Raw genomic sequence first — 144179 nt, 5'->3', positions numbered from 1 at the left:
GTGGGTTAAAGAATCAGGAAATATGAAGAAAATGGAAGCTCTAGGCAGCTCTTGAGAAAAAAAATTTTCCTCTATTTTAAACATGGGAAAAAGGAGCATGGCTGAGCATTCAGGGAGGTATTTATGTTTAGTGGTGGGAGGTTGAAGGAGTTCCAAAATACTGACTTTTATTTTCTACAGGAAGTAAGAGACTTCTGAAACTCTGCTGATTGTGGTGAAGCAGAAGAGGCTGGAAGTCTGGGTGGAATAGAAAGATCTGAAATTGTTATTGTGGAAAGTAAGACAATTCACTGAATAGGAAAATGTTCTTTGAAGTTTAAGCAGTGTTTATATTGTTGAAAAAAAATTGACAATAGTATCATTCCAATCTGAGTGTGTAGATTCCTTTGGCAATGCTCACTTGCCCAGGTGGAGATGCAGAGAGTGGCTGGGATCATTATGATGTAGGCAAGGAGTTTCAGGTTTGCAAAAGATTGACTGAGATAGAGGAAGATGCAATCTAAAACAGAAGGCAGTGAAGAAAGGAGGTAATGATGGGTAATAAGAAAGATGAGAAATCAGAGTTTAAACTTCCAATAAGGTCAAAGAAAGAAAAGTTGTTATGGAAATGGTTAAATAAATAGTCTGGAAGCGCAAGCAGTAGGGGCTGGAGAATGGGAAGTTTCAATGAATAATTTTGGAAATGGGTGAGTTGGGGTGACTGCAAGGCCCACAGTGTGACTGTCTGAGGGTATGATTAGATGGATGAGTGATACTGGAGAAGATGCAGTAGGAATGGAAGATCCTGGGGACCAGGCACCAAAGTCTGCACTGAACGTGGATTCCACAAGATGAGTTAATACTAACCAAAAGGAGGCCTCTCAGGCAGGAGAGCTAGGAAAATAGAAAAAGATTTCACAAGCTCACAGGTGGGAATTAGTCTGAAGTGGAGTCTGTGTTTTGTAAATTACTTGCTTAATGGGACTGCAGAGGAAGCAGTGTCCACAGGAGAGCAAAGGGGAGGAAATAGAGAAACACAATGACTACTAAAATTGAGGCTGACCTCAAAGAGTTACATGATTGTGTTGTAGTCACAGGAAGTAGAATGTTCAACCTAAAGCATCTGAGTTTAATTTGCTATATTTAGCCTTTATTTATACATCCAGAATATAGACTAACAGAGCCAAAATCTGTATAACTGTCAGAGACAAAGTAATCATGCAAATTTATGGAACCCCCTAATGAATGAGTAAAAAGGATTTAAGTTTCAGGCAAAAATAATAATGAAAAAAAAAAAAAAAACAAACCAAAAACCAAAAAAACAAAAAGGCACGTGGAATTTAGAAGAAGAAGGATAAAAAGAAAGAGAATGAAGCCCGGTTATCACGATTTCCTGTGACATTTCGTTCAAAACTAATAAGAATTCATTTCAAAAATTATACACATGCATTGACTTGACTTCTTTACCAGAATATATCTTTTCGATGTTTTACACACGTGTTTTTATTTCCAAGAGTATAAGTCCTCACTTTATTTCACTAACACATTAAATGTACTAGTTGTAAAGGCAGGGTCTAATTGTTCTATTAACTCTGTTTCTTCAAGTGCAAATTCTACTTGTTGAATTTGTTATTCTTTCATAAATTTGGATTTTCTTAAATATATGGTGATTAAGTTTATTGCAACATATTTTTGCAGCATCTTCTACAGTTTTTGAACTGCAGCTTTCTGAAGCAACACCAGGTGACATCAGCTACCTGTATTGGTTGTCTTTTTCTAATGGTAGTCAAGAAGTACAGATGCTACTTCTCTTCTACTTTATCTTTTTGCCAGAGATCCATTTCAATTTCTTGTTTATTGACACTTCCCTTGTCTTACTTTCAGTGTAATACATAATTATTTTTATAATAGTTCTATTGTTTCTGAGTTTGAAAGATATGGGGGGTGGGGAGGAATGCAACATGAATGCTGTCTACTACTTTGGAATTAGAAATTTTAAGAAAACTATACATACACCTGGAAATGATTCATTAAATATGATGAGAACCAGAGCTTCATAAATGCTACCTTTATTCATAATAAGAGGTAAAGAAAATTATTACTGCCCAATTAAAATTAAGTTTTATATTATATTATTTCCAATTTTCTATAATGGAAATCATGGTATGTACTTATTGGTTCTAAACTTCTGCTACTTATTCGTAAAATTCTAAGATCTTATTAGATTATCTTTAAAGATTTGTTTTCCCATTGAATTATACATTTGGTTTCTCTCCAAATCCATTTAATTGAATAGAATGTCTGGAATCACACTCTATTATAAAATAAAATAAAAGCAGCCTAAACTCTAGAGGAAAAACAACTTAATTAATTCATGAATATTAAAAAAGGATATTGCATCTGAACTTACTGGGTTGTGTGCAAACCAAAGAACCAAGCAAGTGAGTTTGTGTATACTAACACAAACAATATAAATCTAGGCCATAAAGTGATAATCTATGTTTGAAATTCTGAAGTGAAGATAATATTTCAGTTATATTGATCTATTCAGGATTTGTCTTTTTCTTGTTATCATGATATTATATTTGTTTCATTAAAAATACCATTATAGGAAGAATCACACAACATCATATCCTTCTTGAAAGATGCAAGACCATATAACATTAAAATGTTGGGATCATCTGGATTCTTTTATATTTCGTATTTGAAATTCTGTTGTTGTGACAAAAGGGAAGCATAAATGCTGAGTGTAGATCATCACCCAAAGTTCATTAAAACTAAAATTCATAACATGTACTGAATTCTTCCCATATGACAGGCGTTTTGCTCACAGCATATCTTGTCTTAGGAATATGTGCTAAATGGTCAAGTTCAGGGGTCAGGTCCTAATCTAACATTTAGAATAAAATCTCACTGGGTGTCCTCTGCACCTCAGTCCCAGGTAGGCTGATGCAGTGACATAGCTAATGGTTGAAAGTCACATGTTCCAGGGCAGCAGGTGTGAGGTGACTGCACCCAAGAAATTGGAAAGTATCTGCTTGAGCAAACTTATCCCATGCATTGTCGAAGTTCTCAGTTATTGTCAAGAGAGTGTTTTGCTTATTTATTTTGTTTTTTTGCACATATTATGGCATTCCCCTAGGTTCTGAGGAATGTTGAAGAAGTTTAAGATCACATTCAACTCCTTGAAGAGCTTAGATAAATGGTCTGGTGGGGGAACAAAACGCATTAAAAAATTACCAGCATAGAGACCACCAAAATACACTAGAAGTTTATATAGAACCAGGTAGAGACACAAATGCTGAGAGGATTAATTTAAAGAAAGATGTTTTGGTCATGTTGAGTTGAAATAAGATTTGAGATGGACCTTGAAAAAGTTGAAAATTTAGCTTGGCAGGTATGAGAGTATCTACTTCCCTGGTGATTGGAAAGGCATAAATGATGTCCCCAGAATAAAAATAAACAGGAAATGTTCATAGAATGTTAGCATACTTCAGTGTAGAGATGATATTAGGGAGTATTTACAAATTTGTGTAAAGGATAAAATGTGAGTTAGCCATTTGAAGAACTGGATTATCAAACTGATGTATTTAAATGTGAGAGATTGTACTGAGTAGTTTTCTTATATGATGAAGCGGGGGGAAGAAAGAAAGCAAAATGCTATTTTTATTTACTTTTCTGTATCAGACACTGTGCTAGGCTTATCTGCTGCATTCATCTCAACAAATCTGAAAAGGTAGGCAATAATGTGAACTGATAGACAACTACTGGGACTTAGAAATGGATAAATTGCCCAAGGTTAAAGAGTGGGTAACGGTAGAACCAGGATTCAAAGCCAGGTGTGCTTGCCTATAAAATCTGTTCTTCCCCTATAGCATGGAGTACACAGTGGCCAAGTGTTTAGAACATTTCTGACTTAGGTTCTATATTTTAATAACAGGTACACATAGAGACATATATATATTTATGCCTGTGTATATATCTATATATGTCTCTCTGTATATCAATATATATGTATATACCCTCCTGGGAGTATATGTATGATTATAACTCTTCCTGTGAAAATATGTACGTACATAGATATATGTATATGTGTATATATTGGGTTGGCCAAAAAGTTCGTTCGGGTTTTTGGTATGCCCCTTTGAAAACCTGAATGAACATTTTGGCCAATCCAATACATTTATTCATTTGACAAATACATATCGAATAACTAATATGTGTACGCAAGTTGAGTGAATTGCAAATGTGAATCTAGCCCTATCCTTTCTGTTAGCTCAAAATTTTTATCAAAAATTGGGACCAACAAATCTCAATGCTAATCTTATGTGTAAGGGAAATCTCTGCTTATGCAAAGGAATGAAACATTAATATAGACCTAAATGTTTTAAGTTTTTGTTTTATATGTGTATCTTATTATAATTCTTATTTTATCTTTCTTCCAGGTATTTTTGTTTAGAATTAAAAGCAACACAACCTTTTTTTTTTTTTTACCATAAAATGTTTTATTGCTAACCCTCAATTAAAACTTATAAAAGGGAATAAAAAGAAAAACAATGTCAGGGATCCTTCAGAAGTCCATTCATATACTATACCCAATTCTCCCCAATTATTACCATTTGCCTTCTTGCACAGACATCCTGCAATATTTGCCAAGTACCTTTTAGAATCACAATCAAAGAATAAAAGTGAACCTCAGTGATTTTTGGCTCGTGTAGATACTCTGTTCAGTAGCAGCTTGCGGCATTGATTTGCCCCAATGGAATGCTGTTTCCGGAAAGAGGGTGAATGAATCACTTTTATGGGCATAGAGTCTTTCTCTGCACGTAATCTTGCATTATTAATGGCTGATTCAATTTTGCTGGCTAGAATTAGAGTTCTTTCTAGGGTAAGGTTAAATTTAAGTAGCTGTCTTGTGACTTCCTGTATGACCAACCATTAGTATTATTTAGACCCAGAGCATTTCATTTTTCTTTTCCATATATTTGAATATGTTCTTAATTTCTATGTTAACTTCTGAAAATACTTTTAGTATTTGTAATGCAATACTAAGACATGGACTTTGGAGTCAGACACACCTGGATTTGATTCCTGGATCTATCATTTAAGCTTCATAATCTTGACAGTGTTACTATTGCTAAGGCACATTTTCTTTGTTTCAGAAATAAGGGATGAAGTGACCTATCTAGTTAGAGTTATTGTAAGGATGAGAGAAGATAATAAAAGTTCCTAGTATGGTTCTTGGCATTTAGTAAGCCCATAATAATTTGCCAGACGCTGTTACGTTAAGCAATCAACAATAAACATGGCAACTATTCAAGTTCAAAAATACCAACACAGGTCTAAATTATCATTGCATAAGGATTTGTTTTTGTTTTCTTGCTCTTTCAAGTTCACAGTTACATTTTATTTTTATATTTCGTGAACAGTTATTAATTGGACAACTGCTATATGTGTGGCAATATGCTAAATATTTGGGTGCATTGCAATTCCAATCATTAAGGGATTTGCATCTATCTGAAAGGGAAAGATCAGAAAACATGCAGGTGTGAATAATGCAAATCATAGATATACACATGTTGCATTGTGTGGTAGAGAGAATGAATATACCAGAATTAAAGAAGAAGAAAATGGATAAAGATGAAAATTTAATACAGTCAGGAAAGGCTTGATAAAGGACTTAGGAACTCAGTTATGATCTTGAAAGTTAGTTACAATGTCTATAAACAGCTGGGAAAATGTACATTTGTATAATTTATGAAGGAATAAAGACATTTGTGTCTCATTCACAGAAACTTGGAGTTAAGTATATATACATACACAATTCCCCGCCCCACCCCAGTACAGAGACCCAGAAAATTTATGTTGCTTGCTCAGGTACTTAACAATTAGTCAGTGGTAAATCTCAAATTGTTGTCTAGGTCTCCTGCTCCTGTTTCAGTACTTTTTTACTGCAATGTGTTGGGTGAGTAAGCCTTCAAAAGCTTCTTGAATTATTCATATAAAATATGGACAATCCTGTCTTATTGCATAAGGCCATTTCCATTTATAGATATTAAGACTTTTCTTGTATTCAGCCCCTCAATGACTAATTCCTGCACCATCAATTTCAGTACTGTGCTGGAGCTGGATCCTACAAGTTCATGAAAGTCAATTATGTGCATCGTTTCCCAAGTCCATGTTCAGTGATGTCACACTGGTAGTGTGAAAACAGCCATGGTGGGAGTATTTGCACCATGGAAACGAGCAAATGTTACAGATTATGAGGTTTTTTTTCCTTCTGGGGAGTCGGTTGATAAACATTTACCAGCACATCACTACATAGTAAATTCTATACAATCCCACTATTAATGTAGCTAAAAATATAAAATTATGTTTTTAATTTAAACAAATGGACTTTAGAGTGAGATGCTGAAAGGTCAAAGAAATAATAGTGTTTGAATGAAAGTAGCAAAAATAGATGAATTATTAAGTTCTACCAGAAGATTCACTCATAATTAAAGAGGAACAGTGTTTTGGCATATAATGCATATGGAATTTGCAACAGTAAATTTTAAGTATCTATGTAAATTTACATAAACTAAATAGAAATAACCTACCAAGAATAGATAAATTCTGTCCCAGAAACTCAAAGCCATTTCTGTTTCAGAAAATCTATAAATTTACTCTGGTATTAATCAGTTGGTAGAATATAAAAATAATGATTATTTCAATAAATGAAGATAAAGCATTTGATTATAAAATCTTAGTGATTAGGTATAATAGGATAATGTCATATGCAAGCTACATATAGAAAAATACATGCTTTCTTTTATAAAGTAAATAATAATTGCAAAATATATTCATTACATATGCTCAACAAAAATATGCTATTTTATATATGTAGACATAGACCTGGAAAATTATACTGAAAACATCAACCAGATATCACATTGTGTGTGATTTTTCCTTCTTTAGAATTGTCCCTATTTTTAAAATTTCTCCACAGTGAAACATTTAGACTACGTAGATGGTGAAAATTATGAAAATAAAATATAGAGATGAGACATTGCTCACAGCAGCAACAAAAACTTAAAGTATCCAAGGGTAGTTTAAATGAGAAAAAAATTAAAGTTAAAATTAGATAAATCCTAAATGTATAAGTATAAAAAGGAGGATGAGGAAAAGAAGGAGAAAGGAATAATCAGAGTAACAAGTATTTTATTAGTGTTGACATGGGAAAAAAAACTAGAAATAAATAAAAATACTTTTAACAGTAGTATCTTAGTGGTATGATTATATGTGTTTGGTTTTCATTCTATATACTTAAAAATTAATTTCCAATTTTTTGCAGCATACATGAATTATTTAATTTTATTTTTAATATTTAATAGGAAAAGATGTTACATAGTTTACTTCTTCAAGTCTCTCAAGGCCTCTAGCAGGAATGCTCTCCAACCACATTGCAACCCCCAAACTTTTTGTACATGACTGATCTCCCCCATTATTCAGGTCTTGGAGGTGATCCTTGACTGTCCTACTTCATATGAACCAATCACAGTAGATACTTCAGCATTTTGTCTGTCCTACCACAATGATAAGTACATATTTATTTACTTACATACATGTCAATGGTCTCTTTCTTCTTCACTTACCATAAACTCCAAGAGAGAAGTGATTGTTTCTGTTTTATTCACAAATATGTAGTCATTTCTTAGCACAATGACTGGCACACTAGGCTAAGCACTCAATAATATTTTTGAATAAATATGTAAACCAGGAAAATGAAATTGTAACATAGGTTGAGGGTACAATTGAAAATCTATAGGTGTAAAACAAAAAGCGATGTGCAGGGACAAAACACAAATATGATTGCAAATTCTATCATCATGAAATGGGTCACTGGTGTCCCGATATTTTTTTTCTTTTTACCACTTTTTACTATTTTTTATTGAGATTTGCTATTCTCAAATCTGAAATATAGCCATATCACATAAGAAAAGAATACATAAATGTTTTTGAAATAATGCCGGCACCAGAAGCAGCACTTGGGTGAGGTGAATGAGGCATCTAAGGCACACAGCGTACGAAGACACTCAGTCCCAGGCTGGTGCAAACCCCAGACCTGAACCCGCATGATGCTGGGAATGAACGCGTCCTTGGATTTTGTACTCCAGGGGTGTCACTTGTCCCACCCTAGTGGCTCTGGTGATTGATCTATTTATTTTCTCTATAAACCTATCTTCGAAGGAGCAAAGGGGGCCTCTCTAGGTTCTCTCAGCTTGTTAACCATATTCTTCATGAAGGCCCCTCCCTCTGTATTCGGATTCCTTTCCCTCTCTTGATCTCCTGCCAAACCCACAGAACAAAACTTCTATGTTAGCTAGAGCTATCTGTTTCCTTTCCTCCAATATTGTTATATATGGCCAAGTTTTTTGGCTACACTGTAGGTTTCTGCTACCCAGCCTTAGCTGGCCCATAATGAGACTGTTGCTTATTCTTTTTAAATATTTTCCTCACTGACTGTCAGACTAGAGATTGCGAACTAGAGGTCTTGGGTCTTAATTCAATGCATAGGCATTTTTCTTTTCTTTTACGGTGCTTAATTTTTAAGTACTTCCCAACATTAAAAAAATGGCAATTTACATAAAACTTCAGATGCATGAAATCTCAAAAAGCAAAACCAAAACCAAACCATAAAAGGAAGATCTGGCAAGAGTACATTCTCTTAATGCATGGCTATAATAACCTGGAACTTTCTTACCACTCTACTAAAATGCCTTTCTTAGCTGCCAGTGAGCTTACTACTGACAAAAACAAAGGTTTCTTCCCAGTTTTCAATTAATTTCAGACATCTGCAGTATTTTCCAATGATACTCAGTTTCTATGCATTAAAACTCTTGTGGAATTTTCACAATGGGACATGGAGACCTCCCTCTTCTTTTTACCAAATATAAGTTACTGCTCAACACATTCCAGGAAACACGAGATACCAAACCCTTCCACATTATGACTGTAGATACATTTTAATGCTGACAAAGTGTCCCTCCAACATGAGTCACCCCTAGCACTAGTATTATTATTTTTATAATCCTGTAACTTCTCATAAAAACTTCACATGTCCTATCTTCCAAAATCTGTTGGTAAGTTCCCATGTATGCATCCCATAGAATTAGATATTTATGCATTCTGTGAATAACAAAGTGTGATACTTAAATAAATTTGAGAAGATTTTAAACAAAAGTGAAACGATTTCAAAAGAACTTATCAAAGTCTTTAAAATACTAATTATGGGAGACTTGGAGTTGAGGACTCAAACTCTAGACCTGGGATTGCTACGTTCAAATTCCAGTGCCACTCTTTCCTATCTTTGTGGCCAAGAGCCATACTCATTATCTTTTCACCAAAGGATTTTTTCAGCCACATCCTTGATGTTTTCTCCAGAACGTGTTTTCTAGCATTTTTAAATATGGATAGGCTGAGAATTTTCTGAATATTCATATTCTGTTTCTTTTAGGCTTAACAATTCCTTCTTGAATTCATCTCTCTCCTCTTGCATTTACTATAAACAATAAGGAGAACCCAAGCCTGCATGTTCAACACTTTACTTAGAAATTTCCTCAGGTAAATATCCCAGTTCATCTCAAACAGGTTCTACTTTCCACAAAACACTGAAATGCAATTCATCCAAGGCCTTTGCCACTTTATAACAAGGATCACCTTTTCTCCAGTTTCCAAAAACATATTTCTTATTTCCACTTGAGACCTCATAAGAGAATCACCTTTAAATTTTTATTTTTCTACCAATAGTCTCTTCAAGGCAATCTAGGCTTTTTCTAACATGCACCTCCAAACTCTTCCAGCCTTTGCCCATTATCCATTTTTCCAAAAAGTCACTTTCACACTTTTAGGTATTTGTTACAGCAGCACCCACTTCTAGATACCAAAATCTGTATTAGTTTGCTAGGGTTGCCATAACAAAATGCCACAGACTGTGCGGCTTAAAAAACAGAAACCACAGACACCACAGAAATACAAAGCATCCTAAGAGACTACTACAAGCAACTCTATGCCAATAAAATGGACAACCTGACAGAAATGGACAAATTCTTAGCAACGTATAACCTTCCAAGACTGAACCAGGAAGAAATAGAAAATATGAACAGACCAATCACAAGTAATGAAATTGAAACTGTGATTAAAAATCTTCCAACAAACAAAAGTCCAGGACCAGATGGCTTCACAGGTGAATTCTATCAAACATTTAGAGAAGAGCTAACACCCATCCTTCTCAAACTCTTCCAAAGAATTGTAGAGGAACATTCCCAAACTCATTCTATGAAGCCACCATCACCCTGATACCAAAACCAGACAAAGATAATACAAAAAAAGAAAATTACAGACCAATATCAATGATGAATATAGATGCAAAAATCCTCAACAACATATTAGCAAACAGAATCCAACAACACATTAAAAGGATAATACGCCATGATCAAGTGGGGTTTATCCCAGGGATGCAAGGATTCTTCAATATATGCAAGTCAATCAATGTGATACACCACATTAACAAATTGAAGAGTTAAAACCATATGATCATCTCAATAGATGCAGAAAAAGCTTTTGACAAAATTCAATACCCATTTATGATAAAAACTCTCCAGAAACTGGGCATAGAGGGAACCTACCTCAACCTAATAAAGGCCATATACGACAAACCCACAGCAAACATCATTCTCAATGGTGAAAAACTGAAAGCATTTCCTCTAAGACCAGGAAAAAGACAACGATGTCGAATCTCGCCACTATTATTCAACGTAGTTTTGGAAGTCCTAGCCATGGCAATCAGAGAAGAAAAAGAAATAAAAGGAATACAAATTGGAAAAGAAGAGGTAAAACTGTCACTGTTTGCAGATGACATGATACTATACATAGAGAATCCTAAAGATGCCACCAGAAAACTACTAGAGCTAATCAATGAATTTGGTAAAGTTGCAGGATACAAAATTAATGCACAGAAATCTCTTGCATTCCTATACACTAATGATGAAAAATCTGAAAGAGAAATTAAGGAAACACTCCCATTTACCCTTGTAACAAAAATACCTAGGAATAAACCTATCTAAGGAGACAAAAGACCTGTATGCAGAAAACTATAAGACACTGTGAAAGAAATTAAAGATGATATCAACAGATGGAGAGATATACCATGCTCTTGGATTGGAAGAATCAGTATTGTGAAAATGACTATACTACCCAAAGCAATCTACAGATTCAGTGCAATCCCTATCAAATTAGCAATGGCATTTTTTACAGAACTAGAACAAAAAATCTTAAAATTTGTATGGAGACACAAAAGACCCCGAATAGCCAAAGCAGTCTTGAGGGAAAAAAACGGAGCTAGAGGAATCAGACTCCCTGACTTCAGACTATATTACAAAGCTACAGTAATCAAGACAATATGGTACTGGCACAAAAACAGAAATATAGATCAATGGAACAGGATAGAAAGCCCAGAGATAAACCCACGCACATATGGTCAACTAATCTATGACAAAGGGGGCAAGGGCATGCAATGGAGAAAAGACAGTCTCTTCAATAAGTGGTGCTGGGAAAACTGGACAGCTACATGTAAAAGAATGAAATTAGAACACTCCCTAACACCATACACAAAAATAAACTCAAAATGGATTAGAGACCTTAATGTAAGACCGGACACCATAAAACTCTTAGAGGAACACATAGGAAGAACACTCTTTGACACAAATCACAGCAAGATCTTTTTTGATCCACCACCTAGAGTAATGGAAATAAAAACAAAAATAAACAAATGGGACCTAATGAAACTTAAAAGCTTTTGCAAAGCAAAGGAAACTACAAGCAAGACGAAAAGACAACCCTCAGAATGGGAAAAAATATTTGCAAATGAATCAATGGACAAAGGAGTAATCCAAAATATATAAAGAGCTCATGCAGCTCAATACTAAAAAAACAAACAACCCAATCCAAAAATCGGCAGAAGACCTAAAGAGACATTTCTCCAAAGAGGACCTACAGATGACCAAGAAGCACATGAAAAGCTGCTCAACATCACTAAAATCAAATCAAAACCACAATGAGGTATCACCTCACACCAGTTAGAATGAGCATCATCAGAAAATCTACAAACAACAAATGCTGGAGAGGGTGTGGAGAAAAGGGAATCCTCTTGCACTGTTTGTGGGAATGTAAATTGATACAGCCACTATGGAGAACAGTATGGAGGTTCCTTAAAAAACTAACAATAGAATTACCATATGACCCAGCAATCCCACTACTGGGCATTTACCCAGAGAAAACCATAATTCAAAAAGACACATGCACCCCAATGTTCACTGCAGCACTGTTTACAATAGCCAGGTCATGGAAGCAACCTAAATGCCCATTGACAGATGAATGGATAAAGAAGTTGTTGTACATATATTCAATGGAATATTACTCAGCCATGAAAAGGAACGAAATTCGTTCATTTGTAGAGACGTGGATGAATCTAGAGACTTTCATACAGAGTGAAGTAAGTCAGAAAGAGAAAAACAAATATCGTATATTAACGCATATATGTGGACTCTAGAAAAATGGTACAGATGAACCTGTTTGCAGGGCAGAAATTGAGACACAGATGTAGAGAACAAACGTATGGACACCAAGGGTGGAAAGCAGCGGCGGGTGGGGGTGGTGGTGGGATGAATTGGGAGATTGGGATTGACATGTATACACTGATGTGTATAAAATGGATGACTAATAAGAACCTGGTGTATAAAAAAATAAGTAAAATAAATTTTTTTAAAAAGTCATCTCTGTTGAGACTGATTATTGATGGTTAGCTTCAGGGAGGACATGTTTTCAGGTGACTTCATCTTAAAATTGTTTGTGTTTCTGATGACATGGCCCAAACCAAAGCATTAAAAAAAAAAAAAGTAACATTAAGTGACGTGCTCAAGTTTGGATGAATCTAAGTGAAAGAGTATTTTGCAGGCTGGATAAAATATGTTCAGTCTTTAGCAAACAGACATACTCAGTGTCTCCCAACTTTCCCATATATATATAGATGAGTGAACTAGTCCTACTCAGGAATGTTTAAAATAATTTGAGATCATGAACACCTCTATGTTTGAATTTCTCAATGTTTAAGTCTTCTGGGACAGAACCCAAATGCTCATGTTTATAAATGTTCAACAGTCCTTTGGGCCCAATAAATAGAGCCTCCAACTGTAGCAGAAAGATTCTAAGATTGCCCCAACTATCCCCACCTCCTGACACTCATGCCCTCCTGTATCCCTCCCCTTGAGTATGAGTGGGACCTGTGACTTGCTTCTGACCAGAATATAACAAAGACGATGGAATATGTGTGATTATATGTACATCATTACTTTATATAAGATTGTAATGTCCATCTTGCTGTAAGAATTTCTCCCTTGCTAACTTTGAAAAGGTGAGCTGACTTGTTGAGAGCTGCCTTGTAGAAAAAGGCACAAAGAAGGACCTGAGGGTATAGTCTCCAGTCAACAGCCAGCAAGAAAATGAAGCTTTCACTCTGACAACCTGTAAGAATTTGGATTCTTCCAACAACCATATGAACTTGGAAGCAGGTCCTTCCCCATTTGAGCCTCAGATGAGAACCCAGCCCAAGCCAACACTTGGATTGCAGTCTTGCAGATGATCAAAGTAAGCTGTGCACAGACTCTTAACCCACAGAAACTATGAGATAATAACTGTATGCTGTTTTAAGCCACTGTTTGTGGTAATTTGTTACACAGCAATAGACAACTAGTTGACTTACACACCTTACTATAGTCCTATTTGAAGTAAGTTATATAGAAGGGAACTGAGGCAGTCATAGGAGGGAGATCTGCTGCAAGGAGTGTAGTTAACCAAAAGCCTGCAGCTGCCACACTTTTGGGATCCACTGCGTTGCTCTCACTACTCTTCTCTTTCCCATCTCCCCCCACACACCCCCGCTCCCCCAGCCCCTGCCACCCCAGGCTGTTCTCAGCCAATGGCTGAATAATGCCTGGTAATATTAGAGCTGAGCCATTTCTGCCCAATGTGGGACTCCTGTAATGGTTAATCTTTGCTCTAAGGCACTCCATCAACCTGACTGTCATTTTCCCAGAACTCTATAGCAATCAGAGTCTCTTCCTCCTTTCCCCTCTCTCCTTCACAGTGTCAGATTGACACTGTGACCCAAACAACACCCCCCTCACTTATTCTTATTCATTCTTCATGGCACCTCCCCTCAAAAATCCCATGCCCTTTTCATCGTGTCTTGGCATCAGCTTTCCAGAGAACTAAAATTGACACAGGGACGGTTTTCCTTGTCTGGGACTTCAGCCTCAAGCTAGGCCAGAGAGGCAGTCTCATATACAGAGAAACACATGAAGGGTCAGTAGAGCTGCTTGCAGCCACAACTCTGCTGCTACCAATAATCCATGTTGACTCCGAGCCTGTCACTCCCTCCCTGGGGCTGCTTTGCTTTTGTTAAAATTAGTGTTGAATTAGATGATCTTTACTATTTCCCTTTTTCTGTCTACCTTCACTAAGTGTAAAAGGAGAGCAGGTACTAAAAATGACTTAAGACTAAACAAAAATAGTGAGGGGTTTAGAAAAGAGAGAGGGGAAGGAGAAAATAAAACCAATGGAAGGACCCAAGAGAAAAGAATCATAATCACATTTTGGCCATTGCAAACAGTTTCTTGTTTACATCCTGGTATTTTTCATTTTTAAAATTTTAGATCATCTTGATTTAGCTGGCATAGTTAACAGCAGGTTTGCTCTCACCTTTCTAGGGATTTCAGACTGTAAAATCCCCTGGGCCACATCTAAGGTGAAGGCCAGTTTCCTGTGCTTTTCTTTTCCCCCGTGTAGTCTCTGTGGACCCAGACTGCTTTTTTTTTTCCTCTTTAGCAGCTGATGCTACACAGCCTTTCTCTTGGGGCTCCTTTCCTTCCCACATTTGCCTCCTCAGTGGTTTATCTTTTCTCCAGTTCAACATTTTCTTGGTATGTTCAAAGACAAATACTTACCTTTTTGGTTTTAAGGTTCTTACTTCAAATCCTTCTGGGGAAACAGTCAGAAGAACATAACAACAAACACAGAGACATTCAAAGTTTTAAGAAATCTTATGGCATTCTTAGAGTCACTGCCCCTGGTCTATATTGCCTGCTGCTGTGACATTTATGATACCAGAAGGCACGTTAGACTCCAACTTTCTTCTTTGGTATTTCGTCCAGTAACCATTTCCCTCAGATGCATCTTCTTCTCTAAATATGAAGACCCTCTTCTCCACAAGTCACCTTCTTCCTGGTGAAGAAGGTGAGATCCCAGGTAGAAATACAGAAACAAGACCTATCCATTCAGATGTCCTCTGGAATCAAATACGTACTTGCATATAAATAGGATAGGTTGACAGATAATATTTTCCAAAGGTAACTATAACATCTCCCAATCCACATGGTCGTCTACATTAATAGTTAATGTTGCCACCCTACCTTTGAGAACTGGAGTCTTTATCTTTTCCCCTTGAATCTGAATGACCTTGTGACTAACTCAATCAATAGAATACAGCAGAGATGATGTTATATGACTCCTAGGTCATATACTACTAGGTCCCGAAAAGCAGTGAAACTTCTGCCTTTTTCCTTGAGACATATGTTATGGCACCTTGAGTGGCCACATAAAAATTCTGACCACCCTGAGGCCATCATGGAGAGAACCTGTGAAGATGCTTCAGTTGACAAGCCCAGCTGAGGTCCCAGCCTACAGCTGACAGCAACTGTCAGTTGAGAATAAAGGTGCCTGCCAATAATTTCAGCACCCAGATATAGAGTGCCTCAACCTATTGTTATGACTTTCCAGCTAGGGTCTCAACGTGAGGGCCTCTGTCTGGATTCCTGACATGCAGACTCCATCAGTATGATAAAATGTTTTTCAAGCTCTTAAGCACTGGCACATTTTTTAATGAAAACGTAATAACCAGAACATGGTTGGAGCCCATTCAATTCAAATGAGATGCTCAGAGGTGATTGTCCCATGGGAGCAACCTAATGTCCATCAACAGAGAAATGGATAAAGAAGATGTGGTACATATATACAATCGAATATTACTCAGCCATAAAAAGGACTGAAACTGGGTCATTTGTAGAGACATGGATGAACCTAGAGAGTGTCATACAGAGTGAAGGAAGTCAGAAAGAGAAAAACAAATATCATATATTAACACATATATGTGAAATCTAGAAAAATGGTATAGATGACCTTATTTGCAAAGCAGAAATAGAGGTACAGATGTAGAGAACAAATATATGGATACCAAGGAGGAAGGAGAGGGTGAGAGAAATTGGGAGGTTGGGATTGACACATATACACTATTGATACTAGGTATAAAATAGATAACTAATGAGAACATACTGTATAGCACAGGGAACTCTACTCAATGCACTGTGGTGACCTAAATGGGAAGGAAATCCAAAAAAGAGGTCAAGCCTATTACTTGGCCATACATGAGAAAACTGAGTCACAGTGGGGTTAAACAACTAGCCAAAACTCACATAATAAATTGTGGAGAGAGATTCAATTCCAGGAAAACTGAGACCAAAACTCACATACTTAACAATATATACTATGTTTCCTTACAAAGGATATAATCAAACAGGCAAATAAGATATAGGGAGAGGACAGATAGACACGTAGACAGATTGATAGATAGATAGTTGAGCTAGAAGTATATAGATGTTCATTGCTGTGTTGTTTATAGTAATCCAAAATTGGGGAAAAAAACAGCCTCACTATAGAGGATTAGACAAATACATTATACTATCCTCATTAAAGGCCTACTATGCAATCAGCAAAAATGATAACATAAAAAGATAGATTTGTTGACATAACATATCCTTAATATATTTCTACAAGAAAAATTAAAAATTATAAACTTTTTACATCCTATTAACTTATTTTTGTAAATATATGCCAAAAAAATAAAAGAGTCCTGGAGTCTTAGAAGCTATTTACCATCAGAACTATCAAGATCTCTGGGTGTCTAGGTGGAAAGATCATTTATTTTCTTAGTTCTTTGTTGATTTTATTTTTCTGCCACGGGAATTGCCATTGTCAAAAACTCAATTACTGACTTTCTTAAAATAATTAAAACAAAAATACTGAATTGCAATATTTTTGAGATATGGTAAAATTTATATTTAGAACCGAATTCCATGCCTTAACACTTTTTGAAGAAAATAATTAAGAATTCAAAACAAGATGTTAGAAGAAAAAATATTTTTTAAGAAAAAATGAGTAAGAAAATTATAAACATGAAAGGAGAAATCAATACATTTGAAAATAACATAAACAAAGCAAACAAAACATAAGCAAACAAAAAGTATAGAATGTATAATTTCAGTTGTAAAATATAAACATAAACCTGGTTTTAAGAAGGAAAATACTACAACAAAAGACATTTGAAGGAAAACATAAAACAAGAGGTATACAGTACGGTGGTTAAGTGTCGACATGGGTGCCAATTATGTAGGTTTCCATTTAGTTTCAATTTATACAAAGAATGTGATTTGGGGTAATTTTCTTAACCTAATTTTTCTTCAACTATATAACAGGGATAATAATAATACCTCCCTGAAGAGGTTGTTTTGAGGATAAATTGAGATAACATGAATAATATTATCATCTATGCAAATAACTTGGCAAATCTTGATGAAATAATTGATTTTCTGGAAGAAAACATCAAGAAACAAATAACCTACTTTTCAAAGATCAATTTATTCCCCACCTTCTTGATAAACCTTTCCCTTAGCATCTTGCCCACATGATCTCTCTTCTTTCTCTGAATCTTAATTTAAGTTTTATTTTTAAACTACTTTTTCAGTAGTTATGGTAGGCAGAATAATGGCCCCCAAAGATGTCCATGGACTAACCCCCAAAACCTGTGAATATGTCACCATATACAGCAAAAGGGACTTTGCAATTATAATAAAGGTTAAGAACATTGAGAAAGATTACTTTGGATTATCCAGGTGAGCCCAATTTTACCACATGAGTCCTTAAAAGTGAAGAACCTTTCTCCTCTGATGGCAGATGGAGATGCAATGATGGGGGAAGGGTGAGAGAGAAATCCAGTGTTGTAAACTTTGAAGACAGAGTAACGTTGCTCCCAGCAGATGAATATGGACAGCTTTGGAAACTGGAAAAAGCAAGGAAACAAATTCTACCCTAGAACTTCCAAAAATGAATGCAGCCTTGGAGATTTCTTTATTTTAGCCTGTTGAGACTTCAAAGCTACAGACCTGTAAGATAATATATTAGTGTTGTTTTAAGCCACTGTTGGTGGTAATTTGTCACAGCAGCATTAGAAAACTAATACAGCATTATACTGTGATTTCAATTAAAAAACATATGAATAGTCTTGCCTCCTTGCTAATACAGGCCCTCTGAGGTCAGGCAGAGCTTTCAATATCTCTGTCTATAACCAATAGCATCTAGTATGTTGCTTTGCGTATAGTGAGAAGGATTCAGTATTTATTTGATTGATCCAATGCTCCTCTTACAGTATCATACTCTACCCTTTCTCCTTCTTCTCTCTATATTCAATGAGTCTCAAGTAGTCTGTAGGAAAAGTCATTCAGGTTCATACTGGATAAATATAGTCTGGTTTTTAGTTACAGGGTTTGGGATTAGCATATGCATCTAAAAGATGGAGTCCCAGAATACTTCCAGAAATAGCTTCCTTTCAGACAGATTCTGCCACCTGAAATATTAATACAACAATCATCTTTTATTCTAATCACAAGCATTTCCTCCTAATAACCCATGATTACACTAGCTGCTTGCTTTAATTACCACATATACACTATGCACCACAAAGAGACAATAGGCATTGCACATAGACTACATCATTTCCTTCAGAGAAATGCACTGTTGATTGATGTCAGAGAGCCATTATTAGATACCATATTGGCTGGACTCAAAAGATGGACTATTTATAGAAAAACAAATTACATATATTTTGAAAGAGAAATGTAAGGGGCGAATAGAGACACTAGTCATAGAGCTTTGTGGTGTCTTTATATTCATCTTGAAAAAGGTTTGACAGTCGTTTTCACATTAACATTACATATTTTTGAATAAAATAGTCACTATTATAAAAATATTTTCAATGTTTTAAAATTATTTTTTAAGTTGTTTTTAAATAATAAGACAATTTGAAGATAGTTATAACATTGCACAGTAGTGAACTTGGAAGGTAATTTTGAAGTAATTCCATACAATCATTCAGCTAATACAGAAATTCATTTTTTAATATCTTGACCTGTTGACTTAAGTTATTTATTATGTTTGTTTAGTTTTACAAAATTCCAAAAACTTGGAAATATGAACAATCCTTAGTCGTTCAGACCATGAACACAGGGATTGAAGAAGTTCAAAAATAATTGTTGTTTTTTCACTTTCAAGAAATTTTGTTAGGAAATATAGGGAGGGGAGAACATAGTAACTAGACATGAACTAAGAGTTAAAGAAGGGCTGGGGAAGGTGTGAGACACTTGAGAACACTTATAGCAGGCAGGAGAGTTTGGGGTCCATCTCTGTTACTTATTTGCTGTGAAGTCACTTATCTTCCCTTAGTTTTGAAGTTAGAAAAAAATTTAATAATGGAAGTAAAATAACTTTATATATACAATTCATCTAAATTGGAGTAATTTCTCCACGATCTTTTCTCAGTTGTTAGGGTATAAGATTTACCTTTCTTCAAGTCACATTGGTTTAAAGTAAGTATTTGATTTCTTTCTGAGTGATAAAAAATACTTTGCAGTAATTATGCTAAAAGTCTGCATTTCTGTTCAAGGAAACATAATTTTAAATTCAGCATTTAGAAATCCTATATGTTATTTCCTAGAGCTTTTCTGGAAAAGAATTAGTGAAATAAACCTTTATAATTTATTCTTTGTTTAGTTTTTAATTGTTTGGTAGGGCTACTACATTTGTGAATGAAGAGGTTTCCATTTAAAAATAATCTATAGAATTTTAAATTGATGACAATAGTTATAGTAAATTCAAGGCATTCAGAATATTAGCTACCTTAAAAAATGATCAAAACTTTATCAAAATATGGTGGTAAAGGTGAACCCACTTGTTCATATCTACATTCTCGTTAAGGAGAATGAGAAAATTTGGAACAAAAAAATAATATGTTTGGTGATACCAAAGAGTTCCCAAGGCAGAGAGGAATTGCAAGGCCAAGATCTAGGAGAGAAGAAAAGGAAGTACCATGGAGATAAGCCCAGACTATGGGGCTATATATTTCCCAGGGGCAAATGACAATTAGAGAGGAGATTACTGAGAGACTGAGAAGCCAAGCAGAGCATTTGACAGGTTCATGTACAGCAAGGACAAAACTTGGACTCCAGAGCCCAATAAGGATGAGAGGCTGTGGTAGGCGCTCCAGGATTTAGTTCAGGATCCAAAAAGGACTACACTTTAGGAATGAGAGAGAAAAGGAAATAGACCTTCTGACATTAAAAAGAAAACTTAAAAGAATATAGAGCAAAAATACTAATGATAAGATACATTAATAAGATAGAAAATGAAGATGCATTGGAGATGGATTTATAATGCCAAGATCCTACAAATACAACATAGAGCAAAAGAAGCCAGGGCCCAAATAGTGCATAATAGATGATTCCATCTCTACATATTTTTTAAATGGACAGATCCAATCTATGATTTTAGAAGTCAGGATAGTAGTCCTTTTGGGAGGAGGGAAGGCATATGATTGGGAGAGGTCACAAATGGAGTTTTTGAAAGTAATAGAAATAGTTTATTTCCTGACCTAGATAATAGCTATGCAGCTTTATTCACCTTGTGACAATTCTTTAAACTATACGTTTTGATTTATGCACTTTTCTGTATGTATGTTACAGTCAATAAAACTGAAAGAAAAAAAACCTTGAACAACAGAGCAAATGACAATAATATATACATAATTCTACTTAAAAATAACACAAATGTCCTTCTAAAGGGCAAGTGATGAGTTTGTCTTTAACTTCAGAATTGTAGAGACCTAATTTATACAGAGTACAATCTATCCTACACAATAAAAATGCTTTTTTTAAACACAAATCAGATCTTTCCATACCCTACTCAAAATTCCCCATGACTTCTTGTCACTCTTAGAACAAAATCCACAGTGTGCAAGGCTGTTCGTAATCTGGCCCCTGGTCATTACTCTGACTTCATTTCTTATTTCTCGCTTTGCCCTAGCACTCCAGATTCCTCCCAGAACCTTAAATACACTTAGTAGGTTTCTCTTCAAGGTGTCTGTGGGGTTTTTTTAGTCTGGAATGTTCACACCCCAGAGATGTGCTCCCTCACTCCTTTGCCTTACTCATGATGTTACTCAAGTGCTACTTCCTCAGCCAGGCCATCTCTGAACACTTTATTTTACTTTTTATTTTTCTTTTTAAAATTTTTTACTTGAAGTATAGCTGACTTACAATGTTGTGTTAGTTTCAGGTGTACAGCAAAGTGAATTAGCTCTATATGTATAAAATATTTATATAATATATATATATACATTCTTTTTCAGATTTTTTTCCATTATAAGAGATTACAAGATATTGAATGTAGTTCCCTGTGCTATACAGTAGGTCCTTGTTGTTTATCTATTTTATATATAGTAGTTGTGTATCTGTTAATTCCAAACTCCTAATTTACCCTCCCTCCCTTTCCCCTTTGGTAACCATAAGATTGTTTTCTATGTCTGAGAGTCTGTTTCTGTTTTGTAAATAAGTGAACACCTTATTTTAAAACACACTCCCAACCTTCTAGATGCCCTCTCTTTCTTTTCCCAGCTTTTTTCATTCTCTTATCACTTATAACTGATAAAATATGTCATGTTTATTTGTTGATGTGTTTTCCAGCACAAGGAATTTGCCTATTTGCACATCCCTTCCCTGTTAACATGTAAAACATGTCTGGCATGGAGAAGGCATTCCACATGTTGTTCTGAAATGACTAAATGAATGAATAGATGAATTAATGTAAGAATGCAATGTATTCCAAAAACAGTTGGCAAGAAGATTTGAAGACTGTAATACAACTCACCAATGTCAGGACACTTTTATACCCTGGGACCACCAGTCTTACGTTTAGTAACATGAAGGCAGTTTGTTTTCACAAGGGGGAAAATGATGTGAAATTTCTTTCTAATTGAGTTGCTATGAACTACAAAGCACAGCAGCCTTTGTTTTCAATGCTACAGACTGACTGCTCACATTTGTAGGTGTAGCTCACAGCATTCCCAGGGAAAAAAACAAAGAAAGCCTTGCTAAGACAGGATTCTGCACAGGTTGTTGTTTACTCAACTTTATCTTCTCTGGGTATCAAAATCTTTATCCCCTAACTTAGTGTCTGTATTAGTCAGAGTTCTCCAGAGGAACAGAACCAAGAGGAGTTTTATATATATATATATATATATATATATATATATATATATACACACACCAATAGTAAATAAAAGATAGATAGATAGATAGATAGGTAGATAGATGCCAGATAGATACGTTTATTATGAGGAATTGGCTCACATGATTATGGTGGCTTAGAAGTCCCATGATCTGCAGTCCGTGGGCTAGAGCCCCAGGAAATCCAAAGCCCTAGGAAAGCTGATGGTGTATTCCAGTCTAAGTCCAACAACCTGAGAACCAGGGATGCTGATAATGTAATGCTCACAGTCTGAGAGCAGAAGATAAGATGAGAAGCCTCACTCCAGCAGTGAGGCAGAAAAATAAAAGAGTGAATTCCTTCTTCCTCTACCTTTTGTTCTATTCAAGCCATCAAGGGATTTGATGATTCCCATCCACATTGGGGAAGACAATTTACTTTACTGAGTTCATTGATTCAAATGCTAATCTTAGGGAAACACCTTCACAGACACACCAGAAAAAAAATGTTTAATCTGGGCATCCCATGACATATCAAGCTGACACATAAAATTAACCATCACAGTGTCCTTATATGATAATATGTGGTAGGTCTCTTTTAACTCAGGAATCCATAAAGATAATTTTTTGGAGAATGACTGAACCTAAATTGAGACACACTATAATTGAGTAAGTCTAATTGAGGCATATTATACATACATACAATTAGTGAAGGAGGATATACAATAATTCTTGATTCTTGATAGAGGTCTCCAATGCCACGTTATTAAGAAACAAATTTTGTCCCATCTGACTTCTCTCTGGGGTGCATAGTTTTGCTGCTGACCATCACAATTCATGTTAAAAAAAACTGTTTCTTGCTTTAGGGATCATCCAGGTTAGTAATTATGAACATGTGATTTGGAGTTAGTCAGAACTGTCTTCAAGTCTGTCGAATGAAATAAAAACTCACAACGTGAGAGCTGTGAGTTTCAGTTTTATCTGGGGCCTAACTGAGGACAATAGCCCAGTAGACAGCCTCTCAGATAACTCTGAGGAAATGCTCCAAAGAGTTAAGGTGGGGTGTGGTCAGCATATATGTGATTTCGGAGAAGGGGGTACATGCAATCAAGCACGCATCTCGGTAGACGCTTACTGCCAGTCACAAGGAACAGATATCTAAGTTAATGGTTTTAGTGCTTTTCTAACTATGGGGAGATGCAAGAAATTGGGTTCATAAAATTTCCTCCTGAAAATATCTCACTATCTGAAGGCCTGTTCTGCCAGTTTCCACAGAGCACAGAGTGCCTCATTCCTGATCTCCACCCTGAACTCATTTCAGGGTGCGTGGAAGGTCAGCAGCTGCAGTGGCTAATGACTCAATCCTTGTAGAGCCAATGGTGAATGACATTCTTTAGCTGGCAAATCTCAGTCTTGAAATTAGTAGTCGTATGATCTTGAGCCATTTACTTAACTTTTCTAAGCTCTGGTTTCCTGTTTTTAAAAAATATGGTTGATAGTTGTACATATTTCCTATGATTTTCAATAAGGCTTAAAAGCAATAACATTGTGAAATATTCAGTGCAGTACTTGGCATATAGTAATCACTCAATAACTGTAACCTAGTAAAAAAAAAACCCAACATGAACAATTATACAATTATAGAGTGAAATGATTTAATGTATAACTTTATGTGCTTTCTCAACCTATGACTTTATTTGATCTTTATAATTCCTAAGGGAGACATTATTTTCTCTAGTATACTCTGCAACTTTCTGTCTTTTACCAGATTGCTTTATGTCTATCTCCAGCCACTCTGTAGGAACAAAGTTCTTTATACAGTCAATAATAAGCGAGAGTTTTAATCCCCTTCAAGAAAGAAGTCCTTTTGTGTTTGGCAAAGAGCTTTCCCAAGGTTCAGAGGCATTGCCACCATGGTACTGCCTGTGCAACACCACTAAACTTTCCCCAAGAAACCATGTCAGGGAGTTCCTATTCCATCCCTTCATGCTCCTTGTCTGGGCTGCATAGGCTCCTATACACATTAAATGTACTGTCTTCCACTTGGTATTTAGTCCTGGATTGCCACAGGCTGTTGCTACTGCATCAGGTTTGCCTAAAGTCTGTTACGCCTCATGTATTTTGAGACTTGGAAATGGAATGTCAGTTTTTCAATGCCAAAGGCACCACCTGAGGCTGTTGTGTGATTCAAGCATTTTCATCTCCTCCTGCTCTTTTGCTTTGAAATCAGTAAGGTTATGCATAATCAAAGAACAAATATGATCACTCAAAGGAATTAGTGGCTGGTAAATTTAGAACTAACCCCTCATATGAGACTTCACACAGAGATTGTTTTTCATCTTTCTCTGCATGTCACAGAGCTCATCTAAATGAGAAGCACAAATGTTTTCAAAGGCAATTCCACACACAGCTCAAAAGTATAAAAATAATGGTGAAAAAGAAGACTTGGGTGTATTATCAGCTCCACCCACCTGACTTTTTATTGCACTCAAGATATATTAATAATGTGACTGGCTTTTTAATGAGCTTTTTAATTAATTGGACAAGGTTACATCATTTAGGAAAGAATATTGAATATTCCTAATTTTTAAATGGTAAGCATGAAGAATCAAGGACAAGTTAATCCACATAATATTAGTTGAATATCTATCACATGAAAAGTGTTGTGATAGGTTTGGGGGGAATATAAGAATGATGTCTTAGTCACCTCAGGCTGCTATAACAGAATACCATAAACTGGTAGCTTATCAACAATAGAAATGTATTTCTCTAGTTCTGGAAGCTGTAGGACAGATCTGGGTGCTAGCAGGGTTCTGGTGAGAGCCCTCTTGCAGATGGCTAATTTCTCATTGCATTCTCACATAGTGGGAAGAGAGCTAGCTAGCTTTTTGACCTCTTCCTATAAGTGCACTAATCTTATTTATGAGAGCTCCACCCTCGTGACCTAATTACCTCCCAAAGGCCCCACCTCCAAATACCATCACATTGGGATTAGGGTTCAACATATGAATTTTGGAGGGACACAAATATTCGGTCCGTAGTAGATGACTAAAAATAGTTGCTGATCTCAAGAATTTCACTATCGAGTTGTCGACAAATAAGGCATAACTCTATGGAATCCTACTGATTTTCCTGAACCTGAGCCTGCAGTATTCAGTGTGTCTGAGGAATATGCCATATTTACCTTTCTGCAAATCATCTCAACATAAGGTGGAAGAAAGTTTAGGAGCAAAAAAAATTCAGAAATCAACTTAAGAGATTATATGTGCAAACTGAAAGTCCTGCTAAATCTCAATGTTTTACATATTCATTCCTGATACTTACAGTCTCTGGGGACAGAGACCCTTTCCACTAGCCCTGCTTCCACAGCTATTAGTGCACTTGTATTCCTATTACTTTGCTAGATTCTCACTGAGGCTCAATTCTTGTCTCTCTGGGAGCCATTATAGATGCCATTCCCTTCATACATTCTCAGCTCGGTGCTCTGCTCTCATGAGTGCTGCCTTTACAGGAAGTTTGCATCTTATCTAGAGCATACTTTTATTCTTTTCCTTTGTCTCTTTTCCTGCATTTTTAATATTTTCTTCTTTCCTTTCCTCTTTGCTGCCCTAGTGAAAAATGTAAAGCTCATAACCACATGAAGCTATAGAAAATGCCTTTTTGGAGCTATTACTTGTGACATAACAGTCGGCTTATAGCCTTGGACCTTATTTGCAGACTAATATACATAGGAAGAAACCAATAAGCCCCAATTTATACAAATTAAAATGAAATAGAACAGTATTTGAGGGAGATTTCTATAGGTATCATAAGAACGTGCCTGGAGCATTTACAAGTGATCGATTTTGATAATAACTACAAGTGGCATAAGTTTAGCAAAGAAAGACACATCTGTGTGTGGATTGGACTAGAACTGTCTTGTGGGTTGTAAAGAACCTCAGTTAGTTTCTGAAGATAGATAGGATTTAAAAAGTGAAAATGATTGGGAGTTGTCCTAGATGAAGGAAATCTGTGATTGATGGTGGGTGCATAAATGTAAGGTGAACTCCACTGAGAATAGTGGGGTATATGCAGCTGAGGTCTAATTCCATCAAAATTCTGGGTCTAGATCTGATTCCTTCTTCTTTTGTTTGCCAAGCAAACTACTTGGTATACAGAAAATGTATGTGTGTGTGTGTGTGTGTGTGTGTGTGTGTGTGTGTCTGAACACCAATAAGTTTCTTCATAAGGTAGTCAAGGTACCATTTCCTTGTGTGCCTCTCTGCTGACTGTGGGGATTGGATCCAATTGCAAAGTAATAACACTATAGAGAAAGGAATGTTACTGTATTAAAGGATAAGCTTTCAAATATATTCCAACGAACACTGTTAGGGGCTTAAGGGAAATCTCATTTCACTTGCTAACTTTTCTAATGCAGGTCAGGTATATAACCTGTCTCCTAAGAGGATAGAGAAAGGTATGCTGAACAAGGCTGCGTGAGAACAGCCAACACCAAGGAGAAAATGATGACCCTTCTCTTACCTTTTTGTATTTAGCAATGATGTGAAGGCTAAATAGTGAGGTGTTTGTTGATATCATTAGCACTGCAAATATAAATTTTAAATGATGTGCTTGCCCAGATTGTCATTTCTAGTTATTTTTATGGATATATAGCAACTAAGGGCTACTGGTGCTGTATTTTACTGTTTTTTTCAGTGCTTTGTTTTTTAGTGTTTTTCAGTACTTTGTATTGATATAACTGATTTATAACTTTGCTGTGGCCAGATTTCCCTTCTACCTAATACCTAGGCATTCCAGCTCTGCTTCCCCTATCAACTACTTTTCAGGTAAATTTTTCCTCAGTTGCTTTCTCTTTATTCCATTCTACAGTCTCAGATTTATTCATTGCTTCATTCATTATTTAGTCTTTGAGAAAAAATGAGAGAAGACATCTTAGGGAAAAGATAGTACAATCAGGAGAAAAAAGATGGGAAAGAAAGATGGCAATGTGATAAATATCCCCCTAACCCTTTTATTGGGCTCTAGAATTTTTAAAAATCTTATGCTCTCTGCAGGGCCTTCTAGAAAATAAGTTTGATGAAAACTCAAAATGGAGTAAAGACCTAAATGTAAGGCGAGACACTATCAAACTCTTAGAGGAAAACATAGGCAGAACACTCTATGACATAAATCACAGCAAGATCCTTTTTGACCCATCTCCTAGAGAAATGGAAATAAAAATAAACAAATGGAACCTAATGAAACTTAAAAGCTTTTGCACAGCAAAGGAAACCATAAACAAGACGAAAAGACAACCCTCAGAATGGGAGAAAATATTTGCAAATGAAGCAACTGACAAAGGATTAATCTCCAAAATTTACAAGCATCTCATACAGCTCAATATCAAAAAAACAAACAACCCAATCCAACAATGGGCAGAAGACCTAAATAGACATTTCTCCAAAGAAGATATACAGATTGCCAACAAACACATGAAAGAACGCTCAACATCATTAATCATTAGAGAAATGCAAATCAAAACTACAATGCGATATCATCTCATATTGGTCAGAATGGCCATCATCAAAAAATCTACAAACAATAAATGCTGGAAAGGGTGTAGAGAAAAGGGAACCCTCTTCCACTGTTGGTGGGAATGTAAATTGATACAGCCACTATGGAGAACAGTACGGAGGTTCCTTAAAAAACTAAAAATAGAACTACCATACGACCCAGCAATCCCACTACTGGGCATATACCCTGGGAAAACCATAATTCAAAAAGAGTCATGTACCACAGTGTTCACCGCAGCTCTATTTACAACAGCCAGGACATAGAAACAACCTAAGTGTCCACTGACAGATGAATGGATAAGATGTGGCACATATATACAATGGAATATTACTCAGCCATAAAAAGAAATGAAATTGAGTTATTTGTAGTGAGGTGGATGGACCTAGAGTCTGTCATACAGAGAGAAGTAAGTCAGAAGAGAAAAACAAATACTGTATGCTAACACATATATATGGAATCTAAAAAAAAAAAAAAAATGGTCATGAACAACCTAGGGGCAAGACGGGAATAAAGACGCAGACCTACTAGAGAATGGACTTGAGGACACAGAGAGGGGGAAGGGTAAGCTGGGACAAAGTGAGAGAGTGGTAGTGTATATATGACAATATATACACTAACAAATGTAAAATAGATAGCTAGTGGGAAGCAGTCGCATAGCACAGGGAGATCAGCTCGGTACTTTGTGACCAGCTAGAAGGGAGGGATAGGGAGGGTGGGAGGGAGGGAAACACAAGAGGGAAGAGATATGGGGATATATGTATATGTATAACTGCTTCACTTTGTTATAAAGCAGAAACTAACACACCATTGTAAAGCAATTATACTCCAATAAAAATGTTAAAAAAAAAACAAAAAAGAAACAAACAAACTACTAATCACATTCCAGCAAAAATGTCCTTATTGTTCCCTTACATAAAACAGATAAAAAACATTTAGAGGCCAAGCATCAAAGAGGGTGAGTAAAAAAAGCAGATTCAATACCATGAGGGATGAGTTCTTTGCAAGAGGGCTTTCCTCTCTCTCTAAGGATTGCAGTCTTCCTGTCTCTATTGCTACTGGTACAATAGTGTACAGAATTAAAACTTTCCACAACCAGAACTCTGTCTTTTCACATGAATAATTGAAAGCCCACATCATTCTTTTGTCTTGTTCTCAATGACCCTTCAGATAATGGTCATTATGGCCATTATAACTTTCTACAATAATCAGGTTAAGCCATAGTTGCAATTCTTTTTTTTTTTAATTTAATTTTATTTTTTTTATACAGCAGGTTCTTATTAGTTATCTATTTTATACATATTAGTGTATACATGTCAATCCCAAACTCCCAATTCATCCCACCACCACCACCCCCCCCCCTTTCCCCCCTTGGTGTCCATACGTTTGTTCAGTACATCTGTGTCTCTATTTCTGCCTTGCAAACCGGTTCACCTGTACCATTTTTCTAGATTCCACATATATGCGTTAATATATGATATTAGCTGCAATTCTGCCTGTAAGTGGTGCAAACAAAAAAAGCAGTAATCATAGGTGAATGACATTATCTTTCATGATTCTGTAAAGTGTGAGTTAGAAATACCAACCAACGGCAGCAGTGGTCCATGTGTGCGGGTCATAGAAGAGACACTCAAGTGCATCAAATGAATCTGCTTCTAACTCCATGTCATAAGCCAGCAAAACAGGACGCTTAGAGATAAAATTCTATGACTTAATTTCACAGGTTTCTTCCTGCTTGCTGAACTGAGACTTGAATCCAAGACCCTACCTTTCTATGATGAGTACTTTAAATAATAAGAATTTTATTCACCAGTGAGAAATATCTCTCAATTCTGAGGTTTTTGAAATATAAATGCATCTTGATTTCACATCTGGTGTTTCATAAATTGTTCACTTTCTACAAGAAGATCTGAAAACGAGAAAGAAGTCGAAGGGCATTTTACCTAGCAGCAATGATGCAAATGATTATCTATTATTGTACAAATTTTTGGTACTTTTTATTTACACTAAAATCTTCAGTCACATTACTATGGAAGAGTCTTAGATAGGAGTGTCCCAGAAAATAGATACCACATTTGCTCCTTGAGCAGAATGTACTGTAGTCCTAGGCTTTCTGGTTATGTTAATGTGTAATACAAAATTTATGCAAATAAGTTGAAATAATGTATTGCCTTTCTAGAAGAAACACAAAAAATATGCACCGATGAGTCTTTATGGAAATGTTGAACAACCACTTCATAATTTAACTTTCCAGAGAACTTTTTTTTAAATTTATTAATTTATTTATGGCTGTGTTGGGTCTTAGTTGCTGCGCGGGGGCTTTTTCTAATTGCGGCAAGCGGGGGCTACTCTTCGTTGCGGTGGGCAGGCTTCTTATTGCAGTGGCTTCTCTTGTTGGGGAGCAAGGGTTCTAGGTGCGGGGCTTCAGTAGTTGTGGTACGTGGGCTCAGTAGTTGTGGCTCATGGGCTCTAGAGCGCAGGCTCAGTAGTTGTGGCACTCGGGCTTAGTTGCTCCATGGCACGTGATATCTTCCCGCACCAGGGCTCGAACCCGTGTCCCCCGCATTGGCAGGCGGATTCCTAACCACTGTGCCACCAGGGAAGTCCATAACTTTCCAGAGAACTTTGAGGAATGTGTTATTTGAGGACACACTTCATCTCCATCAGAGCTGGACATTAATCAGGTCTGTAGAGTTCAACTGATCCATGTGGGTCCCTTCTGGCCTGAAGCCTGTATCATGAAACAAACACTAACCTAGAAGTCATAACAGTCTAGGTTCAAGACATGCTGTTTCTTAACTGTATGACCCTGGAAAGACACTTACACCTTTTAATTCTGTTTTCACCACTGACAAAGATGATAATAACACTTTTCTCATAGGGTGACATGAAATTTAATGAAATGGATGTGTGCGAACACCCTTTTAAAATTCTTAGGCATTATTATTACAAGATCACTATTTTAATATATTTTTAGAAATTTAAAGGTGATATAATTTGGAAAACTTTAAAATTAGTGACTCCTAAAATAACCCTTGAATAAGGAATACTCTAATTGCAAATTATTTCAACCATTTTAAGACACTTGAGTATGTTGCCCAAACCCCAGCGAACTGATTTTAATTATTAGTCAATGATATGAGCAAAAATATATAATAAAAATTTAAATGGATAATTTTGCCTTTCAACTTAAAATTTGTCAGTGGCCGCAGAGCAGGCTGTTATAGGAAATGAAATCATATTAGCAAGTCATTTCTTGAGACATAAATAGATACATAGAATTTCATACTTGAAATGTAATCTCATAACCACAAAAATGACAACTAATAATTCCAATAAGGCTGTAAGACCGAGTTGTTAAGTTACCAGCAGAAAAAGACAGCAGTTCATTGTGAAAACAGCGGGAGTCTTAGAACCAGACATCCACGGTTTCCTTTAGAGAGTTATAGGACACGGGACATGTTATCAAACTTTCTGGTTGGGAGGGGAATGCCATTTCCCATTCCAGGCTTCCAAAAGCAGGTCTTTTCTCTTAGCACACTCTGGCCTTTCACCCCTTCTTTATTCACTCCACCCTAGTGGAAGTAAAGTGACATAACTAATTAGTTACTTTGGGAAGAAAAACTGCATGCTTGGTTTAGTTTCACTCTTTTCTCTTGCGCTCATGACCCTGTCCTCAAAGAACACACATTTTCCTCCATTTCTCTACGTTGCCCATGATGGGAGGGTAAATCTGCTTATTTCTGAAGTTTGAGATTAGCAGGAATATTTAGCTAACCAATCGAGAGCCAAACCTGCCAACCTGGTCTCTGGTATTTTGGGGGCCTCCATTTTGAAGACGTGATTTTTTTTCTCAACTTCCTTAGATCACACCAGGGTGAGGAGGGACAACAGTGGTTGTGTGGTGGCTCTGTCAGTATTCTGACATTAAATGCATCAACCAGAAATAATGAAAATTAAAACTAAAATGGTGGAACCTGGGGGGCTGGGGTGGGCAGCAAAGTATATACATGGAGAAGCGTTGGGTATTTAAGGATGTGTGGTTCAGGCCTTGGTGTTCTGACCTTGGTGACATGAAGAAGCCAATTCTAGTCCCAGAGGAGTTTTTAATACATTCTGTGATTGACTAAATTAAAATCTTTTAACCCAACTTCATGGTATTTGGGGCTGTGGTTCATAATTGTAGCTAGTGGTCTTTTTTTCTAAAAGCAAAAGGCTGTTTTCCTGGAAGCAAAGATTTAAACAAAGGCCCCTGGGCTTCAGGAAATGTTCTCAAGGAGGGACGTCAATGAGAGGGGAACTGTGAGTGATTATTTGAAATGTGCGACAGAATGCAGGGACCTCAGCAAAACAGGATGAAGTCACTCAGCTCTCAGCAGATGTGTAGAGTTTGGCAAAGACTCAAAGCTCTGGGGCCTAGAAAGCACAGAGATCCAGATTCAGAAAACTGCACGCTCCTCTGAAGGCACAGCTTTTTCTAAGGAGATATGGCTGAGGCAAATCTTCCACTGCAAGGAAGAGAGTACAGGCCTCTAGATCTTAGCGGGTGAAACAGTATTGGCTGCTTTATATTGCCAGGTAGTGAAATCCTGCATAAGCTTCTGAGCACTAGTGAGGTTTAGCTGTAGATCACTCTTGCCAGACACCTCTGGACGAGATGTGCTCAATTCCATTCTGTGTGTGGAGCCAAAGAAATAAGTGTGGGAGAGCCCATCATGAAGATTGTCTACAAACTCAAAATCATCTCCCACGTCATAGTTTCAGGGTGGTAGTGGATTGGTTAATTCTAGGTTGAGGGAGAGAAGTTCGCAGGCAAGTTTCTTGGCAAGAGGCCCTGGAACAATCCACAATGGCTCAGAACTGAAAACATATTCTTTCCAGGAGAGTGAGCCCCTGGGGCCTGAGCCGTCACCTCTGCAAACTTCTAAACTTTGCAAGCAGGCTAGGTGTCAGTCTCAGAGGCAGGAGGCTAAGTGCCTAAATGGATTCTCCCCTCAGACACGTGATTGCAGAGCACCAAAATTAACTTCTTGCTAGAAGAGTTCTCACAACTGAGTTTAAATTCACACGTCTTGGGTTTAGAACACCCGGAACAGACTGAGTGGTGCCCTGGCCAGGCTGCCATCAAGAACTTTTTCTTCTTCTCTCAAAAGGATTTTCTGTTCTGGTGTTTGGCGTCATTAAATATCAGGTTCTGGGAATATTTTTTTTTCTGGAATAACTGTTTTTAGAAGTGAGGATTGGTTTAATTTGAAATTCCTTAATTTGAAGAGTATGATCATTTTTGTGTCTTATTAATTTTTGAACTTCTTAAAAAGGGAGACACTACAAATTGCGGTTGAACTAACACAGCTTCTCAGACCATTAAAAGAATTTGACTTGTTCCAGAAGGAAACAGTGCAAGGTGTAGCCACTGATAGAACCCAGGTCTACCAAAGCAGGAAGAATCATTCTAGCTAGGACTGAACTGAAGAAGTTGGAGAGGATGAATTTTGCACTTTTATTCTTTTAATTTTTTATTAAAAGGGAAACGGAGCTTAATTTCTTGAGTATGAAAGTGGATTATATGTTTAGCTTTAATTTCTTTCTGAAACGTCAATAGTTTGCATTCAAATGTTAGCATCTGGACGTTGGCATCTTGGAATATCTTAATTCATTTAATCTCACTTAAGAATCTCTAACATATTACGTTATGTGACTGAGCATATTATTGGATAAGAAATCAATACGAAGTGAACATGGGCTTTGGGGACTGAGTGGCCTTGGGTTAATTAATACATGATTTTCATCCATTTCAGAACTTTGAAGGTAAAATGCCTATTGTCCACATTGATTCTAAGAAAATGCTCAAAGAGAAGTAGTTAGTATATAGGAGTGACATCTTGGAAATGGAAGACTGCCCAAATACACTGCTGATCACTTCTCTTGGGAGATAATAGACAAACTCCCATTTTGTTAAACCCTACATGTTTATAGGAATAAAAAGTGGGACAACTCTTTTCCCCATTCCTGATTTCTGTGAGGAGGGATTTCCCTTGAACATGTCTCACCTCTTGCGCTCCTTCCCTCCCCTCATTCCTTCTCACAAAGAAGGAATAAGAGTCATACTACCTGTGTTCAAGTCCTGCCAACACCTCTTAGTAACAAGAGTTTGAAGAAGGCAAGTTGATTAACTTCCCTGTGACTCCCATTTCTCATTATAAAATGTGGCCATTAATAGTCTCCAATTTATGAAGTCAATGTGTAGATTAAACCAAATACCATAGGTAAAGTGTTGAGAAAAATGCCTGTCCACACAAAATGTTACGTTTAAGTGTTAGCTATTATTTGTCAAATCTGTCTTCAGTTTTTTAAAATGATGCTTGTTCAAACCTTTGATGATTGCTCTGCTTGTTTGAAACTATGGAAAAAGAGAGACTATTTTTTTCTCATTTTTGTATACGTCAATTTTCCTTGAACCCTGTCCTAGTATAATAGCTCTTTGTTCATAGTCTGAATATGAGAATAAGAAACCTATAAAGTATTCTGGAGCATTTGTAAGCAGAAAATTATAGGAATATTGATATCTCAATGCAACTACTCTTCCCTCCATTATCAGATCTAAACTACTTAAGATGAATATTTGGGAGAGGGTTCTAGATTTGGAAATATAGGAACAGATATGAAATAGATAACCAGAGGAGTGGTAAAATGTTGACTGGATTAGGGAAATCTAGTAGGATTTCCAGTAGCACTAAGGGCCTACTTGAGATTAGTGGTCATAATAAAAAATGATAAAGAGGCTCAGAGGAGGTGCAGACTAGGTAAAGAGTTGTATTTATCCTGGACAGGTGTTTTGACAGGCAAGTATGATGGCCTCCACACCACCACCAGCAGGATGAAGAGTGACCTGCAGAGCCTGGTGAAACTGGAAAACTCCCTGGTGTTCCTGGTAAGTACTCCTAGTAAGACTCTATAGCTTCTTTCCAAGCCCCCTAAATTAAATATGAGCAAAAGAAAATTATTCATGTATCAAAATATTATTATACCATAACCAAGTAAGATTAATTTCAGGAATGTTATCATAAAACCTATCAATATAGTTCACTCCATCAACATGGTTAAGGAGAAAATTAATATGACCATGTGATAAACACACATTAATTTTTAAGAACTAATACTAATTATAAGTAAATTGGAATAAAAGAAAATTACTTAAATAAAATAAAGACTTTACCAAAATCAACAATTATTACCATAGATAAAGACACCAAACCCATTTCATTTGAATTCAGGAACTTTGCAGGGATGCCCAATCACCATCATTACTCAGTACTACCTCAGAGTTTCTAGCAAATGCAATCACACAATAAAATAAAATAATATTAAAAAAAAAGAAATATAAGAAATAAGACTTGTGGATGATTTGATATTTTAAATAGACAAAAACAAAACACTCGTTAAGAAATAAACTGATAAATAACGCATTCAAGTGCCTACACATCTGGTAAACAAAAATCAGCAATTCAATATTGTGTCTAATTTAGCAATGAACACCTACAAGAAAAGGAAAAAAAATTTTTTTCATTCATATTAGCTCCAAAAATTGTAAAATGTCCATGAGTGAATTTAATAGTAAAGGCATAGGATCCACATGTATAAAATCTTATTGAAGGACATAAAACACAATGAACCAGTTAAAATCAATTCATAGTCTTGAACAAAAGCCTTAATATTATGAACATGCTAGTTGTTCCAAAATGAATGAGTAAATGTTAATACAATTCTAATAGAATCCCAATAGAGTTGAACTTCTGGGGAAGGCAAGAGTTTCTGAGAGTAATTGAAAAAATAAAAATAAAAGACCTTATAGTTAATATAGAAAAATAAATGCCTAAGAATCACCAAGAACATTTTAAAAAAGAATAGTGAACAAACTTTCATATCAGATATCACAGCATATTATAAAGCTTCTGTACTTAACACATAATTGGCATTGGTATGGAAAAATAAAGCATTGAAACAAACTAGAGAATCCAGAAATGGATTCAAGTATATGTGAGAACACAGCACATGGAAATTGTTTAATAAATGCTGTGAGGGGCTTCCCTGGTGGCGCAGTGGTTGAGAATCTGCCTGCCAATGTAGGGGACACGGGTTCGAGCCCTGGTCTGGGAGGATCCCACGTGCCGCGGAGCAACTAGGCCCGTGAGCCACAACTGCTGAGCCTGCGCTCCGCCACAAGAGAGGCCGCGATAGTGCGCAGCGATGAAGAGTGGCCCCTGCTCGCTACAGCTAGAGAAAGCCCTCGCACAGAAACAAAGACCCAACACAGCCAAAAATAAATAAATAAATTAATTAATTAATTAATTAATTAATTAATTAAGAAAAGAATCTTAGTAGGGAAAATAAGCTTAAAAATAGGCACAGATATATAACAATTCCCATTATAAAAAAAATTTTTTTTTAAATAAATAAATGCTGTGATCAGCATTACCACCTTTATGGTCATCATACCATGATTATATGATACCAGTTATCACTATCATCACCACACCCTCCCAATACACAGTTCCTGGCATAGAATAAGCTTATATCAATATTGTTTGAATGGAACTGATACAAGAGTAAGGCATCAATAATTACATTATATAAACAAAATGAATCTGGAGAACTATGTGGAGGTTTTTGACCAGTTGTGATATATTTATAGACAAGTGAAGTAACGCATGTGAAAGCGTTTTGCAGATGATAAAGTATTTATGTAAGTGTCATTTTTAACATTCGGATTATTTTATACCCTGCAAGGTCAGAGGAATATGAAAGAGTGACTTACAGTACATATGACACATACACGTTGGTAAACGTACTAAATCTTTGTTCTGTCCATAGGCATAAATAAGATAAGCTTGCATTTCTACATGTTCAGCCAAGCTCTTGTGGATAAAGGATCAGGAAAGGGGCGCTGTTACCATGTTAACATATTAACATATTTGACTTCAAGGAACATACAAGCTCACACAACGTGAGTCTATAACGTGAATGATTTGCCTTGGTTCTGTTACATACTACCTCATCTCATATGTATTTTCTCAGAGGTAACAAAAGAAAGTGGAATCTGCTTTATTTCTGATGATAAATTACCCGCTGTTGACTTTGTATAAACCCTGGGGTATTGCTTACAAGCTATGTTGAGCTTTTTCTTCCTGTCTAATGGTCCAAAGTGTTAAAAGTCATTTTATAGGCTAATTTACTTTGGTTGTTATCCTATTCCTCCAGAAGTCAGAGCACTAGGTACATCATTTTATGTGTTAATGGATAGGACTCATTATAGTAGTAGGAAGTGGGAAGTGAGGAAGTTTTCTAACTCTTCTCTAACTGTCTTTAAAGTTTGTTCATTTCTATATCCGTATGCACTTAGCATGGCATACTTTGGGATGTAACAAGAGCTTGCTTTCCTGTTTTGCTTCTTTCAACTCTATGCAGAGACCTAATGGTTGGATCATTTTGAAGCCTTCATGTCATCCTATAGGGCAATACCACAGCTGCCATGAAGGATGCTGGCTCTTCACCTTTCTACGTAGAAGTGCTCTGTGTTTGTAGTTGAGAATACAGATCATATAGGGAAAAATAAATCTATTTTTATTACAGACTGTGACCCAGATATTTACTATATGTTTTAAAAATCCCGCATTATTCTTTTGTTGTGTACCCCTGCTTCAGACTGAGTCTGATCTCAAAGATCCACAAGATCTGAAATATAATTGAGTGCCTACTACATGTCAGGTGCACAACTGAGTCCACATGTGTTGTTTCATTTAATCAATACTAATTCCCTGTCATTTAGATATTATTATCAACCGTTTAACCTATGATAAAAACAGAGACAGATCACAGGACTTTACATAAAGGTTCACAAAAATTATCTACAATTAAACCTCTGTAGTTTTTTCTGTCATAAAAAAATAGGATTACAGTCTGAGTTGAGACATCTAAACAAATAGTGAGCTTTTGACATTCTCTGCTTGAACTTTAAAAATAAATAACCATACATTCCTGTGCTAAAGATACTCCTGCTGTGGGAGAATAGAGGAGCACGATCGACAATATTTTACACAGTACAATGTTTAATTGTTTGTGGGGCTCATTGGCAGTGTCTCTGCAAATTCGGGTTACGAAAGGATGATTCAAATACAACAAAAATTTTTAAATTTCTGTAAATCTCATTTTTATGGCAAGGGAAGAAAAAGAATTCCTTAAGCAAACCTTTATTATTTTGTTCCTTTTGCTATCATCATCATCATCAACTAGAGCAATCCTGGTTATTAGTTGACAGAAACATAACAGAAATTCATTTAAGCGACAACAACAACAAGGAATTATTTGGCTTACATCCTTGAAAAGTTCAAGAAAAGTTTTCAAGTAAATCTGAATCCAGAGTTTCAAAAGCTGTCAGCAAGGTCTTGACATTTTCTTTCCACCTCTCAGTTCTACTTTCTTTGTTGGCTTCACTCTCTATTTGACTCTGTCCATGTGATAGCTAAGTTGCTTCCTGGAAACTGAGGCTTAACTGGTCCTTAGCACTTCTGTCTCAGAAAAACATTTCTCACCGTGTATCTATGTCAGTCTCCACAATATGATCTGAGTGGAGCTGCTCAAGCATGCACCAAGTGCTTGCGTTGCTTTGATAAAGCATCCTAAATCTCATGCCCACTTCTGTGAAAACTTATCAGGTCTGTTTCCAAAAAGAAAAGAAGGGAAACAGATCTTAGACAGAAAGAGTAATGTTCCAAAAACTTATGAAAGATGTAATACATTTGAGAAAAATGCATCAAGTATTTGATCTGGTTTTTTTTTTTTTAAAGGAATTCCTTTATTTTTATTATTTATTTATTTATTTATTTATTTATTTTTGGCTGTGTTGGGTCTTCGTTTCTGTGCGAGGGCTTTCTCTAGTTGTGGCAAGCGGGGGCCACTCTTCATCGCGGTGCGCGGGCCTCTCACTATCGCAGCCTCTCTTGTTGCGGAGCACAGGCTCCAGACGCGCAGGCTCAGTAGCTGTGGCTCACGGGCCCAGTTGCTCCGCGGCATGTGGGATCTTCCCAGACCAGGGCTCGAACCCGTGTCCCCTGCATTAGCAGGCAGATTCTCAACCACTGCGCCACCAGGGAAGCCCTGATCTGTTTTTATAACGTAAGTTTTTGAGTTACAGGTATGAGACTAACTCCTCAAATCTTATAATTTTCTATTCCAAACACCTATACCACATTTTGTTTCCATGTGTAAATATATTTTAGATCTAACAATGCAGGACAATGAGTAAATCTGGTGAACCATGTGTTGGGAGGGAGGGAGGAGGAGTTGGGAGACAAAGGTCCAGGTAGTTAGTCACCAGTGAAAATATATTTAAGTTGCATGGTGCATTATAGAAAGTTGGAGTCAGAATTGAAACACCCACTCAGTTCCATTTCAGAAGTGTGCAAAAAAATAAACGCGAATTTGGAGAATCATACTAGGGTATCCAGGAAAAAAACAAACAAACAACTATTGGAAAATGCAGTGGAGTTTAGTAAGACGGTAGGAGTTTGGTGAGAGAAATTATGTGTCAAAGAAAGTCATTTAGAAGGATCTGATATAAAGAGAGATGGGAAATCTAAGTTTGGAATTCTCCCATCAAAAAGAGAATTTAATATTCATTTAATATTCATAAAAAGATTGAGTAGAAACATACTGGGGTATAATCAGAAGTGCAGTGCTCAAATGTCACTGTTAAAATAAGAAGTTTCTTGTCATTAAAATAAACACATGAAAGAGATCCTTAAAAGAAAATATGATAAGTTTCACTCTTTAAAATTGTCCTCTCTTTTCCTTAGGGCTTTCTTAAAGACATAATTAAATTTTCGGTATCCTCAAAACTTTTTTATGCTTCTTAAAAGTAGAATAATATTTTTCCTAAGTAACATCTTTTTTTCAAGACTTTTTATGATATCACGTGAACACAATAACACCAATTACTCAAGGAGAGATCATTTCACTATCGCATAAAATTTGATAGGAAACTTCCTATATAGTGGAGATGCCTTCTTAATAATCTGGATTTTCAGACAAATCTGAATTCTCTGAAGACTGCCAAAGCCTCCAATTATTTGTGATCCAAAAATTAATTTTGTGATATAAGTGATGTATACTTAAAATGCAAAAATTAGCCATAAAACTTTGGATCTTTATTTTAGCACATCGCCTAGCATATGTGTCTTGTTTTCATGTTTAGGAAAAAGTGCCAGAATTTTCATAATATAATTATCTCAAATATTTCAGCATATAATTTTAATGAGCAAACCCATGGACCTGGCAGAACTATAAACCCTTTATCTCAAGTAATGGAACTGTTAATATTCCGTTTTTTAAATTCAGTATTTTGTCTGTTAAAGAGATTGGCATTTGTTATCACAGTTTTAGTGATAGAAAGAGACTCTGAAACTTCACTTTTAATTGGTCTCAGGTCAGCAGCTTTGTAATTTACAAAGGCCTCTACTAGCAAATTGAAAATAATAGGAACTATTTACATCCTTGATATAAAGAAAGAATAACATGTCTTAAGCTTAGCAATCGTGCTTCTGGTCTAGATTTATCAATTCCTTCATTCCACAAAGACTTATTTAACAACTACTATATTCCCAGTACAAATGCCTACAAGTATTATTTCAATACACCACACTAAGGGAAATTGAAAGGCAGATTTAAAAGGGAAGATACTCAGACTAACTTACTTTACTCTTCCGTCTTCCAGGTGAGAAGAATCCTTCCCATTAGACAATTTCTTCTCAAGCATTTTCATTTCCTTAGCTAAGGGTAGGACCACTGGTAGCACTCTGCATGCTCTTTTGACCCAAAGAATTCCGATAACTTCCTATGTGATACAAATCAGATGTGTATAATTATCAGTTCAAGTTATAAATTTTTACCTTTCCTTAACTGGCTATGAAAGGTTTATGTAAGTATACACTCATATTGTGACATGTGTATGCAAGATACAAATGGGTTTAATTTGATACATGTTTCCTTTATATTGGGAATATCTAATGCCCTGGGTACACTTATGTTGCCATATATCCAGAGGTTGCCTGTAATAAGAAGCCAAGGTCCCACAGAATAAAGATCAGAAAATAAGATGGAATTCCCAAAGGTAAATGTCAAAAGCTCTTCTTTTCTTTCCCTCATGACACTCACCCTAAGAGTCTGTTACAGTGATTGGTGGAGGAATGAGATGGGAAGGTGACGTAGAAGATACTTTCTCTGCACAGGAGCACAGCCTATATAAGTGGAGAAAAGTTCTGTCTTATCAACTGGGCATGGGGTGTGAAATTTTCAGTCTCCAGGCTAGTAGCCATTCAGATATCTATTTTCATCACATTAACTCAGAAACAAACTGGCAACACAAATCTTAATGTGAATGGACTCTGGGAAATAATAGCAACTGTAATAGAATGATGTGCAAAAGTTAATACAGAGTAACAGACTCTTTGGGGATTAGGAAGATTTCTAAGAGGAAGTACCATATTGTTTGGTGATAAGAAGTTTGCCAAGAGGAAACAGCCAGGAGGTCCAAAGAGTTCATCTGCTAAGTGCATTAAACACATAATAAAGCCAAATTAAAAGATAATAAGTTTCAAGATGAACAAATAATCTACATTTTCTCCCATGAATGCAAACCGAAACCTCATTTTCAATAAAAAATTTTACCAGTGTCAATGGAAATTGAGTAAGCAAAGTTTGGATAGTTTCATGTGGGTCATTACAATTATTAGAAAAACAAATAATTTCAAGGGAGCAGTGAGATAATTTGGTAATCAAGTGTAGCTTCAAGATCTCAAAAAGAAGGACTCAGTTTTTCTGGTTTTCTTAATGAAGTCCAGTGAAAATGTGAATCTTTTTTCAGACTGATTTACTTAAGAACTGTGTTCACAACTCTCACATAACCGTTCTGTAGTAATTAAGACCCTCTTGCTTTCCATGCCATCCTGCAGCCTTGAACTTCATTTGCCTGACTTTATTTTTACTGTGCTCACAGTTGTGTCTAAGCCCTGGCCCCCAGTCAACTGTCTGCCTTGATACATACCACTACTTTTTACTTACCTGTTGAGAGTTTTTTTCACTCCATTGTTTACCTTTGCATTACTCCCTGCTGCTGTGACCCTTACCTCTAGGACCAAGTGTTTTCTATGGATCACTGTTTAACTGGGACAACATTCTGGAGAAAAGCATCCCATTCAGCTATTATCTTCCACAGAATATAATGGTTGCCTGTAGATAACATTCTCTTATGTAAAAGCAACTATTTTTCAGTCTTATTACTGATTATTAAAATGATTCAAATGTGACATTATAGTGACCTATGAGGGTATAATGGTTCAAACCATCCACAGGAATGCAAATCATAGAAGACTATACATTTCTACAAGAATCTTTAATTTATTTGTCTCTTGTGTTTCATCTGCTGTGACTCTCACTCCCATCATGACAGGAGAATGTGTAATCATAAATCTGTGTTGGCTGCAGTGTCAAAGCAAGATTACACTGGGGGAAGAATCAAGTCCCTGCTCTATTGGAGCCAAGAAAGACAATAGCATCAATCTGACCCTTTTAAAACCACATCCTCCAGGCCTCACTTCTCTCGTCTCTCATGGAGAGTATGAGCAGATCCTCCTATCATGGTTTTGCCCAATAAAGTGGCATGTGTTTGCAGAACATCTTGTTTTCCTCTTATTCATATTTTGACTTGGCATTTATAGCAGTTGGGTGAAAAAAAAAAAAGAAGCCACAGTCTGATTTGTCTGCAACAGGCAGTCTAATTAAATTGGAGGGGAGGGACAGATGCACAAAGCTGCTGAACTGCTCATAATACAAAACATGGCAGCTTCAGCTTGGAAAAAGGTAGCAAGACGGTGCCAACAATTTCTGCTCACTGAACTAGCTGAAGTATGTAGTTATGCTAAATTCCCTTACATTCCCTTCTTTTAATTCCAATTTCACATATCTCACTGATACATTTTGAAAGAGCTTAGAAGGCCATTATTTGGGCTGTGCTAGAAGAATGATAGGCACACGATTCACAAATGCTGTAATTTTTTTGAGTCAGACTTTTCAATATTAAAAGTGTTAATTTTATAAAATAAGTATTTACACATAGGGTTTTTTCATCTTTAAAAAAAATTTCCCTCTTTGATTCAAATCAACCTCAGTTTTTTGTTTTTGTTTTAATTTTTATTATTTATTTATTTATTTGTTTTATTTTGGCTGTGTTGGGTCTTCGTTTCTGTGCGAGGGCTTTCTCCAGTTGCGGCAAGCGGGGGCCACTCTTCATCGTGGTGCGCGGGCCTTTCACTATCGCGGCCCCTCCCGTTGCGGAGCACAGGCTCCAGACGCGCAGGCTCAGTAGTTGTGGCTCACGGGCCCAACTGCTCCGCGGCACGTGGGATCTTCCCAGACCAGGGCTCGAACCCGTGTCCCCTGCATTGGCAGGCAGATTCTCAACCACTGCGCCACCAGGGAAGCCCCAACCTCAGTTTTTTGATACTTAAGAACTGCAAGAAATCGAGAGTTCCAACTGCTGTTTGTAATACTGAAAACCTGATGCAAACCTTTGTGAACATGAACTCTTATGGACAGAAGCACAAACTGCTTCCACCTCTAATGGCAAATCCTCTCTGTCAAGCTGTTTTACACTCTGCATTTCTGGTATAACATCATTCTTTCAAATTGCTGTGGGCATTCATGTTGCTACTATGGGATGCTAATCTCACACTGATCTGTTTGTCTATTTTATCCCATCCTACCTCAAGAGTTACAAAGGCTACAGGTATCACCACCTTTCAGTGTGAAAGTACGTTTTCATACCTGTAGGTAAAACATGTTGTATTCAAAATCCACTTTTTCAGAATAATTTACAAGATTCATGCCCCAATTTGAATGCTAAAACTTTCAAGAGATAACTGCTACAAATTCATAAGTTAAAAAAAAATCATTGAAGAGCTGACAACACAAAGAATGCTTAATGAAATAAATCCCAAAAAGTACCAAGCCCTTTATAGGAGAGAAGTTATTTATGTCTGTTCCATTCCTAACAAAATTAAGCAAAGAGCAGCAGCAACATCAACAAAAGGCAAGAAAATGTGATCCATGATCAAGAGAGGAAACAGTCAATGAAAGCAGACACAGAGATGGACCACACGGACCTTAAATTAAATATGATAAAAGTTCAACAATTCTAATGAAAAAGTATACACCATGTATGGAGAAAGGGAAAAGTTCAAGAGAGACGTGGAAGCTGTAAAAAAGGAAATACTATTTGTGGTAAATATATCAAGATAACTTATGTAAGTAACGCTTATAATACTTTAAATGTAGTTTTAACATGTAATACAAAATATACTCCCAATTAATAAAATGGAAAATAAGGCACACTGGCATGATATTTTTAAATGTTATTCAAATACAATAAGTTAAAAAAATAGAATTATGTAATACTTGGTTCAAGATAACTAATGTAACACAAGAGGTATCTCCCCTACTTCTTGAAAGTCCATTTAAAAATAGCTATTTTAAAAAGAGGAATAAACCCAAAGAACAAAGAGAGAAACGTATTGGAAGCTGAAGCCATATGGAAAAGTAGTAAGTGATTTAACAGATCCAAGAAAGCCAAATCCTAATCCAGCAATGAAATCTGAGAATATCTAGGATGACCCAATGCATTCCAAAGAAACAATGACTCAGGAATTGGCAGTATTGGGTATGTATGGAAGTTGGAATAAAAGTGGTAGAATAAAATCAGGAAGATCAGTTGAAAGTCTATTTAGATCTCTAGATCACCTCCCCTCCTCTGCATAGCTAAGGACTTGCTACCTTCTCCGCACATGTATACAAACTAGGTACATGACTGTTGGTTTATTAACATGAGAGGGCAAATTAGACTATCTCTGATCTGAGTTGAAGCTCAGAGTACTATATGAAAAACAAGAAAATTGAGGAGGAATTTAGACACTAAATATATTATCTCACCAGCATCCCAGAACTGAAAGTCATAATTTTGTCTTGCAAGCCACTTGAAAGGTTTCCTGGAAGTCTGGACAGCCCAGAGAAAAGTTCTGAAGTATTTCCCTAGTAAGAAGCATTGGCAGATTACCCCACAAGTAAGCACATAGTCTTTTCTATATGCACAGAGAACCCAATTTCTGGGATTTTTAGTGCCCCTCTTTTAAATATGAGTCTACAGTCAAAAATGAACAGACATTTGAGGCATATCTCTATTATTAAAGAGCCAATATTAAAAAGCCAAAAAAAACAGAAACAAGTAAGAGAAAAGAGGTTACAAAGAGAGATGAAAATCACACACACATACACACAATTAGATAAATATTTTCAGAGAAATAAGAGAAATACGAATATATTGAAAAAAAGGAACATTCAGAGAACAAAGAAATGAGTCCTTGGAAAATAAATATATGATATTAGAAATGAAAACATCAGTAGTATAAATGGAAGATAAAGCTGAGGAAATTTCCCAGGAAGTAGATTAGATAAAATATAGGAAATTAAAAAAAATAATAAACTAGAGGACCAATCTGGGGTTCTTAACATCCAAATAATAGGTTATTCAAGAATAAACAACAGAGAAATGGAGAGAGAGGAAGAAAAAAGGCAAAAAAAATTCAAGAAAATGTTCCAGATCTCAGAGTCATAAGATTCCACATTGAAATACTCAGCTGGTGCTCAGTGCAATAGATGAAAATAGTCCCACTCAGCAGGATTGTCTTATACAGTCACACAGGTTGTAAACTGCACAACTTTAGGGGCAACATTGTCATTGACAATGTGAATGAACCTCCTTTGACATGTGCCGTTTGCAATGGTGCCCTGGATTTTTGTAGCGCAGTGACCCTTCTCAGCAATCTATGCCACTGTGAAATTTTAGAAAGCAGGATAAAGAGAAGATCCCATGAGATTTCTGAGAGGGGGAAGAGGCTTCATGTGAAGATATCAGATTTCTCAACAATACTGAAAGCTGGGACTTCCTGGTGACACAGTGATTAAGAATCTGCCTGCCAATGCAGGGGACATGGGTTCAATCCCTGGTCCGGGAAGATCCCACATTCCGCAGAGCAACTCAGCCCATGTGCCACAACTACTGAGCCTGTGCTCTAGAGTCCACGAGCCACAACTACTGAGCCTGTGTGCCACAACTACTGTAGCCCACGCTCTCTAGGGCCCATGTGCAGCAACTTCTGAGCCAGTGTGCTGCAAATACTGAAGCCCATGCGCCTAGAGCCCGTGCTCCGCAACAAGAGAAGCCACCGCAATGAGAAGCCCGCACACCACAACGAAGAGCAGCCCCCGCTCGCCCGCCGCAACTAGAGAAAGCCCGCGCGCAGCAACGAAGACACAACGCAGCCAAAAAAAAAAAACAATACTGAAAGCTAGGAAACAATATAGGAACTTCTTAAAAGCTCTGAGGGAAAAATGCTTTCCCACTTGGAATCCTGTAAGAAGCCAAGCGATTACCTGTGAGCATAAAACAAACAAGCACACAAAGATACTTTCATTCACGCAAGTTGTTAGAAAATGTGACTCCCTATGTGCTTAGGAAGCTCCTGGGCAACTGATCCAGCAAAATTGGGAAGGAAAACAGAAATATGGAAATCATAGGATCCAGGAAACTGGAGATCCAAATTAAGAGTGAGAGTAACAGGATTTTTAGTGTGATCATGTGGGGAGATATCAATTGAAAAACCATCAGACCTAGGGATGAACCAATCTAGGTTGGAACAAGAAACTTCTGGAAAGGATTTCTTCAAATGTGTGAAAATGATAGAATAACTAATGTGACTAAATGATATGAGAGGAGATTATATAATTAGGGAACAAATTGGGGATAAATAAGTTATGTGTTTAGAAAACTAAACAAACATTTAAAAGGGGCAAATATTAACTCTAAGAAAGACAAAAATGCACAAGAATGAAAATTAATCATGGCATGCCACATGGCTCAGTTGGGAAGGCAGTCATATAATCATAATATTGATAGTTATAATAATACGAATATTAAATATTCATCTTACTAACATTAGGATAGAATGATAAAGACAAGATGGGGAGATAGAAAGCAAGGGGAGGTATGATGGGGTTATGCATAAAAAAGAGTCAATCTTCCTCTTCCATACTAGAAAGTAAATTGATAAAGCCAAAAAAGAAAAATTAAAAAGTAGTAGATAGAGATGTAGAGGGAATACTGAAAGAATAAGAGTTGCAAATCGTTGCCTCTGTGAAGTGGGAAGCAGGGAGTGGGATTGTGGTACTGCTGCTTCTAAAAGGTCTGTGGAACTATCTCTCTATTTAAATTGTGTGCACAGTGCATGAAAACCTGCACTAGAGATAGTCTGTGGGGTCTTCTAATTAATCATCTGTTGTAAAACTTGTATCAGTATTTATGGAGCTATCTATATGTGCATGGACTGCTTCCACAGTTCCTGATATGCACTTGTGTTTCCTCCTGAAAACTGTCAACTGACTCGTCAGTCAACTTGCTTAATTCTTGTTAGTCCCAGGCCCTGGGATTAGACACTGTAGCTTCAACACACATAAATCTCTGGGCCCTACTTGACAATGTTCTATCAGGAACCACAATGGTGATACTTTAACTGATTTCAAGCAACCTCTACCTAGAACTTCATAGTTCTTTGAATCCTGTCATTTGGACTATGGCAGTATAATTTTGCAGGTAAAATCTTTGGAGTGGATTAGAATCTTCATCTGGGCTGCCTGGATTTGAGCTTTGGCTCCAGAACTTACTTTTTCTATGACTTAGGCAGTTGCTTAAGCAAGCTGCACCAAGTTTATTGATTTATAATGTGAGATTAATAGTATTACCTATCACAAACAAAAGTTAAATGAAATAATCCATGTAATGAGTTTATTGCAACACTTGGCATTTTAGTTAGTTCAAAAGATGTATTAGTTATTATTTTTACTGTCTTCTCAGCTCCAAGCTTAAAGGTCTATCATCCCCCTAAATTCCAGCTTCTTCAATAGCCTAGGCCACTTCGTTTCCAGTATTGCCAACTGCCCAGCAACTTAGAACTTTGCAGCTTTTATGCAAATAGAACCAGAGGGGCTGTCTGTGGCTTTTCAAACATCTTTGAAACAAGTATGCAAATAGGATTTAAACAGCCAGCTTGGATTATCTAGGAGAAAATGATTCCAAACTCACAAACATCTTCTATAAAAAGAACAAAAAGACAAGATCTTGATCAAATATAGTGAAAGCAAACTAAAATTCTAAAGGTATAACTTTGACTTTTTATTTAAATATATATTTGGTCCTGGATAATTTTCAGGAAGAGACACAAAACCTGAAAAGAAGGTAAATACACAAAGAAAGTGAGAATCAAAAATTCTGCACTGGGGGCTTCCCTGGTGGCGCAGTGGTTGAGAATCTGCCTGCCAATGCAGGGCACACGGGTTCGAGCCCTGGTCTGGGAAGATCCCACATGCCGCGTAGCAACTAGGCCCGTGAGCCACAACTACTGAGCCTGCGCATCTGGAGCCTGTGCTCCGCAACAAGAGAGGCCACGATAGTGAGAGGCCCGCGCACCGCGATGAAGAGTGGCCCCTACTTGCCACAACTAGAGAAAGCCCTCGCACAGAAACGAAGACCCAACACAGCCTAAATAAATAAATAAATAAATATTAAAAAGAAAAATTCTGCACCAATCTGGAAAAAGAGAATAAGAATAAACATAAGATTTTAAGAACAAACATAAAGTTTTCCAGGTGTAAGGACAGCCTAAGTCCACATAGACAATTAAAACACTCACTAATAATCTAAGCTGTGGCTGCAATTTGATTGCACCTGCATCCTCAGTCCTGAAGTTCCTGAAAATTTCTAAAATATTAATGTGTTTTGCTTCTAATTTCACTTGATCATTGTTTTTTTAAAGTCAAACACTGAGGACAAGCAATGAGGAATTGTATAAAGGCAATGTACCATAGATCTTACAAACACAATTTTAACTTGGGTCAAGTTGTCTAAAGGGTATTTTTGCATCAAGATGCAATTTCAATTCTGGATGATGTACAAGTAAAAGACAAATTATGACATTTTAAAGTTGAATCACAACTCATTAGTTTAATTATTTAAACACTATGCTTATGTTATGGTAGAAGCATTTATTTGGTAAAATAATACATAATACTTTCTTTTCTCCCCTACTCATGGATTGGAATCCAAAAATTAGCCTGAGACATAAATGAAAAGGGTACTTAGACTGCCATCTAGTACACATTTTTCTGTATAGCAAAGCTGTGTGAATAACATCTTTAGCATTGGAACAAATACGTGCTCAAGCACAATTGCTTTTTTTATGTATTGAAAATTGTATACAAACCACCCCTTTTTACTCTTTGACCTAAATTCTTCCCCTAAATATTAATCTGTGAGTGTTTCAATCTGTATTTCAATTCATTAGTACTTTATTCACTTGGCCCAGATATAGAATTTTAATCTACTAGGGATTTTCTTCAGAGGCCTCATTTGAAATATTTTTACTAACCTGTTATTTTCCCTCTCTAGAAAGTATACAAGGATTTGAGCCAGGAGTCTCTCAGGATTCAATGCGCTTTGTAAAAGTATTTACCTTTTAAAAGGAGAAGGCATTATTTCATTGGCAAAAGGATAATTATACTGATGATTAAAATTAAATGGAAATATTTCCATTAACAGTTCTCCTAGACTATTTTCTGCTATTTGCAAGCCTCCTGCCACTGACTATATAGGTCCACGTTTACTCTAGCTCTAAGAGCTAGGGGCTGGACACACAGGGTGCTCAAATACTGTGTCCAAAGTGAGCAAACAAAGCAGTATCTCAAGACTTACACTGACAACATTTAAGATGGCATTAAAACTTGATCAGTAAATGTTCTAACTTGGTATCAGTCAAGAATAGGATAGAATCCCAAGGACATTTAAGAATAGAGCAGAAACCCCAGGCCTTTCTCACGTCCTTGGAGCTCCCGTAGAAAATGTTCACATTTGCCTCAGAATAAAAAAAAATGACTTAACTGTCAACAGATAATCTCAGGATATACAATTCAATTTACCTGCACATATTTTTATTGCACTCCCATTATGAGCCAGAAATAGACTTTGGAGGTACAAGATCAAATAAATCATGGTATATCTCATGAGCAGTTTACTGTATGTTGATGATACAAATTTCAGGATTTACAAAACTTTCAAAAGACTAAATTGTGATGTAGTGGAAAACTTATCCTTGAAGATTTTCTATTGGAGGTCGGGTAATTACCCACAAGTTACACAGATGAAAATATTTCTCTCTTGGGAGGAAACTTAGATTTCATTTTAATGCATAATTCTCTGGTTTTGTTATAAATTAGACCATTTCAATGTTAAATAAATAGTCAAAGAAAGTAGAACATTGTATTTTATTTGGAGCTATAATTGCCATTGAGTTTTACTCAATGGCAAAGCTTTGAATAATAAAGTACCTTAAAATATTAATGAATCAGGAAATTAAATTTTTTTTCAGTAATCTCTGCATTATAGAAAAGCAATGTCAAAATTATAACTTAAATAATTGTAAGATAACTTAAGAATACTTAACCATTTATCCATTTTATTCCTCAGTGTGTTAGGATTCTTTTTAATAATTTTTATCTGATCAAAGGGTATTTAATTTGGGAAGATAAGCTCAAGGTAACCATGTTGTTCTATGCTGCCAAAATGATTCTAAGCAAAGCCCATTCCATTCCTGCAGCAACATCATTAACAACTTTCATTCAGTTATATCTCACCTTATGACTTATTTCAATTTTAAAATCCTGTGAGGATTTGAATCCTAAAAGAAACAAAACCAATTATTCATGCATATTTCAAGACGTATAATGCATTTCTTAGCACAAATTAATTGAATTGTGGTATTATTAAATTTCTCTACAGTGTAAATTTTAAAGTAATTTAGCTTCCTTGTCTGCACATTACATGCACTCTTAAGTTGATGTAAACAATTTCTTGTTCTTGATAAAGAAAATATTCTTTATCTTCTTCCACTTTGTTGCCTCCATGAAATCCTCTTTGCGGGTAAATATCTCTTAATAGTCAGCAGAACACTCAGGCCAGGTCTCTTTGGCCTGTGTTTCCACTTGTGTGCTTTGCTCAGGCTGCCATAACAAAGTACCAAACACTGGGTGATTTAAACAATGGAAATTTATTTCCTCAAAGTTCTGGAGTCTAGGTGTCCAAGATCAAGGTGTCGACAGCTTTGGTTTCTTCCAAGGCCTCTCCCCTTGGCTTGTAGACTGATATCTTATTTTGATATTTTCACATGGTCTTCCCTCTGTATCTGTGTCCTAATCTCCTCTTCTTATTAGGGCACCAGTCATATTGGATTTAAGCCCACCCAGATCATCTCATTTTACCTTAATTTTGCCTTTTAAAGTAAAAGGCCTTATCTCTAAATACAGTCACATTCTAAAGGTAGGGGTTAGGGCTTCAACATAAGAATTTTGGAAGGATATAATTAAGCTTGTAACATCTGCTTAGATTAATTCTTTTTACTTAGTCATCTCATTAACATTTCTCTCTCTTCTTTTAACTCATATTGCTTATTTCTGAATTTCTTATATCGTTATTCATCTTGCCAAATGCTATATGCTTTATGCTAAATCTCCTGAGAACAAATGTTTAGCTCCTTTTCTGTATCCAACCTTGTATCACACTGTGCTTTATGGAAAGTAAATGCTCAATAAAAAGAAATTGATTGGATTTCCTGTGACTCCTAATGCTTTAAGATCTTCTGTCCTCTTCCTCACTTCCCAGTAATCCCAAATCTTTAGGTTAATGTTCAACTCCAAAGGTGAAAGTCATTTATATAAGAAATGTGTATAGGTTGTCAACTTTATAAAAGAAAGGAGTTTTCTGAAAACTAAATAATAATCCTTCACCTGTTTTTCAGATCTGTACTTTCTCATTTCATACTTTCTTAAGGTGATTGAGAGTCAAATCTAAAGTGATTGCACCCCTCAACAAAAACTCTTTTCTGCAAGTGAAATCTGTGGACAAATATGAAATGTGAACAAATTCATGAAATATGGATGTGACACAACTTAACCTGCTTACTAATTTACACACCCTGTAATTAAACCTGGGCCTGTGTGAACTATACATTTCATTGCAAATACACATGTAGAAATATTATTATTTCATCCTTCTGAAGAAGAAAAAGAAGTGTTATGAGGACCCTAAATTACTCCCTGTCCACTAAGCATTACAAGCCCAGAAAGTAATCAACCAAGTTTAACCAATGAACAAAGATTTCAATGCAAAGCCTGCTTACATGCTCTCCTTAGATCCCAAAGTTCCCTGTCCTATGTATTCTTCAAATTTTGACAACCCATGGGTGCATTAAAAAATAATATTTTTAAATAATAATAAAATTTAAATTTTATCTAGCATTTAACTTGGTGTATTCCAATAGAAGTCCAAAATTCATAAATACATTTAAATCATATGCTATTGTGCATATTATTGTTAATGACTCAAATAATTTGATGGCAAAGGGGTAATGTTAAAATTCAACATTATTATTAAGATTCTTAAAACTTACCATGGCCTTAGTACCCTTCATCTTTTAAATCCCCCCCGCAAAAAAAAAAAAGTTAAACACAGTCAAAATGAGAAAATGGGACTTCCCTGGTGGGGCAAGAGTCAAGAATCTGCCTGCCAATGCCAGGGACACGGATTTGAGCCCTGGTCCGGGAGGATCCCACATGCCGCGGAGCAACTAAACCCGTGCGCCACAACTACTGAGCCCACATGCCACAACTACTGGAGCCCACGCGCCTAGAGCCCATGCTCTGCAACAAGAGAAGCCACCGCAACAAGAAGCCCATGCGCTGCAACGAAGAGTAGCCCCCGCTTGCCACAACTAGAGAAAGCCCATGCGCAGCAATGAAGACTGAACGCAACCAAAAATAAATAAATAAATTTATTTAAAAAAAAATTAAAAAGTGATTTTCACTAATTCTTAGAGACTGACAAATATCTGAGAATACAAAGTGACTAATTTAGTTCCAATAATTTCCAAATTAGTATTATTCAGACTACAGAACATCTCTGTTTAATAAATAATTGAATATACATGGTTCCATTTTTTATTGGGCTGTATATGCAATCACTGATTGAGGTTATTATAACCATGAATTCTTGGTTCATCTCATTGCCTAAATGTCATCATAAGACACAGTATCTAAGATACTAGAACTCTGGGCAGGTATATAGAAGTGTGGGTATAAAATAGATATCTCAGACTGGCAGTAGGAGTTTGCCTTCAATGTATTTCCTTTAGTTTTATAACTAAGATAAAAAGAGAGGAATGTTAGTGGACAATATTTATTATTTCGAGATTTTTACATAAAATTCCCTTTCTGTGGTTTCTTTTGAAAATTTGATTATCTTACAACACACGTCTTCTTTCCTACATGGTGACAGTCAGAGGGAAGTGAGTAGTCACAGCCCTGTTCAGGCAGGACAAGCAAGCTCCCATGTGACCACCACCTCTCCTACTCACTATTGTATTTTCTCTAATGCATTCTCTTGCCTGCATGGCCATGGAGGCATTTATATTTGCCACACTTTATACCAAAGGAGAAAGATGGAAAATAGTCAGAATTTGAGATGTTGAGGTTTGGATCAAGTTCTTGGAGGAGCTGAGAATGTTGTGAGATATCAATACTGGAGAGAAAGACCAAAAGAAAAAATATCCACATTCGTGGTCGAAGTATAGAAACTCATTTTTTCAAGAATATAAATAACTAGAAAGAAATAGAATGTGTTTTTATAGAACCCTTTAATGTTAATTTTAAGGTCCTTTAGGTGTGTTTTGATATCAAAAACGTTCAGAATCTTTTCCTCTTAAGTATATTTTATCTATTTCTAAGTCCTTGAAATTGGTGGTCCATGCAGTTAACAATAAAGCAACTTATTATTAAGTAGAATATTCATTTAGCCATGAAAAAATATTCCTTCAAAGATTTGTATACAACGACTATAGTTTAAAATGATTTACACAGTTCTTAAAAACCCTGTAAATATTATTTTCCTAAGGTACTTATGAGCTGTTTATATAATAAAAGTGTCACAATGGAAGAATAATAAACTGTATCTTATACCATGGTTGGGTTAAAGTAATCAAGCTCATTATATTATCAAGTCCATTGGAAAATATTATGATTCAAGGTGAAAGCCATATTGCAAAAGCATTAAGTTTTCTTTAGCCTTGAAGTAAAGACCCATCTGGTATTGTCAAAACAATAAGATATGGAAATTCTCTTGCTTTTGTGTTCATTCAAACACAAACTCAAATAGAATTATCTTTCTATAAATAAATGTTTAAATTTATGACTACACATATAAGAAACTGGAAACTTAAAACAGATTTCTAAAAGTAATTATTTAAGCAGAAATGTCCCTCTACACAGCTGGAATAAAAGAAATGAGAAAAGCTTAATAGTTAAAACAAAAGAGTATTTGAAGACCACATTCTTAAGAATCTGGTTAAAATATACCAAAATGACAGATGAATTTAGAGAGGAGAAAAAAATGTATTTTCATCTGTATGTTAATTTTTACAGAGCAAAAGAAACAAACAAACAAACAAAAGGAGAGAGAGAAAAAAGAGAGAGAGAGAATAGAGAAAGAGAGAGAGAGGAGGCAGGGAGGGAAGAAGGTAGGAAGGAAGAAAAAACGGAGATAAATTGTGAGTCATAGAATCTCAGTAGTAAAAGTTGTCTAAGAAATCATCACACCGACCTAGTTAATTAACAAATGCTTTCTGGAAAATAGTAAAGACATTCCTAATGAGGAAGAACATACAAATGTTACAGAGGTTAATAAATTAGCAAATGCTGGCATTAAGCCAAAATCTGCCTGTCTTCTATTTCTACATGTCAGCTCTATTTTGACCTTTGCATCTGCAAAATAGTCATTTTTCAATTTGCACTTCATAGTGTAGACATAACTTCAAAATGAATGTGGTAAGCCTTGTTTACTTACTGCTGGAGTAAGTAAACCATGTTGGAGGCATGGCTTGGTACCTACCAGGCACTCTTCGTCTTCTGGAAGTGTTAAGCCTTTAACTCCAGCTATGACCTCTATTAACAAGAATTACTGCTATTGAGTTTCCAAATTATTTAACTATTTCTTGTTTGTTCGATTTTTCCACCCCCCACCCCCAGCTCTGCATAGAATCACTCCATTCCTCCCTTCAGAGAGAATATGATTTTTAAAAAGTCTGGCAAGCTTTGAAGTTAGTAAGACCCAGGGCTAATCCAAGTTCTGTTAGCTCATAATAACCTGCTAATTAGTGCACCACCCTTTCGTGTTTACTAGAGAAACAATGTGAACAAAATATTCACAACTCACCTTCAAAGATTAAATTAAGATATCATTGCTACTCAAGTATTTTTCAAGTACTTATATCCAATTGTCAGTCCTTTCCCTACTTTACATCTAGATCTCTCATTCAAAGAACCAATATTTTCCATGGAAAGGTTTACGAATACAATTCAGTAAGTAAATTGTGAGGAAAAAAATTTGTTTTTTGGAAAGTCCTACCTGCTGTAATTTTTTTCAAGACTATTTGCCAAACATGTTAAACTGTTTGAGAAGAAAAGTACTACCTTGCTATTTGGCTATTTGTCCAGGAGGCATAAACTATGACTTGGAACCCCTAGAAATTTTCAGTATTTCCTTGCAGTTACATTTTCCTATGGAAATAATGGTAGACTATCATTCCCAATATTTAAACCCCACTGCCATCCACAATAGTAGGTTAACACCTGCCCAGTGTCATACGACTTGCCAATAAATAATGTGGGAAGAATATATATATTCTCTGCCTCACTGATTTTGGGCTTGACCAGGTGATATACTCTTGAATGGGATATGTGAGTAGATGTGCTGTTAATCATGTTAAGCAGAAGGTTTAAAATTATTTTAGAGTCTGTTTCAGGCTCTCTTGTGTTACTATCTTATGCTATGAGAATAGCATGCCCCAATTAAGGGCGGATCCTTCAGCCTGGGTCCTGAAATGAAAAGGTGTGTTAATGCAGACTTACCACTGGTCACCAGCCTGGATCACAATCAGAGTAGCCCTACAAACTTTATGACACTTGAGCAAGAAATAAATGTTTTTGTGCTATAAATCCCTAAAATCTGGGAGGTGTTTGTTACATAACATTACCTAGCAAAAGCTGATTAAGGTACTGGTTAGTAACTTTGATCATAGTCTTAAAAAAGTTTTTTTATCCCAAAAAAGGCCAAGAGTTACTGTTATATAATGGGCCATGACAGCACAAAGTGATGTGCATATTTGTCAATTCTCTGCTGTATTTCTTCATAATATACTGCCAATGTATAAAACAGACAACTGAGGGAAAGATACTGTATAGCACAGGGAACTCTACTTAATGCACTGTGGTGTCCTAAATGGGAGGGAAATCCAAAAAGGAGGGGATATATGTATATGTATCGCTGATTCACTTTGCTGTGCAGTAGAAGCTAATACAACATTGTAAATCAACTATACCCCAATAAAAGTTAATTAAAAAAATATACTGCCGAACTAGGTGTTCAATAATTCAGTTTGCAGGTTCATCCTAGGAAAGATTTTCAAATTAATCCATGGCTATCATTTGGTTTATCCTCATACTATAGACAAGTAAATTACTCTCGATTTTTAGCCTCCAACTTCTTCATCTAAGTCTTATTTGTTCCTTCCTGTAATCTTTTTTACATTTCTGGATTTCTAATTAACAAAGGTTAAAAACTAAAAAGCTGTTATTATAAAAATTGCATTCTAATCTTTTCAAATCACTTTAAAATATGAATTGTCATTTAAATATTTGAATAGTACATCTGTTTCATTTTCTTCAACCATACATTACTGAAAGATGTCACAGATGCTACGTTTCCATCTGATCACTCAGTGTCCATATTCCTGAAATTTCTGGACTCCTAATGTGTGCAGGATATGGAGATCCATAGAGCAACCCTCAACCTCAGCGACATATTGGAGATGAGCACTCTGAGGTCCAGAGAGGTTAAATTATATGACTAAGGTCACACAGCATATCAGTGGCAGAACTGGGACTTTAACCTAAGACTTTTGCCTGTGAATCCACTCATTGTTATTAAAACATGCTGTGATTTTTTAAAAAGTGCTAATAAGTAACCTTTAGACTGACTGATTCAGGCATTGATAGGCAAGCAAAATTTACAAACATCCAGGAATGCTGTCATTCTTGATAGGACCATACAACCACTTAAGATCAGGATTGTCCTAGGGCTTGAAAGGCAGAACTCTTTAAAGTGCTAAGAAGTTTCCCAGTGACTTACCTTCCATTCATTATTCTTTAATAATTCTGCTGTGTCCTAATTCACTTCTGGGTGTGCATTTGGTAATCATAAGTATATGATAAGTAAGTATATGATTCAAAAGTATAATTCACATGCCCCAATATCAAATATATGCATAGAAAATTCTTAGGAATTTAGTTTAGAGCTCAATCATCACATATACCTACTTTTGTGCATAGTCTAGTAATTTAAAAAATGCATAGTGCAGTCAAGGTAATTCAACAAACAGCTTTTCACTACCTAGTATATAGCAGGCACTCAATTATGTAATGAGAGATACCAAGATAAATATGGTATGGCATTTGTTCTCAAAGTGTTCACATTCATAAACAGACATCTACCGATCTGGGAGACAGTGTGGACCTTTCACTGTGAAAGCATATAATCTAAATTTTTAATTTACATAAATGTCATCATAAAGACTACAATACATCACTTTCCCTTATGAAACTTGCACCTCTGACCACTGCTTCTTTTTATTCTGAAAAGTCTGCTTCTACTGAACACTAAAGCAGAAGTTCTAGCAGAGGGTGTGGCATTATTTGCCAAAGGTTGCATCTTTATCTTGCTCTGAAAAGTTGAACGTGATGTTCATGTAAAACATACTTAAATGTTATATTAGCATTCCCTGAATGCTTCCCTTCTTCATCAAATATAAGCATTCAAATATGTCCACTGAAGACATTTTTACATTATTTCCTCAAATGTGAGCCAATTTTAATTTAGCAGGCAATTATTCTGAGTGAATGGAAGTGACTTTTACCTAATTTGCTCTGGTTAACATTAATTCCTAGCTAGTAGTTGCTTTAGCAGCTGTGAAAATGAAGGCGCTTATGGGACCCCACGCCTCCCTACCACACACGCTGGCACAGTGATGCTGAACTTGATGCCTGCCATCCTCCTGGAGAAGGAGGGCGGAGACATCAGTGAAACATCCTGTTCCCTTCCTGTAAAATATGTCTTATTTTCTCATAGGACTTTCTAGAATGAAGGCGGACAGTGGGATTGAAGCAAGCGATGGCTGGAAATTTAAGGAAATGATAAGAGACACATTTCACAACGCCGGATCTATGATTCATGCCTGTTACTTTTTTTAAGACATGGTCCACAATTTACCTTTTAAAGAAAGCTTTCCTTCTATCCCATCTGTGAGTAAGGTGACCTTATAGTTCATTGTTTAACGGGAACACTGTTGAGAGTGAAATGGGGCAATAATTAATAGGGCTGAGACAAAGGCATAAACTGGACTGTCCCTGCTAAACTGGGATGGATGGCCGCCCTATCCACGAAGCGAGCAATATCTCCTCAAGATTCTAATAGTATTTACTGCAGGTTTTATTTGTTGGACATTCAGCATGTGCTACAGGGGGTTCCTTATATTTTATGTGTATGTTCTGTGCCCTTGACCTGGTTTATAATATCCTTTGAAAGCAGAGAGGATGGCTTTTACTTGGTTTTTTTCTCTAGAACCTAACACAAATCCTACACACAGCACGCACTCAGGAGATATGTTTAAGGCAGTGGGTGAACAGAGTTAATGCTTAATTAATGTTTGTTGAAGGAATCTGCATTAGTCAGGGTTCTCTAGACACAGAGCCAATAGGTTCTGCTATACATGCATGTGTGTTTACATATGTTTATAAATTTATATATTTTATGTATATATAAAGGATTGGCTCACATGATTATGGAGGCTGAGAAATCCCAAGACCTGTGATAGGAAAGTTAGAAATCTAGGAGAGCCAATGTGTACTTTCAGTCTGAGTACCAAGGCCTCAGTACCAGGAGGACTGAAGGTGTGAGTTGAAGTCTGAAAATCAGCATGTTCAAGACCCAAGAAAAACTGAATTTTCAGTTGAGTCCAAAGCCAGGAAAAGACTGATGTCTCAGCTCTGAAGTCAGGTATTTTCTCCTGCATATGGAATAGTTGGCCTTTTTGTCCTATTCAGGCCTTCAACTGATTGGATAGGGCCACCCTCATTGGGGAAAGCAATGCTCAACCTACAGATTCAAATGTTAATGTCATTCAACAACATCTTCACAGACATACCCAGAATAAAGTCTGATGAAACATCTGGGCATTCTGTGGCCCAGTCAAGTTGACACATAAAATTAAACATCACAAAATGCAGCACATGATATTTGTAGTGATAGTGACTTCAGCTAATATTATTGTATCTTTACCTGTACGACTTGATTTCAGCTAAGTGTATAATGGTTTATTTCTACTACAAGATGATAAGATCTTTGCTTCCACTGGATTTTCCCAAAGTGTCTAGAATCATATTTGTTAATACTGTTAATGATAACACCTTAGGAACTGTGAAGATACAAAGGTGAATAGGGAATGGTTCCTGCCTTCAGAGCCCTAAAAGTCTTATTTGAAAGAGGAGATGAATACACATAAAAGATGACTCACAATAGAGTCAATAAATCACATAATGTTTGTGGTATAAACAGAAAATACAGAACAGTGTGGTGGATAGTGTAAAAATTTGCAGTCTGAAACGTGGGTGTAACTTCCATACCATTTCAGAGAGACCTTAATTTAAATCCAGCTCTATGAATTAACAATTGTGTGAGCTTTGACATTCAGAACTTCATTTATTCCACTGTAAAATGAACAGTGATAAACTTCTGTCATATAATTGTTAGAATTAAATGAGTTGTGGACTGGAATATTGCACTCAAATTACTACTGTAATCATCGTTATCACCATTATGAACATTATGTTTATATACCAACAGCTATGATTTTTGAACCTTTCTTTTATTGTTATTATTAAATGTAAAGAATCCTAAACCCAAATGATTATTGTAAAGAGTAAATGATATAACACATGTTTAAGTTTTTAGTTAATCTAAAATAATAGTGCAATTATTAGCTGGAGTATTATTGTCGTTACTATAACACAGAGTGGAAATATGCCATAAACAGTATAGCTGTGTCTATTATTCTATAACTTTATAATTTAAAAGTAATTGGGCCAACAAATAAGTCAAAGAACTGTTCTCTAAAATATTTTCATTGTTCTGCCATATTCCTTTCCTGTATTCTTTTATTAGAACACATAATTGGGTGTAAAACAGAAAATTTCTAAATTCAAGGTTGTGACCTCCAGGAGAATATAGAAAAAATATGGAAAGTGAACATAAAGTTAGGGAGATATTTTCAGGTGGCCCTCAAACAGGAAGATTTTTCTCTTTTGGCCAAAAGCCAGAAAGGGGTATAAGAGCCTTGCTCTCACCACATGACTTCAGAACAGTCATTCTTTCTCATAGTGGAAAACAAATATGAAAATACACACGTGAAAGAACCAACTTTCTAAAGACCATGCTTTAGCTAAAAAGAAATAGAAGAGCCACAAACGTTGTGTTGAAATTTCCTCCCTATAAGACTGAACTTTGAGTAGATCCAGACAAAGAGGCTAAGCATGTGAACTAAAATATCAAGCCCAACACAACCATGGTATCACTTAAAGGCACACCACAGAAGACAGCAATGTAGAACTAGGAAATGAAAAAAGAGGGGGCAAAGATGAGCTGAGTGACTAAATGCTGAGGGTCCAATTCAATCAAGGTCCAAAGTATAATTAGAATTGTATATAAATTATAATTTGGTGTGTTTATATTTATACTTAAGTGGACCTGAAGAGATGCTTTGGAAGTCATGAGAGTAAAAATAGAAGAAAATCTTATGGATTTTCAAATATATGACCTTATTTTTATCTGTGTTTTATTGATATTTTAGGCACACATAGGAGTGTGAACTGATTGATAGACTCTAGTGATTGGTTATCATTGCTCATATTCCCCTTTACACCTCTCCTTTTTCAGTTGCTGACATTTAGTTTCAATTAATTTAAATTGATTAATCTCAATTAATTCCACGTCAAATAGTTTAGAGTCAGAAAGATGCAATTTATCTAAATTTATAAATTTAAATTTATAACTTAAAATTATACCTCTCATGCTTGTTTATGATCTTGTGCAAGTCATTTGGGGAGAAAATAGTACCTACTTCATAGGGCATTTGGCGGTTAAATGATATATAAAAGTTTTAGCAGAGTAAGTATGATTTCATAAAGATTAGTCATAAGCATTTTTATTACAATAATAGATCCTTAATTCAAAGAAAAAGAATAAGGAAGCCATTCAGCCTTCTAGAATGTCCTTCTCTCTTTTTCTAATCTTTTCATCTTGTTGCCTTTCTTTTTTTTCACGTCCTTTACTTCCTAGCACGTTTAGAAAAAAATAAAGGGCGAGGAAGAGGAAGATTCAAAAAGAACTTTATCTATGATTCAACCTTCAGTCTACAATGGTGCCAGAGAAAGAGAAGAGAAGACATAGAGAGATGTATGGAACAGCGGGGCTGGTGGAAGGTGAGGACTGCAAGTTGGATCAACAGAAAGGTGGATAGAAAGAAAGGGTAACTAAATGACAAACCATAGTTTGCCATAATATCTAAGGTTGACTCCGTCCTTAGTCAGGAGCCAAATATCTTAAAAGTACCACCTGGTTCTGTAAACATCACAAGGTGTCTTCATTTTCAGTTCTTGGGATTCAGGTACTGGAAACTTCTGTAGAAGAACAGAATGTGTTCAACTTTCTATGAAAAATGGTTTGCCAAAACCACATTGTGTTCCCCTTGAACGAAGATCATCACCTGGGAGGCATACACACATATAATGTAAATTTGTTCTGTCATATTTTTGTTATTTTTAATTATTAGAATGTAATTCATTCATTGGATTCAGTGTGGAGGAAAAAAGTATACATATTAGGGTATTTGTTCAGCTATCAACTATCAATGGAAACTTGGTATAGTCATTTCAACCTCAGGGCCTTGGTTTCTTCATGTGCATGATGGAAAATTGTAACATTATTTTTCCATATTTCTATGATTTTTCTAATAGCGGTCTAAAACTCACAAGTATAAGAAATTAAAATTTTTAAAGGGTTTGGTCACTCAGTCTGTGGCTATTGACTCATGATAGCTAAAACACAGTGCTGCTTTAGCCTGAACAATTGCTATCCTTACATTTGCCTCCATAGAATCTTTCCAACAGAATAGAGTTTTCATGAACACTCATCTATTAATTAGAGTAAACTCTTTGCACACTTAAATGCTTAAGAAATAGATGGGCATGAGAGAGTCAAATGATCTATATGATTTTCTGTTTCATTATACTTAGCTAGAAAATCCTTTTGGCTTCTACCACTTTCAGAAATCATAAAATTACTTGTTGCTTAATTTAAAACTATGCTCAAACCAACAATTTTAATGTGTCCAAATTCTTACTTCAAAAGTAGATTTAACATAAAACAGTAAATTCTTTGTGGTGGGAAATTCTTGTTGCCTAAGAGCTATTATTTAGACAATGAACTCTCATTGTGCAGTTAATGTAGGTATGGTAGAAAATCAAACTGACACTGCCTTGGTGCTGGAGATATTTTCTAGACAAACTTTTAAATACATTCCTGTTGTGCTTGGCTGTCAAACACATTTCTTCAAAAGTAGAGGGCAGAAAAAGAAATCCTGATTCACTGAGAAGTGGCTGTTTCATCTTCAGTTCTTTCACACTTTCACCTGGTCTCCCTTCAAACTCCCCTTTCTGGACACCAGCGCTCACCGGTGAAAAAGAATGCAGTTTCCTGATATATCCTATTCCAAGTAATAAACTTAGCATCTAGTCTTTAGTCTTCATCTTCAAAGCACTTGGCAAACATTAAATAATTAATCTCCACAACACATGTGGGAAGTAGACATACATTATTATCACCGTGACAAAACTGGAGGCTTCCTGAATTTAAATGAGTGGCCTGAGGCCACACATCAAGTTATTATCAGAGCTGAAATTAGTTGCTGCTTCCCGTTCACATTTTAAGACCTCACCAGGTCGCCTCCTGTCCTAATAAGAGCCCAAGTCCACTTTTTGCATAATTTTCATAAAGGATCAACAGCATGTTGCTATTTCTGCCTATTAGGGAATTTGTATAAATAATTTTGGACATGGTAAATTCAAATTTATTAACCAGTAATGATATGAGATAGATTTTATTGCAGTTTGTTCTGATAGTGACCAAAATGTTTCACCTTTAAACAAGACATCAGATGATGGCTGTCCAGGAAGGAAATGATGTTACCTTCAACAAGTCTGTGGGTCTGTGTTTCAAAAATCCTGTTTTTAAAATACAATATATCATATTTTTACCCTAATAGGTAGAAAGGATTTTGGGCAAGAGCAATGGATATGCACTAAGGAAATACTTGGTAAAGTTTAAAAATGAAAGAAGCATATTCATTAGCATTTGTTGAACACTTAGCCCCTGCTAAGAACTGTATGTGGCAAAGAATCATAGTCTAAACCTCATGGGCTTAAGCGATAGTCTTATTAATATTTGCATGTAAGTAGCTGCAGTTGTACTTACTAATATAATCTCCCGATGAAGTGCAGGTCATTCCTCCTGCAATCCCTACACTCAGTATCTCAGAATGTGTACATTCTATAACTCCCAAGTTAAGGAGCTCTACAAGACAGAGCCGTGCCCTGACACTTACCATAGAATTAGCAGAAGTGAGCCCCCATCGTGTCCAGCTGATAAACAGCCTTTGGTGAGCTGAACTCATGTTGCTGGTCTGCTAATTGGCCAGTTATATTCATTTGGCGTTGCTGAGCCTCTAGACAAATTAAGGTTAATTGGAATCAGGAATGGATCAGCAACCTTGGTACTCAATCTGTTTAGCAGTTCTTCTCAACTCATTACTTTCCTTCTTTCAGCTCCTTGCACAACCAAAGTGCTGTTCATTCTATCGGCCTCTATGGTGACACTGTCTTATCACAAAATGTGTCAAAAGGGAATTATTGGGGGGACAAGCAGCAAATCGCAACTCAGTAGCCTCAACAGAATCAACACCTCTAAGATGTATCTTGTGAATGTCATCTTCATGTAGCTTTTCCAAGTATGTCTCTATCTAATCCCTCAGGACGTTTCATTTTGTTATTTGGGGTCCTCTTTTGGTAGAACAGAACCTAGTCCTGGAAAGGACCTCAACATGTCCATCTGATCTAGCTCCTAGTCAGAGATTATATTAATCCATTTGATAGATGAAGTAAAGAAACCCTGAGTGGGATAAGAAATTTTCCCAAATTTCTATACTTAGGCCATTAGTATTTTGGTCTTCAGCTTCATAATTTAGTGACTTTCAACTGTGCCATGTTGCCTTCATACTATTTCTAATAGCTAATAGTTATTAGACAATCACTACGTTCCAAGCAATGGTGAAGTGCTTTACATGCATTACATTAATGAATCCTTACAAGCTTTAATCCCATTTCGGAAGAAAGAAACACCCTTCATTGAATTAGCCTGATTGCAAAGTCCCTACTACATAGTCAATAACAATTATTCAACAGAGAGAATCTGTATACAATTCCAGAATCCACCTCCTGCCAGTTACCACTCTGAATTAAATCAGGACTTTGAGAGACAGCTCTGTGATTTCGGAAAATGACGTACGTCCCATTCAGACCTAGGCAATGACGAATACTGAGCATTAATGCCCATCAGAATCCCACTAAAGAGAATGCTCTTGCCATCCTAGATTCATAAAAAAAATAAAAATAAAAATGTACATAATGATGAGAATTATTTTATTAACTTCAAAAGTAAGAATCTCCCAAGTTATTGAGATAATTATGATTCAGTCAGTTTTCCTGGCAGAAAAAAAAACTATATACACAATAAATCCTATTATAACCACATACCAGTGCTCCTTATACATTCAACAAGACTCCTCTTTTGGCACTGTGATATCCTGTTCTCACTGCTCTCCTCTCGACACTTCTCTGTATCCTTCACTAACACCTCTCCCCCAAATTCCTCTTTTCAAACACTTCATCCCCCTATTCTTCTCAAGGGCATTCAATCAGTAAGCAGAAGTACGAAGGAGACAGTCTATGTATCTTCTCTGCTCCTAACCATTTCCCTTTCTACTACACCCTCATGTATTAATGAGAGAAACTCCAAAAGTAATACTTCCACACCACTCCAGAGTGATATTTGCCACACAGAACCCCAATGGTGGGTTTCTTGTGTAATTATTTCTAATGTTTTTCCAGCATGTATAATTGTATAAAATATCAAGCAAGTTTATGGCTTATTTATCCTTGAATACATTTTATCATCTTCCTGGCCAAACAATTCAATTATTATTCATCCTTTGGAAAACTTCTAAGCTAAAATTATGAAATTGTTCAGGGAATTAAAAGATGCTTAATTGATTTGTGCCAAATGTAAAATCTGTAAAGTTTCTGACCATTTTAAGGCATGATTCTCAAAGCTTATGTGCATAAGACTCAACTGGGACTGTTATTAAAATTGTAGAAATTTCCGAACCCCACAACCAAGAGTTTTAATTAGGCTGGTTTACGTCTGACAGCATCAATTTTTTTAATGCACTTGAGAGCTTTTATTTATAGAGAAGAATTTACAAATATTTTTATTTTTAAAGTTAAAAATCAATTTATTAAAGTAATGAATTCAGAAATGCAAATTTCTCTTAAGACTTTTTACATAGCTTTACTGAAATATAATTGACATGTAATAAATTCCGTATGTTTAAATTGTATATTTGATAAGTACTCCCATGTAGCTATCACCACAATCAAGAAAATAATACATTCATCACCCCCCAAAAGTTTCCCATTCACATTTGTAATTCTCCTTTTCCCCCCCTCTCTACACCTTACCTTCCATTCTAGGCAATTACTAATTTGCTTTCAGTGACTAGATATTAGTTACATTTGTAGAATTTTATATGAATGGAATGATATATGGAACAGGTTCTTGGGGTTCTTTTTTTTAAAGGGAGAAATATTTGGCTTTTTTCATTCAGAATAATTATCTTGAGAGTCATTCGTGTTATGTATATATTAATAGTTCATTCCTTTTTATTGCTGAGTAGTATTATTACATTGTCTGAATATACCACAATCGCTTTATGCATTTGCTTATTGATGGACTTTTGGATTGTTCCCAGATTTTGGCTATTACCAATTAAGCTGATATAAACATTTTTGTACAAGTCTTTGCATGTACATATGCTTTCATTTCTTTTGTGGAAATACCTAAAAGTGGTAACAGCAGTCATGTGGTAAATAGGATATGTTTAATTTTTTTATGAAAATGACAAATTGTTTTCCAAAGTGGTTGTACCATTTCACATCCCTACTTAGTATGCAAGAGGTCCCTCTGCCTCATATCCTTACCAATGCTTGGTATGGTCAATCATTTTAATTTTAGACTAATTGTAATTCCAATAAGCATGTAGAAGTTTCTCATTGTGCTTTCAATTTGAAATTCACTCTGACTAATCATGTGGAGACTTTCATGCACTTATTTGACAACTGCATCTCATCTTTACTGAAGTATCAGTTCAAAGTTTCTGTACATTAAAAAAAATAGGTTAATAATTGTAGATTTTTCAAATATATCCCTTATCAAAATGAGAAGATTTGCTTCAATTTCTAATTTGTTGAGGGTTTTTATCAGGAATCAATTTAATTTTTGTAAATTGTTTTCTTGTTCCTTATCTAATAGTTTATCTATGCCATTCTGGATAAGTTTTCTTCTCATTATGGTTAGTATTTTCCTGCTTATTTGCATGTGTGGTGATTTTTGATCAGATACCAGAAATTGTAAATTTTACCTTTGGGAATGTTTAATATGTTTGTATTCCAATAAAATTCTTGAGCTTTGTTATGGCAAACCACTAGGTAACTTGGAAGCAGTCTGATCCTTTTAGATCTGCTTAAGGTTTGTTTGGCAGGATCAGAGTATAGTCTAGGGTGAATTTTTCCCCACTACTGATGTAAGAACCTTGTTAGTGATCTACCCCATGTCCTGTGATTTGCAGAGCTTTCCACTCTGGCTGTTGGGACCAGTACTGTTCTAGACCCTGTGTGAGTTCCACGTATTATTTCCTCTAATCTTTTCAGATGTTTCTTCCTCAGCCTTGAATAGTTTCTGCACACATGTGTGCTGATCAGACCTCAGCTGAAAACTCCAGGGAGTCCCTCTCAGGGTTCTGGCTGTTCCTCCAGGGAGCTCTCCTTTCTCTGGTATTCTGCCCTGCAAAATGTAGCTGCTTTGGCCTCCCTGGACTCCCAGTTATGTCTCCTTAACCCAAGAAAAAGTCTGGAGTGTTCTTTCCATGGTACAACCTGGAAACTGTCTCCTGGAAGTAGGCTGGAGTAATCAAAAGGCTCACCTCATTCGTTTCTCATCTCAGGGCTCACTGTCCTTCACTGCCTAATGATCAATTTCTTTAAAACTGTTGTTTCACGTTGCTTGCCTGGTGTTTTAGTTATTTCAGGCAGGAAAGTACTTTCGATCCCTACTCTGCCACCTAAGTTACCCATTAAACTTTTTAAGTCAATTTACAATCTTTTTCTCTAATTATGAATCCAGTTAACATGTAACAATCACTTTAAAGATGGCCTTTGATCAGTATTTTGTCTAATTTATAACTGTATCTAACCAAAACACTTAATCTACATTTATCATTTTAAATATTCAGTTTTTAATCCATAATTTAACTATCTCATTGAGAGCATTCTCAATGCAGATGTGAAAGCATATTGGTGTGCTGTGCAGGGATTACAAAGCTTATTTATTTCCTCTGACCTCGGGATGGCTGGGTGGGATCTTGAATACCTGGAGCCCTTGTGTCTATATGTGCACAAAATGGAAAAGGGTGGCAAAAACTCTTCTAACAAACAAAACTCTCACAAATTCTTAAGTATTTCTTTTACACCTAATAAATTGTACTTATAAATATAGTAAATATTAAACTCAAAATTATTCTCATGTTGTTCTCAAACAGTAGACTTATCTTATTTTCAAATTAAAATCTCAACCTGTAATTAATTTCTTCCTTAAACATTTTAAATTGAAATTACAAGTTAGATACTATACTGTACTGTACTGTACTTTTTGTACAAGTACCAAAAGTACACAGATTTTTTTCCCTTAACATAAAAGTATTCATACTGGATGTTTGATTTGCTTTATCATATTAAGCTTTGATAAAACACATTTACCCAATAAAGTGGCCAGTATGCTTTCCCAAGGAAACTAGGATTTTCATGTCTGAAAAATGAGGTTGTATATAAAGAAAGATTGGGCAGGAAAGTGAGTTTCATTCCCTTTTTTTTCTTTTCTTTTTTTCTCCCAAGACAAAACTGGAAAATACTTAGATGCTCACTAAACAGACTCCATAGTTACAAAGGTGTGTGGTTTTACAATCCTCATTCCCTAAATTCAAGTTACACATTTGTATTAGTCCACTGGACTTCAGTTGTCTACATACTCATTTAACTTTAACCTTCTTCTGATTTTGCATTTCTTTGGCTCTCTTAAGACATTGTGTTTTCTTCAAATCTGTGTCTGAAGGCACCAAAATGACATGCCCTTGAATAGTTCATGCAATGCCTCCAAATTTTGTATTTTACCATCTGAACTATGTAGATGGAATTCCATATTCTATGCTTCTTTTTTCTGGTCTGGCAGCACCACAGATTTTATGTATATTTAAAATACTTCCTATTGGATTTTGAGTGACATCCTGGCTTTGTCTGACTCTAGGGTATTTTACTAAAATTATACTAGCCACAGTGCCTAAGAAACTATATATTTTAAAGAGTATTAACCAGTGATTCTGAATCTGGTTTTTCTGATATCTCATGTTTTTACTTTAACGCACATATACATTAAACCCTTAGAAATACTGCTAGTTCCATACTGCAATAATATGACTAGCTACTTTTATATATTGAATATGCATAGTTTTTATTTAATTACCTTTGTGACATATTGTATAAACAATTTTCAACTATAATTAATACTGTAAATATATATTAAACAATCTTTAAAAAACATAGATAATGTCTCTTCCAGTTATGAAAGATCAATAACAATAAGGAGAACAAACATTCCATTCCATAATCAATCACTGTAATTCAGATGAGTAGGTTATACTCATCTGAATTACAGTGAATGATGAGGTCCTGTGGTCAGGGTCATATAGAAAAAGTCAACAGTATATTAGCTAATGTGCTAATATATGTATTTATATTGCTTTTCCCTAAACAGAGCTCAGAATTGTAGTAGTATCTCTAAAAGATGATGGAATGTGGGTCCGTGATAAAAAGTCAGTCTATGTGTTGACTCTTGTAGAGCACGACTCAATTCCAAGAGGTGACTCCGTAACATTCTTAATCATGCTTTCACACATTAGAAAGTAAGGTAATTAATAGCTAACATATCCACTAAAAATAAATACTGAACTAGATTATCTCCTAGTGAGCTCTTAGCATCTGTTGACCTTCTTCCTTAAATGCTCACAAAATCACCTAAAAAACAAAGACTTGATGCACATTTTGATAATTGATCATAGAAATGGCCACAGATATTTTCAAGAATTGAAAAACATAGCTTGACTCTTCAGACACTGTGTGTACTAAGTATCTCTTCTTTCATGAATTTAACAACAGAAAAGATATTACTGAGGGAAATTGGTCTTGGAGGTTTTTTTTGCAGGGGAGGGGTTAGAGTTGTTTTGTTTTAACATATTATTTTCCTTCCCTCTTCATATAACTACCCCTCTCTAAGGCAAGAAAAAAAAAAGTAGAGATGAACTTTCTCCTCTATCATATCCATCTCCATATCGTTTCCTCTATCATATCGTATAACTCATATCATATCATATTCAGATCATATCCATACCGTTTCCTCTATCATATCCAGCACAAAGCAAGACATTAGCAGCTGGACATCAAATTAGGATCTAAAGATATTCTGTATATGTACTTTTAATGGAATTACAAATTTTAGAAGCTATTCGCTTTAATAATTAATATTTATTATGTTACCAGCCTTTGTAAATAATTTCTTGGGTGAGAAAAAGTTTGGAAAGTTTACTCATGGTAAGAACTTGGAGTATACCAAAGGTATATGAATTCATTCTTAGTGTGCATGTGTGCGAACATGCATGCGTGTGTGTGTGTATACATGTATGTTTTTCTTTATGTTTGAAAATACTGAATATGTTAACTTGATTCACCTCAAGTTTTAATTGAATCTCTTCTATAGAAAGTCCTCTGCAAGATTCTGTGATGTGAAAGGATTAAAAAGTCAGTCACTTGCCTCAGGACGTTATCTAGAGAAGACAAAAGGAACAAATCTGGAAACAAAAGAATAAAAGTGGTTTGTGATTAAATTCCAAATGAGTAGAAATCATAATTCAGTTTTGTTTTTCATCCTACTATTTGAACGAAATAGGTGACAGTAAAATAATTAAAATTATTAATCAAACACTACCCAAACAAACAAAATGTAACCTAATTGGAGATTATTCCTCAAAATAATCTTTTAATAGGCTATACACACTTCAGTGGCCTTGAGAATTCCCCTTATTGAGGAGAATGGAGATTCTCCAGGGATATCTTAGAAATGAGTTTTATTATTCTATACTTATATTTTAAGATCAAATTATTATTATTCAAGCTATCCAAAAGACTTGCTTGGAGAGTCAGGCAGATCCCTGTGGCCTTGGGCAAATTATTTTAACTCCTCCAAGCCTGTTTCTTCAACTAAAAAATATTAAATATACTTAGTTTATTGGGTGGTTATGAAGACTAAATATTATAATGTTCATTAAGCTCTTACTACAGTTCTTACTGCACATAGTATGTACTCAATATTAGTTGTTATTGTTATTACTTTTATCTTGTAATTTTCAAAAAGCATATGTATTTAAATGCATTCCTGAAAAGATGATTTTCCTAGGGAAGATCTGTAAATGTTCTAGATAATTCCTAAAGAGGAAATCTAAAACTGTGAGTATTGGCAGGACTGTCACAACAAGTGTGTTGCATTTCCAAGGCACCTGCTTCCAAGGAGAGTGGGTTTTGTTTGTATTCAATACTTGTTGAAACATCTGAGGTAATACTAAATGGTCTTGCCATTGCACCTGAATGCACCGGCAGGTTAACTTGATGCTTCTGTCGGGTAAACTGGAATGTCAGTAAAATAGCTGTCTAGTGCACTTCTAAGTCATTATCTATTATGTAAATGCTTCCCAATCTCTAGTACTAACCTGGGACTCTCTCTTGAACTCCAGACCCCCAACTAATCGTCCACATCCTTCTTGCAAATCTGCTCCTTCATATATGAATCCTAGACACAGCCATTCATCCAGGGCTCCATTTCAGAATCATCTTAGATCTTTCTTACTGTCCCATGCCCTGTTTATCATCAAGTCATATCCACTCTACTTAGTTATCCATTCAAGAAATGTTATAAGAACACCAGCATTGTTCCAGACTCTGCTTCATATTAGCAGAACTTTGACCAAGGTTCACCAAGCCTACCACCATAGATTCCGCACTAGAGTCTCTTCTTTTCCCTCATCCAGTGTACATACCACAGACCCTCCTTTATAATACAAATGCCACGTGCCTCCATGCCCTTCTGCACAGATCTCATGCATGCTCCTTCTTCAAAATTCAATTTACGTCATTTCTTTTGGTCTATGTGGATATACTATCGATGAAACTGCCATTTTGAAATAATTTCTGTATGCAGGAAAGGATTTTATTTACTTTCCATACTCTCTTGTCTAGGCCTACTAGTACCAAGCTGGTATATCTGTTATAACCTTGGTTCTGACTGCAAGAAAATTGTGAGTTTATACATGGCTTTGTTTAGATACTGTGGAAAGTAAATTGTATCACAGATTGATCTAACATAGAGCTTATATAAATTCTTTATGACTAATTTTTTAACCAATGTTTTTAACAAGATTAGGAAATAAGAATGACAAAATGCCTTCAGTTTAGACCAGGGTTTCTCAGCCTCAGCACTGCTGACATTTTGGGACAGATAATGTTTCATGTGGATGGGCAGCGGGGAGGAGGTTTTCCTGTGCATTGTAGGATGTGTAGCAGCTTCCCTGGCCTATACCCACTAAATCCCACGAGCTCCCACACCCCCACCCCAATTGATGGTAACTAAAATTGTCTGCAGACATTGTCACATGTTCCCTGGAGAAAAAAATCACTCCCACCTGAGAACCACTGGCCTAGATATTCCCAATTCTCCAGGTTTCCAGGATCACCTTTTTCTTGAGTATACAAATAAATATCCTCTGTTTTTATCCAATTAAATATAAGGTTTACTTGGTGGTGAGCCTTTAAATTGCTCCTATGCCATCCATGTTGCAGCCTGAGCCTCACCTCTTACGTGGCTCCTACAATTGCCTCAGGAAGCTTGTTGACACTAACTTCTTTCATTTTTCGTGAAGTACCACGAAACCTAAGGCTAATGTGTTTATCAGATTTTATAGAACGTTGATATATGTAAGAGAATAATTACATCAAAGGGCAAGAAACAATTTTACATTCAACATCAATCATCACTGTGTCTGCAAAATTATGGACTATTTCCTCCATTAGAAATTTCTCCATGTATCATTCTCTATGCTTCTAGCTTTCTGTTATTGATAGGTGCCTCCTCGGCAGGCCCTACTCACATATTTCTCTTCCATACCTTTCCTTTATCGTCACCTCTCTCCTCATTTCATAATCTCAAACTCTTATGTTGCCATGTAGAGCAACTATGCTTTGTCGCTTTTTTTTTTTTAATGAACTATTTTCTTCTGTAAGGTGACTAAAAAGTTTTTTTTTTTAAACATCTTTATTGGAGTATAATTGTTTTACAATGGTGTGTTAGTTTCTGCTTTATAACAAAGTGAATCAGCTATACATATACATATATCCCCATATCTCCTCCCTCTTGCATCTCCCTTCCACCCTCCCTATCCCACCCCTCTAGGTGGTCACAAAACACTGAGCTGATCTCCCTGTGCTATGTGGCTGCTTCCCACTAGCTATCTATTTTACATTTGGGAGTGTATATATGTCCACGCCACTCTCTCACTTCGTCCCAGCTTATCCTTCCCCCTCTCCGTGTCCTCAAGTCCATTCTCTACGTCTGTATCTTTATTCCTGTCCTGCCCTAGGTTTTTCAGGACCTTTTTTTTTTTTTTAGATTCCATATATATGTGTTAGCATATGGTATTTGTTTTTCTCTTTCTGACTTACTTCACTCTGTATCACAGACTCTAGGTCCATCCACCTCACTACAAATAATTCAATTTCATTTCTTTTTATGGCTGAGTAATATTCCATTGTATATATGTGCCACATCTTCTTTATCCATTCATCTGTCGATGGACACTTAGGTTGCTTTCATGTCCTGGCTATTGTAAATAGAGCTGCAATAAACATTGTGGTACATGACTCTTTTTGAATTATGGTTTTCTCAGGGTATGTGCCCAGTAGTGGGATTACTGGGTCATATGGTAGTTCTATTTGTAGTTTTTTAAGGAACCTCCATACTGTTCTCCATAGTGGCAGTATCAATTTACATGCCCACCAACAGTGCAAGAGGGTTCCCTTTTCTCTACACCCTCTCCAGCCTTTTTTGTTTGTAGATTTTTTGATGATGGCCATTCTGACTGGTGAGGTGATACCTCATTGTAGTTTTGATTTGCATTTCTCTAATGATTAGTGATGTTGAGCATCCTTTCATGTGTTTGTTGGCAATCTGCATATCTTCTTTGGAGAAATGTCTATTTAGGTCTTCTGCCCATTTTTGGATTGGGTTGTTTGTTTTTTTGATATTGAGCTGCATGAGCTGCTTGTAAATTTTGGAGATTAATCCTTTCACATTCCCCCATTTGAGCCGCATTCAACCAAAAAAAAAAAATCCAGTGAGATCTATCAGAGTGTTTTTCTAAATATTAGAACTAATTGACCAGGAGATGAATTATGGTCCTGCCCTAAATGTTTAAATAACATCTCTCCCAATAGAACATTCTATCCCAACTCTTCACCTTACTCTTCTTTTCATCTTCTAGGTCTCATTTTATACATTGTTTCCAGAAGAACCTTCCCTGACTCTCTGACTCTTAACAAAGTAATTCCCCAACTAGGCTAATTTCTTTCCTAGCTGCCAGCTCTTTTGCTTAGTTAATCTTATCAGAATCTGTAACTACATACACATATGTGTGTCTAATTCTTTATTCATGTGTTTTTATTAATATCTAAGCTCCATAGGGGCAAGCACACATTTGGTCTTTTCAACTATGCCCAGTGTCTAGTGCTTAATAAATGTGTTTTTTTAATTTAAAATATTAAATTTACAGAAGATTGCAGTGGAAAAGAAGGGCACTGTAAAATATACTCAAAGATTAAATATAAGCTTTTGTACAGAATTCGTGGGCTCAGAATACGAATTAAATGAAGATATAGCTAAAGTGCCCCAGAGCAGAAAGGGATTTCAACAGCAGTACAGGGACCATCCCCTAACGGCAAAGAATGTAATGAAACCTGTGGTGGATACTCTTTTCCTCTGTAATTAATTACTAGGTTAGAAATCCTTTTTAGCTCCAGTGAGATGTACAAAGGAGATTTCTAAAATTATGTATTTAAAGAGCAACGATAATTGTTTAAGAAACATAAATGATTCAAAATATAAACAATAACTCTGTATTGCATAGACTCCCTCTGAAATCAGTTTTTTAAATCTCTCAAAATGTGAATGAAAACAGATATATGTATACATATAGCTGATTCACTTTGTTGTACAGCAGAAACTAAGACAACATTGTAAAGCAACTGTACTCCAATAAAAATTAATTTTAAAAAGTGTGAACGAATACCAAGGGAGAAAAAAGAGAGAGAATGAAGGGAAGAGGCAGCCTCTGGACTTGCCCAGCAGAGGAACTAGGCAAGGCAGAAGCCTCAGGCTCCCCCAGGGCCAGAAGAGATGACAGATAAATATGCAAAACGGCGTCTGTTCAAACACCCACTCAACAGCATCCCCCTCTCCCTAGTACATTTCGGATAGCTCTGCCAACATAAATAAATAGATCAAAGCTAAATTCATTCCAAAAGAACCATTTAATTTCAACACCAAAAATAACGTCTTCACTAAACATAAATTTTCCTTCAGGAGCCCCCCACTTATACACACAACACAGACATAAAAGCAAACACACACAGACACATAACATAGACACACATACACTTTAACTCAGCAGTAGCTAAATAGTGCCAGCTCAAGTTAAGCCTAGAAACATAGGCTACTGGAACTACAAGGTTCTTTAAGGATTTTGTAGGATTTTAATTGTTTTACACAGTGCCCCTAACCCTTATTTTTAAAACGAGGAGAAATTGGGCCTCAAAAAATTGGAATCGCAAGCCCAAGGTCACTCACCAACAAAGGACATGCTAGCAATAGTTAGAATCCCAAGCTTCCAGGTCCTACAACCCTGGCCCCATTTCCCACAAAACTTACAGAGGAACACATGGTTGGCGTTGAATTAATTGACTGCTTTTCTCTGTACATTTATTACTACCCTACGATAACTAGTTCCTTACTACAGATGAGAATATTGGAACTAAAAAGGGGATCTATTGCTTGGTGGTGGGCGTACAGCTATTATAGAGGCAGAGCTAGAGTGTGAGCACAGATCTCTGAATAAACTCATATTGTTCCCAATATTAAATTATAAGGGATAAAATAAGTAAAATGTTAAGGACTATGTGCAAAAACAATCTTATTTTCTGTTCAAGATATTATCCTTGCCTGAAATAACATGAAAATATAAAAATATAAAACGAAATCCATAGTAGTGTGGAAAGTCAAAGTTGTGTTACTGTGTAACACATGGATGGGCCCAGCTGAAAGTGGAAGCCCAAAGAGCTGAGACATCTGCATAGGAAAGAGGCTCCCAAGCTGAGAGTCTAGGGGAACTCCAAGAGAGTGCTAAGGTAAGAGCCACTGAACTCTGGGAGAAGGAGCAAGCTTGAGACAGAACACCAGGTAAATAACTAAAGGATAACAAAGTTCTGAAGAAAAATGCTCATCAGAATTTAGAAATGTACCTCTAATCAAACTACCTTCAAATGCAGTGGCACTGAATAGAGAGGCATTGTTAGACACTAAAGAATTTTAAAAATTTATTATCCACAAACCTATTCTGAAAGACTTCCACATCTACATATTTCAGCAAAATTTTAAAAAATTAACACAGAACAGTTGAAGAAAGTGGAGTAGACAAAAATGTACTACAGAAATTATAATACTGTATATAGAAATGGCAACATTAAAAATATACAAACAATCCAAGGCAAAAAAAAATAGTAAATGAAAAACAAATATAGATATTGAGTTCTTACCATGTGTTAGGCATTGTTTCAGGGACTTTGCATTCTTTATCATACTAAATGCTCAGATTAACCAATGAGGTAGACATAATTACCCATTTTACAGATGGAGAAACTGAGGCAAATATAGCTGAATAACTTGTCCAAGAGTACACAATTAATATGTTTTGGAATTGGGATTTGAGGTTAAGCAATAGGACTTCAGATCTCACTCTTTTAACCATTAAATCAAAAAAGTATAGAAGATTTAATATCCATCTTTCTCAAACTCTTCCAAAAAATTGAAGAGGATAGAAACCTTCCAAACCTCTTATGAAGCCAACATTACCGTGATACCAAAACCAGACAAGGACACCACAAAAAAAAGGAAAAAGAAAAAAGAAAATTACAGGCCAATAACCTTGATGTACCAAGATGCAAAAAGCCTCAACAAAATAATAGCAAACCTAATCTAGTAATACATTAACAGGAACATACACCTTGATCAAGTGAGATTTATTCCAGAAATGCAAGGATGGTTTAACATCCACAAATCAATCAACATGATGCATCACATTAACAAAATGAAGGATAAAAATCTTATGCTCATCTCAATAGATGCAGAAAAATCATTTCACAAAATTCAATATTCATTTATGATTAAAAATTCTCAACAAAGTGAAAATAGACCTCATTTTATAAGGTACATAAATGTACCCCAACATAATAAAGGCCATATATGACAAACCCACAACTAACATCACACTCAGTGCTGAAAAGCTGAAAGCTTTTCTTTTAAGATTAGGAACAAGATAGAAATGCCCACTATCATCACTTTTATTCAACATAGTATTGGAAGTTCTAGCCACAGAAATTAGGCAAGAAAAATAAATAAAAGACATTAATATTGGAAAGGAAAAACTAAAACTGTCACTATTTGCAGATGACATGATAATTATGTATAGAAAATGCTAAAGACTCTACCAAAAAAATTGCTAGAACTAATAAATGAATTCAGTAAAGTTGCTGGATATGAAATCAATATACAGAAACCTGTGGCTTTTCTATACACTAATAACAAACTATCAGAAAGAGAAATTAAGAAAACAATACCACTTACAATTTCATCAAAAAGAATAAAATACCTAGTAATAAATTTAACCAAGTAGGGAAAAGACCTGTACACTGAAAACTAAAAGACACTGATGGAAGAAATTGAAGAAGACAAAAATAAATGGAAAAGATATTTTGTGTTTATGGATTGAAAGAATTAATATTGTTAAAATGTCCATACTACTCAAAGCAATATACAGATTCAATGCTATCCTTATCAAAATTCCAATGGCATATTTCACAGAACTAGAACAAATAATTCTAAATTTGGTATGGAACCACGAAATATCTTTACGAATCAAAACAACCTTGAGAAAGAACAAAGCTGGAGGTATCATGTGCCCTGATTTCAAACTATACTACAAAGCTATAGTAGTCAAAACAGTATGGTACTGGCAAAAACAGACACACAGATCAATGGAATGGAATTTAGAACCCAGAAATATATCTACATATATATAGACAATTAATTTACAGCAAAGGGCACAGACCATACAATAGAGAAAGGATAGTCCCTTCAATAAATGGTGTTAGGAAAACTGGACAGCCACATGCAAAAGAATAATGCTAGACCACTATCTTATACCATATACAAAACTTAACCCAAAATAGATTACAGACTTGAATGTAAGACCTGAAACCATAAGATTCCCAGGAGAACATATAGGCGGGTAACCTCACTGACATTGATCTTAACTATGTTTCTGTATATCTGACCCCAAAGGCAAGGGAATCAAAAGCAAAAATAAACAAATAGAACTACATCAAACTAAAAAGCTTCTGCACAGTGAAGGAAACCATCATCAAGACAAAAACGCAACCTACTGAATGGGAGAAGATATTAGTAAATCATATATCTGATAAGGAGTTAATATCCAAAATATTAACTGAGGATCTGAGTAGACACTTTCCCAAAGAAGAGATACAGATGCCAAACAGGCACATGAAAAGATGTTCAACATCATTAATTATTAGGAAATGCCTGGTGGTCCAGTGGTAGAGAATGTGCTGTCCAATGCAGGGGATGCAGGTTCAATCTCTGGTCGGGGAACTGAGATCCCACATACCACGGGGCAACTAGGCCTGCGTGCCACAACTACTGAGCTCATGTGCCTCAACTAGAGAGCCCATGTGCAGCAGGCTACAGACCCCATGCGCCCTGGAGCCTGCACACCACAACTAGAGAAGAGAAAACCTGCATGCCACAACTAGAGAGAAGCCTGCACACCACAACAAAAGATCCCACATGCCTCAGCGAAGATACCACGTGCCATAACTAAGACCTGATGCAGCCATAAAAATAAAAAATAATTAAAATTTTAAAAAATTAGTAGGGAAATGCAAATCAAAACCACAATGAGATGTCACTTTACACCTGTTAGAATGGCTATTATTGAAAAGAAAAAAATAACAAATATTGGAGAGGACGTAGAGAAAAGGCAACCCTCTACACTGTTGGTGGGACTGTAAATTGGTGCAGCCCCTATGATAAACACCATGGAGATTCCTCAGAAAATTTAGAATAGAACTGGCATATGACTCAGCTATTCCACTTCTGGGTATCTATCTGAAGAACATGAAAACAATAATTCAAAAAGATATATGCACCCCAATATTCATTGCAACATTATTAACAATAGCCAAGATATGGAAACAACCTAAGTACCCACAGATGGATGAATGAATAAAAAAGTATGTGATATCTATATGCAATGGAGTACTACTCAGCTATAAAAAAGGATAGAATCCTGCTGTTGGTGACAACAGGGATGGACCTTAAAGGTATTATGTTAAGTGAAATAAGTCAGACAGAGAAAGACAGGTACCATATGATATCACTCATATGTGGAATCTGAAAACACAAAAGAACAAACAAAATACAACAAAGATAGACTCATAGATACAGAGCACAGATTAGTGGTTACCAGAGGGGAGGGAAGTTGGAGAGTAGACAGAATGGGTGAAGGGGATCAACTATATTGTGATGAATTGCAACTGGACTTGTGGTGGTGATCACTTTGTTGTGTTCACTGATGTCAAATTACAATGCTGTACACCTGAAACTTATATAATAAAAAAAGAATGTATATAGAACCATTATTCTTAAGAGTCAAAAATGGAAAAAATAATACTCAAGTATCCATCCACAACTATAGAAAGCATATATTCATTGGAGAATATTCATTCAACTAAATCATATATAGGGCATACATCACTCTTACATTCAACAACATACATTATGTTGACTAAAATAAACTAGAAACAAATAAAAATAAATACAGTATTATTCCCTTTACATAAATTTCCAAAACAGGCCAATTAATCTATGGTAGTAAAAGTCTTGATAGTTTAATAGTGGCTATCTTTGTTGGGGTTAATGACTGGAAAGGACCATGAGAGTTGCTTCTGGGCTGATGTTAATGCTTTACATCTTAAACTGGATGATCATTACATTGATGTGTTGATCACTTTGTAAAATTCAATGAACACTATGTTTAAGATTTTCTCACCTAAATATGTGTAAAAGCTTCCAGAAAAAAAAGAGATTGTACTTTATATGATATATATATATAGCATAATATGTACATGTAGCTACTATACATAAATATGTATTTTACTCTAAACTTTTCATGCATTTGTCATTCATTGTGACTATCTGTCCATGTCAGTAAATCCACTAATTATAATATCAAAAATTGTCATATATTTCATTTACTCATCTGGTTACAATTTGAATCAGTATTTTTTTATTTATTGATTGATTGATTGATTTATTGATTAATTGATTGATTGATTGATTGCTATGTTGGGTCTTCGTTTCTGTGCTAGGGCTTTCTCCAGTTGTGGCAAGCGGGGGCCACTCTTCATCACGGTGCGCGGGCCTCTCACTACCGCGGTCTCTCCCGTTGCGGAGCACAGGCTCCAGACGCGCATGCTCAGCAATTGTGGCTCACGGGCCCAGCCGCTCCGCGGCATGTGGGATCTTCCCAGACCAGGGCCCGAACCCGTGTCCCCTGCATTAGCAGGCAGATTCTCAACCACTGCGCCACCAGGGAAGCCCCTGAATCAGTATTTTAACACCAAAGTAAATGGTACTATTTTTTAAATATAAAAAATTAAATGGAAATATATAAAGCAAATTAGCCATATTTTTTATGAATTCCCTTTGAGATCTATTGGTCTCAAGATTCCCAGAACATAAAGTAAATCCAATGAAATGATTTCAAGACAATTTAACTTCACATTTTTTTTCTTTCTAGATGATTCATTTATCTTTAAGATAGGAATGGCGTCATGACTCATAAATTATTAGCTGATAGTGGGAAGTCAGCTTTTATGAACTGAAGACAATTAAGACTTCAGTACAAAGACTGCAGAATGTTCTCAGACTAGAGTTTCCGGGTGGAAACACAAGTTGGAATAAAGTAATATATTTTTTAAGTAAATTAATTGAGACATTTTCTTTTCTTCCTAAGCTAGAAAAGATCTTCATCCTTCAAGACACTGTTTAAATGATATCCTTTGAGCACCAATCCTGCACATTGACACACATTCCTACTTTGGACAAAATCAATCAGTGCCACTGCTGCATGCCTAATGACTGAGTTCTTACCTTTATTTTAAAGATTTGTTAATTGTATGTATGCATCTCTCCCTATTAAAAGTGTATCCAGTGAAAGGTCTTAACGTGTATAGGCAATTTTTTTGAATTCAGGAAGGTATACAGTATCCTCCAATATCCTCTCTCATTTCTTCAGATTACCATTTATATGATATTCCACAGTTACTAGAAATAATTAGGACAGATATCTTCAGAACTGAATTTAAATTATATCAAAATTTTTTCTAAGAACAGGCGTGGGCAAAGAGAAGATGGGAGAAAAAACTACCAGACATGAATGTAGCAGGTGCAGCGGATGGGAAAAAACTTGAACTGAGAAAGTCTCTTAGAAAAGAACAGAGAGTAGTCACGCATTTAGGTAGAAAGGAAACCAGTGTTTACTGAGTACCTACTATGTGTCAGGGATTCATCTTCATAGACCTTTATTTTACAGATGATGAAACTGAGACCCAGAAAAGGCCAGAAATATACTAGAGTTCACCCAGGTACCTAGATATTAACAGATAACTCTAAACTTACCTCTAAAGCCCATATTTTTTTTTCACATGTTTAATTCACAGCTAGAGCACATAAATGTAAAATGTATAATTAAGACTGTTATTTGAGTCACTTGCTGTTGTTTTCAAAATGTGCCTTGAAACATGCTGTAGTGATTTTAAGCAGTAACCTTTTTTTGAAATTTATTAATGTAATTACAAATTCAGGATGAAGCTGGGGACAGATTTGGCACATGAAGAATCTGTTTATTCTTTGCAGAGATCAAGTGGGGATAAGACAGCAGCACACTACCTAAAGTATCAGGAAAAAAATCTGGGTCACTTTTGCAATGTTACATGCTCCCAAATATTTTTGTGCCATCCATCCATACCCCAACCCATAAGAACCAACTGCTTTAAAGAACCATTGTCACTGGTGGCTTTGTAACTTAGATTCACAGTGTTTTGCGGCACAAAGACATTTGAAAACCACTGCCATAAAAATACTAGAACTCCTACCTGTAATTTAATTTTGTTTATTTCAAAGTAATATCACCTTTAACAGCCTGCTGCACATTTGGTCGGATACCTTAAATGCTAAATCTTCCAAGGAAAGCTAATGTAGGTTTCAGAAAGAAAGAATAATCATTCAGACCATTTTTCATTTGTCTCAAGAGGCAAGTCCATGACGTTGATTTGTTCTTGTGGCTGGAAAACTAACAGAAGGCAATTCCAAGAAGTAAGTCCAGCCGTGGGTTGAGTAATGGCCACCTCTTGGAGCTTCTGCTTCCCTATTTTTGAAAAAAGAATAATAGTGTCTACCACAAGCAGTTGGCTTGTGAAGATTAAACAATTAAATAAGATAATTAATGTGAAATAATGGGTAGTACTTCAGGTACAAAGGAATAACTCAATCAATAATAGGTGAGGTTGAAGTGGATACCCACAATTTAAGGGCATGTTATACATAAGAAAGCATGGGAGGTCTGAGGAAAAGCCAAACTCTTTCTTACTGAATTTTTTTTTAAATTAATTAATTTATTTTTGGCTGTGTTGGGTCTTTGTTTCTGTGCGAGGGCTTTCTCCCGTTGCGGCGAGCGGGGGCCACTCTTCATCGCGGTGCGCGGGCCTCTCACTGTCGCGGCCTCTCCCGTTGCGGAGCACAGGCTCCAGACGCGCAGGCTCAGTAGCTGCGGCTCACGGGCTTAGTTGCTCCGCGGCATGTGGGATCCTCCCAGACCAGGGCTCGAACCCGTGTCCCCTGCATTCTTAACCACTGCACCACCAGGAAAGCCCCTAGAATTGTTTTAAAAGAAAGAGTTTGGGGGCTTCCCTGGTGGCGCAGTGGTTAAGAATCTGCCTGCCAATGCAGGGGACACGGGTTCGAGCCCTGGTCTGGGAAGATCCCACATGCCGCGGAGCAACTAAGCCCGTGAGCCACAACTACTGAGCTTGCGCGTCTGGAGCTTGTGCTCCGCAATGGGAGAGGCCGCGACAGTGAGAGGCCCGCGCACCGCGATGAAGAGAGGCCCCCGCTCGCCGCAACTGGAGAAAGCCCTCGCACAGAAACGAAGACCCAACACAGCCAAATATAAATAAATAAATAAATAAATAAATAAATTTATAAAAAAAAAAAAGAATCCGCCTGCCAATGCAGGGGACACAGGTTCGAGCCCTAGTCCAGGAAGATCCCACATGCCGCGGAGCAACTAAGCCTGTGCGCCACAACTACTGAGCCTGTGCTCTAAAGACTGCAAGCCACAACTCCTGAGCCCTCATGCCACAACTACTGAAGACTGCGGGCCTAGAGCCCGTTCTCCACAAGAGAAGCCACTGCAGTGAGAAGCCCACGCAGCACAACGAAGAGTAGTCCCTGCTCGCCGCAACTAGAGAAAGCCCGTGAGTGCAGCAACAAAGACCCAACGCAGCCAAAAATATAAATAAATAAATTTATTAAAAAATAAATAAAACAATTCTAGAGGAATTTAATCAGCTAACTACATAGATGGGGAATGATTTGTAACCCAATACTAATGAAGAAACACATCAAATAATAATGGTTAAGAAACTTAAGATGTTACAAGATGTAAAAATGTTATAGTTCTATTTTGCTTAATTATATCTCATGTAGTATCTCTAGCATCCTGAATTATATTTGATTTTAGCTCAAGCCATCAGGATTGGAACCTCAAGAATCTTTGATTTATCCATTTCTCCTTCAGCTAGTCCCACAACCAACTCATTGCACTTTTATGCACCTCTAATACCTCCAGCCTGTTCTGCTCCCTCTGTTACCAGCCTAGTTCAGGTTTTCATTGCTATCACCTGGATTACTGTAACAACTCCTGAGAGTTTGCCATTTACCATCTCCAAATTGTCCGACTTGTATTATGGTGTCACATTAATCTTCAAGCTGTACAGCAACGATCATATCACTCCCTTGCTCAACGACCTTCAATGCCATGCCTTCCACTTCCCAAATAAATCAACTTCTAACTTTTCACTGTGGCACACAAGGCTCTCCAACATGTAGCTCCAATTCGTCTTTCTGGCCTTATCTTCAACCATTCCTATACAAATAATATAAATGCTGGCTCTCTCTACTATGACTTGCAACCTACTTTCTCATTTAATTCTCACAATAGCACTGATCAGGTAGTAGCATTTCCAATGTATAGAAATGTAAAATAATATTTATTTATTAATGTTACTTAATATTATTTATAGTTATATGTTAACTTTGTATTTCTAAATTTCTTTTTGCATATCTTTATATTTTTATAATTAACATTAACTTGACCAAATCCCGCATAGAAAAACCATTGCTATGATTCAGATTTAGCTTTTCTAACACCAAAGTCCTTGGGATTTCCAATAAACCTGAGTGCCCAATTCTATCAAGTCAGGACTCCCTGATAAGACATTTTAACTAGATTCTAGGACTTGGCTTCCAATTTTGTTGGCTGGTGGATAAAGCATCCCTCTTCCACACATTGTCATTTATTTTTAGGACCATATGATTTATTCGTTAAGTTTCTTTGGGTTGAAAATAGCAGACATTGGCACTGGCTAACCTAAGCAAAACAGAGATTTATTGGAAGGACACTGAGGTCACTGTTAGAATTAAAGCAAACACAGTCTCCAAGCATGATAATGACAAAAACTAGGGCAGCTCCATGTATCTTAGCAGCAACTTCTACCATATGATGACTTAGTTTCAACCACCTCTGTCTTTATGTGTTTACATGGAATTTTTCTAAAACCTGAAAGGTAGACTCTGATTGTCCTAGCTTGGGCCATTAGACTGAACCTTGTATCAGTTAGCCATATCCAGAGGACAAGAGTAGTATAGGTATTTCCTGTTTTGAGCCAAGCATTTGCCCAAATTTATGTCTGTTACCGATGTTGACTCTGCAAAGAGGTAATGCATTCTACACCATCTGTTTGCATCTACTAATTATAAACTTTTAAAGGAGATTTATATAGGAAAATCCATGGGATTCTAAGTGTGTAGATTTGAATTTGCAGTGGAACACATCTACCAGGCTACAGCGTGGACAGGATCCAGTAAAGACAAATTTAGGGTTAATGAGAGTGTAGGTCAGCAACATCAGAGAGAGAGGTGGTTGGAATCACTTGAATAATTGGTTCAGAAAGAGGCAAATTTCTGGGGACCTTCTGGACCTTCAAATCTCTATCAGGCCCATCATCTGTAGCATGACAGGATCACTGGAGGAAAGGGAACTAGTAGGTGAGGCTTTGGGGGCTAGGAATTGTAGTTGAGAACAATGTCTGAGTTCTCCAGCACGGAGAATCCTTATTTTACTCATAACTTTTTAATTTCTGTTATGATAGTACAACAAGTTCAAGTGTAATAGTGATTCTCTATATGAATCACAGTGATGCAACTTTGAATGAACCATGTACATATTTTAAAATTATTTTCTCCCTGTAATGTTTTTCCTGATTATATTTATGAAATATTTTTTTTCTGTTGAATATAATAAAAACTTGGCTTGTGTTTTATCTGTTTCTAATTCCATTTTTCTAGTAGTTCATTTTATTGAATTTTACAAAAGTATGGGTTTGCAACAGAATGGAAATTTTCCAAAAAACAGATATTTTGCTCTAGATGGTCGAACCCAGTATCCTATACTTCTCTTCTTGCCATGAATGATACAGTTCTAGGAACACAGGAAAGGCTCAGCAAATAACTGTACATATATATAGATTTATATCAATAAATTGGGTTATATTTTCTAAAGGGAATAATTTCCCCTAGTAGATAGCTGTATCTATAGAGAGATTATTTTCAACTCCCAGTTTCCAGGGGTAGGAATCATTAAAGCACACAACAGGAATCTCACCATTCTATTGTTACTTCTCTATTTTAATGCTTCTGCAATGTCCAGTTATTTATTCCTTTCTGGAGAAAGTGCCTAAGGCGAGCCACAGCATCAGGCCTCAAGCAGGTAGAAAGAAAAGTATTAGGTAATCTACTAATAGGAACACGGACAAGTGTGTCTGCCCAATAATTTCTTACACATTTTTACTCTGGACATGTGTAAGGTTTTGGCTCTTTAAGATATTCTATCAAAATGAAAATAACCCTGGAAATTTAGCTTATCATTGTTTTATCACTTAGGTAACTAGAAGGGGAAAAGAGAAAGAAGAGTTTCAGAGATAAGATTCACCAGCTCCATAATTTCTTTGTGAAAATATACTACTGCCCACAGGGTCATGAGACTTGATTTCAGCTCCTAATTCTACATGTACTACATAATGGGAGGGGTGCTTCACGTTTCTGGTAACAGCTGGCTAAATTATTTGTGTGAATCTTCCAGCTGAAAACAAAAGAAACCAAAATTGTGGGGATAAATTATATACACAGACAAATGTATATATGCATACATATATTTAAAATATATTATATTTATGTATAATATATAATTATATCTTTTAAAATGATTATTCATTCTCCAAGTGATCTAAATATGTATTATATGTAATGTATATAAATATATTTTCAATATATGTAAATACACATATATTGTAATTACATCAAAAGCATTGAAGAGCTGAAAATGAAATATCTCATTTAACTTTAATAGAAATCTGATAAGGCAGGAATTATTATCCATTTTTTTAGATATGAGCAAGTAAAAGAAAAAAAGTCAAAACAAAAAATAAAGCTTTCTTTATCACTGATATTTTAAATAGAATTTTAATGTCTCATTTAGGTACTGAAGCAAAAATATAGGTGTCATAGCTGTTTGTAATGCCTCTAAATAGGAAACAACCCAGTAATCTGTTAACAATAGCATACATTGTGCACACATACATTGTGATACATCTGTCAATGTTGGTACTATCTAGCAATGAGAATGAATGACCTACTTCAACCTGCAACAGTATGGCTAAATCATGAGAAAATAATATTAAAGAAAAAGCCAAATATACATGTATTTTGATTCCATATTCGTAACATTCAAAAGAGGTAAACTGTGTTTTTAGAGATTCATATGGAATTGGTATAACTATTTTTTTAACTCTTTATTTTATATTGGAGTATAGCCAATTAACAATGTTGTGATAGTTTCAGGTGCACAGCAAAGCAACTCAGCCATACATATACATGTATCCATGGAATTGATAACTATTTTAAAAAGAGAAGAGATTATTGCCGCAGCCAGAATGGTGGTTACCTCTAGGGCGAGGAAGGAAGCTATAATAGAGAAAGGTGTACTGATGTTCTTATCTTTCACACAGATAATTGTTGCATAGCTATGTGCTTTAAACAACTTATTAAACTTTATTAATAAGTTTTTCAGTTTTACGTGTGTTTCATGTCATTTTTAAAAATGAGTATATAAAGAAAGAAAATGCAGTATTTTTTCAGGATTTGGAAGAAAAGTAGAACATTTCTAAAGTATTTTCCATATACCATGCAGGGTAGTAAACACTTTCTCCTTTCTCTCTCTCCTCTCTCTCTCTCTCTCTCTCTATATATATATATATGGTTTCATATTCATAGAAATATAGTGAGCTAAAGATTATTATATCTAATTTAGCAATAAGAAAATAAGAGGAAACACAAAAGACAGCATGGAGTATTTTTGTTAAATTATGAAAGACATAAAAGTCTCCACATTAGTTGTGAAATGAGACAAATATAAAAAAGAAAGAAGCACAGTTACTTGTTCCCATGTTACCTATGTATTTGAACCAAATGGTCCACCACTAAACACTACTTTGGTTTAATTTCACCACCTCTAACACAGAGTATCAACTGTAAAGAATAAGCAATCAAACACAAGTAATTTATTTTAAATATCTGATACTCTAATGGAAAGCCTTAAACCTAAACAAAGCTCAGTCACATTTGTACTTACAGTATTTTTCTTTTAGATTTTAAAACCACTTCATATTATATACTATTTATTCTATATTTCATGTTAGTTTCTGATATAAGGCAAAGATCACATTCATTTGCCTTCATAGTAATTTTTCACCTTTTTTTCTTGAGGACTTGATTTCTTTCCCACGGGTCTGTGATATTTTCTTACAATAAGTTGGAAACCTGGATCATGTGCAAATGTTCTTATCCAAATTATTGGGCTCCTAGTATTCATGAATTTAATTTAGCTTTGCTAAAGTTAAGAGAGAATCTTTTGTTCTCATTACTGAGAATGATTTATTCCTGGGTTACTCAGGACCTGGGTAGCTTTTGCCTTGTGAGAATGTAATATTGGTATAAAGTTTCCATTTTTTGCCATGTTCTACAACATACTTGGCTTCATACGTCGCTGTTTGTCCACCAACCATGTTGCAACATTGGAAACGGTAGTACCAAGGCAGATGTAGTAAAAGATACCAGTGTGTAAGAAAATCCCAGAAAGCTAGGTTCCTGAAATAGGAGGTTAGCTCTTAACACTGGTGAGCAAGGCAGAGTGCTTCTAAGCAAAGGAATGGGATCCACAAGGATAATGTGGATACTTCTTCATAAATTCAGAAAGGTGTCATGGCAAACTGCATGGAGTTTCATATCCCTCTGAACAAAGCAAGCACACTTTTTAAACTGTATAAATCATTATGCAGGTAAAACAATACCATAGAACGTATAAAAAGTAGCAAAGACTGTGATGTGATCAGAACATTTCTTAAAAGAATAAAAACATGCAAGAATCCTGCTGCCTTTTGTGTTTGAATATTTGATGTTAGGAAACCTGTCAAGCTGAGATTTTGTTTGACCAAAGGTAAACAAAACAATACTCATGAAAGGGCAAAAAGAATCATTATATAAAGTCGTCTGCATTTAATCATTAATCTCATCCAGGAATACAAAGTCAAGGTATCCCTATGGAAGTCCATGGGAGAAATGGCAAAAACAGACTAAAACAGCTGATGGTCCTTGATCTCCTCTTTAATGCCTACATTATATATAATGTTTACACTCCAGTATTTGGGAGTTAGAGAAAACTTTTGCTTTAGACATTTCTGTGTGTGAAATCAGTCTTAGAGAAATCACTTTCTGGTCTAGTCCAAGTAAGAATCACTCTTTGTCTTTAAGACTTTAAGTGACTAGAACAATTCTTTTGCATAAAATTTTAATCAAGGTCAGCTCTTTTACATAAAACCTTTAATCAAAGCCTTGATGTCTTCTCCACCCTTGGGTTATTTCAGGGATCCTATAAAGGACAATTTAACATGCTCATTTCCTCCCTGAATTGGACAAGGTAGGTGCCATTACTATTCTATAGAATTCTTACCTTGCTTTTCCAATTGTATGAACCAAGAATGTACTTTTTCTCTAAATGATCTAAAAAGTGATTAGTTGTTAGAGTGACAGTCATTCGTGTATGTGCATAAGTGAATTACACAATGGTTTTCAATAACCTACCAATAAAATTCCGTAGGGAATGGAATTCATTCTCCTATTTTTTTAAACTGGATATTAGTGTGAATCACTATAACCAAACCTGTTTCTTTAGTGTAATTAATAGAACTTGCCAATATTACTTATTATCATGTCAAGGTTAATGGAAAAGAGAAACAGGTTAGGACAATTTAGATATAGAAAAGAATTTCTATAAGAAACTCTGGAGAGTTTTGACTGAGAGATGACACAGTGGCTTCTTTCCTCAGCAAGTAGATCCTTTTTAGATAAGTCTTATGTCTTAGGAAACTATGTAAGTTAATATCCTCTTTCATCACCTCTGCTAGACACTCCTCTGTAGTCTAATAACCGAAGTCCTTCTAAAGAGGGTGTTATCTGGGGGCGTGTGAAATGCTTATTTATATCTATTTTGAAAACCTCTTAGTAACACCAAAAAAAAGGCTTTCAATTAATCCAGCCTATTGGATAAAGAGTGGAGAAAATTCATTGTGCTAAAGCTATTTCCACATGATAAGCCCATTCTGGATCCTCATCAATTCAAATTACCAGAGACAAAAAGTTAAATTATTTTAGACAATGCAAAAAGAAAATATTTTGCAATATTTAGAAAGGAATGTATCTACCAAAATGCCTGAGAGTCTATAACATTTATACAAAACCTTTATTGAAAAATAATTGGAAGCCACCCACAGTATACTATAAAAATTCTAATTTTCCATCCTTTTTAATTCTGACAGTTAGCTTTCTTCGTCAGTAACATGGAAATTGAAACACAAAAGCTTTTGCCAAATATTTGACAAAAGAGAATTGCATTATATTATTGTAAGTTCTTATTTCTAGTCTCTGAAAATAATCTAGAATTTCTATTAAATTACTAAAATCTTTTTAATTCTCTTATTCATTTTATAATTTCAAGGATCATCCAAAACTAATATCAATCCATACCTTGCTGTAAATGAATACAATTTTAATATTTAGAGGTCATCATATGTCATTGGACCACAATTTCAAATATATAAGCAATTCAGTCATAGCTCTATATCTTATGGGCCCACTAGACTGGGAACAAAATTAAAAACATGTAGATGAATCTACATTTCTTGAATAGGAGACAATATGAATTTGCTGATTAATCTAATGCATACATATATTCCTTTGTCAACCAAAAAATCTGATGTATTAATACTCTTGAAAACTATGGGTCCCTTGAACATACTTAGGGTATATTGAAAATCTTGTTTATGATTTTCTTTATTCAAATTATTGATGACCTACCAAAATATGTAATATGTAGTTCAGTATTAGCAGAAATTATCTAAAGCAAAATCCAGAAAGAGGAGGAGAAAACGCTTTACTTTTATGATAAATTTAGTAGGAAGAATAAGCGGTATACTTTTAATCCTTTACTTCTCTGAACTAAATCATTTAAATTTCTCTTATCTGGCAGAATAGATGGAAATGTTTGGTATAGCAATTCCCCCAGTGTCCTTAGATTTGATTTCTGAGCAGATTTAGGTATTTTCACTTTGCTTTTTCTTCTTTCTCTTCTTAACAAAGCGGGAAGCTGTACGTTTCCCTACAGACAATTCATGGACAACAGCCTAGCTTGTGGCTCACTTTAGTCCTTACCCATCTGAATTTAAAATGCTATCACAAGATTTCTTCTCAATCACCAAAACTTAGGCTATTTTCTCTCCGCATTTCTACTTGTCACTTACTTTGTGCTTTGATGCTGCAATACCAATTCAAACTTCCTCTCCTCTCCCTACGCCTAATACAAAAGGTTCATCTATCAGCAAAATTGGTTAACATCTGTCAGCAAAACTGGTGCTGTCTTTCATCTTAATTTTTAAGATAAATGAATCATTTAAATTTGGTTTATCATTTTAATTTTGAAAGGAAATAACCTATTTGCTATTCACCACTTAAGAATACTTTTCAATATTCACACAAGAATTTTCATATAAAAAAGGAATTGTTTTAAGTTATATTTATGTCAATATGAAAATAAGAAAATGTTTATCAGAGGCAGTAGTTTGGAAGAAACCAATCTCCAAATGTATTTGCATGTGGATTGAGAGTTTTGTAATTAGGGTTCCAAGATCATGATGTCATTGGGAAGTATTCCATAGAAAACAATATTTCCATTTCAAGCCAATTTAGTTACATGATCCACTGACAAAATAATTACATTTGTATTATATGTGTAGCAAGATATAGTTAAAGTTTCTTAAACCTTCAAATACAGTAAGTCCCCTACATATGAACAAGGTCCGTTCTGAGAGCACGTTCATAAGTCCAATTTATTCTTAAGTCCAACAAAGTTAGCCTGGGTACCCAACTAACACAATCAGTTATAGAGTACTGTACTGTAATAGGTTTATAATACTTTTCACACAAATAATACATAAAAAACAAACAAAAAACAAAGAAAATCTTACAGTATAGTACCTTGGAAAGTACAGTAGTACAGTACAACAGCTGGCATATGGGGGCTGGCATCAAGTGAACAGGCAAGAAGAGTTACTGACTGGAGGAGGGAGAGGAGGTGGGAGATGGTAGGGCTGAATGATCGTCAGCAATAGGAGATGGAGGGCAAGCTGCAACTTCACTCACGCCTGACGTTGATGGCACAGGTTCTGGTTCCTTGTTGGATTCAATGCTATCTACCCGCTTGAAAAAATGATCCAGTGATGGCTAGGTAGTACTCCTTTTTTTCTCCTCATAGATGACAAGGTAGCACTGGATTGCATTCTGAACGACTGCTGCAACCTTCGTGTACTGTTCTACGTTCAGGTCCTGTGCCTCAAAAACTAACAGTGCCTCCTCAAAGAAAATCTCTTTGCCATTTCCTGCATTGTGAATCTCTTCAGTTCTTCAGTTACTTCTTCTTCCCCTTGTCTCTCTTTGTCCTTTCTCTGGGCCTCCAGTTCCATCAAGGTCTTCATTAGTAAGCGCCTCGTGTTGCACAGCAAAGAATTCAATGAAGTTGTCCTCTTGCATAACTGGCTTGAAATAAAGACACTGTACTACTATACTCTATACATTCCTGTACAGTAAAGTACACAAAAGCACAAGCGCTTGTAGAGGATGCACACACGTGACAATGTACACCAGACATGTTAACTAACTTACATGATTGGACATGCGGACACGTGTTCGCATCTTCAAAAGTTTGCAACTTGAAGGTTCGTATGTAAGGAACTTACTGTAATAGTCACTCAAAACAGTTTGATTTTATGTTGGTATATTTCCAGTAAAAAATTAAAAGTAGAAACAAAACAAAAAAAAAAGACAAAATAAAAATAACAAACCAAATAAGCCTATTTAGAGGTTCCAATCTCTCAAAAACCCTGTCATCGACAGTAAATACTTCTTAAAACAAATTTTAATCCTTTTGATTGAATTTAAACCCATCTTTTCCTGTTTTCCAACTGAAATTACTTAGTAGTGTAGTTATATTTGTGCTTTTTTCCCCCCACAGATCATGATATTTGATTACATCCTAATCCACATACTGGGTCACATTTAGCCTTTCTCTCTCTTTAGATCATGCCACAGCCATTTATTTCTACGTCAGTGTTTGGCCCTTGGGAAGATTTATGAATACGAGAGATGTGGTGAGTTATCCTCTTATTTCATATGTTAAAGTTTTTATTATGTATTTAGTGCAACATAAGGACAATGGGACTATCCTAAAGGCCACAGTTAACTGTTGCTAATTGTTGCTGGTATGATGCAGATCATGCTCTATTTCCTCTTTTGAATGCAAACTTTGTGGGGAAAAAAATCTACACAGGTTGTCTTTACTCCATTACCAGTTCAATTCTAAACTCTTCAGATCTACCATCAGTCTTCACTACTGTGCTAAAAATTGCTCTCACAATATCTAGTTAATAAAATATAATTATGTATTTTCAGTCCCAGTCTCCTGGATTTCTCTAAGTAATTTTGTCTTCGCTAACCTGATTCTTGAAATGATTTCTACCTTCAGCTCCATTTTGTTTTATTTTCCTAATTGTCTGGTAGCTCTTTTTGTTGTTGTATGTTTGTTTCTACATCATAAAAATGGGCGTCTTCTAAAATCTAGTTTTCTAAAGTATAGTTCTCAATCTTATTCTCTTTTCACTATATTCTCCACATAGATTAATCCAACCAATCTTACAGCTTGAATGACTATTTTAATGTAAATGATGCAAATCCTTTCCTAAGACAACCTGACCAGCAGACCAGCTACTCCATTTGCTGACAACATATTTATTCAATCTTAATTTTTATTATTTTTTTGTTAAATATATTTCAGTTCATTCCCCTGACATGTTATCCTTTCTCTCTTCTTCAATTCATTCTATTGAAATATCCATCCAAGATTTTCTCAAATGTCTTCCTATGAATGAAAAACTCTTCTTGATTCCCCAAAATGGATATGATGATTACTTCTTCTGTATGCCTCCTGTTTGTTTTTTGTTTGTTTGTTTGTTTATCGCACTTGTTTTACTCTGGTTTTTTTTTTTTTTTTTTTTTTTTTGCTATTATCTACTTGATTGTTTAATCCTGTCTGTTAAATTATAATCTTTTTCATGGTGGATGTCTTAGTCTAATCAGGCTGTTATAACAAAATACCATAGACTGGGTGGCTTATAAACAATGAAAATTTATTTCTCACAGTTCTGGAGGCTAGGAAGTACAAGATCAAGGGGTCCACATGGTCACATTCTGGTGAAGGCCACTTCCTGGTCCACAGCTGACACTTTCTCCCTGTGTCCTCACATGATGGAAGGGATGAGGAAGCTCTCTGAGTTCTCTCTTATAAGGGCACTAATCCCATTCATGAAGGCTCCACCCTCATTGACCTAATTACTTCCCAAAGACCCCACCTTCTAATACCATCATCTTTGAGGGTTAGGATTTTAACATATAAGTTTTGAGGGGACACAGACATTCAGTCTATAGCAGTAGGATTGATATCTTTATGTCCTTGTTTTCCCTGCAATGTCTAGGATATAGTGCCTTCAACACACTGAGTGGATGAACTGAGTTTAATGTTTCAACATTTCAAAAAAGTCAGTCTCATAAAACAATCCATAATACAGTTGTGGAGGAAGAAAGCAGTTGGACAGCATACGTGATCTACTTTTGAGATAATCAGAAAAGAAGGCAAAGATGTGCATCCAGCTGAGATTGAGAAGTAACTGCTTCCTGTAGTCATTGGAGAGCTCAACCTGCAGTACATTCATACCAAGACAAAATTCATGATGGAAACTAGAAAGGAGTCTGGACATCCCATACAGGTATGTGGCAACTTTTGACCTCTACAATATGATAAAATCCTTAGGACCAAATCTTTTCTACATAAAACATATTTACCAGAAGTTATTGATTATATGCCCTGGTTTGCCCTGGGATAGTCCAGGCTTTCACTATTGTCTTTAAATAATTGTCATCCCCTTCTCCTTTAGCTCTCAAAAATGTAACAGTTTGAATGAATTACATGATCATCTTAACTAAAGTAATACACATACACACTACTATATATAAAATAGATGACCAACAAGGACCTACTGTATAGCACAGGGAACTATACGCAACATCTTGTAATAATCTACAAGTGAAAAGAATCTGAAAAAGAATATATATATGTATATATATACATATATAACTGAATCACTTTGCTGTACACCTGAAACTATCACAACATTGTAAATTAACTACACTTCAACAAAAAAATAAAATAAAAGTTAAAAATAAATAAAAACGAATAAACACACAAGGCTGGGTAGTTTGTCTAATCTATATCTCTATGGTTGCCAATCTGTGACCTTAAAAATTCACATACTTGTCACATTTCTAGCAAAGTGACTCATGCTGAATTCGACATGACTGGCATAATAATTAATTACAAATTAATGGAAGGCAAGAATCATTGTGTTCTTTCCCTGTGTGCCTAACAGGGCCTTGCACATTATTGGCCCTTGCATGGGGTTTATTAAATTAGACACATTCTAGGGGGCTGATATTAAATTTCCCAATAAGAGAGTCCCTGATATCAGGGGGTTTCCATTAAGTCAGACATCTAATACATTTTTCAGGTGATTTTCTTTGTAGCAAATTGGAGAGAGCTTTGTAAAAAAAAAAAAAAATCTAGATGCCTAATTGAAAGAAGATTTGCAATCGACATAAGAGTAACTACTCATTTTTAGAAAAAAAAAATGTTGAAAATACTGATGCTTTTTCCAAAAGTCACATTTAACACCTTTCAAACTAACCCCGTCCCAAGAAGAGCTCATTTGAAATACAATATCCAGCATGTACACAGATTCAGAATGTACACAATATTCAGAATGCCAGAAACTTTTGTCATTTAATTATTTGAATACTGAAGATTCAACTCACAGAATTGAAGCTGCTAAGCAAAGACAAGATTAGTGCATAGAAGAATAGGATTCCTTGGACTCTACTATCTTTCTCCTCCCTTTGAGTAATTTTCAATATATCAAAAGGTGAAAACTTAAAAAGAGTTCCATTTGCTTCATTTTCAACTCTTTATCATCCACCTATTTCTTAGCAGCAAAAAACAATTTCTTAGGGAAGAAAAAAAGGCAGCAGCTCTTTCCCTTACTCCCACCCACCATCATTTTTAAGGTCTCATTAAATAAAAAAATAGACGTCTCATTGAATGTGCAAAATTAAAGTTACTCTGCCACCAAGTCCATTAACCTCTCCAAGAGGACTCCCTGATGCTAACTTTGATAATGCCCGTTAGGCATACATGCTGTGAAGAAGATAAATGAAGGTGAGAACAGAGAAATGATAGAAGCAGAAGAGAAAATTTGGCATCTGCCTTCTAATCTTCAGCACTAGGATTTCCTAGAAAATAAACACACAATCAGTCATGTCAATTAATCCACACTACATCAATCCTCAGCTAAAGGATGGCAACCTCATATCATGGGAACAGGAGTATGTAGAGCATGACATCAGACATATTAGAGAGAAGGCTGATCAGAGGTGCTCACTTAAAAATGTGGTCCAGAATGTATAGCCAGTGTTGCAGTAGCCAATTCTAAAGTGAAGTCCGGTTACCCTAAGTGTACCAGAGTTTGAAATTCACTATACAGTAAAAAATGATTCCCAGTGTAGGTCCAGGAGATAGCATGGGATTCAAAAACTGAAGGATTGTAGCAAAGGGGTTAAGGTGGACAGGTCAGGGGACAGAATCAGAATTTTGATTTAAAAATATTTCTTGCCACTTTTCTTTAATTGTATTTACTCACATGTGTTTTGCCCTATGAGTGTGTGCAGAACATTGGCATGTGGATGAATGAAAGAATAAAATGTTATCTCAAAGCACTTAAGCCTTATTTAATAAATACTATGGCAAAATAAATGAGGTGTTTAGATGTCTTCTGCTTCTCCTCTAGGCCCAACACACACCTTTTCTCAACCCCCTGGTTTCAGTCAGCACTTGATGACAGGGTAGCTGTGAGGTCCTCTTCCTTTCTCACCCTCTCACTCTTTACTCAGAGGTGGCTGAGAGAGTACTGAAATTGGTACTCCTTCCAGACTTATGAATTATGAATATCTGGAATAGATATACCAATTTATGTCTCAGTTGGTGGCTAAAGTGATATTCTACTAGAATTCAAGATTGGCATCCAACCTAATCTGCTGGTACTCATGCTGGATCCCTTATTACATATTTTGAACATCACCTGTGGCCAGTGGAGTGTATCTACTTCAAGTTTATAAAGAACAATTAAACACTAATCACGTCTTAGTCCAAACTTCCCTATACCCTATTCTTTCTCTAATCCAAGATCACAAAAATTATCTCCAATACATTCTTATAGAACTTGTATAGCTTTACCTCTTTTAGATTTTTGATCCATTTTAAGTTAATGTATTTTGTATGTTTGTATGGTTCTATGTATCAAAGTTCTTTTTTTGTTTGTTTTTGTATACTGATATGTTGATATCCAACTTTTCCAGCACCAGTTGCTGAAAAGACTCTCCTACATTGAATTACTTACAAAACTATTGCTCACTTTGCTTTAGATCTTTGGGATTGCTGTGGCTCATGATATGGTAAAAATATCATATTTTGTGCACTAGACATAAACAAATCTTTGACATAATATTTCACAGACATAAATTGTAGATCCTTATCTGCATCACCCTTATTCTTGAAGAATTAAAGATATGCTAAGATAGCAAATTATCATGATGACCTCCTCTTTGCTCTTATGTATATTTTACAGTCCTGCCCTAATTGGTAAATTACACAGTTGGGGCAAATTGAAAAAAAAAAGTATGATAGATAGATAAAATAGACTAGAGATTAGAGTAGAGTAGTTGGTGTGTATTTTGTCCAATATAATCTCAACCTTACTAAGTAACTCTATTAGCAATTTGGAGATCTAAGGTACATTGGGGAAAATGGTACAATTTAACTGAACAGGGGAAGGGAAATTTTCTTTGACATTTTCTAAGGGTTGTCTCCCATTATACTAAGAAAATATGGCAGCATTTTATTGGGACCAGAAAAAGAGATAAATTTTTGCGTGAAACCCCAAACTCTGGTCCAGGAAAGGTCTTTATTATTTAGCCTTCAAGAAAATGAAAGTGACAGATTGCAATACTGACTGCCTTTATGTTCCCCTACTCTTTCTATTCCCTATAGGATAGAGAACTGATTAAACTCTGACTCCATAATGTGAAACCAAGAAGTTTCATAACCAAGTAAGTGCCTTTAGCATGCCCAAGTGTTGCTATGGAGATCAGAATTTCTTGAACTTGACATTATAATCTGCATTAGCTTCTCTAAAAATGGTAAAATAGATGTAGTGTCAGAAAGCTGATAATTCCACTTGTATGTCTCAAATCCCATCACGCACCCTGATTTTTCAATTTTCTTAAATTTGATTTGCTGTTCCTCTTTATTGCTACAGTATACATTAGAGAAGGTATATTTATGTCAGTCTCATTAAATTGTCTATGTTAATAGGTCAGCAAATAATCTTTTTATGGGTATCACCATTCAATTCAGAGGATTCTAAACCAGAAATCCCTGGCATCAAAATATCTGTAGTTTAACTACAAAATTAGCAATAGGTCAGGCAAAAGTTATGGGACTGTCTTAAACTGAGACTTATTCATGCTTGAAGGCATTTCTTTATTTTTTCTTCTCAAAGCTCAATTCAACAACCAAATCATACTCTACTTTCTATTTCTGGAGGTTTCAGTTGGAGAGCTTTAGCATCCCAATGCCTTTGAGATTAATTTTGACAAGTGCTTCCAGGCACACCTTCCCAAGGTCACTGGGTCAGTCTGGCAAGCAGCTAAGGGATATACAGAAGTAGTGTACTTGCCCCTGGGATAAATCATCACAGTACACTTGGCTGTGAAGTTACTCATTAAAAAATCTTGACCTTCCATCCTAATCAACATCATGATTCCTCTTCTTTATAGCTTTTTTGTGTGTGCTAAACTCTTTCTGTATTCAGGTAAGAAAGTTTTAACATAATATGGTTCTTTTGAAGATGCTTGGGTTGAGCAGGGCTATAGTCTTATTACACAAATATAGAATGCTTTGGTTTTCAAAAGAAAAGGAATATTTAAAAGCCATTTCTAATCGGCTGACTATGACTGTCCACTGATCTATTTCTGTATCTAGCTCTCTGTTCTCATGGTATAACTGTGTCAGATTATTTTTCTTCACATGATTACTCTTCATTTTAATTTCCTGCCTAGATTTGTAAATTCTGAGTCCTTGTTGTTTACTTTCTCCTTTAGAGAAAAAAAATATATCAGGAAGGACAAGAAACTTCTCTATTTCTTGCTGTTTTCTACACCTGCCAATTTCTGAATGGAAAGATAGGAAGCCACATTTCAAATACATGCCCAACTATAGAGCAGAAGCATTCCAGGCCATAGTATTTTAAGGTTTTAAAATATTTTCAATGACATCTTACTCAGATTCAATCCATTTGATTCATAACTGGTATTATATATACATCTTAAAAAATTTTACTGAAATTTGGATGCAAGTGGTGCTTCAAGCTTCAATGATTACTTTGGTTGATCTGTCATGTATCGGTATGTTTGAATCTTCAGTGTTGATACCTTAACGACAAAGAGCGGGGGCTATGGGAAGAGGAAGAGTGACTAAAATGGATTTTACTAAAATCTTTACTGCTTGTCTTTCATTCCAGTAGCAACTTCTGGAAGACCTAGAGGTTTCAGGGCATAGCCAGTAAAGATTTTGAGAAGCATAGGTACTGATTTTAGCAAAATTAGCAGAAATTTCCCCTGAGATATTGGGAATATTTCTTAATCTGCCCAGTACACAGGGATATTGTTTAACCCGCAATAAAATGTACTTGTTTATTGTGTCTACTAGTTTTTGTCTATTTTGCCTGTGTTTCCCAGATAGACTGTAAGCTCTCTAATGGCAGGGGTTTTTATCTGTTTTATTAATTTATGTATTCCCCAAGCCTAAAAGACTTCATGGCACATAGTTGGTGCTCACCAAGTAGTTGTTGAATGAATGAACAAACCTGTGTCTTTTTTTTTTTTTATAAATTTATTTATTTTATTTATTTATTTTTGGCTGTGCTAGGTCTTCGTTGCTGCGCGCAGGCTTTCTCTAGTTGTGGCAAGCGGGGTCTACTCTTCGTCGCGGTGCACAGGTTTCTTATTGCAGTGGCTTCTCTTGTTGCAGAGCACAGGCTCTAGGCGCCGGGCTTCAGGAGTTGTGGCTCACAGGCTCTAGAGCACAGGCTCAGTAGTTGTGGCACACGGGCTCAGTTGCTCCGCGGCATGTGGGATCTTCCCGGACCAGAGCTCGAACCCGTGTCCCCTACACTGGCAGGCGGATTCTTAACCACCACGCCACCAGGGAAGTCCCACCTGTGTCCATTTATTACATGACCCTCAAATTGCTTTGCAATAGCTTTGGAACTCTGACTCCATAAAAATTACATCCTTTAAAAATGTATTTAACTTATATACCTTGTATGTAGACACGGTGTATGATACAGGGATATGCGCTGTAGGAGATTTTTAAAAATATTACTAAGAAGGTCGGTATTATGGATTGAATTGTGTACCTCCAAATTCATACATTGCTCTAACCTCCCGTACCTCAGATTGTGACAGTATTTGGAGATAGGATCTTTACAGAGGTAATTAAGTGAAAATGTGGTCATTTGAGCAGATCCTAATCCAATCTTACCCATGTCCTTAGAAGAAGAGAAAATTAGGGCACAGACATGTGTAGACAATGTCAAGACACAGGAAGCAGATGGCTATTTATAGGTCAAGTGGAGAGGCTTAGTGTAGATCCCTTCCTCATGGTCCTCAGAAAAATTCACCCTCCCAACAACTTGTCTAGACTTCATATTTCTGAGAAAATAATTTTCTGGTCTTTAAGCCACCCAGTCTGCAGTGCTTTGCTATAGCAGCTCTAGTAAAATAATACAGCAAGTTTACCTATAACATTAGAATTGGGAAAGATTGACAAATCTGCCCAGCATAGAACATATGCTATATTTTTACACAACAATGTTATGCAAGATATTGATTAGCACTTCTTTTTTGTCCCTAAGACCTGTGCTCAGGTTTGGCTGCTCTCAGGCCCATGCCTTTCTAATGGAAATCCTAAATCGCCCATAAGAGGAAAATTTTGGTGGGAACTCAGTGTTCACAAGTTGAATTATGAACTGGCTTTGACCTTCCCCACATGCATTCATATTCTGCTTGTACCTACAGAGAGTAGTTGTTATGGGTCAACTAGGACAGTGCTAATTGCAATGGCATTTGTTAACCGTAATAAGAACAATCCATTAGGATGATGGTATAATAATTACAACAAGCAAACATAAAACATATAAGTGGTATCGGGCTAATAATTAACCTACGTTTATGGTTTAGTTATCAAGGAGAGTAAAAGAGAGGGAATGAATAGGTTATATATAGAGAGATTGTCTGCAGATTGGTTTACATGTATCTGCATTTACATGGGATGAAACAGGCCAAAAAGTCAGTGACTTGTTTAACAATTGACAAAGGATTTTGTCTTAACAAAACCAAAAGGCACCCTTGCTGATTTGATAAGATTTTCTCACTCACTGGGTCTTAGCAGACAAATAGGGGAAACATCTCTGCTAGAGCAAAGACCTTGGCAATGGAAAGGATTTTCACCTCAGCTACACCAAATCAGCTCATTTGTGAACTAAACATCTTCATCTCAAGCTCAAATATGTCTCAACCTTCCCTGACAACAACTGATCAAGAAAACATATGGCAAAAACAGAGATCTAGTCAAGAGTCCTAGACTTCAACGAGAGGATTCTAAGAAGAAAGTTACTTGGAGATACTTCATCCATATTCACACTGATGTTAAAATGTTCCTTTGCTTAGCAAAGTACAGAGAGGGCCCCTCTAAACAGGTATTGTGTAACTTTAAACTGTTGGTTAAGTAAGGTGGTGCATGTGTGTGTACGCACATGTGCAAGTGTGAGTAAAACTGTATTTATTCTCTTGAATATTAGATTTATCAGTAGTATGTATGAACTTAAACTTTCCTATCTAAGTTCTCTCTGTTATAAAACAATTTCTCTTTTATTTCACATAATCACTTACTTTGCCTCTTTGGTTGCCCATTTGCGTTAACCCTCTATGATTTCTTTCTCTGGCTCTGGCTTTTTGTTCAATTTATACAAAATTTGTTCATAGCCTGACACACTTTCAGTAAATATACCTCCTCAACTTAGCATCTCCCCACCCTCATTGTTACTGGCAGTTATTAGCCCTGTAGGAAATCTCGTTAGATAAAAGAAGTCTCCCTCATTTTTCTACCTACCTCCAAAGCCTTCAAAAATTTTATCTTTCAAAATAGATATCGATATACAATCTTTCCATCATTATTTATATTAGATAGATGGAAAGGTAGTTAGGTCATTAGGTAGGTAGGAAGACAGATGGATAAAATCACATATACATGCATAATACAAATAAAAATATATTTCATATTTGTATAATATGTGTGTTGAAAATTTTTGTAATTTTTGTATTGAGAATTTATCAAGAACTAGAAGAACAGATCAAGAAAGGGATTCAGATATAACCTGAACTCAGCATACTATACTCTCCGAATGTTTGCCTCAGTCCAGCGAAGACATAGGCAAATGATAATGGCTCCGAAGGACTCATTAGTGTTTATGCTGGCAATGCACTTTTTTTTTTTTTTTTTGAATGAAAACTATATGATTCTATTTATACAAAATTCTCTATGTAAAATAAAACTAACCTCAAGAGACAGAAAACGGATCAACAGTTGTATGGGGATGGAAGTGGAGGGAAGGATGGATTACAAGGGGCAGGAGGAAACTTTGGGGGGAGGTGATGGAGATCTTTATTATCTTTTTTTTTTTCTCACACACACACACTGGATTTTATTTTTACAAGAGATAAATAGACTGACACCAAGCATTGTACATGGATGACCACAACAAAAGCAACAATGGTTGCAATTACCAAACATGAAACACACTCATACTATGTCATAATATTGACATTCAGTCCAGTAATCCTCCACTGTAACAGTTCCTTTTAAGAAAAGTAGTCAGAGTTTATCATTGACTGTTTATCATACTAATCCACAAAGACCAATTGGAATTGCTATTGCTCTAAGCGTTATCATCATGAGTGTTGCTGCCTAACATTCTGCCAAAAGGAAGAAATTTTAAAAGGGGAAGGAAAGAGTAATGAGCCAGGTTAAGAATGTGAAATAAATGAATAATTAAATAAACTTTGACTTGATAGTGTGAAAGCTACAAATACAGAATAGAGGGAGAAAAAACATCACTATCCTATTTTTCTATTCTCCCCTTCAGTAAATCGGTACTTTAACAAGGAAAGAAATGAGTCAACAGCTGCCGATAAATCAATAGTCTAAGAAGACTCAAGTAAAGGTTTTTTTGAACTTTTAACATTGCTAATGACCTATAAAGTACCTAAAATACTATAGGATTTTTCTTTCCTTTATTTCTTATTATGTTTTTAACATTTTCTACATTAAATTTTCTAAGTCTAAACTGATGGTATTACTTACTCTCAATTCTTGTTCTGTGCCTATAACCAGAATATACTGTTATGAGTTGATCTCAACCATCTCAGTGGCTTTAAATCCTATCTATATACTGATGAATCCAAAATTTATATCACCAGCCCCTACTATTCCTTGGGACACCAGTGATATACATAGACAAATGTTTATTACTTATTCAGCATCTGTATTTAGATGTTGAACAGGCACCACAAACAATGCCCTGAACTGAATTGTTGATTTTACCTCTCACACTTGCTCTATTTTCAGTGTTCCTTATATCAGCAAGTGTCATCACTATATCCCTAAGACCAAAATTTTTTTCTCTCACACAGCAAATCCAGTTCACAGCAAATCCAATTGAGCCTATCCATTCTACATTTAAAATGTACCCCCCTCAACAGCTACTCCCCTAGTTCAATTCCTGACCTCCTAACTGGTCTCCTTGCTTTTACTCTTTCCCCCTCTACAGTTTGTTCTCTAAACAGCATCCACAGGGATCTTTTTAAAATTCAAGTCCGATTATGCACTTCCCAGCTAGTAGATCTACATTGGCTTCCCATCACATTCAAACTCAAAGTTAGAAACCTTACAGTGGGCCCCAGAGTCCTATATGATCTGTTCCCTGGATACATCTCCAGTTTACTTTCTATCCCTCATACTCACTGTGCCCCAGTCATACTGGCCTCTGCTTTTCCTTGGACACATACATGCTTCTACCTCAGGAGTTTTGCCTCTGTGGTTTCTACTGCCTGGACGTTATTTTTCCAGTATCAGCATGGTTCACTCAATCTATCCTGGTTTTGCAAATGTCACTCCTTCACAGAGGTCTTTCTTGACCACCCCATCTATAATAGAGCTCTGTTACTCTTTAGCTTTATTTTAAAATACAGTGTATTAATTTTTTAAAAAAATGAGGTAATAGTAAGACCAACAGATCAGGAGACAAATGCCCACGAAAAGATAGTTTATTACTCATAGTTCCCAAGAAAAGAAGGCATACCCTCTTTTCACAATGGGGTTGGTAGGGGCACATGGAGAAGCACCAGGTTTGGTCAGGAGACAAAGGGAAGGGGGGAACTGTGGACAAAAGACTTTATTGTCATTTTCTCAGGAAAGAACAGGTGAGACAGGAAAAGCAGGCTTAGGATTGGCTACTTTGAATAATTTCATTCAATTTCTGGGGCTAGGGGCTGTCCCTAGTTGTCTGGTACCTGGCCCTGAGGTGAGTAGGGCAGGGGGATAGTGGTCCAGAGTGAGAAGCCCATAGAGAAAGTACTTGAGGGTGGCACTCTGACTGTTTAATTTGCATTTAAAATGCATGCTTACTGGAAAGTTGTTTACTAGCTCTAAGAACTGGCTAGCCCTGAGAAGGACCGGCACTCCAGGGTCAGCAATTCTCAGATGTCAAAACATTAGAATACAGAAAATAAAAGACCTTATTTATATAATCCTCATACCAGCTGTATTTTCTTCATATCACCTCTCACTACCTTACCTTTTATTATGGATCACTTTATTCTTGTATTCTATATTTATTCTTCCATAATATAAGCTTTGTTAGGGTAGAGACTTTTCTGTTTCATTCATTGCTGTATTCCCAGTGCTAGAATAGTGCCAGGAATGGAGTAATTGTTCAAGTATCATTTTTTAATTACTTGATAAATGAATGGACAAAGGCTGTATGTCAGTAGTTCTCAATCAGGGGTGATTTTGCTTCCCTAGACCCTGTTCTAGGTTCTGGGGTGGGAGCAGTGAATAAAATGAGACTGCCCCAGTGGATCTCACATAACAAGTAAAATAAATAGTGTAACATATGGAAGATAATAGGTTTAAGGGTGATAATCTTCAGGCCAACCCTCTAATAAAAATACTATTATTATCTCCACTTTACATTTAAGGGAGTGAAGCTTTAGAGAAGACAATTGACTTGCCTAAACTCACACAGATTATAAGTGGGGGAATTCAGACTCGAGTATGAGTCCAAAGTCCATGCTCTGAAACACAACCTCTATTGTCCTCTACTTCCAAAAGGATGGGGTGGGAGACTTTCTTCCACACGGCAATTTAGAATCAAAGTTTCTTCAATATGGTGGTTCTGCCATCCCCTAGATCCTCAAAGATCTCTGAATCCAGCAGGTGAGAGGGGAAAGATTCTGAAGGTAAAAGTATGTGAGATTTTTAGGGTCATGTCTGTTAAGTTGTGCAAATCACTCCTGTTCACATTCCATTGGCTGTATCTTAGACACGTATGTATGTATTGCTATATCTAACTGTAAGGGAATCTTTTGCCCTGGAAAAAGAAGACATGAATTTGATGAATGCTAGCAGTTTTTGCTACAGATTCTCATTCTTAACTCAATTATCTATTGTATTTTTCTGTCTAGTTTCAGAAGACACTTACCTTAGATCACTGGGCTGGTATAACAAAGATATCATTAATTGGGTGTCATAGATTATAAACAGAAATTTATTTCTCACAGTTCTGGAGGGCTAGCAAGTCCAAGATCAGACCCTGGCATATTTGTTGTCAGTGAGAGCCTGCTTCCAAGTTTATAGACAGCCATCTTCTTGCTATGTCCTCAAGTGACAGAAGGGGCAAGGGAGCTTTCGGTGATCTCTTCTATAAGGGCACTAACTTCATTCATGAGGGCTCTGCCTTCATGTCCTAATAACTTCCCGAAGGTCCCACCTCCAAATATCATCTCATTGGGAATTAGGTATCAAAATATGAATTTTGAGAAGACACTTCAGTCTATTGCAAGATGCATTTCTGTCTTAAAGGGAAATAATTCAAAGCCTTATCTAGTTATTGAACTGAGCTTCAAGTCTAGGATCTTTAGGTAATATGTTATCTTTTTCTTTAGGTTCTAATGTGCTTCTTGTGTGTGGAGCAACATATAAACTGAAATGGCAAACTTGTTGCATCTCTGCCTAATACAAACAAGTCAATATACAATGATGGAGCAGGGACAGGGTATGCCCAATAAAAACTCCAAATCAAAAAAGTGAAAATGGGAAACACACAGCAATTACTGATCCATGGCAGTGACGAAATCCTGCTGGGCAAGCAATTTAAAGAATCCTCCTCTGCTCTTTGTTTAGACCTGGATTTGGTTATCTTGCAGGAACCAACTGTCCATTGTACTCTGTAGCTCTTAGCTCTGCCCACTGAGAGAGTGTAGGAGAGTCTGCCCTAGTTAGGGGATTGTGGACTGTATAGCTTTTTCATTCTGCTTCCTAACAGGCAAGTTGGAAGTGTGGGCTAAGAGTTGGTTCAAAGTCACAAGTTATTTTTGGCTGGGCTCATGGTTTCCTTAGCAATACAGTTCTGTCAAAAAACTTATCTCTTCCATGGTCAGAAAACACACACAAAAGATTTTTCTAGATATAGTTCTCAAGTCTTCCTTGCCCCAACATTGTTCCCTCAAATGACCCCTCCCTGAAAAGAAGGAAATAAAGAGAGAGAAAGAGAGAGGGGAAGGAAGGGAGGAAGGGAGGGAGGGAGGGAAGGAAGGAAGGAAGGAAGGAAGGAAGGAGGAAAGGAAGGAAGGAAGGAAGCTCAATTTCTACCACCTTGAGGTACAGCTGGAATAACAGGCTTAGAGTGAAGGGCAGTTCCCTTTTTTTATATGGTCCCATGACTGAATTACTGATACATTTTTTTACCTGAGAAGTCTAGATGGTCTTTATGCTCTCAATGCCTTTTCAGTCTTATTTTTCTATTATTTGAACTCCGGAAATTATTGATCAGCTTTTATCATCATGTGAAATCACTGCATTACCTTTTCCACTTGAAAGCTAGTCAGTTATTACTTTCAGAAAGAGGCAACCAAAATATCCTAAAATTCTAGATGTTTCCAACAGCTCTCCTAAGAGCTACAGGCTTAGCAGGCACTTCATCTACCTTGTAAGTTATCACGGGTGACAGTTTTATCAAATGTCTGCCACGGTAAACAGGGATCTCCAGCTTTCCAGCCTTCTGTATTTGCTACCCACAACCAGACTGCTAAGCCAATGCCACAAATTTTACTGTTTTGTTATAGTAGTACTCTCCTTCTGATAATAAATTTCTGTATGAATTAGGGTGACCTAGCTACAGTAATAAATAAGCACCAGCTTCCAGTGGCTTAACAGAGTGTAAAAGTATTTCTCAATCATATAGCACTTCTACACATACACTCCTTGTTGCTTTCCTCCATGTGATGAATCAGGGACTCAGGTTACTTCCATGTTGTGGTTCTGCCACTTCCTAGACCTTAGAGTTCTCTGCATCAAGCTAGTGGATAGCGAAGGTGTGTGAGAACTGTGCATAGAAGGACAAAGAGGTCAGCTTTATAACTTTTAATTTTTGATAACAGTATAAATCATGGTTGTCCTGATTATAATTTTTATGGTAGGTTCTCTTCCTACTAATTTCCTGAATTATATTTAATCCTATTTATATTGATGTTACTTGTTTTCCTTTTGAGGAATAACAAGTTAAACATTAAGCTGTAAGTGTTGCCTCCTAATGACTCAAAGTGGCACAGCAAAAACAAGTCTTCTTGGTCTTAAAGAAAAGATCTGCCCACCTCTGGGCTTTCCAATGTTTTTCTCATTGTGCCTTACTTCAACATCAGCCCCTACTGGCCCTTATTTCATGAAGTGTTTTAAATTTACATTTGTGATGCACCTCAATCTTCCCTGGCTTTTTGCCCTCCATATGTATTTTTTTAACTTTGCTATAATCAGAAAGTTAAAGAATGCCACTCAAGAAGAAAGAAGTCTAAATACCTAAATATTCCACTGTGCATTTGAACTGTAAGTCACATTTCTGTGCTCTTGGTACTCCAATGGTGATGTTGCGAAAACTAGTATCTTCGTGAGGGATTACATAATCTTGAGTAATTGCCTCCCCTTCCAATGATCTGCATGAGCATTTACAGTGTCCTTCAGCCTAGCATCTTCACTGGGGATGTTTCAGAGCAGTAAATCTTTTCAGAAATGCAAACTGGATCAGATCCAGCCGCCAAAGTGTCAGCCCTGAAAGATACAGAATGTAAGCACACTTAGAGGATTCAGAGGCCCTGTAGCCCCCCTCCTTCATTTTACAGACATGATCTAGAGCCTTGTTACTCTAAGTGTGGCCCACAGACAACAACAGCATCTGGAAACTGTTAAAAATGCCGAGTCGCAGGCCTCACACCATACCTACTGAACAGGAATCTGCACTTTCATAACATCCTGGGTGATTTAAAGGCATAACAAAGTTTAAGGAACACTGGCCTAATAGAGTATATAGACCAGCTCTAGGTCCAACAGCTGGTGTCAGAGACTAGCCAGGACCCAGTCTTTATGTCTCTGTTCGAAACATTTCCCATCATGGTCCACCCACCCCGGTGATGGATCCTGGGTCTTCACTTTCTCCCACAGTGGGTTTGTGCAAGCTCCATGATCCTGGTAGGCTCTGTGATGGGAGGCCACATCTTTTCAGAGAAACTAAAACAAAGTGCCAGAGCACAGCTTGGCGAGGTGTATTATAAACCAGCTTGAAAGTAAGAACAAGATTTCTCTGTTGCTTATCCACATAGCTCCTGAACATAAGATTTTAAATAGTCAAGAAGTCTAGGATACATAATTCTTTGAATAAGTTGCACTCTATTTGTTTATAAGGCCTTAGTTAATGGAACTGAAAGAATTAATGGCTGGATATGAGCAAAGAACAGGCAATGCCTTGAGGGAGAAGTCCAGTTGAGGGACAATGTAGATTAAAGAAGTCTAGGGTTTCTACCAGGAAAAGAGGTAGGTCAAAAATAGACTCTGGGGACTTCCCTGGCAGTGCAGCGGTTAAGAATCTGCCTGCCAATGCAGGGGACATAGGTTTGAGCCCTGGTCTGGGAAGATCCCACATGCAGCGGAGGAACTAAGCCCATGCACCACAATTACTGAGCCTGAGCTCTAGAGCCTGCGAGCCACAACTACTGAAGCCTGCGTGCTTAGAGCCCGTGCTCCGCAACGAGAAGTCACCGCAATGAGAAGCCCGCTCACTGCAACGAAGAGTAGCCCCTGCTCACTGCAACTAGAGAAAGCCCAAGTGCAGCAACGAAGACCCAACGCGGCCAAAAATAAATAAATTTATATAAAAAAATAGACTCTGGTACACACAGAAATGGAGTGAATATAGATAACAATTAGTTGAAAGGAATAGGCATTCATAGACAAGTTCAATGGATGAATTAACATTAAAATATAATTTTAGAGTTGGATTGAATGGGACTGAGAACTGTTTCTGTTCTCTGAGACGTTCAAGATAAATCACATACACACAGAAACAAAAAAAAAATCATGAACTTTGTGGCAGTACCAGAGTTCAGGAAGGTAGCACCTCTTTTTGAGACAGTAACAATCGACTCGACTCTACTTTGATTTGGGGTCACATGTTGGTGGTCCTGGGCTGCAGGCATGAGATGACAACAAGGATGGTTTTCAAAGTCTTCCAACAGTGTTCAAGATTGGCTGACTTTTTCTTCTGTGCCTCTTCCATCGTAATTTGTTTTTATATCACAATAGAGGCAAATCTTCCTATGTGCCTGGTTTCTATAAAGTTCTATCAAGAAAAGGGCAGGGTTTAAAACCTCTCTTCAGTTTTAACATCCTCATATCTACCACACACTGTGTATAGACATAAAGGAAGTTATACAAAAAAGTTTTTGCCTTTCTCAGAATAAAATATTCTACACACTGAAAGTATTATGGTGTCAAAAAATTTTGAAGCATCTACACAAGTGATCAACTCTGACATGACCTTTTTCCTCATGAGTTTAGTGTTCTACTATTTTTATATACACTTGTTTCTCATTCTATATAGCTGAGCAAGTATTAGACCATTTTTTCACATGCATGGAATATTTTATAGTTCCACCCATACAGATCAGTCTGAAATATAGCAAAGAAGTAAATTGCACATCCTCTTCGTATAGTATGTATACTGTTTGTGACCATTTGTCCTGTGGCCACAAATTAAATTAAAATTATTTTTTAAGTTGCCTTTTACAGAAGCGTCATTTTTCTTATTCTCCTTAAAGTAAGCCAGATTCTAGTTTTTTGAAATTAAAAATGAAATTTCTCATCTTTCCTTTCCCATAGACCTTAAACAATAACTGTTGAACCTTCTTCTTACTCAATTACACCAGAAGTTTAACAACTTATTTAATATTTCTTGTAGAATCCTTATCTCTCCTTTATGTTTTAAACAATACAAAATTGAAAAACCTTGTAATGTAACAAGTTTTTACTCAGTTGTTTATTTCAAATGTAGCTTTTCTTTCATAATAGCTAAATAGTTGAAAATTGTTCACAATTACTTCCTTTATAATTTCAAACCCCAAATGATTGCTTTTTGTCTCCCAAATGTATTTCAAAATTGGCTATGTGTTGACGTGTTGAGTGAGTCAAAGGACTGTAGCACAATTGCTTAGACCTTTTCATAAACACATGACTTTTGTAATTAGAAACTTAACTCCACTTTCCCCTTGTCATCACCCACCAATTGCCATACATTTTTATCATGTCATAACTTTTGTCCCAGGTTATGCGGCTGCCGTCACAAATTCTATCTCAATTCTTTTACTGCTAAAATGTCATTGTTTTTCTTTTTCTTTCATGTTAAGTTCTAATCATTGATATCTATTTCTTTTTAAAAAAAATACATATCCCAGGACATTTGTCTTAAGCCTGGCAATTCTGTGATCCAGCTACAGAATTTAGTTTTTTGGAAATCTATCAGTGATGGCCCTTGTACTCTGTTTTTCAGGCTCTAGCTCTCCTAAGATCATTGCTCTTGAAAAATTTAGCTCCTCCAATTCTGCCTCTCCCTTTGTGGAAGGAAATCATATTACACATCTCAGACAATTTGTGGTTTCTCTATCAAAGCATAGAGTATCTGACTTATGCCTTCTTCCATCCTTGTTGATCATTTTTTCACATCACAAAAGAGGCAACATCTTTTTATGTGCCTGGTTTCAATAGAATTCTATCAGGAAAAGGACATAGTTTTAACCTTCTCTTAAGTTTTGGTTTCATGATCTTCGTAGTTTGTATCTTTGTCAACACTGCTCAGGGATCTGCCCGATTTCCAAAACATCTTCTTGGGGCACTCAAAGGGATGCCCTTTTGAGCCTCACTCAAAATATACTGTGAGAGTGTATCATTGCAGCAATTAATTTCCTTTGGTTTGACCTAAAACAAATAGACTGCCAGATATTTCTCCAGCAAAGATGATTTTTTTCAGGATGAGCAGAGAATTGCAATTTGGTATCCGCAACCACGGAGAGCCATGTGTGAGTCCCTGGCAAAGGAAGGAGAACACTTTTATAGAGGGGAAAGGAAGTTGGGGGGCTCTAGGAAACAAAGAGTCCACGGTTTTCCACTTGGTAGAGTCCTTGCTGCGAAAAAAGGGAAGTCTTTCTTCTTCCTTTTGGGCTCTGCTATCAATGCAGAGTGGGAGAGATACCACTTCTGGTCTCCCAACTCTATTTAATTTGGGTTTCTGTCTATTAATTTTTTTACACTTTTCAGAGCCTTAGAATACAATGTTTTCTATCAAAGTGATGTAATAGTTTAAGAGAAACTAATTACATGATAGACAGAAGCACTGGCTTTGGGTAACCCTCAATCACAATAAATAAGTAAATTAGATCATTAGATAAATCTATGTCTTATGTTTTGCACCAGATGATTGGAAGTTTCCTAATCATCCTGTGTCTCTAGGTAAATGAGAACCAACTGCCCACAGCAAATGGACAGATGGAATTGTCCAGCACTAGTTTGAGAATTTGAGGGGTAAGGATCCATGTCTTATTCACATCTATATTAGTTCCTAACAGAGTGCCTGGCACCCAAAAAAACATTTGCTGAATTCAAGCCAACATTACTTATGTCTTTAAATTAATGATCCCTTAACTTAGATGGTATGATTTTTTGCAGATATTAATTGTGTTTAGAATTTTGTGCTATAGTGGCTGCACATAATTCCCAGTTTTTAACATAAATTCATTGTGTTAAGTAAGAAAGCAATGGAGAGAGAGAGAAATATGGAGCAGAAGGTTTGCTTAATAGTTCTTGACTTGACAAATAAAGAAGTGCACCACAAGTGAGACCTTAAAAATATGAAACTACTTGTATATGACTTTTAAAACATTACATTCAAGTGAAAGTTCAGCATTCAGCCAAAATTTTAAAGTATTTTTAAGTAGAAGATACTGTTTTTTACATTAAATTCTTTTTAAGAAGTCATTATAATAATATGATCTTTCAGTCACTCTTCCATATTTTTACTTCAATATATTTTAGATTTCACGAGACACCTACCTTGGTATCTAAGCATGCCTGCAAAGTGTTAAACCTCAGTGAATTTTCTCAGTTATTTTAAAAATACTCCAAAAGAATGGAAATCTTTCATTTCAGCAGTTTGGATGATGCAGCGATAACAGTCTCCTTGGGAGAGTTAAAGAAGCAATGAACTGCAAAGCATGAACTCAGATGTTTGGATGTGGAAATCAAAAGGGCTCAGATTTGAAATGTAATATATCTACTCATGTTCCAGTTCAAATAGGAAAGTAGGAAGTCTGACATTACTAGACATTTAGTAATTAAATGACATGCAGCACAATTATTCATAGAAGGACTCTCAATGCTGGGTCACTTTAGAAGGTACCTCATTTAATAATCTCCAAACTGGGAAGAAACCATAGTTCAAGTAGGTTAAATAATTTGACCAAAGGCACCTAGCCAATCATAACAGAGGTGAGACATAATTGTAGACCTAATTCAAAATGAAGCTCTTTATTCTGCATCATGCTATCTCTCAATTAGGACATATGCAATTGTCATAATTTTTGCCTTTTCAACTCCACATAAAAACCATGGACTGAACTCAGGATCCCTGAATTGCAGTAAGTGCTCTGCTAGAATTTGTTTGACATTGAGCAAGTTAGTTCACGTCTTACAGTTTCCTCATCTGAAAAATGAAAGCCTGAATTCTGTAAGGACTCTGAAGATTTTTCCACCTCCAACAAGGTGTATTGTAACATTGAAGAGGTGAGGCAACAATCAATAATGATAGAAGAAAAAAGGATATTCTATAATGCAATTAAAGATCAACCATTTTCAGGGAAAACCATAAATATTTAATTTTATTTACGATCCATATGAAAACTCAAAAATTTTATTTTAAGCATTTTAAAAATGTTATTTAATATGTATGTTCATAATTAAAGGAATTCATAATTATTGTAAAAAATAGAAAATTCAATAGGAGATCTTCATGACCTCAACTTACTCATTTCCTCATTTGTTTATAAAGCATATTAAGGGGTTCCTGAAAAGTATAATAATAATAAAAGCATATAATGACAAACTGAATTCTCCCTCTATTAGGTGTTTCCTAGGATGAACGTGTATTTTTATCCTCGAGAATTGAATTTTAGGATTACAGAGGGACCATGGTGTTGGTTACCAGAATTATTTGTGTAAGAGGTACACATTACTATAATTATTACTATAATTATAATAATTAGTAATTATTTGGTCTTGCCCCAAAAGAGTTCTTGCCTTTGTCCTGGACTCCTGAAAGGCAATCTCTTAAACTCTTAGAATTTCTCAAGTGGTAAGAATGTTTTTGTTATGTGTGGTGGTCCCCTTGGACCACACCTGATAGTTTATGCTATATATAAGGTAACTCATGACCTGAAGTAAAGCAGCATTTATATATCATTTTTATCACTCTGCCTTAAATTAATTTTTCAATTGATTGACCATCTCTGATCATGAGTGTATCAAATAAGAAAGCTTCTACTCCATAGAAATCCATCCCTCCCCCCCCAAAAAAACCCCCACACACTATAATTCCAACACCTAGAGAAAAGCACCATTAACATTTGGATAGAGAAATACAGAGAGGGACAGAGGGATTGACTTGCATATTTGAATTTAAATATAGACTATAGCCCAGTGTTTTAATGGATATACTAAATTTATAATAACACATCAATGAGCTCATCCTTTAACGCTACATGAAAGGCAATTCCTTTGGCATGTGGTGATTTTGTAGATGAGTAATATACAGTATCTTACTTTGAGAAACCAATAGAATTTGATGCCAAAGATATTTTCTTAAAACACACTTTATTCATTTAATAAAACGTATGGACAACTACTATGTGCTTTGTTCATCTTATCACTGCAGGTAGGACAATAAACAAGAGAGACAGACATGCTCCTCACACCCACACTTTATTTTACTGGGGGAAACCAACAAGAAACATAAATAAACAAGAATAATTTTCACGGTGGTTAATATTATGAAGAAAAATATAATAAACAGCAAACTATGAAAGAAACTCCACCGCCATCACACGTCCAAAGTATCACTATATGAAAATGGGTTATTGCAATATTCTTCTAACTAGTCTTTCTCTTTCTACCATTGATCCCCACCCCCACCATCAAGTCTATCAAAACAGCAGTCAAGAGTTATCCTATTAAGACATAAAGCACAATGTGTCTCTCCATTTCTCAAAACCCTTCAATGGTATTCCATCACAGCCAAGGGCAAAAGCCAAAGTTCTTACAAGAAACTACAAAGTTCTAAATAATCTGGCATCCCACTGTCCATCTGATGTAACGCCCTACTCCTCTCCCCATTGCTTCCTTCATCCCAGCCACACTGACACACCTTGCTGTTTCTAGCACACTTCCATGCTTTGATCTTTTTGTTGGTATTACCCTCTGTCTGGAATGACTTTCCCCAGATAACTGAGTGGCTTGAAACTTCACCTCCTTCAAATTTATCTAAAGTATTACTTTACCAGTAAAACCATCCCAAATCATCTTATTTAACCTCTCTTTCCACCTGGCACTTCATGTCCTCCTTCATTGCTTTTTTCTCCATGGCACTTAATATATCTATCTATCTATCTATCAATATTTATCTATATAATTAATATGTTTATTTTATGTCTTATATCAATAGAATATAACCTCCACAAGAGTAAAAATGTTCTGTTTTGTTTTTTGCTGCATTCACAATACCTAAAACAATGCCTGCTTATAATAAGCGCTCTGTAAATATTTATTGAATCACTGAGTCTTCCTTGTCCTTCCAATTCTCATGCCATTGTCCTGACTTTGACCCTCATTAATTCTTTCTTGGTCTTTTGCAAACATCTTCTAACTTGTCTCTCTGTGTTAAGTTCCAAACTCCACAAACCCTTTATTTCCTAAAGTAATCTTTCTGAAGCACATCTCTGCTTATACTTTTGTGCTCAGAAGCCTTCGTTGACTCTCCTGTCAAAGATAGTTTTTTCCAAATACTGAAGTGCAACAGCATCACTTGATTCTTCAAACTATAGATTCCAAGGTCTCATCAAAATCTTTTAAATAAGAATCTTTAGGAGAAGGCCAAGGTACCTAAAATTTTTTAAATAAAATAAAATGTGAGGCACAACACATTTCAAGGATCATGAACCCAGAAATCCTAGGAATGCCTCCAAGATAATTCAGAAATTTGACCTCAGCTTACCTTCCTAATCTTCTCTTTCTTTCTCTCTTCCACTTTATCTACCCAATGCAAGTATGGGTAGCTAAGTAATGTGTGGCTTTGGATTATAGGTAGAGATTGTTACATATGGTAAAAGAAGTAAAGAAAGTATAAAAGCTAATTTAAAAATTAAAAAACAGGAAAAGGAAGTTTGTTTTTCTGAGAACAGAAAATCATACATGATCTTTAATATTTATTTTGTCTAACTAATTCACTAACTCTAAAGGGATAATTAGGTGAAAAAAATTTTTTGGTGAAAAAAGCATGTTCTCATTAAAAACTAAGATTATGTTCAATATTGAGGATTGGTTAAAGTCAAATTATTTTAAAAATACAAAATTTTTTTTCTTTAATGAGAGAGTTCTATTGTTTGGTATTTAACCATTAAATAGTTAAATTTCAAGTGGTAAAAAACACAAATGACAAGGTATGTCATCAGTTTTTATTCCTTCCATTGTTAAAAATTGGTTAGTAAGGTAAATTTAAAACTTAATTTTAAGATAGGAAAATCTATATATTTCTAAATTTGAAGCTTCCTATAGTAAATATGAAAGCACTTAATAAGAGATTCATAACCAGACAAAATTAGATGATATCAGTAGGCTTACACATGGGAGATTTAAATTTTTTATTCTACAAGAGAATTATTAAAGTTATAACACAATATTACTATGAAGTATAAAGATAAGATATTCATCATAAAACTCGTGGAGGAGCAAAATTTGTCTCCCCAAAATGTCTCTTTGGCATGAGGATTAATTTAGGCTGATTATTTTTGAGAAACAGAAGACCCAGGAATTCTTTCTTTTGCCTAAAGAATTTAGACAAAGGGCCTGTTTTGGAACAGAGTTATCACCAGAGATACCTGCAAAGAATATGGTCTAGGTGTAGTGGGGGAAACCTGGCAGGGTCTAAAGATCAGAGCCACTCTATGTCTCATTACCTCTGCATGGACCAGCAAACTTTTATTTATCAAACATTTACTTTTCCATCTTAAAGTCAATTTCCTTCCTCCCCTCTGAAGTCTCAAACCACTACCTTCAACATCCTCTTTTCTCTTTAGCTGAAGATGGTATTTAAGGTGAGGATTTCAGCTATTTGAGTGAGTAACCCAGTTTTCCTGGGTCTCTCCCATGTACACAGGTTATTAAATTTTATTTGATTTTTCTCCTGTTAATCTGTCTCACGTCAGTTTAATTCTTAGAGGAGCCCAAAGAACTTAGAAAGGTAGAGGAAAATGTCTTTTTTTCTAACAAATTCAAGGCACTTCTAATGAACTGAGTATGTATGATTGCTCCTAGGAAGTCCTCTCTACTTCCCTCCAAACGACACACTACCTCACTGCAGGAAACATTTTGCTCCCTCCAGGTGATCTCAGAGAGACAGCAGCAGTGAGCAGTGGCTCGAAGCGATCTTAGTTCCCTGCCCAGGAATTGAACCTGGGTAGCCTGGATGAAATCCAGGAATCCTAGCTACCAGACCAGCAAGGGCTAGATGCTAGAGGCAAATTTTCCTTAGCCCTTGCCCCCAATGAAAATGCGTTTCTCAAGGAGGCAAAAACTGTAAAAACAGGTTCAAAGTTTATTATTAGAGACACAGCACAACAAGCGGGAGAGCACACAGAGAAACAGTTTGTTAAGACAGAAGCAAGGCTGAGATGCACACCCGGAGAGCAAGGGTCTGGGCGTCCCCCCAATGGGGAGGAGGGCAGTAAAGAGGCGGTTAAATCATTTATATCGGGCAGTCCTTCTGGGTCTTTGTTTACCTTTGGCCAATTACCTGGTTTCTTTTTCCACACCTGCCCTGCCCTAGGACCCTCCCCAACATGCATGCACAACTTTTTTCCAAGATGGATTCCAGCCCAGAGACCTATGCAGGGCCTTGGCACCACCTATTCTGGGGTGGTGCCCCCTCCTTTTTGACCCCCAAGGAGCCTTTCTGCACATATGCAATGTCTCCCTTGCCCCAAGGATGGGAAATGTTTGATCTTTTATTCAAACAGGGTTTAGCCCCTCTCTGTTCCTGCCGTGACTGTTATCGTAAAGTGTCCTCAGGAGACAAAGCCTGGCTACTTACCCTGTTTCTGTTGTTATTTCTATTTCAATGTGCAAACAGGAGGCTGACTGTAAATGCCTAACCTGGAGTCCACCTATCTCCTGTCTCAGGAGATGCAAATGGGAGGCTAGTTGTAAGGGTCCAGCCTAAAGCCCACCTTTTTCCTACCCCAAGAAATGTAAAAAGGAGGCCAGTTGTAAATGCCTAGCCTGGAGCCCATCTATCTCCTGCCTCACATTGGTTCTGAACTTTGCTTCCTGTTGCTTGCAATTGCATCAATTTATGTTTAAATTTTAATTCTATTCTCAAGAGGCCACTTATTTCCCTGTTAGTATTACCTCTATAATCTGGGTGCTCTATCAGTACATGAATCACCAGCTCTACTTAGAGTATTATGGCTCGGCCAATCTGGCTTCCTCTAAGAATGCTTCAGAAAAATCACTTGACTATAATATCTACCCAGTCTTTGCGTTTTAACTCGACTATGTCAGAATCCCTGAAGACGCCTTCCCATATAACATGTGCCCATATATTATGCAACCATAGATAAACAACTCACAAACCATTGAACCAAGATGATTTTATCCACAGGTTAGGCCAACCATTAGATTTCTTTCCTTGGTATTTGAAATTTGAATACTGAGAGAGACTGAGGCATTAGTTAGCAAAACAGGGCATGGGGAGAAGCAGATACAGTAAGTACAGACAAGTGAAAATAAAGTCAGAGAAACTAGGGTGAAGGTTCACAAGATCCAGTCGCTGGGCTCCTGGAACTAACCCAATTTTTGACTATCTAAGGCCTAGTTTTTCAGCATTTGCAGATTTTTGTGAGACTGTTGTAACCTCCCCCCTTATTTGAGCAAGCCTGTTCCTTATCAATCAGAGATCAACCGAATGATCCCAAAGACTCTAAAATATCATTTGTTCAATTATCCTGTTGTGTTTGTGTGTATAATTTGTGTGAATTCTTCTGTTTTACATTTTTGTATATTTTGTGTGATTTTCTATATCCTTCAAAAATAAAATTTATTTTATTTAATTAAATGACCAGAAATAGTATACAGTACAATCAATGTAATAAATAAATTTTGCTGTTTATTTTTTTGTGGTGCCTTTGGGGGTTTTGTTCGTTTATTTTTGTGTTTTAAAAAATTTGGTGCTTTTTATTACATAGTAAAATATTTTTTAGAAAGCCTGAATTTCTCCTTAACTTGAGAGTATAAGGTTTGTTTTATATGCCAATTCCTCTGTGCTTTACTTGTCTCAAGTAATCTACGGCTGCAAACAGCCTAACTGCACAGCCTGCACCACCCTAAACAGGCACCAGGTGATAGCTTATAACTGAAAGCACAGTAATTAGAAAAGTATTTAAAGTTACTCAATAAGGAAATGCCTTATAATCGAATCCTGAAGTCAAACATCCCCTGATGTCTAAAAGCCTTGAGCAGCATCTCTTAAAAGAAGAATATTCTGAAGCAGATCTTTAGGTAGCATAGGAATTGTCAATTTGACTTGTTTTTAAATTATTATTTCAACGTCTTGATTAGAAATACAATCTCACACACAGCAAGTTCATCTAAATAAACCGGTACCAAAGGTAAAATGTAAGGTAATCAAAGTAATTGTCTATATGACATCAAATATTTGGATATCTAAGGCTAGGTATAGAAAACATCTAATTAAATAACCAACAATGTCACTTTATATTCAGAGTGTTAGATAAAAGTATCTCCATGTACACTGAGATTGTAAAAAAAAAAATCACTATAAATGTAATTCTGCTGCCCAGCCCATTTACTCATATGTATATTGTTTCAATCATCAAGTGGTTCTCAATGTGTGGTTCCTGGACCAGCTGAATCAGTATCACCTAGAAACTAGTTCAAAATAAAAATTCTCTGTCTCTACCCCAAACCTAACTGAATTAGGAACTAAGGGGTCAGAGTCCAGAAATCTTTTTTTTAACAAGCCTTCCAGAGATTACAATGCAGCCAACATTTGTGAAGCATCGCTCTTGGAGAAAGATTGCTGAGTAATGCACATTGTACCAAAATGTAGAAAATCAAATAATTTACAACATAATAAATGGTCAAACTAAAAGATAATATGAAGTCATCTTCTCACAAAATAAAAGTCATTTATTTGAAGTTCATTTGATGTTTTTAGATTGAATGCTGCTCCAATTACAACTCAAAGGGAGGTCCTTCACATAATAGTCTATGTGACTGGTCCCTCCTACAGACGTAGAGATGGCACAGTCCAAATGACAAAACACTGGCCCTGGTGTTAGCAGCACTTCATGAACTCCATTCTTCGCCTCTCTGTGTGAGGCACAGTATTAAAAGAAATATATCCAAACTGTGGTAAATTGTTGTGACATGATGTCAGGTCATCAATTTATTCTTATTTCAAAATTTTAACGTTAAGCCTCTTTCATTTTGAATCCATATACGTTAGTGTTCAACTATTAGGTATGTAGACTGTGTGTGTGTGTGTGTGTGTGTGTGTGTGTGTGTGGTGTATGCATGTTCCTTATATAAGGATTTACTGAAACTCCTTTTCTGTCAAACATTTGGTAAGATTGAGAAAAAAAAATCCTTCATGTGACTCTTCCCTCTTTCTGTTTTGGGGATATTTTAAAATAATAATCAACTTAAGAGAGAGTGGCTATCTGAGTACAACAATCTAGCATTCAACACAAGCCTTGGAATTTCTACTTTCTCTCAATAACAGTTTGATGAGGACAGGATTTGGCTGCAGACTCCAACACTCCATATGTTTGATTTAGAATATTTTCCATGTTGTCACTATTTTTTCACAGATGCACAGATGAAAGGCAAAGTAGATTAAGCTGCCATAAAATACTAAGCTGTATTTTACAACAACCATACAATGACTACCAATGAATCTCTGCTGAAAATTGTCATGGGCAGGCCCTTCCTTTTCAGCTTTCTATTTAAGTAGCATAGAAAGAAAGGGTTGGAAGCAACCCAAAGAAGTCATTCAGCATCTTATCCTGTCTCTAATAAAGTCTATACTTTGACCTACCCCAAAAGAAAGTTAATTTATTCTTTTGCTTTGAAGTACACAAAAAGCAAAACTTGATAACATTCTAGTTTAAAAGTATTTAATTTGCTTTCATACCTATTGTTTACCTATGCCAGGTATGTACAAAGAAACTTAAGTCATGGTCCTTGCCCTTAAAAAATCTCATAACGGTCCCAAATCATACTTAGCTAAGAACAACAAATGTCAAATGCATTACACATTAAAGAAGGCTTCACAACATTCCTGTAAGATAGGTGTTATTATTATCCTCATTTTAGAGAAGAGGAAATTGATTTTCCCAAACGTACATAACTGAGTTTGCAGAGTTAAAATTTACATCCAAGTAATCTCATTCTAAAGCCCATTCTTATTCCTCTACTCCACATTTCAACTTAACTGATGCCATTACTCTTCCTGGTTTTCACAGCAGTAAAAATGAGCAGTGAGTTGGGTATGGACACCAACATGAGGAAGAAATAGTTCTTGAATATGTCTGACTCTCCAAATGTGACTTCTGGAGTCTAAAACATTCACTGAAAATGCATACAATTATAGAATTCAAACATGATCTAATCCACTCTACCTCCTGAACTCATGGTCTTCATTGCTAATCAACCCCAGTTTAATTAGCTAGATGGGAGGACACCCTTCACAAAGAATGCATATATCAAATCATCATGATGTACACTTTAAATATCTTACCACTTTGTTCGTCAATTGTACCTCAATAAAGTTCAAAAGAAAGAGAAATTTAGCCTCAGATTCTTTATTCACAAGAAGCTGATGGTGGCCATTACCAGACCTTCAGAGTTAACATGAAATGAAAACTCTTTGCTATGCTTAGACTAGTCTAAATCTTATTTCCCCAGGTTTATAGTTAAACTGAGTACACTACAAATCCTTAGTAAGGTATATAGTACTATATAAATATTAAGTTACAAGTCCTGTAGAGTTTATTCTCAACCAACCATCGTTTTGCTTTGTTGTAGAAGAAAATAATAATGGTATCATAAAATAAATTCTTCATGAGAGGGCTTCCTTGGTGGTGCAGTGGTTGAAAATCTGCCTGCCAATGCAGGGGACACGGGTTCGAGCCCTGGTCTGGGAAGATCCCACATGCCGCGGAGCAACTGGGCCCGTGAGCCACAACTACTGAGCCTGCGTGTCTGGAGCCTGTGCTCCGCAACAAGAGAGGCCACGACAGTGAGAGGCCTGTGCACCGCGATGAAGAGTGGCCCCCATTTGCCGCAACTAGAGAAAGCCCTCGCACAGAAACGAAGACCCAACACAGCCAAAAATAAATAAATAAATAAATTTATTAAAAAAAAAAATTCTTCATGAGAATTTCCAATAATGACTCCTCCTCTGAGTCAAGTAACCCTCTTCCTTCCTCGTCTTAGGGGGGATAATTTCAACAGGAGATTAGAGGCAGAATTTAGGCCTCATCAGATTGAGCCACAAGTAGTGGTTTTGAGGATAGAAGTATTGAGTTGAGTATGTATTACTCTATTTAGAACCTTTAATCAAAAACTCTGTTTATTTGGAAGTGCAAACCCACGCAACAGGTGTGAATTTATTCAAGAATAATCGAATGTAAGAAATGGCATATTTTGAAGCAAATTACCCTGGCTCACAGCCCTCCGCAGGTATTTTGCAGCCATTCCCCACTGAAATCCTGCCAAATTGCAGAGTAGATTTGCATATAGGACACTGATCTCCAGCAACCCTTAATCCTCACAATCCAAGAATCTCATTCTTTGCCCAGATCAGGCTTATCCCCTCTCTCTTCTCTCTGCCTCTAACCTTCTAGTGTCGTGCTGTGCGTTACAGTGGCCATTAGCTCCATATAGATATTAAGCACACAAAATGTGTCCAGTCTGAATTAGGTGTTCTGTAAGTACAGAAAAACAAAAACAATACAAAACAAAACCAAAATAACTGCATTTCAAAAACCCCCTATCAAAATAAGAGTCAAGTATGTCATTAACAATTTTTATTTTGACTACATGTTGAAACAATAATATTTTAGATATATCAAGTTAACTGAAATCTATTATTAAAATTATGTTTACTCTTTCTTTTTATTTTTTTAAAAAGATGGTCACTAAAATATTTAAAACTGCATGTGTGGTTCACATTATATTTCTGTTTTACAGGGCTGCTCTAAGATAATTTCAGCTAAAGTTGTTGATGGACTTGTACTTGTGAATAATGTCCTGGATTGTTACTTATTTTAGAGTGTTACCCCAAACAAAGAGAATCAATTATCATACATTCTCTCACCCCTAGAAGAACTTAGAAAGGCACAATTTTGGCTGTCCCAGGAGAGGAAAAGAGAGAAAAACACTTATCTCTCTTTTTCTCTTGAGGAACTGAGAGAAACACATAGTTAGCGTTTCTCAGTTAGAAGTATCTCAGAACTATCAGCACTACTGTGAGACTGAAACATGGATCCAAGGTAATAAAAACAGTTTCTCCCTGTGTTACAATAAATTATGTGTCATAGCATTACTGTTCCTAGTTACTCTGGGTTTCAGTTTCCACATCTCAAACATAGAACAGGTCATTAAACTGTTTCCCATCTAGATCTCCTGTACTCAATGGAAACCATGACTTTCCATGTCTTTAAACAGACAAATAATATGACTGAAGAAAAGAGAACCAGGTTTTAATCTTATAACCACATAGAAAGTTTAACTCTGTATCCTGACACAATTGACCATACTACATCTAGATATATTGGGTAAGCAGATTATGGCAAAACCAAATTACTAGACCATTGGTCATGACCCAATTATTTTCGTCATTCAGAAAAAGTTTCCTTCAGTTTCACTGACATTTTAATCTCCTTCTCATAGAAGAGGGCTCTGCTTTGTACCTGACTCCCTTAGTATCATTTCAGTCAAGTGATTTTTACATCTCTGGTTCTAGCTGTGAATTCTGCACCCTCTTGGCTTTCATAAAATGGTATGAAGTTTGTGACTTGGGTGGTGAGAAACACAATGTTCTGATCCGGTGTCCAAGTTAAATAGTATGGAAAATGACTCTTTCCTGAAGATGGGTACTTTTGTTTACAACTAAATTTGATGATAATTTTAATTGCCATTAATATAAAGTCAATACTCATTTTTGAGAAACAAATAGAAATGCTTTTCATTGAAATTAGAAATGCTTGAAAAAGTCTGATCTTAATTGATATCTATGGTCTTCTAAATTATGCCTGAAAAATATGCCAGAATCCAGTATCTTGACTGCATTTCATAAGATCTGGGTAAAGGCTTTGATTTTAATTTCTTTTTACTGCTTAATTTTCCAGAAAACATTACATTTCTAAACAGATATCTCATATTGAAAACTGTACCGGAATTGACATGACTCAGCCACAATTCAACAAAGTAAAATGCTATCCAAAAATTTCCTTCTCAGGAGCTCTACAAAAGATATATGGCTCTCTAATTCAAAAAGAGTCATGTACCACAATGTTCATTGCAGTTCTATTTACAACAGCCAGGACATGGAAGCAACCTAAGTGTCCATCAACAGATGAATGGATAAAGAAGATGTGGCACATATATATAATGGAATAATTCAGCCATAAAAAGAAATGAAATTGAGTTATTTGTAGCAAGGTGGATGGACCTAGAGACTATCATACAGAGTGAAGTAAGTCAGAAAGAGAAAAACAAATACCGCATGCTAACACATATATATGGAATCCAAAAAAAAAAAAAAGGTTCTGAAGAACCTAGGGGCAGGACAGGAATAAAGATGCAGACGTAGAGAATGGACCTGAGGACACAGGGAGGGTGAAGGGTAAGCTGGGATGAAGTGAGAGAGTGGCATGGACATATATACACTACCAAATGTAAAACAGATAGCAAGTGGGAAGCAGCCACATAGCACAGGGAGATCAGCTCGGTGCTTTGTGTCCACCTAGAGGGGTGGGATAGGGAGGGTGGGAGGGAGATGCAAGAGGGAGGAGATATGGGGATATATATATATATATATATATATATATATATATATATATACACATATAGCTGATTCACTTTGTTATACAGCAGAAACTAACACAACATTGTAAAGCAATTATACTCCAATAAAGATGTTAAAACATTTTTTTAAAAAAAGATACATGGCTCTCCATTAAATTAAATTGTTGTGTGTTCTTTTTTTTTTCTGGCAAGTGTTTACACTGGCTAGTTCCATTAGCTAGTTTATTTATGTTTTACATATCAACTTTAATATAGATTTAATTCTAATGATGTTCATTTTTAGATATTGACATATTTCCATTAAAATATTAAGGTCAGTGGTTATTAATATTTCATAATAAAGAGAGGTAACACAGGAATAGTCTTCAAGTAGGCAATAATAGAATATTGAAAAAACTCTTCTATCTTGGAGTTATATTAGAGAATACGAGTGATTATACAACGGCCTTCTCCAGATATATTTAAGAATCAGGTGGGTGACTGGGTGGTTTAAGAATAATCTTGAAGAAAAATATTTTAAATCTCTCCTCTATTGCCTTCACATTCCAGAGTTGTGTTTCTAATTTCAGAAATATGAAAAAATATACTGTGCTGTATCCAAACAAAAACAACTAGCTACACAGTATTTTAATCAATTGGGTTGATGAATTGTCCAGTGTTATCTGAAATAAATACAGCAACAGTTTTTATTAACCTTCTAAATAGACTAATCTATACTAACTATCTCTACTCCAATATTTACCAACTCTATCTATTGCTTCTGCCCCTAATCCTCTGGTGAAATTATTCACAATAAGCCCACCAAGTCACCAATGTTCTCCTAATGTCAAATACCAATTTCAGTTCTGTATTTATTGATGCCATTGACATATGACTGGAGTTTGGCTGCACAAGGGCTGATTAGCAGTACTTGATAAGGGCCTTTCCAGCAAGGCTGAATAGAGTTTTCCTGGAAGTGTCTTTTCCAATAGACAAAATCTCCAGTTTGCAAGGTGTGATGCTTAAGGTCTTCGTCTTCTGGGGTGCACTGTGAAAAGATTGCTTTACCCAATCATGGTTATTTTTAATAGAGGCTTAGGCCTTTGCAACATTAGAGTCTCTCTCCTTTTATCAGTTGTAGGTCAAAAGAAGCAGGAGCCAAGTGCATTGGGAGTCCTGTGACTGTCTCAAAGGGTGAGAGTTGATGAGTCCCAGAAGGGATGGATCTGAGATTCAGAAGGACCAACAGCAATGCTTGTGGCCAAGGTATTGGAGGGCTTCTACAAACTTTTCCAATTGAGTCATTTATTATTTTTAATTAATTAATTAATTAATTAAGTTATTTTTGGCTGCGTTGAGTCTTCGTTGCTGCGCACAGGTTTTCTCTGGTTCTGGTGAGCGGGGGCTACTCTTCGTTGTGGTGCACGGGCTTCTCATTTCGGTAGCTTCTCTTGTTGCGGAGCACGGGCTCTAGAGTGTAGGCTCAGTAGATGTGGTGCACAGGCTTAGCTGCTCCTCAGCATGTGGGATCTTCCCGGGCCAGGATTAGAACCCATGTCCCCTGCATTGGCAGGTGGATTCTTAACCACTGCGTCACCAGGGAAGTCCCCTGAGTCTTAATAATGCCATTAATGTGTTTGACTAAAGATTGAGGGTGGTGAGCACAGCGAAAGTGTAAAACCAGCCAAACAGCAGAGACTTGCAGAAGCACCTGGCCAGTAAAATGAGTTCCTTAACCACTGTGAAGTTCAAGAGGAGTTTCCCAGGTACGGATAATATTTTCCAAAGGGACTTTAGCCACAGAAGAGACAATAGCCTCTTTAAAAGGGAAGGCTTCACTCCAGTGTGAAAATATAAAGACCATGACTAAAACATATTTATACCCATTAGACAGAGGGAGTTGTATCAAATCTATTTGCCAGACTTCAAATGGTCCACTAGACAGTTTAAAGTGTTCCAGGAGTAGTAGGAACAGGCTTTCCTGACTTGTATTTTGGATAAGTAGGACAAGTGGGGTAGGTCATTGTTGTGGCCTTGTTAATGTTTCCCCACCAATATCAATTCAAGAAAGCTATCATTTTGTCCATAAACGAATGGTTTAATGTGTGTATAATGGTGAGGAGTGGGAATTTTAGAGTCTCCAGTAGGCCTGGGTTGTTATTTAGCCTAAACCAGAGCTTTCTCTTTTTGTCAAAACAATTGTCAAGTTTTCAATCTTGTTTTTCCTTTTCTGAGGTCAATTTTTGGGCCTCTCTGGACGGTTCTTCCAAATTATTATTTGGGGAAATATCCCTTTGGACCATGACAGAGGTTTGGCTGCTCTTGGTCCCCTTAAGGGTAGTATTCCCTGCAGAAATATAAGCAAGGTGATTTCCTTTAGCTTCCTGAGAACCAAGTTTAGAATGCCTTGGAATCTTAATAATCACTAAAGTGGCTGGAAAAGGTATTGCATCTAATCATTCCTGAGCATTGGGGCCATTTTTAATTCTATTTCTACAGAAAGTAAGAAAGCCATGTTGCTTCCACAACATTCTAAAACCATGAACTATTCTGAGGGTACATCTACTATCGGTATAAATATTGGCAGTTTTGTCCTTGGCCAAAGTACAACCCTGTGTAAGAGTGTGTAATCCAGCCTGTTGAACCAAACTAGCCACAGATAAAGACGTTGCCTCAACAACAGTGTCAAAAGTATTTATAATAGCATACCCAGTACAATATTTGACATTGTCACCTTTTAAATAAGAACCATCAGTGAATAATGAGAAGTCAACTTTATCCGATGGAATTTCCTGTAGATTATGAGGAGTCAGGAGGTGGTCCACCAGATTTAAGCGGTTGTGATGGACTTTGTTGGTGACAGAGGGGAGAAAAGTAGCCAGGCTAAGGTTATTAAAATGTAAAATAGGGGACTCCCCTGGTAGCACAGTGGATAAAACTACATGCTCCCAATGCAGCGGGCCCGGGTTCAATCCCTGGCCAGGGAACTAGATCCCACATGCTGCAACTAAAAGTTCACATGCCACTACTAAGGAGCCTGTGTGCCACAACTAAGGAACCCACGTGCTGCAACTAAGGAGCCTGCCTGCTGCAACTAAGACCTGGTGCAACCAAATAAATATTAAAATATAAAATAGTTATCTGAGGGGCATTTAATACAAAGGATTTCATAGGAGGTGAAGTGGCTGAGAAATGTTGAGTGTCATGAGAATTCACGAGAGTTTCTACTGCATGAAGCACAACAATGATTAAAGGGAACAACAATTTTCCCACTGGCCTTAACCAAAAGGGCAGTGGCTGTAATGTCTCTAAGGCATGTGGGGTATCCCTGCACTACAGAGCCCAGTGGCTGGCTATAGGATTGATGGTGGTTCCCATGCTTTGGGTGTTTACCCAAGGGCATTCCCTTTCTTTTCACATCTAAAAAGGGAAAAGGGAATCTAATAATTGGGATACCCAAGGACACGTGGGTTCATCAAACTCTCCTTTAAGGCCCTGAAGTCTATGTCATTCAATTCTTCCCATAAAATTGGGTCAGGCTTGTTATTGTTGAGTAAAACATATAGAGGTTTGATCATAAGAGAGAAATCTGGGATCCAATTTTGGCAATAACCTACTAGCCTGAGAAAACCTCCCAGCTGGCATTAGTTTGGGGTTTGGGGAAACAGGACACTGTGAAGTCTATCTGGATCTAGGTGTAGCCCTTGTTCTAATATCAGATGGCCTAAACATCAAACCTGGATTTGGGCAAACAGCAATTTTTCTTTTGTGACGTTACATTTTTCTAAGGCTAAAAGCTTTAGCAAGTGGATGCTGTCTTCCTGTGAGGAAGTTTGAGAAGGAAAGCAAAGAAGCAAAATCATCCACATATTGCAACAAAGTAGAACCTCTAGGGAACTTTACATCATCCAGGTTAACCTTCAGGATTTGCAAAAAAATAAGGACTCTCAGTATAACCCCGAGGCATTACTGTTTCCTTACTAGTGAAAGGAAAAGGGTATTGTCTAGCTTCATCAACCGGAATACTAAAGACGGCACTACATAAATCAATTCAAGTAAAGAATTTACTTCCAGTGGGAACGCATATTAGTAAGATATAAGGGTTAAGAACAACAGGATGTCGAGGAATAACAGTGTTGTTCATTGCTTAGAGCAGGGCCCAACCTCTGGACCTATACGGTCCGCAGCCTGTTAGGAACCCAGCCGCACAGCAGGAGGTGAGCAGCGAGCGAGTGAGCAAAGCTTCATCTGCCGCCCCCCATCGCTTGCAATACCACCTGCACCGTCCCCCCAATACACACCCCGGTCCATAGAAAAACTGTCTTCCACGAAACCAGTCCCTGGTGCCAAGAATGTCGGGGACCGCTGGCTTACAGGTCCTGGACAAACCTCCACTCTCAGCCCTTAGGTTTTCTCACTGGTAAAATAGGAGTGTTACTGGGCTAGTACAAGAGATAATGAAGCTTTGAACCTTGTAATCTTTTATTATAGGCTTTAAGCCTTGAAGGGCTTCATGTCTTGAAGGGCTTCTTTACTTATAGAGTATTGATAAATTCTGGGGTTTTGAGGGGTCTCTGAATTTTTATGTGAATTTTGCCAACATCAGTTGGCGATTTTGCCCATAAGGAAAGTGGCAGCTGATTCAATAGTGACAAGTGATCAGTGTTTTCAGAATCTGCTCTACTACCATCAGAGACTGAACCAAAAAAAAGATGTCAAAGGGTCATTTAATTCACCTGGTGGGTTATTTTGATAACTGCTGTCAATTTCTAGAATTATTTCCATTTGGGAAAAAGAAAACCTGGCATACTTCTCTAAGAAGTCTTGGCCTAATAAGTAGATAGGGGTGGAGGAACTAAGGAGAAAATGGTGTGCACCTCTCAAAGGGCCTAAACAAAAGGGAATAGGTTCAGAGACTGGAATCACTTGAGGTTTAGTAGAGACCTCCATTATTCAAACGTTTTTATTACTCTGAGACAAGGACGTTTTAGAGTAGTGGGGTTGAGCACCGAGAGGTTCATCCCCAATCTGAAGAAATGTTTCTCCAAGACAATTGAGAGAGAGGATTGGGAAGGGCCCTTGTAGTTCCTTGGGCCACATGGTTGAGAATTGGGAGGACACTGGAAAGGCTGATTAGAGGTCTGGAGGCAGCTAAAGCATGTACATTTGTAACAATCTCTCTTCCAATGTCCTGGCTCATTGCAATAGTAGCTGAAACTAGGAGGGTTTTGCTTTCCTTTAGGAGCCTTCATTTGTTGGAGTTGAATATTTTGGTGGTCTTCCTTGGAGGTAACTCATCTAAAGTACCAGAGAGTTGATTTGCCAGATGAACTAAATCTGGAGCAGACACAGTTTCCCATTTTACACTGGTCCTTTTCACTAGAAGGGAGGGGTCCCAGTTCATCCCATTAACAAACATAGAGTTAAAAGGTACTTGGGTGGATTCAACATCTGAAGGAAGACCAGAATTTTCTTTAAAAAATAATCTGAAGTCAATTGCAATAATCATGAATAGGTTCATCAGATTTTTGTGTGCAGGCCTGAATTTTGTCCCAATGACCAGGCTTTGGAAAAGCTCTTGATGAAGAGCTTGATGAATTTCAATTTCATCAATTTCTTGATGAAGTCACCCAGCGATCACCCAAACCTGACTGTATAATAAGTTAGTTACTCTCAGTTGTAATTCTAGAGACCTCTCAGAACTTTCCCAATTAGTGGTTTTTATCCAGTGCTGGGCCTGGCCTACACGGACAAGCATATGAACTAGCTGATATAAATCAGAGAAACCAAGTGAATAAGTTTGAGTGACTGTGTTAAATTTCTCAGCAAATCTGTGAGAATCCTCAATTACTTTGGGAAAACCTTTGACTATGGCTTGCAGTTCAGCTTTAGTCCAGGGAATACCGTAAGTCCCTGTCTTTGGGAAGTATTCCATAGAAAACAATATTTCCATTTCAAGCCAATTTAGTTATGTGGCCCACTGGCAAAATAGATTTGTATTATATGTGTAGCAAGATATAGTTAAAGTTTCTTAAACCTTAAAATACAGTAAGTCCCCTACATACGAATGAGGTCCGTTCCGAGAGCACATTCGTAAGTCCAATTTATTCGTTAAGTCCAACGAAGTTAGCCTAGGTACCCAACTAACAGAATCAGCTATATAGTACTGTACTGTAATAGGTTTATAATACTTTTCACACAAATAATACATAAACACACACTAAAAATAAAGAAAACATTTTTAATCTTACAGTACAGTACCTTGGAAAATACAGTAGTGCGGTACAACAGCTGGCATACGGGGGCTTGCATCGAGTGAACAGGTAAGAAGAGTTACTGACTGGAGGAGGGAGAGGAGGCGGGAGATGGTAGAGCTGAAGGATCGTCAGCAATAGGAGACGGAGGGCAAGCTGCAATTTCACTCATGCCTGATGTTGATGGCACAGGTTCTGGTTCCTTGCTGGATTCAATTCTACCCTCTTGAAAAAACGATCCAGTGATGTCTGGGTAGTAGCTCCTTTTTTCTCATCATAGATGACACGATAGCACTGGATTGCATTCTTTTTTAAAAAAAAACTTTTTATTTTATATTGGGGTACAGTCGATTATCAATGTTGTGATAGTTTCAGGTGCACAGCAAAGCAACTCAGCCATATATATACATGTAGCCATTCTCCCCCAAACTCCCCTCCCATCCAGGCTGCCACATAGCATTAAGCAGAGTTCCCTGTGCTATACAGTAGGTCCTTGTTGGTTATCCATCTTAAATATAGCAGTGTGTACACGTCAATCCCAAACTCCCTAACTATCCCTTCCCCCGACCCTGGTTTGCATTCCGAACGTCTGCTGCAACCTTCATGTACCATTCTACGTTCGGGTCCTGTGCCTCAAAAACTAACAGTGCCTCCTCAAATAAAGACAATTTCCTGTGTCATGAATCTCTTCACTTCTTCAGCTACATCACCGCTTCCTTTACGCTTGCTTCCGGACGTCCTGGACTAGAAATAAAGATACTGTACTACTGTACTCTACACAGTCCTGTACAGTAAAGTACACAAAAGCACAACCACTTGTAGAGGATGCACACATGTGACAATGTACACCGGACACGTGAACTAACTTATGTGATTGGACATGTGAACACACGTTCGCATCTTTGAAAGTTCATATGTAGGGGACCTACTGTATTAAGAAATTAAGAGTTTAGTCTCTGGAGCCTCAGAAGGATTAAATTTAAATGGACAAGTTCTGACAAGTTCAGAGGAAAAGGGAATGGGGCAAGTTTTGAGAAAAGGGGAAGTCTGGTGTGATAATTATTGCAGGGGAATTGTGGGAACAGTGAAGGCACAGGCGGTGTAGAAGGGAAGGAAGAAGATGGGGCCAGTGACAGTTTCAGGCCAGGAAAGAGCGAAGGGAGAGAAACAAGATGGCTCTGGAGGTGGAGCCTGAGGCGAAGAAGCCAAGGAAGAAGAATCTGAGGCTTCAGGAGTTATTTTATCTTTCTTAACCATTTGTTTGCCTCAGTTAATATTAAAATCTTATTTTGCAGAGAGGCAATTTTAGACCCTGATAATGTTAGGAAGTCTCAAAATACCAACCAAAACAAGCATTCCACTCAGCTCTGAAAATTTTTGAGTTATTGTGGTCCAATTTAGTATTAAGGAAATTAAGTTTGGGGATTACAAAAGTTCCCCATAATGACCAGTGATATTCTAAATTGCCTTTGGTCGTGTTGGTCCATTTAGTTAGAAATGCACGTAAGGAAGGACCACGGTTTTTAAACATAACATTGGCCACAGTCCATGTGGGTGGGCACCCTCAAAATATTTAGATACTTGGGGTCCCATTTTCAGAGGTTTTTCCCTCTACATTAAAAACAATTTTCAAGCAGCTCAAACAGCTTACAGCGCAAATGGCTCAATTCAAACAGCTTGCAAGCCAATTCCAGCCAGTCCTAAGAAGACAGCTTGGTCCCGGAAGGGCCAAGGCAAAGGCTTTTTTTTTTTTTTGCCAGTCTGCAGAGGCTAGTCTTTCCAAAGGAATAGTCTGAAGGCTGAAAAACTTGGCACAGTTTCTTTTGAAGCAGTCCCTTTCTGAAGGAATTGGGCCAACAGCAATTCCAGCCACTATCAGTTGAAACAGTCTGATCTCAAGATCAGCTTGACATGCCAACCGAGTACTAGGATACGGAACAAGGTCTTAACCATAAAGTCAAAACCCTTAAATAGATCCCAAATAACCTGGAGAGCTTCAAACACAAAGACGGTGTGAGCTCAGATCCAGGAGAAAGACATACCTCCAAAGCCCAGAGTTGGTAAGAAAAGCAGTGAGCGACAAAGGGCTCAAATCTGCTCACCAGCCCCAGAGCCCTCAGGGGTCTTCTCTGATTCCCATATGGGTGACCAAAATGTTACCCTGAAACAAAGAAACTGCCAGATATTTCTCCAGCAAAGGTGGGTTTATGCAGGATCAGCAGAGAATTGCAATTCAGGGTTTGCAACATGGCAAGCCATGTACACTTTCCAACATGGCAAGGGAAGAAGAAAGCTTTTATATAAAGGAAGTTGAGAGGGTTCTAGTAAATAAAGAGTCCATGGTTTTCACTGGCCGAGTCCTTGCCAGGAAAGAAGAGGAGTCTTTCTTCTTCCTGTTGAGTTCTGCTATCATCACAGGACATGAGAGCTCCCCCTTCTGGTCTTTTGACTCTGCTTAGTTGAGGTTTCTCTTTATTCTTTTTTTTTTTAACAGCAGACAGAAAGTCAATGATTTCTGGTTAAAATTAGCAGAATCAAACACACACACACACACACACATACACACACACACACACGACTTTACTATTCAATTATCCCTAGAAATAAAGTAGTCTCAAATTGCAAACTATGAGGAAAAAAAAAATCTACTAACATTTTGCATAGCCAAACTTTTCTAATTTGATAGGTAAAGAATGGAACTTCATGTTAATGTATATTTTGTAGTAAGGTTGAACACTGTACTTAATTTTTCCATGTGAAATATTTACTGGTTTACTTTTCCACTTTTGAGAAGAGTTGTTGGTATTCTCTCTTACTTATAAAAGCAGCTTATGATTAAATAAACTTTGTCGATTATGTTGGAAACATTTCATCCTGCCTCTTACCAGAAGCACCAACTATTAGTATTTTCTTATATATTCTTTCAGAAATTTTCTATCCATATAGAGCCAAATATATGTGTGCTGTTTTCATATAAGGGATGTATATTCTTTAACACACAGGGAAGCTTACAAAACTTCACTATTTGCTTACTTCATTTAAAATATATTTTTTCATTTATAATATATTTTTAGAGGATTTTTCCTTGTCAATACATATTTAAATCGCTCTTTTTAAAGGCTGATAACATTGCCTTTGTATGTATGTAATATTTTGTTTAAAAAGGTCCCTTACCCCTGAGTGTTTCTGGTCTTTTAATATTGTATATATCACATTGTACATATATTTTTAATGTATACCAGCCATCTGTAGGAAATTATTGTGTTGAAAGATATGTGCGGTTAGACTCCTGAAAGTTCTTATCAAGTGGTTAATCAAAGAAAATGTGCCAATTTACATCCCATTAACAGTAAGGGAGTACCTGTGTTAACCAAACATTTTAACTTTTGCCAACAGAATAGACCAAAAATGGAACATCATCATGTTGATTTGCACGTCTTTGATTACGACTGAAGTTGGGATGTTTCAAATTTTCATAAGGCATTTGCATTTCTTTTCTTCTATAGACTATCTGTACATATGCTTTGCTGGTTTTATGTGTATTTGTGTGTAGGTATGTGTATTTATATAAAATATACCTTATGGGATTTCTTTACATCCTTTATATTTCAAAAGTTTTGTTCACTTGATCTTTTGTGGTGTGAGAAAGGTAGACAGATCAAAGGAACAGAATAGAGAGAACAGAAATAGAAGCAAATGCATATGGGGATTTAGCAAATAGCTAAATGTGGCATTTCACTTCAATAGGGAAAAGATGGATTATTTTTTTCTTAAAGTGTTTAGAATGACTGCTAGTCACTAGGAACAAATAGAGCTATATCCCAATATTATTATCTTTTACCAAAATGTATGTTATAGATATCAAAGTAGAAAATGTGAAAACTAGTCTCATAGGAAATAGAAAAAAATGAGTATATTTATTCATTATTTTAGCGTTGGTAATGACTTTTTTCATGAGACATACAGCTCAGAAACTATAGAAGAAAATATTGTTAAAGTTGCATATAACAAAATTATTAAATATCAGTCCAGAAAAAGTATTACAAAAAAGTAAAAGTAGCAAATGATAAACTAAAAATAGGGCTATGTCTCCTAAAGATATAGGGCATTTCTACACATTAGAAAAATAACTCAACAACCCAATAAAAACATGGGTAGATTATATAAAGAAAAAATATCACCAATTTATAAACCTCTCTCATCATCAACAAAATGCAATTTAAAACAAAAATCTGATACCATCATTACCTTCCAGGCTGACAAAAGTAAAAATATTTATTAATATTCATCCAAAAATCTCAAATGCTGGTGAAGACTGGCTCCACTTCTTTGGAGAACAATTTGGCGATCACATAATTTAAAAGGCACTACCAAATGTAAAATAGATCGCTAGTGGGAAGCAGCCGCATAGCACAGGGAGATCAGCTCGGTGCTTTGTGACCACCTAGAGGGGTGGGATAGGGAGGGTGGGAGGGAGACGCAAGAGGGAGGAGATATGGGGATATATGTATACGAATAGCTGATTCACTTTGTTATACAGTAGAAACTAACACACCATTGTAAAGTAATTATACTCCAATAAAGATGTTAAAAAAAAAAAAAAGAAATAAAAGGCACGTATTTTCTGGTTTAGAAATTTTACTTCTTGGAATTTATTCTTATATATACATGTGCACAAAAATGGATGCACTGACATTTATTAACAATGTTGTTTTCTGTCAGTATATTGTTAGCGAGGAAAGTAAAGCACTGAACAGTAGGCTGGGAAGGCTCCTATTTGTGTTGACATGTGGGACCCAGACCTAAACTGGAATGGAAACCTCTTTTTTTATTGCACACGTGTTCAGATGAGATCGGGCGCGTTCAGGGTGGTATGGCTGTAGACTGCACACGTGTTCAAATGTTACCATTTGAATTTGTCATTTAATTAATAATAATGCAGGTGATCATAGGAGTTTTACTATCTAATATCCTGAAATTTAATATTATGGTGGGATTTCACCAATCTCAGATGGACTGGTTATCCAGGAGTACTGAAATTTTAACCTGCACTACATCACCCTTCTCATGAGACTATACACAACGAACAATATCAAATGGAAGAAGGAAGCTTTTGGCAAAAGCTATATTTGGCCTTAAACCTCAAAACTTGTAATCATTTTATGTTGGAACTTCTGAAGCTTAACCTGTCACCTTCTCTATTTCACTCAAACTCTCCTCCCACACACACCTACTCAACCTAAGGCAGGTTTTCAGTATTATCACATTTCATGGCAGGAAGAGGCAAAAAATATGCAAAGAAAGAAAAAAAAGTAAGCTTCAGGGTTGTTGAAATGGCCGAGTTTCTGAACTATAAGACTCTAGGAGGCATGAGAGAAAAATTCAAATGGAGCTAGCCATTTGATACACAGATTAATTTCACCCATTGGTTGTTACAGCCTTTTCAGTATTTGACATCCAATAAACAGATTTCTCCTTTAGGAGAAAAAAGGAGAAGCATATGAGGGTGGAATCTTCAAATCTTTCTTTCCCCCAGACACTATAAAGCTAACAATTCTTAAGTCTATATTGCAAACTCATTCCTTTATTCAGAGGCCCGCCCAGACTGTATTTCTAAGTCAACTAAATTTCTTAATTTGAATATCCCACCATCATCTTAAAATTAACTTGTCCCAAACTGAACCTATAATTTTCTCCTATATCTGTTCCTCTTGCTATGATAATCCCTGTCCTGGTTAAGGAGCCCCCCCCCCCCAGGAACCTAGACACTTAAGGTAAAAATGTCATGGTGGTCCCCCAAGCATCACGGAAGCAGGGCAAGAGGAACCCTTATGCCAATCCACACCCTTTAAAAAACAGTGGATCTCTGTCTCTGTCTCTCTCTCTCACACACATACACAGGCACACAAGGAGACACTATTAAGGAAGTTATGGGCACCTCTGTCCCTCTGAGTCTGGCACCCAGACTGGCACAGGTGAACTGTGCCACCAATATCTTTCCTTTTGACAAGTACCCTTCAGCTTCCATGACGATGTTTCTCGTATCTCTTGCCCTATATTTTTGAAACAAATGGGAACTACCTCTGAATGATGGGAAGGTGTGAGGACTGTGTCACTTCTGACTTCAGAAAGGGGCCTTGCTGTGGAGGAGAATGAAGATTTCAGCGGTGGATGTGCTTAGGTAAATGAAAAGACAAATTAATGAACCTATCAAATGTTCCTTCAGATGGCATAGGTACGGTGGATTCTGGCAATAACTTCTCATTAGTGCTAAGCATACATTTTCATGTTCTCTTCACGTTCCAATTTGTAGTTCCAGAGGTACTCAAGCATTAGTATCATATTACTAACTGTTCAATGGAGGCTGTGGAATATTTAGCAATATTAACAATTCATACTGATTTTAAACTTGTATCAGTAAAGGTCTAGAAGAAACAGGAATGAAGTATGACACCAATTCTTCATACTGGCAACCAGCTAGACATTAAATGCTAGAATTGTCCTTTAAATATAATATTCATTGTAATTTGCATTTCACATCTTAATTTTAATAGATAATTGGGTTGCTTTAGATGAAAAATCTTTCCCAAAAGTATGAAAAGTAATTTTTTAAAATTTACTTCAATTTGCCATTTTATTGAAAAAATATTAAATTACATATACTTTGAGTACAATTACATTTTAGCTTTTAATCCCTTAAGCCATTGTTTTCATGAAAAATTCTTGACCAGAACACTCATATATGTACTATAATAATTAAATTTAGCTATTGTTGGTATTTTGCCACATTGTTATATAAAAATCACAGATTAACACTATAGTGAATCTGACATTACAGAATTATATTTTTCAAGATGGAAGGACAGAACATGTTTTAATTACTGGATTGTTAACTTAAACTTTTAAAAATTTGTGATATGTTGGTCTGCATTGACTTAGGCACTGGGACCTGAAATGTGAGGGGCCAGCCCGCTCCTTCTAGCCCCCTCCTGTTCTCTCACCTCTAACACCAACCCCTCACCAAGTCCTGCTAGACCAACCCCTAACCACTTCTTGAATCTTTCCCCTCCCTTTGTCCACATCCTCATGGATTTAACTTGGATTATAACAACAGTCCTCTAACTGGTCTCATCTCCTCTGTTCTCACTCTTATCAAATCTATTTTTCACAATACCAAAAGTAGCTTTTCTACGTATCAAATAAGCGCTATCACTACTTTGCTTTAAATACTTAAACACCTTGAGGGCATTATGCTAAGTGAGATAAGTCAGGCAAAGAAAGACAAATATTGTATGATATCACTTATACATGGAATCTAAAAAAGCCGAACTTGTAAAAACAGAGAGCAGAATGGTGGTTACCAGAGGTTGGGGGGGTGTCAGAATTAGGGAGATGTTGTTTAAGAGCGCATACTTGCAACTAGTAGATAAAGAAGCCCTAGAGATCTAATGTACAGCATAGTGATTATAGACAACAATACTGTATTATAAACTTCGAAGTTGCTAACAGACTAGATCTTAATTGTTCCCACCACAAAAAAAGAACTGATAATTATGTGACCTGATAGAGCTATGGCGGTAATCATATTGCAATAAACAAATGTATCAAATCAACACATTATAAACTTACACAGTATGTCAATAATATCCCAATCAAAATAAATTTAAAAAAATAAATATATAAAATGAAGTTGGTAGACATTTAGAAAAAAACACCGTGATTATTAGGAATCAGCACAAATAGACATAAGAAAACAATATGTAAAACTAAGCCCATTCCCACCGCAGTAGTTGTGGTGGTTGCAATGGTGGTGGGTGATGGAAGTATCAGACTGAAAATATCTCAGTCACTCTGTGTTAGGTGAGACTTTCAGTAAAATCATAGAGTCTCAAAGATGAAATACATACATACATACATATATAATCAGCCCCCAAATGACTTTATTAGTAAAATCTGAACCTGTTATCACAATATTTAAGGACACTGCATAACTTCCATGTTTAATTTTCTGTCATTTTCTCACATACCTTATTCCTCTAATACTAGATGTTTTTGTTTTTGTTTTTTTCCATAGGCTCTATATTTTAGATCAGTTTAGTTTCACAGCAAAATTGAGCAGAAAGTACAGTTCCCATATACCCCCTGACCGCACAGATGCACAGCATAGCCTCCCTAGCTATCAACAACCCTCACCAGAGAGGTACGTTTGTTACAATCAATGAACCTACACTGATATATTATTATCAACCAAAGTCCACAGTTTACCTGAGAGTTCATTCTTGGTGTCATGCATTCTACGGGTTTTACAAATGTACAGTGAGACGTATCTACCATTATAGTATCATACAGAGTAATTTCATTACCTAAAAATCCTCTGTGCTCTGCCTATTCTTTAATCTCTCTTCCCTAATCCCTGGCTATCACTGATCTTTTTACTGTCTCCATTGGTTTGTCTTTACAGAATGTCATACGGTTGAAATCACACAGTATGTAGCCTTTTCTGATTGGCTTCTTTCACTTAGTAATATGTATTTAAGGTCCCTTAGTGTCTTTTCATGGTTTGATTGCTTATTTCTTTTTAGTGCTGAATAATATTCCATTTTACAGATTTACCATAATTTATCCATTCACTTACTGAAGTTCATTTTGGCTGTTCCCAGGTGTGACAATTATGAATAAAGCTGCTATAAATATCTGTTTGCAAGTTTTTTGTGGGCATGTTTTCAACTCAGATGGGTATACACCAAGGGAGTGTGACTGCTGGACCATATGGTAGTAAGTTTAGTGTGTCAATTATGGTTTAGATTTCTGCTCCAGTAAATTGTGATTTTCTGTGTCCTCCTGTCTCTCTCTCTAATTTGGGGGGCAGCAATTTGCCCTGTGACCTCAATTCTCTGATGGATGTAGAAGAGTTGTGGATATTCAGTCTGTTAAGCGTTTTACTTGTTTTTAGGACAGAGTGACAACTTCCAAGCTCCTTGGATGCCAGACCTAAACCCCCCAAATGTTGTTGATTTTCTTAATGTGTCCTAGTATCTCTTTTACCTCCATGCCTTTATACAAGTTTCTCTATCGATCTGGGCTCCTGTGCACTTGCTGCCACCATCTACACTCATCTACACTGGGTGACAACAGTCTGTTTTTGTTCATTTCACTTGAAGATGGAAGCTGCATACCCAGTGTCTACACAAGGCACCAGGACACAGTTCTTTAACAAGAAACAGAAACCCAACCCAAATTATCTTAAGCTAAAAAGGAAACCTATTGGCTCATTTAATATGAAAATATATGTGGTGGTTCTTGCTTTAGGCTTGGCTAGATCCAAAGGTTCAGATGTTATCAAGATGGTACTGTCTTTTCATTCTCAAACGGACTATCCACATCTTAACAAAGATGGGTGCTCTGGGTTTGCTGTTTCCTTATACCAAAAACTCCTGCCACAAAAATATAATGATCCCTTTACTACCAACATCTATAGTAATCCCTTGAAAAGTTTTGGAGAGGTTATTGTTCCCAACAGTAAGGGCTATTCTGACAGGTCAGCCTGGATTATGTTCTTTCTTGTATAGCCAGGAATCTCACATATAGAGGACAGGAACTCACCCAAAGGAAAGAATACAGACAAGATGTAAAGGTCACAGATAAATTCCAAGATGTAAAGGTCACAGATAAATTCCATGGTAACCTAGAGAGTCTCAAAAAATGTTCATATAATGACTTTTGGCAATCAAAATAGACAACTGTAATGACCCCTAACTCCATTTTTTTCGTATTTATTTTTTGCACATAGAGTTCAAGTTCACTGAAAATTTATTTTCTCAAAACTAGTTTGAAGTGTCTACAATAGCTTCTAACAAATATATATCCATTAACAGTTGCATAAATGGAATGTAAATTAACAACAGCTGCACTTGAAACAATTTGTTTCTTTTTTTCCAAAATTATCTTTAATATGATTCTGATATTGTTTTTACAATTAAAGGTTTTGAAGAAAAGATTTCTTGCCAAAAAGAGAATAACTTTTAAACATTTTGAAGGTTGTTTGATTGCTATAGAAACAATCACACCACCTGCTATTTAAAGAAATACTAACTTTTGCAACTGTATCTGCCTTGAATATGAATTAATACCCTTTCCATTATGTATGATATCTTGATAAGAACTGCTTGTATTTACCCAACTCTGTTCTGAAGAGTCCAGACTATTTTTGAACATTAGCTAATAAATACAACATCACCTTGAAGTGTTGTGGATATGATTATTTTCAGTAATACAGAAAAACTAAAAGAATTCCTGATCTGCCTTATTTACTTATCAAATCATAGAAAAGACTGAAAGAAGGAGATGTCTGCAGTCCTCTGCTTCCTCATAATTCCCTGACTCATTCATTCACAAAATATGTATGGGGGAACAGCCTCTCAGCCAGCACTATAGTAGATACTGCACTTCTTTGCATACTTTGCAATTGTGTTCCAGTTATTTCTCCCATGCTAAGAATATTACTGTTATCGTTCTTGCTACATGTTTCTTTTCTTTATGCTCCTATTGTGTTTATGATTTATTTTTTAAAGTTTGGCAACATGCAAAACCCTATGTAGATGATAACAGTATCCACAGAAAACCTAAAAGTTGACTGGACATTTCAGGCAGGCTCTACACTACAAAATTTCCAAAACAAAACTAGTGATGTATAGAGGTAGCTTTGATATGGAACACATCTTGATTTGTTACAAATTCTAAAATGCAACCGTTACATATCATGATTTCAAACATCAGCAAAGGATCCAAGCAGATAATTCGTGAAAGAAGAAATGAAAATAGTCAAATAAAATTTAAAAAATTCAATGTCGTTAATGATTCAATAAAAGCCAAGTAAAATAAGATGCAAGTTCTATATGTGATATTGGATTTTAAAAAGTTAATACCATATTATGTAGAGACATTGAGGAGATGGGCCCCTTATGTACTGTTGATGGATACATTTTTTTGTAAAGCAATTTGGCACATGAATTGTGAAATATGATATTTTTATAGACTTTGATTCAGAATTTTTACTTTTAAGATAAAATCCCAAGGAAATAATCAGGAATGGGTACAGATTATGTAAAGAATTCTCACTGCAGCATTATTTACAACAGTGATCAAAGAGAAGGCATTTTACACTGTAACCATGAGGGAATAGTAAATTATATTATGATACACTCGTGTACAATGGAGAATTGTATTTCCTATAAAATTTATTTAAGAGTAACTATTATTCACATGGAAAATTTTTACCATACGATGTTGTGATCAAAGTTGGACCAAATCTACACTAGAGCTATAGATACAGAAGTAAAAGGAGATACAGATTTGCAAAAAAAAGTAGCAAAATGTCATTATCATTAATAATGAGGCAATCGTTGATGGTTACTTCCTTCTTTATATGTTCCTGAGTATTACAAGTTTTCTTCAATGATTATGCATTTGTTTTTAAAATAAAATGCAATAAAATTTATTTTAAAAAGTAAGTTGGTTTCTGGTTCAGGATAGCTGACTGAACACAAAAATTTTTCTTCTCTTAACTCAAGATCCTCAAAAAGGGTCAGTAAAGAGTAAAAGGTATACATGACTATAATAAAGTGAGATAAGGGCTTTCAGCAGACAGAAGATTTATCAAACATGGACAAACAGAGGAGGACACACCCATCCTAGAATTTAAGAAGGGCCCAGAAATTGAGGAAGCTGGCTTTCTAGATACAACACCTCACTGTTAAGTTTTAGAAAAGGTGAAATATTCCCCATTTACCTTGACCCCTAAATAATGCAAACCTACCCAAAGTGTTGGGGTGAGGGGGAAGAAGACTTCTTTCTATGAAACTGAAGTGGCTCTCCGTGGGCAAACTGGGATAAGTGGATATTTGCCTCAAAAGAAAAACTGTTCAAATTCTACTATTCAGAAAAATTCCAGTTCCCTGCTCAATTATTCAAAATGAAGTCTGCCAGTTCACAGGTCCCATCCATACACCTGGCATTGCCAGTCATTCTCATTATGAAAGAAAAATGCTAGAAATTGAAGAAAAACCTGTAGCAAGAGAAAGATCAGGGTAAACAAATTTGAAAAAATTACTACAGTAGAAATATCAATTATCAGGGAACTGAAGAGAATTTTAAAAAAATAAAGAACTTTAACCCTAAACATGGAATTTTGAAAAGACTTTCTAATCCCCTAAATGAGAAAAGTGTGGTACAAAGAAAACATTGCTCGATATTCATGTATCATACAAAGACATCCATAGACAATGTCTGAAATGGATTAATCAAGACATATCAATTTA

This window comes from Balaenoptera acutorostrata, chromosome 5, assembly GCF_949987535.1.
Source record: "Balaenoptera acutorostrata chromosome 5, mBalAcu1.1, whole genome shotgun sequence".
NCBI lineage: Eukaryota > Metazoa > Chordata > Mammalia > Artiodactyla > Balaenopteridae > Balaenoptera > Balaenoptera acutorostrata.
This window is presented reverse-complemented; position numbering follows the sequence as displayed.